Here is a 113,488-nt window from a genome sequence, read left to right as displayed (position 1 = left end):
CAAGTGACAAATTATTTGGTCTAATAAGAAATCTAGCTTGACAGCTAAACACTTCAAACCATGAAGTTAATAGGTTATATTATATTTTACAACAAATGTTTTACCAACCTATTGAATCAAACCTTTAGTATCACAAGATCACACAGGTAGAAAGAAATTTTCTCTTCCCCTTAGTTTTCATGCCACATGGATTTTTTTAAAAAAATATTTATTTATTTATTTATTTATTTATTTATTTATTTATTTATTATGTGTACAATATTCTGTCTTGTGTGTCTGCCTGCAGGCCAGAAGAGGGCATCAGATCTCATTTCAGATGGTTATGAGCCACCATGTGGTTGCTGGGAATTGAACTCAGGACCTCTGGAAGAGCAGGCAATGCTCTTAACTGCTGAGCCATTTCTTCAGCCCCACACGGATGTTTTTGTTTTGTTTTTGTTTTTGTTTTTGTTTTTGTTTTTTTTTTTTTTTTGGTTTTTCGAGACAGGGTTTCTCTGCAGCTTTTTTAGAGCCTGTCCTGGAACTAGCTCTTGTAGACCAGGCTGGCCTTGAACTCAAAGAGATCCGCCTGCCTCTGCCTCCCGAGTGCTGGGATTAAAGGCGTGCGCCACCACCGCCCAGCTCCCACACGGATGTTTTAAATGTTAACAAAAATATACAAAAGTCCTGGGAAATATATTATCAGAAGGAGTGAAAGGAAGCATCAAACATATAGTTCTGGTGAAGCTTAGTCTACTTCTTCCATGTGTGATGTGTCGTCATCTCCTCCCGGGGTGGCATTTCTTCAGTCACAGCAGCACTGGTCCCATCCACAGTAGGATCATCCTCATCAATACCTTGACCAAGCTTGATCATCCTGTAGATTCCGTTGGCATGTGTCTGGGGATCCTCTAGGCTGAAGCCAGAAGACAGGAGTGCAGTTTCAAAGAAGCAGCTGGAGATAAACCCTGATCACTCCATTATTGAAACCCTCCGGCAAAAGGCAGAAGCTGACAAGAACAACAAATCTGTGAAGGATCTGGTCATCTTGCTGTGTGAAACTGCACTCCGAACCCCATTTCTTAACAATATCACATGGGGTTATGCTCTAACATATGAGGTGGGGAGGGGAAGAGAAGGGACACATTCAAAGAATGGCAAACCAGCTGGCTTTTAGGTATTTAAAAACTCCGATTTGTTGGCTTTAATTCCTGGGAAGTGTGTAGATCAGAGACGGTGTCAAGTTTCCAGAATCATATTATATTACAACTGGGCTTGCCGTCAGCGGATATTAAAGATCAGGGTATTAAAGTAATGTTTTAATGAACGATGGCCTGAAGGGAGGAACATTTGCTAGGTAAATTTCTATCAAAAGCCTGTATTTCTGTTCATGAATTGGGCCAGATGTTGAAAACAAAAGCTACAGAATCCGTCTGGCAAATTCTCACAACTGAACCGAGGGGTCCTTTGACTTCTTCTTCCTGGGAACCAACCTGGAAGAAATCAGTTAATCTTTTGCTAGTTTTTGAGATGGTCTTATTATAGCCCAGGTTAACCTGACACTTCTTAAGTAGTCCGAGTCCAAATTCATAATCTTCTTGTCTGGCTTCCCAGGTGTTGCCATGACAGGGGTGCATGGCCACCCCCACTTCGTCACCTATATTTTATTTCGGAGAGCTCTGGGAAGAAGTAGTACTCAGCTGGGATTAAAAAAAGAAAAAGAAAAAAAATCCCAAGCCTATTGTTTAGAACAATGCACAGCAAGGTGCCGGACACTTGAAAATTTAACTGCTGTTTATTGGCTCGTCCCAGTAGATGGAAGTCTAACGAACTGCAGACAGTCTTCCTCTTCTGTCTCACGCAGTAGCAAGTGCCCAAAAGGTGGAATTTAAACGGTGTGTGTGTTTTATTTACATTCTTGGCTTAAAATGAGAGATTTGTCCATAACTTGGGAGACTAGATAACTCCTAATGACTTTTGATAGCTTACCAGTTAGAAACAAAGCAAGGAACAAAAGTTTGAATTTGACAAAATATTTTATGGTCTCTTCAGTCTACCATTTAGTTCCTGTCTCTCTGTCTCTTTTTTGTCTAAAGTCTGAACGTCGTCCAGAGGATTCGAAGCCACTGAGGAGGGATTCTGTTCAGCAAGCTTTCGGACGCTGAATTTCAAAGGTGCTGGCAAATAATTAAAGCCAAGGCTTTGAACGACTGCCCGCAACAACTTAGTGACGGCAGGATCATTGGACAAACGGCGACATTTCCGCTATCCAATCGTGGGGCAGTCCGGAGAGAACGCTCTCAGGATTGGCTAGAGCAAATATCTCTTCAGGTAGCGCCCCGCACCAATCAGAGGACGCCCGGGGGGCGGGCTCTGCCTGAGACAGACCAACCGAGCAAGAAGCCAGGAAAGGCGCTTAGACGACCGGGCCAACAAGAGAGTGGGCGTGGCCCGTTCCCGGGCTGTGGGCGGGACCTCCCAGCCTGAGACGCGAGAGCGGCAGTGGGCGTGTCCCACGGTCGGTGGGCGGGGCGCGCGACCTGGGCGGGGCGAACGGTGTCAGCGGCGGAGCCGGATGCGGGCGGTACCGCGGCCGCCGCGGCCCTAGGGATGGGCGGAGCCCCGGCCGCTGGTGCTGGTGGCCGCCGCCGCTGCCGGAGCCCGAACCTGAGTCGCCGCCTCTGCTGCCGCGCGTCGCTGCTTCGCCAGGCGGGGGAATGCTGGGGAAAGGGGGAGTCGGCGGTGGCGGCGGCACCAAGGCGCCCAAGCCTTCCTTCGTATCGTACGTGCGTCCTGAGGTGAGAGAGCGCCGGACGAGCGCGGCGGCGGGTGGAGCGGCCGGGGCAGGGGCGCTTCCTGCCGGGTGCCGGGCGGGGCGAAGCGGCTGGACGCCTTGGGGCCTCCGGGCGAGCCGCGGCCCGGACCCCTGAGGCTGGCCGTGCAGGTGCTGGGGTAGGGCCCTGTCGCTGGTCACCCGCGCCTATGTTCGGGAGCCGGAGTCCGGAGCCGGGGCGCCCCAGGTATCCCGAGGGGAAGGGAGCAGAAGGGCTGCGTGATCGGGACTCCTGCGGGGTTCCTCCAGCAGCCCGCAGCCTGGTGGGTATGCCATGTCCTGGACTTTCTCCGTGAATTTTGAGAGCTCGTCTGTTGCGAATCCTGCTGCCTTTAGTGCCATTTGATGCCACTGGCGGGACATGGTGCACTGCTTCCCCGTCGGCGCTGCTGTAGGGAATGTGGGTCGGCCCTGGCCTCTTTCCGTCTCTCCCCAGAGAATCCTCCTCCCGCTCCCTTTTCATCTCACCCCTTCCAATCTGTGCAGTTTTTAGTCAAGAAGCACAGTCACTGGGGAAATGAATTTCTGAGTTCCTACTATGTGCCGGGCACGATCCTAAACGCTTGTGATAAGTATCAGTGAACAGAACAAAGATCGCATTCCCCTGGAGCTTATGTAAAAAGAGAAACAGTAAACGATATACATAACTTAATTGTACGGTTTTTAGAAGATAACGGGGGAAAGGCATCCTTTCATTCTTGCAAGGTGGTATTTCAATCAAGACTGGGAAGATGTTAGGAACCTGGGAAGAGTGGTCTAGGTAGGGGGTCCTGGACAGGGCAGGCTGCCTGTTGACAGACAGTGTTCCTGGATGAGAAGACACAGGGAGAGCTACAACCTAGCCATGTTGAAGACCTCTGGGGCTTCTTTATCTTTTAATAGACGCCTTCTCATTTTGGATTTGTGAAGGTTGTATTCTGCTTCTGCGATTTTACTTGTTTGTTTGTTGGAGACAGGGTCTCTCTATTATGTAGCCTGGTTGTCCTGGAACTCGTTCTGTAGACCAGGCTGGCCTCCAACTCAACAGAGATCCGACTGCCTCTGTTTCCGGAGTGCTAGGGCTAAAGATGGTACTACCTATTGGGCCCAGCTTCTGCAGTTTGATCAGTAGTATGCAGGTAGGTGCTTTGCCAAATTCACTGCCTCCCAGTGTCTTCTCACTTTTTGCCTCTGTTAAGTGAGGAAACAGGTGGGCCAGGGATGTAAAATCAGAAACCTGGGGCCTTGCGGCCTTTGCATATGTGTCTTAAAATCCAGAAATCTAGCGGAGAGTAGTAAAATGGGTCCTATTTTTAGTCTTAATTTTCAAATAAAAACCACTTCCTCTGTCAGAACTTGATAGAGAGGCAGGGTCAGCTTCCATGTTCACCAGTCTCTCCCTGTGTCCCCTAGCGGTATCGTGGTCAGTTTCTCATTATCTTTCTGTGATAGCACCCTAGTTGAAAGGTAACTTTGTAAGCTTTCCTAGTTTGCGGGAGTCAACTACAAGTGGGACGTTTTCTGAAGTGTGGTCAGAGTTCAAGCGCGCTCAGCTCCTTCATCTGAATGTGCACTCTTTGCCCACAGGCCCCCCGCTTGATATTTCCTCAGCGGTGGTTGGAAAGGCAGCAAGTGGTTCAGCTCTCTGTGGTCACAGTTTTTGAGTCCTTTTAGAAGGCACTTTTGTGTTTCTGCATCGAAAGCTGCCGCGAGGATGCTGGGCATCTTGGTTGGAGTTTGTACTGGATGAAGTTCTTAGCTGTGCATGGTTTATTAAAGGATAATGGTGGGAGGAGGTGAGAAGGCAGTTTATTTTGAAGTAGATAGCTTTGCTAGCCACCATGCTGCTAGAAATGGATGAGCAGCCCTGAGAGTGTTGCTGATGTGGCTCAGAGTCTGATGCCCTCTTGGTTCACCCAGTGGGAGCCGCAGGACACTTCTATGAAGACTGGCATCCACTCTTTCTACCCTCCTTCTGCTTTCCTGTCTGTCTGTCTTGTGTGCTCTGAGGACTATAGGTGTATTAGGTATACACCTATATTTATATATTGGGTACCACCCCGAACCACACCACCCTGAAGAGGCCCCATCCCATCTGGTATTACTTTCTCCCTTTGTGCAGTGCTGGAGAGAAACTCTAGGGTCTCCACCATGACAAACAAATGCTGTACCACTGAGCCACATCCCCAGCCCTTCACCCTGTCTTTGTACTAGCCTTTCCTTGTTGGTAATTTTGTCAACTAAGATGCTTTCTTCTTGGTGGTTGACTGAGTTGCCAGAACCTTTACACCTTGTAGTATAATATTGCCTGCTCCTGGTGATAAGCCTGTGGATCACTTCTTAGAACTTGCAAAGGCGGCTTCAGAGAGCCAAAATAGACTCTATCAAGGGTCAGTACTTCCTGTTCAAAAGCATTCACTAAGTAGTTGAAGATGAAGTTGTTAAATATGATCTCTCTTTTTTTCCCCTTGTGATCCAAAGGAACTGCATTTGATAGCCTATAGTGTAGGGTAGTAGCTAACTCCAGCATTTGATAGCCTATAGTGTAGGGTAGTAGCTGACTCCAGCATTTGATAGCCTGAAATGTAGGGTAGTAGCTGACTCCAGCTTTTGGACCTATGCCTAGTAACCCGAGTTGTTTTGTCATTGATTCTCCCGAGTGTGGTAGGTGAAATCCTGAACTGTGGCTTAGGACCTTTGGTCATGGCATGATCTGTTCAGAGGGTTACTAGTAAGTGGGAAGCTGGTGGAGGTGTGCTGCTAGATAGATAGCTGGCACCTAGAAACATCACTGCACCCCTATCCTAGCCCGGCCTCAGACATAGGTTGCACTGTTCAGTGGCAGTGTGTAGCAGACATGTTGAGCTGTGTTCCAGGGACACATCTGGTGATATTTTGAGTACAAAACCACGTTCAGTGTGAAAATGGAACACCTGTTTCAATTATGATGTCAGGAGCCAAAAGTGTTCACTGTAGAAAAGGCAGATGAAGTTATACCAAAGATTAAGTAACAGTTAGAAACTTGCGCTGCATCTGAGTTTGGTTCTCGGCACCAACAACAGTAAGTAATCCCCTGTAAGTCCAGGGTCCCTCTTCTGGCCTCCTCAGACACATTTGTGGCAAACATTCACATAACATACTCACAAACACAAAAATAAAAAAGCTGGATTTGGTGCTAACCACCCACGTAATGAACTTGTGCTGGGGAGATGGTGAAGTGGGTAAGGGAACCTGCTGCCACATCCGAGAACCCAAAGAACCTGAGTTCAATCTATGGGACTCAAATGGCAGGAGAGAAGTGACTTTCACACCGTGGCATGTGAGCACCCCACATACACACACTCTCTGAATAGAAAATTACAAATTTGCTAACTTAGAATGCATCCTATTGGATATACGCGTACAGTATGGGTGTGGGTGGAGCTTACCAGTGGGATTAATACTACCAGTCATATTCTCAGCTGCCATTTTCACCAAAAATGGATTCTGTAAACATCGCTCCATATCAGTTGTTAAGCTACAGTTAGGCCTTTGTTCTTCAGTGGAGAATAGAGATAGGAGAGGCCCGGTAGAGCAGATAGCTGAAGTAATTGATGTTCAGATGGGATGATTCTGTACTTAGAAAACTGAGACTGAATGACAGTCCTGACTCTTCAAATTTACCAGTTCTTTCCTAAGCTACCTTGACATTTTTAAGAGGATTATTTATTTTATTTTATGTGTGCCACATGTTTCCCCTGGTGCCCAAATAGGTCAAAAGAGTTCATTCAAGCACCTGGAACTGGAGTTACAGATAGTTATAAGTCACGGTTGGGTACTGGGAACCGAATCCGGGTCTTCTCCAAGAGCAACAAGTATTCTTAACTGCTGAGTCATTTCCCCAGCCCTTTTGGCCATTTTTAATGATTAGATATGGCAGTGACTGGGCCAGAAGCTTGTAGGAGAGGACAGCCGGCAGTACTAGGAGGAAGATGCGTTTTGACAGAAGTGCCTTCCGTCGTGATTCAGTGCTAAATAGAAAGCTTCGCTGGTGCTTGTGTGTTCTTTAAAATCAACCTGGAGAATGTTAGCTCTCAAGGTGCTGCCACATACACCCGTTTTTACACGCTCTAAATGTGGTTAAAATGTACTTGCTCGTGGAGTGTCGTCATTGTTTGATTTGGATACACTAGTCATAGTACCAGTAACTTATCTTGTGGATGTTTTTAGATTGAGGAGAAAATATAACTTGTCCCCCATATTACAGATGTGCAAACTGAGGCTCCGCAAAGTTAAATACCCTTGCACATGGGCACAGCAGGGCGGCTGAACAAAGAACTGTCTCCTAAAGAGCCAGTAGCGACGGCCTTGCCAGGCCCCAGCCTGTAGGAACTCAGGAAAGGTTTTGTATGGTCTTGAGTGGTATAAGAGAGCAGGCCAAGAAGCAGTGCTCCTCCATAGAGTTCCCTTAGTGATGGAGTGTGGCCTGGAAGGGTGGGTGAGCCGAGTAAAGCCTTTCTTCCTCTGGTTGCTTTTGGTCAGTTTTATCATAGCAACAGAAACACCAAGACAGGGAGAAAAGGCAAGAAGAGGGATAGAGATGGAAAAGGATTTTTTTTTTTAATTTTAAGAACTATACATTTTCTCTTTATCTCCCAGGGAAACAAATGCATTATTTCCTAGTCTTTGTGTAGGACCATTTCTTTGGTGAGGACTGAACCTGTAATTCTGTATTTATGGCAATTTGAGCCTACTGTACAGTATTTAAATGGGAATGGTCTGATTCTGTGTTTCCTTCTCCATTTATTTGTGGAGTCAGGAGATTTTCGTTAGCATAACAGGCTTGTTTCCATGGCTGTGGCACACTGAAGTGCTTTCTCACTGGTGCCTTTCCATGACAGTTCCCCTTGGTTGTTGTTAGGTGCTGCTCTGAGACTTACTGAAGGTACAGGGACTCTTGGCTGTCTTCGTCTTGAGAGGCCCTGTTTTCCAGCTCAGCAGATGCTTACTCAGCCTCTGCTCTGTGTACCCAGCATTCCAGGCATCCAGTCAAGCTATCGTGGTCTACAGAATAGAGACCAAAAAATTTAAAACATTTTGTTTTGTGTATATTTTGATACAGTGTCTACCTGTGTAGCCCCAGCTAGCCTTGAACTCCATGTAGACCAAGTTCGTCTGGAAATCAGACTTGCTTCCTTAGCCTTCTAAGTGCTAGAATTTCATATGTATACCATCATGGCCAATTTGATGTAAGGATCACTTACTTTGATGACTTTGACGGGTAAATAGTATGAAGAAGAAATTAGCTTATCCTTAAACAGACATTCTGCCTCAGTCCTGGCAGTAAAAATACTTTTAAAGGCAAAGTTTAGATGTATTGCTTTTTGTTTTTTTGCATGGTTTTTGTTTTGTTGGGTTTTTGTTTCTTTGTTTTCTTTGTTTTTTGAGGGGACATGGTTTCTCTCTAGCCTGGCTGTTCTGGAACTTGTTCAGGGTGGCCTTAAACTCAGAGATCCACCTGACTTTGCCTCCCAAGTGTTAGGGTTAAAGGCAGGCACTATCACTGTCTGGCTTAGATGCATTACTTTTTTGTTGTTTTTACATTTAAAATTTACTACACACACACACACACACGAGCCCATGTGCACGCCCAGCGTGTTTATAGAGGACAACTCTGAGGAGTTGGTTCTCTTCTCCTTCCACAATGTAGACCCCAGGAATTGAACTCATGTTGTCAGGCTTGGAGGCAAGAGCATTTACTCACTCAGCCATCTCCATGGCCCTGCTTTTTTTTTTTTGTTTAATCTGTAACTCAATAGCTTTTCTCCATTTTGAATATTTTTTTAAAAAACTTAGACACTGGGCTGGAGAGATGGCTCAGAGGTTAAGAGCATTGCCTGCTCTTCCAAAGGTCCTGAGTTCAATTCCCAGCAACCACATGGTGGCTCACAACCATCTGTAATGGGGTCTGGTGCCCTCTTCTGGCTTTCAGGCATACACACAGACAGAATATTGTATATATAATAAATAAATATTTAAAAAAAACTTAGATACTTTCCCCACTTGTTTTTAATGCATCCATTGCTTGCTATCTGTGTGTATGAGACACACTGCTTTTTTTTCTGTTAATGCAGTATTAAAATGTGCAGCCTAGTCCCCTTCCCTTAGCAAGTATTTATTTATTATTTAGTATAATTAATTAGTTGGGCTAGGGATTGAACCCAAGGCCTGCATGTGTCAGGCAGGCACTCTAACACTGAGTCGTATCCTCATTGCCCCTGCCAAATTACCTCAAAGTTCGCTGTCACTGATAATGATTTAATAGACCATAGAAGGACATCAAAAGTTTTTCCTGCTGGCAGTGGTGGTGTACACCTTTAATCCCAGCACTCGGGAGGCAGAGGCAGGCAGATCTCTGTGAGTTCGAGGCCAGCCTGGTCTACAAGAGCTAGTTCCAGGACAGGCTCCAAAGCTACAGAGAAACCCTGTCTCGGAAAAAAAAGTTCTTCCTAAAACAATCACTTTCTTAGCTGTGGCTTTAGTTTGATGATCTATCCAAGTTTCCGCTTTTTTTTTTCTCCTACATGTGTTTCCTGTGGCATCTCCCTGGGTCAGATCCAACACCATACAATTTGCAGATGGTGCATCCAAAGGCTCTGCCAAGTAGCACTTCCTGAATTCTGACCAAACAGCTGCCACACGCTGCCATCCTCTTAGGGCCAGATCATCCTTTACACCCTCCTGCCATCCCCAGCATTACTCCCAGGGTGGCAGTCAGTGGTAGATGTGCAAGGGCCAGGACTTAATCCCAGCACCAGAAGGACAAAGTCAGAACCTTAGGATGCAGAAAGCTGCATTCTAAGTATCCTAAATCCTAAATGGTTAGTAGGTTAAAGCTGTCATTTTTTTCTGCATGTCCTCAGCAGGATGTTGGATGCTTTTGGACTGTTCTGCATGGAATCATCCCATGTGACAAGTGGGTTTCACAAAGAATCTGTTTGGAGTTTGTTCAGGCCTTGTCTGTGTATATGTGTTTGCATGTATGTGTTGTGTGGTTGCAATGCAAATGTGTAAAACTTTCCAGGCTGCATGTGGTTGTCAGATTTGAAGATAAACTGCCCCATATTCGTAGGGTATGTACAAGCTGTCTTAACAGCAGGGAATTGTCCTTGTGTCTCATCAGTAGGTTTGCAGCCTTTGAAGCTGCATTCTTCACTTTGCTAGGTTTATGCTCACGGTGGCACCTGGGGACTTCTGTGCAGTTTAGGGACTAACAGAGGTAGGTGTTCACAGCAGGTGGAGTGGTTACTTTGTTGTTGTTTTAAGATTTATTTTATTTTAGTCAGCTGGGCTCAGAGGCAGAGGCAGGCAGATCTCTATGAGTTGGAGGCTAATCTGGTCTGTATACATAGTTCTAGACCAGCCACAGCTACATAGTGAGACCCTGCCTCAAAAAGGAAAAAAAAGATTTTATTTTTATTTGAGATAGAGTGTCACTATATAGACCAGGATGGCCTTGAATTCACAGAGCTCTGTCTGACTCTGCTTCTCAAGTGCTGAGATCAAAGTTGCATACCACCATGCCCTGCAAAATTTATTTTATTTTTAAAGATTTATTTTAATTATCTGTATGTGTGGGTATTTGCACAGGAATGCAAGTGTCCACAGAGGTCAGAGGTGTTAGATCCCCTTAGAGCTGGGGTTACAGGTTGTTGTGAGCCACCTGCAATGGGTTCTGGGAATTGAACTTAGGTTCCTAGGAAGAGCAGTATGTCCTCTTAACCACTGAGCTATTTTTCCCAGCCCTGGTATATTTTATTTTTAGTTGTTTGTGTATGTCATATTTTGGCCAAGACTTGACCTGGAACAAACTGGGTATCCCAGACTGGCCTCAAACCTTTTGTGATCCTCCTGCGTTAACCTCCTAGGTGCTGGAAGGCTATATCTGACTTTGAACTAGAATAATCTGTTGCTTCGGGAAGAAGACAGAGAGAAATGAGTTGGAAGGACACTGGAGCCCACCTCCACCCCTGTACACCTTGTGGGACATAACTACTGAAAGCAAAAGCTTGCCAATGGCTCTGCATGCTAGCAGGGGAGGCCAGCTCCTTTAAACCTCTCTTGTTTTCCAACTGGAGAATTGGAATGGTAGTAACACCCTTCTTATATCATAGGTGTGTGACCACTCATGACCATTAACTCTGACTGCTCTTAGGAAGGTCTTGGTGGAATTCATGGCACATAGCCTTCAATAAGTATAGGTGATGATGATGATGATGATGCCACTAGGGTGTTCCATGCAGTGCTTGCTTAGTCATCTTAGAGGAAAGAACTCTTTCTGGCTAAGGTGTTAATAAGTGGAGTGTTTTGTTGTGGTGGTTGCCATGGTTGCCGTGAGAGGAAAGTTCACTGCGGTAACAGTAGTTTTCACTATCTCTGAAAGTCTCTTTTCTTTTTTTTTGTTCTTTTGTACGTTGAGAATGATTTGATTATATTTAAAATTCGACCTAGTAAGAACACAGGCGTCAGCGTTTTTCTTTATTAACATTGGCCTCTGGCATTTTACTGATCTCATTGTGTGCCCTAGACTGACTTTTCCTCTTTGCTTATTTCTATCAGGCTTTTCTGTCAAAGGCCAAATTTTGTCCATTTATCACATGTGTCCAGGAACTCAGTTAAGGTATGAATGGATCAAATGAAATCACAATTAGCTTAAGCAAAATCAAATGCCTTCTGTCTATTTCAAAGGCATTTCCAGGACTATGCTGTTTTGGCTTACTATTTCAATAGTCCATTTCTTGTGTCCATTTGTATTATCAGGGTTGGTAGGTAGCTTTTCACAGGTAGCATTTACCTCCTCTATTGCTTGCTTTGGGGGAAGAGAGCCAAAATGTCAGGGTCTAAGTATCACCTCGAACTCACAGAGATTCACTTTCTGCCTCCTGAGTGCTGGGATTAAAGGCTGCACCACCACCACCCAGCTCCCTTTTTGTTCTTAATGATCGTTGTTTTCTACCTGCTGAGTAAGTGGCAAGAGAAACTCCAGTGTTCCCTGGGTGTTGTGCCCAAGAACTCAGTGGGTCAGACACTCAGTATGTGGCACACAGAAGGCAGGGGTACCATGAGGCGCATGGAAGCCCGTCAGACTGTTGTGGGTAAGATTGCCACTGTGAGAGACCGAAACAGAGAGACAGCTGAGGAGTAAACTGGTCACTGTGGGAGCTTGGGGATGGGAAAGATATGCATAATCACAGAAGAACTTCAACCTGTGATTCTAGAGGTTTCTGGTTCTGGATCAATCACTTCATGGTGACCTTAGATGTTAACTTCACCTTTCTGTCTCCTTTCTCCTGTGACATGGATAGGTATCTTCCCCACAGGCTTATTTTGGGGGTGAGAAGTACATGTAAAATATTCTGCTCCATACTAGCCTTGTGGCAGATGCCTGACAGCTTATAAGCTTATAGATGCTCTTATTATTAATAGCTAGAACTGGAAGATTCTTTGTTCAGCATCTTTGTGTACCTACCATTCCTTAACACTGGCTAAAATTAGGAATTCAAAGAAACTGTATGCAGGAGCTTCCCATTGTGTTGGAGGGACAGCAGGTCTCCAGATGGCTCCAAAGCACGGAGGTAGGAGCTGGCTGCCTAAGAGGGAGGCATGCCCAGTGTAGAGGAGGCTCTTCGCAAAGCACTGGGCTTCTGTGAAGGCTGCTGGGACTTGGAAAGGTCAGGCATACAGTGGGATTTGGTGTGGGAAGGAGGGGGCTAATAAGACATGCAGACAAGAGGGACAGCTTGAAAGCTTACAGGTGTATTGGGAATGTGTTGTTGTGCATCTGTCCACATCTTCCACAAGCACATGCATCTCTGCATGGCAGTGAAAAAGGGGTAAATCTGCAGGAACGTTTCCAGTTCGGGAAGGATTCCTTACCACCAGGTCAGCCTGACTCTTAAGCCAACAGGCAAACTCTATTTGCCCCTCGCTCCAAGGCTTTTAACTTCTCCTGGTTCTTTAAGCAATGTGGAGCAGTTCCAGGGAAGATGATGGGGAGTGAACCACAGAAGGCAGCGCCATATGTCTCTGCAGCTGCTGTTAATCACATCCTTTAGCTTAGGCTATAAAGCAGTATCAGCCCAGTACTGCCACCTGTCATCTTTCTTCCAGCATGTGCACATCCAGACAGGGCCATCATTACTTTCCACATATTAGCATCCGCGAGCCTCAATTTTCTGGACTATGAGTGGGAATAATAATAATTCTGTGTAGTTCAAAAGGGTGCTATTAGCCTTACATTGAAAAGCTGGTAACAATATTTGATATGTGCTATTAATTGTTTTTGTTTAGTTTTTATGTTTTTGGTGCTGATATTGAACCTGGGTCTCACTCATGGTACACAAGTGTGCTAACACTGAGCTATACCCCTAGGCTTGTATTGTTAATTATAGTTATTTCTCACTACCCCAGAAACTGCAGTTGTGTGTGTGTAAGTGCGTGTGACTGCGTGTGTACTTGTGTACATATTTGCCTTTCCTGAACTGAGTGTCAGGAGAAAGTGGATGGGAAGGAGGTGTCCTCATACTGTGGATAAGCCCATGATTCTGTAGGTTTCCTGTTCGGATTCAGCCACTTGATAGTGACTTTAGACCTGGGACTGTTCCTTCTTGAGACTTCTCACTATAAAATTTGTACAACTGTCTTTTTTTTTTTTTTTTTTTTTTCTTTTTCGAGACAGGGTTTCCCTGTAGTTTCTAGAGTCTGTCCTGGAGCTAGCTCTTGTAGACCAGGCTGGCCTCGAACTCAGAGATCCGCCTGCCTCTGCCTCCCGAGTGCTGGGATTAAAGGCGTGTGCCACCACCGCCTGGCACAACTGTCTTTCTTGAAGACTTGTTTTGAAGAGGAGAAGAAATAAACCAAATAGACCCAGATCAGGACCTGACGGGTACCTTGTCTCTGCTGGGAGTATGCCTCCCTGCCTGTACTTGTGCCTTTTCACAGGAGTTCAGAGTTTCTTTGATGTCCTTCTGCATCAGTATCATTTCCAAGGCTTTGGGGAAGGCCTGGGATTGGAGCAGCGTGAGAAATTTTGCACTGATCCAGTTTAGCTTGGTTTCCTTCTCTGAAGTCAGCCTCTCAGGTTTTTGCCAGTACACTCCTCTTTCCCTCACTAGCCAGTCACAGCCACAGAGTGCCCTTTGTGGCACCTCGGTGACAGTGTCTGTTGGGAGCAGTGAGACCCCAGATCCTGAATTTCTTGTAATCCCCTGATCTGAGTGCCTACAGCTGCTCTGAGCACGAGACCTTCAGGAGTTCCTGATGGCAGAGTGGTTTCTGGTGGGTTTGGCTGGGGCGTGGCTATTTCTATATATTCTGCCCCTGAACACAATAAAGGGGGCATTCTTGGGGAATTCAAGGATGACCCGTGTCGTTGTCTTTCTGTCTGTGTCTGTGAATTTTAACCTCTTGCCCCTTGCCCGAATCTCGTAAACTGGGTGCCAGCGCACCAAAGGCAAACACGGGGGCGTGGTGCGCGGCAATTGAAGGTCTCCACCAAGATTTCGGCAAGTGTCTTCATTTGTATTAGCACCCTCCCTGTCTAGAGCTTCTTCTGCTTCCTGTCTGTACTGCCTTGAGATCTGCACGCCCCAGCAGGAGGAGCCTGTCTAGTGCAGCTTCCATTTCCCACCTCAGAGCCCTGTCTGTCCAGCCTTTACACTCACCTACATCTAAGGCTAAGTAAGGCTCTTTCAGAACCCTACCCGCTTGTGGTTTTGATAAGAAAGCCTGTCTTGGCTTCTGAGACCCGCGCTGTGGCTGTTTCTGTTCCCTGAGATCCAAGGTCTCGTTTCCTGGTTTAAGAGAATTAAATTTCCTGACTTAGAGGGTGTTTTGTTTTGTTTTTAATGACAGGGTTTCTCTGTGTAGCCCTGGCTGCCCTAGAACTCCTCTGTAGACAAGGTTGCCTGTTTCTGCCTCCTGAGTGTGGGTTTAAAGGAATGTGCCACCAGAGGATCCTTTTGAGACTCAGATATACAAAATAAAAGAATAACAACAACACAATCAAGGATTCAGATGTGCCCCACGGATGGGGAAGGTCATGGATTGGGAAGGGAAACTTTTTTTTTTTAACTTTAGAATTTGAGGGACTTTCTTAATGCAGTTTCAAATGCAACCAAATGAGAAACGCAGAGAGAGAAAAAGGTGAGGTTCAGTTTGTAAAGCTCCTGGGAGGGGCGGTGCTTAGCCCCTTCCCACTTGGTTCTGCAGTCTTTCTTAGGCAGCATCTCCCTTTGTTTTCACCTGTGGTGTAGAATGCAGGCAGCTCTGGCTCTTGTTGGTGTGGTTGACTGCTCTTCTGTTTTGCATATTAATTGCTGTGTGTCTGTTTTCCAGCAGAGCCAGAAGCCCCTTGAGGTCGAGCGTTTGAGCCACCTTCTCACTGGTCTTGTTGAATTCTGGTGGCTTTAGAAAGATCGTGGTGGATGAGGCCAGCCCTAGGATAGTACCTCAGAAGACACCTGTGGGGAAGCATCATTTAGAGGAGTTTGTTAAGCTAGTGACTTGTTAGATGCCTGGAACGTGTGTGTGTGTGTGTGTGTGTGTGTGTGTGTGTGTGAGATGAACCCTAACTTCATCACTTTAGCTGTGGGAACCTTGAAGGGCATTGCTTACCCTTTTAAAGTTTTATTGGCCTTCTCTGTAAAGTGGGAGTGAAAATTCCTAACACTCGCTGTGTTCCAGGATAATTGTAAATGCTGTTCAGCACATTTGTTCAGCACAGATGACAATGTCAATGTCAAAAAGTTGGACACATGTAAAAGTAAATGACATAGGCAAGGCATCTATGAGTGGACATTGTAAACATCAAAAATTGCATTCAAATGTTTGTAGGCAATAGATGCTTAGTCTGGAATGCTAGTCTCCAGCTAGACTCTTAGATGAAGATATCTCTAGCTGAAACTGAACAGGAGAGTCCTTAAAGACCAGGTATGTAGTTACCTGTGTGGTATTGTTACCTTGAACCAGACAGATTGTCTCTCAGTTAGTCTCTTATTGCATGTCTGTCTGTCTACCTATCTGTCTTTAGATGCTCTTCTGTTGGCTTCTTATCAAACAAAGTACTTGGTGCCTGCAATGGCCAGAAGCAGTGCATATAGCTAGTAGAGGAGTTCTGTGATCAGCAGCAAAGCCATTAACCTGTCCTGCTCTTTGAATCAGGAGGCTCAGGGAATGAGTTGCCCAGTAAGGCAGGCTCTGAAGGAGCCAGTCCTTCTACAAGGACCTCCAGGAAGAATCTACCTCCCTAGAATTGATGATTGTGGATTCATCCAGGCTCTGGTCTGTATCATCAGTGAGAAAACGTGTGTTTAAAATCTGAACTTGAATGTGCCCCTGTTCTCTAGAATAGAGAAACTAGACTATGTTCCAAGAAGTCAGGTCAGAGAGCAGCTTGACAATATCTGGCACTAGCCACCTGCATAGTGTGTTAGCTTTCTGCCATTGTACTAGATCCCTGCGGTAATTTTTAATTATCTGGACAGTAAGGAGCTGAGGTCTTTTTGGCTTATGTGTTTGGAGGGTCTAGTCCCTGATTCGTTAACCTTGTTTTTTCCTGAGATGAGATAGCACATCGTGGTAGGAGTGTGTGGTGGGACAAAACTGACCTCGTGGCAGAAGGGACCAGGGTCCCATCATTGAGGGAAGCCCTAGACTTCCACCGCACCACGTCGCTTCAGGTTTCCATCGCCTCCCAATAGCACCAGACCAGCAGTCAGACCTTTAACAAGGAACTCTTTGGTGGACAATCTAGAGCCTAACTCTAGCTCTTAGGAATTTCTAGTGAAACTGTTATTTATTCTTTCAATAACTCCTAGCACTGAAGACTTACCGGAGGAGGACTTAACTTGTTTCGTACATTTTAATGTATATACTCTTTCGGTAGGCTTTCGTGCCAATTTGTTCTCTGTCAAGGTAGGAACTGAAGGTAAAAACCCATGAAAGTACAGTCTAAGCCCTTAGTTGCCATCATTTCTTAGCAATACAGACTAGGTAAGAGATAACTGCAGTCAAGTATGGGAAGCACTGTAACAGAAGCGTAGAGTGTCTTGGGCATCCAGAAGAGGGCCCCTTGTCAGTCTTGAGAGGAAGGCTGGATCAGGGAAATCTCTACAAAGGAGAGGATGTGTGGATAGTGGATTGGGTAGAGTCCTGGATGGACAGGGTTGGAGACCTGTATGTATGGGGTGGTCTTAGGACATGCACAGGGGCGGGGGTCACACAGAGGCAGTAAGACTTGGTAGCCATAGGAGCATGCCAGGTGACAGAGGATGGTGGTCTGAATAAGAGAGCAGTAGGGGAGGACCGATCTGGATAGTCTATGAAAGCAGAGCTTGGGACCTGAGGAACAGGCAGCAGTTAGAGAATGGCCTCCTGGTTCCTGGAGTGGTTTGTCCAGTTATCCAGCTCCCACAGGAGGCAGCTTCATAAGAGTCAGGGATGGGTGTGGTGATGAGTTGGCTTTGAAGTGAGTTGGAAGGACTGAGGGACATTGCAGTGTGAGTGTCCATGGGGCTGTTGATATCTAGATATGGAGCTCTGACAACAGAGCTCGTATGAAGAGCTGGGTGAATCATCATCCAGAAGACCAGTTAATGGGAGTGCTTGTCTGCAGATTGCAGGGCTCGTGGAAAGGCTAAAGGCCTTCTGGTCAAAGGGACATGAATAAGAGTGTTGGCCATTCTACACACAACTAACCTCTCTACCCATTGCTCAGGTCTCAGGATAATGACAATTTTATGAGGGTTGCAGTCTTCTTTAATCCCTTTCTGAAGCCAAGTGTGGTAGAGTACTCACCTGTGATCTCTGGAGGCAGAGGCAGGAGTTCTGATTTGGAGGCAGTCTGGGCTCTGAGATGCTGGGTCCTTTCTGAACATGGTTAGGTGTCTTGCTGTGTTCCCTTGTACCTGGTACCTGCCCTACTCTAGCACTCAGGTTGTGCTGCTGTGGTGTTGGACATGGTGTTCTCTAAAGAGGTAGAGACTGTGCTGTGTCGGCTCTGTGTCTTCTGTGCCTGGACTAAAGGGATCAGGAGGGGTGGCTGTTCAGTTAGAGTATGAGTGTAGAGGGGCGGAGGCAGCATCCTGGAGAAGAGGTCCGCAGACAGAGGCAGGTTGGGTTAAAGGTAAGAGCACACACAGCTTTAGTTGTTTACGTAAGGCTAAAGGTCCACTATATTTTTCCTGGCTCAGTCTTTTTTATTAATATTTATCTATTATGTATACAATATTCTGTCTGTGTGTATGCCTGCAGGCCAGAAGAGGGCACCAGACCCCATTACAGATGGCTGTGAGCCACCATGTGGTTGCTGGGAATTGAACTCAGGACCTTTGGAAGAGCAGGCAATGCTCTTAATCTCTGATCTTAACCTCTGAGCCATCTCTCCAGCCCCCCCCTTTTTTTTTAAAAAAAATCTGAACAATGAGAACAGTCAGGGTAATTAAGAATCATGAAAATTAAATAAAATGTGCGGATAGAATTTTTTTGTGGCCTTTAGTAACTATTGCCTCAATTATCCAAGGAACCAATGATTTTTTTTTGTCTGAATTTCACAATAAAAGTGGATTCATTTTTTTTTCCTTTTTAAAAATTCTTTTTGGTTTTTTTTTAGTGTGTTGTGCTGACTAGTTTTATATCAGCTTCAGACAAATATGAGAGATGGGAACCTCACTTGAGACAAAGCCTCCATAAGACCTGGCTGTAGATGAGCCTGTAGGGCATTTTCTTAATTAGTGATTGATGTGGGAGGGCCCAACCCACTGTGAGTGGTGCCACTCCTGGGCTGGAGGCCCTGGGTCTATAAGAGAGCAAACCATGGAGAACAAGCCAGTAAGCAGCACTTCTCCATGGCCTCTGCATCAGGTTCCTTCAGTGGTGAGCAGTGATGTGGAAGTGTGAGCGAAATAAACCCCTTCCCCAGGTTATTTTGGTGGTTGTTTCATCATAGCAATAGTAGCCCTAGCTAGGACATGGTTTTATGCATATTTGCATGTTAGTAGGCACGTGTGTGTGAGTATGCATGTGGGTATATATGTAGGACCGAGGTTGATGAGAATTATCTCCAATTTCTCTTCCATCTCATTCCTCAAGGCAGAAGGGCTCACCAGTTCAGCCAGCCTTGCTAGCCAGCTTGCTCAGGAGATCCCATTCCCACCTTCCAAGGCTAGGATGAAAGGTGGTCCACCACACCCCCCAGTACTTTAGGTGGGTTCTGGGGATCCAGACGCCGATTCTCATCCTTGCATGGCAAGTGCTTTCATCACTGAGCAATTTCCACAGCTCCAGTTTATTCATTTTTTTCCCCAGCAGTTGGTATTTAGGACACTCAGTTTTTGTTGAAATGAGTTGCTACATATTAGAGATGTTCATTTTGGAACTCTGTTATCAGACATGCGGCATGAAGTACTGACTCATTCTTACTGGAGCTCTGTGATTTTGGGGGTCACTCCTCAGAAACAGATCCAAGGAGAGATCAAATTGACAACTATGGTGGTTCTGGGAGTTTCTGTAGATATGTCTCCTTTGGGTGACAGGTCTCTTGTCTGGCTAGGAAGGGCATGCTTCTGATTGAGCATGGGTGGGCATCTTGGATGATGGGGTACTGGCAGCTGCAGGCCCTTGGGAACTGTTGGTTCTCGCAGTGGGACCTGGAACAGATGCAGCTCACTCCTTTTGATCTGAGGAAGAAAAGCTTCAGAAACTCTTAGACTTATTTTTCAAGCCCTTACCCTGTTTTTAAATTAAAACAGAAAGAATACCCAAAAGCACTGAGATGGGCATTGAAATTGGAAATGAAGAAAGCCCAGCTCGGATCCTGCCACTGTGGCAGAACTACTCTTCGTTTGTGTCTTCTAATTGAGTCCATGCCACTGAGAGCTTTAAGAGCCTAGACATACTGTGACCCCAGGGACAACAGTGTTTTGCTTTTTCTTTTATGCCACAATAGCCAACTTTGTCTCTATTTCAATGGAAAAGTCACAGGTGCAGGGCAGAGCACATGGGCCATTTGTAACTATCATATGAGTTGAAAATTTTTCTTTGAAATGGATTAGCTTTTGAAAAATCTGTCATTTTAACCAGTAGAGCCATTTCTGCTTGATTATTAATCAACCATAATAACAAGGTCAGTGAGAAATTATTTTCTGTAAGGAATTTTATGTCACAGTTCATAGCTATAGGAATAAGATGGTCACCATTTGCTGATTACATAGCTGACGGGATAGTGTGACAGAGGGTGCAGAGGCATAAGAAGAATCCTGGGCCCATCTTAGAAACCAAGATGGATTAAAAGTTTCCATCATCCAAAGAACAAGGCTACTAGAGAGGCGTTGGTTCGTCGCCTACTGGATAAACTGGTTGTGAGATCCTGAAATGATGCCAGATATGTCCATGGAGGCCACCCCACTGAAGTTCCTCTCGATGGGCGTCATGAGCGACAGTCTGGATTAGTGCCGCACATGGTGTGGCAGTATTTAAGCAAATATTCTTTCCTTGGTATGCTGTGCCATGGTTAGAGCATTTGGTGATGCCAGCCATACTGTCACATCTAGCTGTTGTTTCTTTTTTAAACTACTCTCCCCCCAACCCCAGGCAGGGTTTCTTTGTGTAGCCCTGGCTGTCCTCTAGCTTGCTCTGTAGACCAGGCTGGCCTCAAACTCACAGGGATCCGCCTGCCTCTCCCTCCTACATGCTGGAATTAATTCCACTCTTACTGGAAATTAAAAACAAAATATAAGAAGTGTGAAGTCTACTTTTAATTATTAGTTTAGCTGAATCTTTGAGTATTTACTGTGTATCAGAGCTGTATTAGATTCTGAGGACAAAGACTTGCCCCAAAGGCCTTATTGACTCCATGGAGATAAATAATTATAGGAGAGGAGATACGGGGGCTGGAACGACTTGGCAACAGAAAAGGTTTCCCCGAGGAAATAAATGATCTTGCACGGAGCTACACACACACACACACACACACACACACACACACACACACAAATTCTCAGTACCAAAGAGGGATAGGAAGGCATTCAAAGCAAGAGGAAATGCCTGTGGAGACAACCCCGGATGAGAGGGTGTGAGGGAGATACAGGAGGTCGAGCGAAGACTGAGTACCTAATATAGTGATGAGGAAATGGTGGGAGGCCAAGTAGCTATGGGCCAGGTTAAACAGGGCTTCATAGCCTCGACAGTATTGCCTTTAATCCGTACCTAAGCCACAGCAGGCTGTGTTTTGAAGAGACCATTCCTACTTGAAGGTGGAGAATGGATTAGAAAGAAGCAGATGCAAGCGGCCTAGTTGAAAAGTTCTTGCAGTGTTGTGGGTAGGAGATGAGAATACCTCTATTAGGATGGTGCTGGTAGACAGAGGAGAGGAACATGGACTGGGGGTGTCCTCAATAGGTGATAGTGATATAATTGCTGTTAGATTGGATGTTGAGGGTGTTTGGAGAAGGTGTAAAGGGTACTCTTAGGGTAACGTTTAGGCTGTGTGCTCTGGAAGGGAAGCATTGTCTTGCCCAAATAGTACACAGCAGTATTAAGGTTGTAGCGCAGTGAACCATGATACCCATGAACTCTCCAGAGTTGGGATGGCAACCAAGAGATTGATGCTTTACCCAACAGTAAATCTCAAAGAATAACTGTCAGCTGGTGTGAATGAAGCCCAAGATTTTTTCCCCATATCACTGGCCAGTGTCATTTTGGTTCATTACTTGTGTCGAGTAGGTGTGATGGTTAATTTTGGTTCAGTTTAAGTGGATTAAGAAGTTTAGTAAAGCTCACTTTGGGTGTGTTAGTGAAAAATTTCTAGAGTCAGTTAATCCTGGGGTCTCTGACCCAATCAGTGGATGATCCCTAGATAGACTTATTATATGATGGTATTCTTTGAGGTGGTGGAAGACAGAAAGTTGGAACTAGTTGGAGCAAATAGGTTGCTGGGAGTGTGTTATTGAGGGCTAGAGCTTGGCCTGGTTCCTTGTAGTATACTGTTCTCTCTGCTTCTTGTCTATCATGGTGTGAACTCCTCTGCTCTGCTATGCCTTCCTGCTGTGATGGATTGACACTAAATGTGGGTAATGTAAATAAATTCTCCCTTGATTTTCTTTAGTATTTGACTAACACAGCAGGTCATTCTTTTCCATCAGTACTCTTTGAGGCTTTCTCTTTGCCCACCACCCATTTTTTTGAAGACAGGGTGGTCTCATATAGCCCCAGCTGGCCTTGAACTAACTGGATAGCCGAGGCTTTGAACTCCTGAACCTGTCTACCTTCCAAGTGCTGAGATTACAGGCATGTGCTGCACATTCAGCTTCTGTGGGCATTCTCTGTGATACTTGCTTTGATCTGACTTCAGGTGGGACTAAGAGTGATTTGATCATCCTGTCTTCTTTTTCCTTCCATTGCAGTGATACTTGATTTGTATTTTAATGAATAAAGCTTGCATGAAGATCAGAATGCAAAGCTAAGCCACTAGAAGCCATGGAGTAGTGGCACACACCTTTAATCCCAGGATTTGGGAGACAGAGGCAGATGGATCTCTGTGAGTTCAAGGCTACCCTGGGCTACACAAACTTGATCCAGAAACAGATTCAGATAGTGGTGGCTCACACCTTTAATCCCAGCACTAGAAAGGTAGAGACAGGAGTGATATGGCTGGGTGGAGAGAGAAATATAAAGGGAAAGAGACAGGAGCTCACTGGAGTTTGGAGTCTGAGATTTTGTGGAGATAGGATCTCGCCCTTTGGTCTGAAGATTTGGTAGAGGTAAAAGGTCTCTGTAGTGGTTGACTGCTTTGTTTTTCTGATCTTCAGCTTGAACCCTAATAATCTGTTTCTGATTTTATTGTTCATGCTACATCCCATTTTTCCTTTTGATGCAAAAGACATTGTGGCATTTTTTCAAGAGCACAGAATAGGTGAGGATAGATACTGGGCATGAATTCTACTGTTCATATACCAGTTGGTGCCTCCGTCTGCAAAGGAGATATTCTAGAGTATGACGATTATTTCAGAGTGTTGCTGTGAGGAGTAAGTGAGCTACACAGCCCTTTAAACAAGCCATGTGCTTGTGACTCAAACACTTGTCATCACTCACCTTTCTCAGTGAGGCTGGCCTTGTGCTCTCTTTGAAAGAGAACTGGAGACTGTCATTCAAAGATTGAACAACTCTGAGTCCATAATGTCTACTGGGTTGTGATGTAGTAACTCATAATTCATGTATTGGTAAAGGTCACATTGCACAGCCTGTGGTCCTTTGTCCAAGGGGTGTACTAATGGAGACAAAAGCTTATGCCTCTGCAGAACACGGCATGGTTAGAAGATGCACATGTGAGATTTTCTTTGAGCTAGGGTCTCATCTAGCCCAGGTTGATGCCCCATTTTCCCTGAAGCTTGAGTTGCTGATCCTTTTTAAGCTGCAGTTTCTCATCTGTGAAATGGAGACAGTTGTGGGTTGTGAGGTGAATGGAGATTATGGCTATGCTAAGAAAAAAATTATTAGATGTTGGCTGTTATTGTTAGTTAAAGCATGCAGGTCAGTCTGTCAGGCTGACTAGGGAGCACTTTGTCACTAAGTGCAAAGTACTGCTCATTCATTATTACTGCTCAGGGCTTATGACTTTTGGCAGCATTCCAGAAAGGTGAGGTAGCTGTGTGATTGAGATGTGGGATGAACAGGGTGTTGGTGTAGTCAGTTTAGTGTCATTGCATACAAAGACTTGCATATACTTGTGTTGTAAGGGGAAGGCCGCTTGTTGGTTCCTGGCTGCTCAGCCCTGAAATAATCACACAGAAACCATATTATTTAAACAACTGCTTGGCCCAGTTAGCTCTAGCTTCTTATTGGCTAACTCATACATCTTAATTTAACCCATTTCTATTAATCTGTGCATCACCACGAGGTCATGGCCTACCAGCGAAGTGTCAGCACGTCTGTCTCCATCAGCAGCTCCATGGCTTCTCCCTACTCTGCCTCCTTTCTCCCAGCATTGTTTAATTTCCCCCACCTAACTAGGTTCTGCCCTATCAACAGGCCAAGGCAGTTTATTTACCAATGGCATTAACAACATACAGAATCCCACATTATACTAGGTGATGAGATTGTCTTCAGCAGCAGCAGGCAGCAACAGTGTCTTTCTGTGCTCTGACCTTTTCTTTCCTGGCTCCAACGCAGAGGAAGTGTTGATGAATAGTGGCAGTTTCGGTAGGAAGTTGAGCAGGTTAGGAATCTGGTGGCTTTTTGGCTATGCTCTTCTGGTGTTGAAATCGCCAAATGTTTCATAAAATATGTGGCTCCTGGGTGACTTTTTTGCTTTTGGGTTTTCCCAAGGTTGAAACAAGATGGATTTTTAGTTATCAGCTTGGTACCAGTATTAAAATGTATTTAAATTATCCCAAGGAAGAAGTGAGTACTTTTAAAATGAAAGGTTGTACTAAACACAGCCTCTTCCTTCATCACTCCAGGAAGTTTTCCATGGTCCACAGCATTCTTTGAACACCATGTTAGCTGTGACCTGTGTTTCTGAATGGAGACAGTGGGTCTTCCTCTAGGGGTCTTCCTTTTCAGTTTCTTTTCTCCTCCTCTTCCCCTCCTTTCTTTGTTTTAATTGCTGGGGCTTAAACCTAAGGTCTCATGTTAAGTGAGGCCTACCACTGAGCTATAACCTAGCCAAAGCACCGCACCTCCCTTCTGGATGTGGATACTGAGACTGACCTCCATGACATGACTTGATCCTTGCACAGGCTCTTTGGAACTGGTGTCACAAGACAGGCGGTTCAGCTCCTCATCCCTTCCCTTTGGATCCTTCTCTGAGAGCAGGACACTTGTCCTTATCAGCCCTGTGCTCTCTTGAATGACATTTATTGGAGATAGTGAATGCTACATGCTCTGTTTACTCCTTTACCTCCCTTGTCTCTTGTTGCCCATGGGATAAAGCCCAAATCCCTTAAGATGGTACACAAATTCCTTTAAGCTACCCATCCCCAGCCTGTTCTCACCTCTCAGGGTGTCACCTGCCACTTTTGTATCTTCTCTACATTGTCTGTCTGCTGATGCTCTCATTTGTCATTTCTCAGAAGGATGCTTGCCAGTCTGTTTTCTTTCTCCTTGTCTGTCAGTCTCCCTGCAATTGGATGCCTTGCATGCTCCTGTAGTCCTGTAGCAGGGCCTGATGTGAGCATCCTTCACAGTGTATTAAAAAGGGGTCTGGTACTGTTTTCCATGCTGGACTACATGCGCTTGTGTTTCCTTCGGTGCCTTGTTCCAACGCTTATGAAGGATTCATTTAAATGACCCATCTTCTAGAAATGACTGTCCTGTGTAGTTAGACACTTTATCTACCTTAAGAGTATACTATATTTTCCTTTAAGAAAATTAAAAATATATGCATGTGTCTCTGTATATATGAATACATACAGGATTTAGTTTGGGAACAATGTAGAATTTTTATTCAGTGTTCTGTCAGTAGAGGCCGGAAGTCAGTCAGTGTCTTTTCTTCACTTGTGTGTGGAGAGCGTCTCTTACTGGTCTGAAGCTAATCTGTCTGATGAACTGAGGAGGTCCTGTTGGCTTAACCTCCCTACCACTGGGATTACAAGCATGTACTACCACACCTAACCTCCTCTGTTTGTTTGTTTTTTGAGAGAGAGTTTCCCTGTGTAACAGCCCTGGCTATCTTGGAACTCACTCTGTAGACCACGCTGATCTCAAACTCTCTGCTCCGGATGTCTCTGCCTCCCAAGAGCTGGAGTTAAAGGCATGTTCCACCACTGCCCGTTTCTTCAGTCTTTGTTAAGTTTTAAGATTTTTATAATCTTGCTTTTTGTTTGCCCAGACTGGCATCAAACTGATGATCCTCCTGTCTCAGCCACTGAGTATTGGAATTACACATGCAACACCATCACTCCTATGGGGCTTTAAGTTTTTAAAGTGGTTTTCTGCCTGGTGTGTGTTGGGGTAGGAGAGGATGTACCTGTCTGCACTCAGTCGTGATGGGAATGTGGTGGCACCAAGGAAAGCCGTTCAAGCAGCATCAGTACCAGCACAATAACGTCAGGGCCTGTGAGGTCTTCACTGGCTGGGACCCACTTACTCTCAGTCCTCCTGAGCCTCACATATTTGAGGCTATAGGTGCTACTTTTGTCTCTTTGCCAATCTCATGAGGTGGTGGCTGTGACATCAGACCCTCATCCTGTGGCTCTGAAGAACACTGTAACACTGATGTGTTGGTGATATGAGTCTAGTCACCTCTGGTTTCTCATTGTTAGGAGATTCACCAGAGTCAGCATCTTTGACAATAAACAGAATTCCACTGTGATAAATGCATGCTAGCAAGGGAATTGGTCGTAGTGACACAGGTATGACTCAAAGAACTGTCAGCTTCTGATAGCCATATTTGTATCTCCCCCATCTCCTGCAACCTTTTCATGTGTCTCACTATCTGCAGAATAGCTTCCTCTACTTCACCATGCTTGTGGCCTAGTCTTCAAGTCTGCAGTTGAAGCTTCTAGCTTGATCACTATCTTTGAGCCCTTCAGAGACCTTAATAGGAAAGATAAAGTGATTAGCCTGTGTTTGTAAAAACCAGGCTTCTTGTGAGTTCCCATTGCAGCTAACGGGGAAGTGGGTCCTTCCAAGAGGATGGGTTATTTTATTTATTTACTCATTTGTTTACTTATTTACTTATTTACTTGTTTACTTATTTACTTATTTTTTATTTGTTATTATTTATTTATTCAGCCCACCTCATCTAGGGAGTTTGGGATTAGACAGTATACTACATGCTTTTCTGAATGATATTGATTCTGGAATTTAAAGAAAGAATTTCACACCTGGCATAATGGTGTACACCAGTAATCCCTGTACTCAGAAGGCTGAAGCAAGAGATCCTGAGTTCAAGGCCAACCTGGGCTCCATAGTATATTTTTAAAAAGGCAGGAAACGTCTGCTCATGTAAGAGCAGGGTAGCCCTGGCCCAGCTGGCCTGTATTTGGACTGGATTCTAAGCATTAGTCAAGACCAAAGCTACAGTTTTCATCAGCTGATAGAATGGATTTCTTCCTCTGTGATGGAGAATGGAAACTGAGTGACAATTGCTAAATTACCAAATACTCACCTGTACATGAATAGCTTGCTCAACCTCCAGAACCTTGCATCTGACTCAGCCTCCCCTAACAGGCTCCCTAGACTCCTAACACACCCTAAGTTTGAGAAGCTTGTCCCCAGGTTGTGGCATCTGCTGGATGGAAATCATATTCACCTCTGAAATAGGCGGCCTCGAAAGGGTTCTCTAGGGAAGCAGCAGCACTCTTTAGGCGGCTGACTGCCCTCCCACTGTCTCGGCCACACTCACATTTATTCTGATGCTGTGGTTCAGTCTGGGTTATCACAGTTAGACTCTTATTCTACCCATAGCCTTTTACCTACATAACATTAAATAAGCCCAGTTTATTTGCTTACCAAACTGCTGTGTCGTTTAGTATTTTTTTTAATTTTTAAAAATTTTTATGGACTTCCCACAGGGCAGGGAACCCTGACTGCTCCTTGGACTGGAAAGAGAGGGGGAGGAGAGCTAAGGGAGGGGGAGGGAAATGGGAGGTGGGGAAGAGACAGAAAATTTTAATAATAAAAAAGGGTATATAGAAAGGAAAGAAATTAATATTTTTTTAAAATTTTTCCACCTCCTTCCCACCTCCCATTTCCCTCCCACTCCCCCCTCTCCAGTCCTAAGAGCAGTCAGGGTTCCCTGCCCCATAGGAAGTCCAAGGTCCTACCCCCTCCATCCAGGTCTAGGAAGGTGAGCATCCAAACAAACCAGGCTCCAACAAAGCCAGTGCATGCATTAGAATCAAAACCCAGTGCCATTCGTTTAGTATTTTCCAATCAGGAACTGACTGGTCCTGATTGTGTTTCTCTGTCCTAATGAGTGACCAGGATCACAGGCTTCCACCACCAGCCTGAATTTTTCCTTTCCTCCTTTCTTCCCTTCCCTCTTCTATTCATCTGTCCTTGGCTGGGTCTCACTCTGTAGCCCAGGCTGACCTAGACTTTATTGTGTAACTCATGCTGTTTCAAATGTACAAATCCCTCTGTCTCTCAAGCCTTGGATTCCAGGTGTGTTTGAAGTTAGGTATTTTGGTAGGAATTCTTCTTAGATGGCTTATAGACTTCACTAGGAGACTTAGACTCTTGTTATGTTAGCAAGTATTTGCACCAAGTCACTTTGCAAACATCATTCATTAAAGTTTGCAAATTATCCTTGAATAGCCAGTAAATGCTGAGCACAAAATAGAGGGACCTGAGTTATAGTTACTGACATTGAGCTAGGCCTTGGTTCTCCATTAGAAGTGATTGCAACTCTTGATAACATCTTGTGGTTTTAAGTAACTTGGCTTGGACAGTGGATATCACAGGTGTCTTCACTGAGTCCTAACCTAGTGTGCTACATAGAGTAGTTGGATCTGTACTGATACATACTGTCCTGTGTTCCTCTGCCTGTCTTTTATAGATAGACATTTTATGTGTACTGACTACATACTGTGCTGTGTTCCTCTGCCTGTCTTTTATAGATTTTTTTTTTCCTAAGAAGATTCGATCTCTCTTGCTTTCAACCCTTGATTTTCTTTGGAGGGAAAGGATCTCATTCTCTGAAATGTCTCCTATTTTTTTCCGACTCTGTATCTGAGTTATGTTTCTTTGCCTAGGTGTCATTTTAACTTATTTCTTCCTATAAGGGATGCTTACCTCTGCCTTTCTGCTTGGACAACTAGTACATATAAATCTTAAAACTTAGTTTAATATGTTGACTATCACTAAAACTTACTGAAATTATCTGTCCACACACAATACACATATATGTATATATATGTATATATATATATATATACACATACACACACACACACACACACATATATTAGTTTTATTGTTTTTTGATACAGGTTTTTTTGTAGCCCAGGTTGACCTGGAACTCACTCTGTAGTCAGTGATGACCTTAAACTCCTGCTCCCTGCCTCAACTTTCCAAATGCTATGCATACAGTTAGGGTCACCACACCTCGTCTTTAAAACATATTTTGTTTTTGTATCAAAAATAAGTTTATTTATGTGTGTGTGTTTTCATGTGATGGCACTAATAAGAAAGAGTACAATTTGGTGGGTTAGTTCATTTTTGCTACATGTGATTGGACATTTCTCTTCTTCCTGCCTGTTCCCATGTAACTGGCAGCCGCTCCCAAATAATTGACTCGGAGGCTTAGTCTTACTTATAAATGCTCAGCCAATAGCTCACGCTTAATACTCTCACACTTTAAGTTAACTCTTATTCCTTATTTACGCTCTGTCATGTGGCGGTACTTTTATTACTAGCATGGCATGTTCATCTTCTGCTCCCTCTACATCTGGCTGGTGACTCCTCACTCGTTCCTTCTCCTTCCCATTATCCTTAGTTTGGTTGCCCCACCTATGCTTGCCTGGCTGCGGCCTAATCTGCATTTTTATTAAACCATTTCTAGTGACAAATCTTTACAGTGTATAAGAGTATTATTCCACAGCAGCTACATGATCAGGTCATCAGGATGGGTAGCAAGTACTTTTACACTGAACCATTCTGTCCTATTATTGTTGCTGCTGCTGTTGTCCTTGTTCTTTAAGGTTTCTCTGTGTAGCTAGCCCTGGCTCTCCTGGAACTAGCTCTGTAGACCAGCTGACCTTGGGGATTTGCCTGCCCTTGCCTCCCAAGTGCTAGGATTAAAGGTGTACACTGCTACCACGTGGCTCTATTTTTGTTTTTTTGTTTTTAAGACAGAGTCTCATTTAGCCCAGGCTGGCCTCATATTTGCTATATAGCCAAGAATGACCTTGAACTTCTTGATCCTCCAGCCCCCTCTTGAGTGCTGTTTTTTTCAAGCATTTTCTGCTATATCCTATTTGTATACGTATAAATGTATGCAGGTATGTGTGCATGTGTGTGCTTGTGGAGGTCACAAGTTAGCATTGGGTGTCTTCTTTAGTTGCCTTCCATGTTCCTTTTGGAGATTTTTGAGACAGTCTCTCACTGAGCCTGGGGCTTACCTATTTGGTTAGACTAGCTAGCCAGTAAGCCTCAGGGCTGTCTTGTCTCTGCTTTGAGGGTGCATGTTGTGCTGTGCCTAGCTTTTATGTGAGTGTTGGCGACTGAGTTTAGGTCCCCATGCTTGTGCAGCAAGTACTTTACTAAAGGAGTCATCACTCCACATCCTGTTTTTGTTTGTTTATTTGCTTGCTGTTGCTTTTTATGCTGGGGATTTATACATGTTAGGTGACAGCTTCAGCCCCTAAACATGTATTTAAAAGTGGCTTGTTAAAGGTCAGTGATATAGTTTGGTGGATAAACATACTTGCTACCAAGCCTAAAGATCAGGGACTTATATGTAGAAGTAGAAATTCTACTCCCACTGGTTGTTCTCTGATCTACATGTGCGTGTGTGCATCTCTTTACATACTCAATAAATAAATAAATAAATGTAATAACAATAGCTTATTAAGTCAAACTTCTTGAGCTTAGGTGGTAGTTTAATATGTATTTGGAATGTTAATTTATTGTTAATTTGAGCCTGTAAGCAAAGAAAATTGTGACCTTTTGCTCTTGTATTTATTTATTTATTTTTAGGAAATTCACACAAGTGAAAAGGAAGTAACAGAGAAGGAAGTCACTCTTCACTTGTTGCCAGGTAACGGTCATGTTAACATCATCTCTTACCTATAGCTCAAGGCCAAAGATAGATGATGTCATCCCTAGTGTTGCTATTATAAACTCCTTTGTTTTCATGCTCTGACACATAACAGTGATGATGATGTATCATAACAAAGATGTCAAGGTCTTCAGTAACTACACACCCGACCCAGGGGTTACAACACTTGGAAAGAATTTACTTGTTTCCCTTTCCTCCAACCTGATGGGAAATTCTCACTTCATTCACAAGCCAGTGAAGCCTTTTTGAGGGTGTCCTACTTAGTTTTGTCTAGTATTTCTGGCCTCCAATCAAGAAAATCCCAGTCCCTGGAAGAATCTGATAGTCTGCGTGTCCTTCTTGCTGCCTCTAACCATAGTTGCTCTCAGCTCTCACAGCTGCCTGGGCCTCCCAGCACTGGCGGTGGGGTCCTCACCTGACTGTCTGCTGGTGTATTTCAGCACAGGTACCAGAGATACTAGGGCTGGCGGGGTTACTGGGGCTCTGCTTTGAAGTCATTCATCATGAAGGAGCCTGGATTGGTTGACTGTTTTTGGGACAGGAGAGTGGCTAACTCTCAGTTAAGTTTTAATCACTTCTGAGTTCAAGAACAGAAACCTCTTGGTGGTATAGCTCCCTCTTACATGGAAAATGTTGCCAGCTGTATAAAAATCATTTCTTTTTATAAATGTTTTGTTTATTTTGAAACTAGGTTTCATAGAGCTCGGGCTGGCCTGGGACTTGTGACCCTTCTGCCTCCCTCTCCTGAATACTTGGCTCACAGATGTGCATGTTGCATCCAGTTCCAAAAAATTTTTGTTTTTCTTATAATGTGTGTTTTCCCGTAACAAGGATACCTAACTTTTTATTACCTTTTTGTCCCCTTCCCAAGGCAGAGTTTCTGTATAGCCCTGGTTGTCCTAGAACTTACTTTGAGGATCTGCCTGCCTCTGCTGGGATTAAAGATGTGTGCCACCACTGGCCTCCTGTTATTCTTTAAAACTAGATTAAATGAATTTTTAGCCAAAGAGTGAATTCAAAGGTGAAGAAAGCCAGAGGAAAGCCCTGAGGGGGGAAGATGGTTATCTATTAGATGACAAGAAAATTCCTTTGTTGTTGCTAAATTGGCTCTCTTATGGTGTGGGAAATCCTTCTGTATATGTGTTGCTTTTATTGGTTAGTGAATAAAGAAGCTGCTTTTGTCCAATGGCTTAACAGAATATAGCCAAGTTAGAAAACATATATATAGAGAGTAGGCAGAATCAGAGAGACGCCATGTAGTGCCACCGAAGGAGTCAGATGTCTGGGAACTTTACCATAAACCATGAGCCTTATGGTAAAATATAAAATAATGGAAATGAGTTAATTTAAGATGTAAGAGCTAGCTAGCAATACGCTTAAGCTATTGGCCAAACAGTATTGCAGTAAAAATAGTTTCTGAGTGATTATTTGGGGTCTGGGTAGCCAGGAACAAACGAGCAGCCGCCACTCTTATTTCCTTATGTCCTTCTCTTCCTGTCCTTACCCAGACACAGCAGAATTTTCTCTTCTAGGGAGCAGAGGATACTCACCTAGGTCCAGCCCTAGTGATTTTTGACTGTGGAATCTGTCTTTAGTAACTATAGCTTCTAATGCGGGCTGGGTCCCTGCAGATGGAGCAGGGGAGGTGGCACATCAAGAGGAAATGCTTTGAACTAAGAAAGAGAACTATGCCCCCTCCCCACCATATGACCTCCTTTTCCCTCTCATCCTCCAACGTGAGCCAGCGCCTCTGTCATCTGAGGAAGCTGCACAGAAGCCCTGGCTTACACAGAAAATGGGGCTGAGTTCTGAATCCAGGCCCTGCTGACCACCCTGCTTACCTTTGCTCCACTTCCAGAATCCCTGTTGTGGACACCTGCTGGATCAGAGTAATAAAAACACCAAGATCTGTATTACAGAAGGTGGCTGAAGTCACAGCAAAGGGGCACAGCTCTAATCCCAGCATTTGGGAGGCCAAGGCAGGAGGATAATTGTGAGTTTAGGCCAGCCCAGGCTACTCAATGAATCAAAGCTAGTCTGTGTAATATAGTGAGACCCTGTTTCCAAACAAAGGAGAGGGAAGAAGCTTGAGCTCGTGAGTGGTTGGAGAAATCCCAGCATGACCGTCTCTGAGCCATTTGGCTCTGCCTGCTCTGAAGTGCGCTGCTCCCGAGTGCTGCGCTGTACTGTGTGCTTGTCCTGGTGCTCGCAGCTCTGGGCCTTCCCTGAGGCCCCTGAGGAGAGCTCGCTTTGGTTTCCATCAGGTGAGCAACTGCTTTGTGAAGCCAGCACAGTCCTGAAGTATGTGCAGGAAGATTCCTGTCAGCGCGGTGTCTATGGGAGACTCGTCTGCACTGACTTCAAGATTTCCTTCCTGGGGGATGACGACTCAGCCTTGGATAATGGCGGTGTACGTATGAGCTGCGTCTGCAGAGTGGTAGGGAAGGTGCAGCCGTGACTCCGGTGCTGTCCCTGCAGCTTTCTCCTCCCAGCCCAAGCTGGTGGTCTGCTCTCGCCCTTCAGGGGCTCCCTCCACCAGGAAGACCTAGAAATCACCACTGTGCTTCCTACTCGCTCGCTTTTGCCCCTCTAAGCTGACTTCATCAACTTTCCCCGATTTCTTCTGAATTCAGCACAGCGTGAGTCACCTGTTAGAACAGCCTCTCCCATGTACAGTTTCTCATGTTCCCTCTGCTAAGCTCTTTCACAGATTTGGGCACTTAGGTCTGGAGTGAGACCTTTGAGTTTGGGTTGTTTCTGTTTGATCTGAATCTAGTTGCAGTGTTGTTTGAGACTTGTGTCTCCTTAGGGGTGAGCAGTAGAGGAGGGACAGCACTGCACTTTAGTGGGAACTCCACTGGACCCTGCCTGTTCCCCATGTGCCAGTGCCCTGGACCCCTGTGCTTCGTTTGAAGCAGCACTGTTGCTACTTCCCAGGCTGGCCTCCAGCACCACTGTCTATTGCAGGGCTTGACTCCTAGTTCTGAGCAAACACAGCATTTTCCAAATACTTGACTTTCCAGCTGCTTCCCCAAAGCTGCCCAGGTAGCTTTGTCTCTGTCTGCCTGCACTGTGTGCAGAAGTGCTAACCTGTCACTTGTACACTTGGTTTTCAGTGGCACAGTGGCACAGAAGTGGCGTGTTCTCCCTGGGTTGAAACAGCTGGTGCTCACGGGATTTTCACGTACTGCAGCATCCCTTTACTTGGGGACCTGGGAGAGATGCCTTTCTTCATTTCTCTCTATAAAGTGGAGAATACTGATTTGCTTTGCTATGAATGTCCAAGTTCATTGAAAGGAGTCATAGTTATTTCCTTTTGATTTTTCTTTTAGGAAACTCAGTTTAAGAATAAGATAGTAGGAGAAAATGATGTTCCCCTTCACTGTGTGGATCAGATTTATGGAGGTGAGTGTCTCCTTCCTTTGTTGCATTGCCTGCCTCAGAACATACAGCAATAATGATATCTTACAGTCTGTTCAACTGTGCTACATAAGTTACCTTATGGAAAACAGCTTTGGGAATGGTAAGTGCAGCATGGATAGCTCACCCAGGGTTACTTGGTTTGAGATGAACCAAGCTGGGCTTGCATCCCCTTCTCTCTTCTCATCCTTTTTTCTGTTAAGATTTGTGTGTTAGTGTATGTACTTGTGTGGTTATGCATGTGGAGATCAGAAGACAGCATGCAGGAGCTTCTCCGTGCGTCCTGGGGATCAGACTCAGGTCATCAGGCTTAGTGGGGAGGCTTACTTACTTACTTACCGACTCACCTAGTTTTTTGGGGGTGTGGTAAGACAGTGTTTTGTTTGCTTGGTTGTTTGATTTAATGTAGCCCACTAGCCTCAGACTTCTGATTTTCTTGCCTCCCGCTCTTGCTCCCAAGTGCTGAGTTTTCAGGTGCAAACCACCACACCTAGCCTGAAGCCTATTTTTTCTAACACTCACACAAAACTGTTCCATGGTAGGTGTTGATCGGTTAAGGCTTACTGTATGTAGGTAATGGGCATATGCTTGACACACATTAAATGCTTATATGACAGTGTCCTTAGGAAACAAAGCACCATGATCAGTCAGTATACAAAATGAAAATTGAAAGAAAAAAGACTTTTTTAAAAAAAGAAAGGAAAAACTTGAGCTGGGTGTGATGGTGCACACCTTCAATCCTAGAAGGCAGAGAGGAAGATGGACTTCTGAGTTTGAAGCTACCCTAATTTATAGAGTGAATTCCAGGACAGAAGTCTTTTGTCTCAAAAAAAAAAAAAAAAAAAAAGCTAGATTGTATAACATTAAGGGTATCTTTTTTGTCAACTTAATAAGATTATCCTTCCAAGCCTCACTCTGTTTTCTGTTCTCCATTTTGGAGTTCAGGACATTTTCAGAAATTGTTCAGCCACCTGTGGTATTCTCAACACCAGTAGTGAGTCCAGGCTCTGGAGCATGGATGGAAATGTCAAGAGGGACTCTAGCCATCAGTGTAGGAGTTGGCTAGTATGAAAGTTTATCTCCAGCATTCTTCCTTTCATCCTTTATGAGTGCGACTTTTGCAGCTTTGTAGCTTTCCCCTTTTAAGTATTTATTTTTAAGTCTTATGTGTATGAGTGTTTGTCTATATATGTGCACCGCATGTGTACCTGGTGCCTGAGGAGACCAAAGAGGGTGTGGGATCTCCTGGAACTGGAGTTACAGATAGTTGTTAGCTTCCCTCCATGAGTGTGCTGGAAACCAACCCTGTCTTCTGCAAGAGCAGTAAGTGCTCTTAGCCACTGAGCTATCTCCCTGGTCCCAAGATTTAGTGTGTGTGTGTGTGTGTGTGTGTGTGTGTGTGTGTGTACACATGTGTGCGTGCATGTTTGCATGAACAGAAGTCAGAAGTTCCCTGCTATGGAGTTATAGGCCATTGTGAACTGCCTAACATGGATCCTGGGAACTGAACCCTGGTCCTCTGGAAGAGCAGGAAGTGCTCATAGCTGCTGAGCTGTCTCTCAGGCCCATCAGAGCTGGGCTTTCTTTAGATTGGTGGAGTCTGGTCTGTTCATTTGAGTCTTAGGCTTACTCCAGAGGAATAAAGAATCCTGCTGGAAGCCTGATGTTGTGGCACACACCTTTAATCCCAGCACTTTGGAGGTAGAGGCAAGTGGATCTCATAATTTGAGGCCAGTCTGATCTACAAACTTAGATCCAGGACAGCCAGAACTGCACTGAAGAAAAAAAGAAAAGAAAAGAATACTTTTGGGAGTGACTCCCATCCTTAGACGCTAGCAGTCTACCTGTTCCTTTATTGTTAATTTGTTGCCGTGGAACAGTCATTTCTACTCATGACTTTGTCTTTGATCCGTAGTGTTTGATGAGAAGAAGAAGCCTCTGTTTGACCAACTGAAGAAATACCCAGAGAAGCTTATTATCCACTGCAAAGATCTGCGGGTGCTACACTTTTGTCTGAGGTACACAAAGGAAGAGGAAGTCAAAAGGGTAACTAGTTACATCTGTTTTTAGGTTTATTTCCTATCAGGATTTCCCCCACTGACTAGGTTTTGCTTATATTGCCTGAAGGTAGAAGGAAGCCTTTCACTATGAAGCTGAAGTCAGCTGCAATCTCATTCTTGGATTAATGTGTGAGAGATAGTTGGGACAAGCATGACTGGTTTGACTTGGCATGTGTGACCTTGAGTCCTTCAGTTTATAGTGCTGGTTACCTAGAACCACTAAGGGGTGAGTGGGAGGTGATGAGTGAGGTCAGGATCTGCTTGGGGATGGGGAGGAAAAGACAGCTAAGGCTGATCTTCCCCTCGAGTCTGTCTACCACAGGAATGCCGACTCCTGACAATCTGTGTGTTTGCCTCTACGAAACAGCAGTTGTTCCATGAGCAAAGTCAGTTCATCAGATGCACCTGTAAAAACTAAGTATCATTCCTGGTAGACGCACAAGTTGTAATCAGGAACTGGCTGTACCAGTTTGCTACAATTCCTTATAATTTCCAAGGTTTTTCTTGCTGAGATAGGGAAGGTCTCAGACTTGCTCCTCTCATGGTACACACATTAGGGAAAGCCCAGAAAGATGCCAGTTTGTTTATACTGTCTTATCTGCAATGAATTATGCACACTTTAGGTAATGCTCTAATTTTCTTTGAAGTAGTATGGTAGTTCAGTTTGAATAATGAATGTGATTATAAGATAATACCTATTGTGAGCAGGCAAAAAATGCTATAGCTAGAGGAAATTCCAAGAAACAAAGCATTTTCTTTCGAACAATTATTTTAGTTATTTATCCAAACACACTTTTGATTAACACAATAGACAGACAGCACAATGACAGATTTCTTTTTGAGACAAAGTTTTGTGTAGCCCAGGCTGGCCTTAAATGCTCTCTGTTGCTGGGAATGACCTTGAAGCTTTGAATCTCTTCCTCCTGAGTGCTGGGACTATAAGCATGTTCTACTAGGACTTTGTGCATTCTAGGCAAGCATATTCCTAACTGGGCTACATGCCTAGCCCTTTCCTTTATTGTCTACAGCATCCACATGCTTTTTGTCTGTTTTACTTGTGAGTCTTGGACATGTTGGATATTTGGACCTGACCTTATAAGGCAGCTGAGATTTTTAACTCTTGGTTTTTGGGAAATTAGACTGTGTTTTAAATTTTCCCTAGACATTCGAAGCTCTTAGAAAGCATGACATAATAGTATTCTGTTGCTCTGGCACTATTCCAAGAGCTAAATCATAGATTGAAGTTCAGCAAGGGTTATGCTTTCCCCAGAGCCCATTAGTGTTATAGGAGGCTGCTTGTTTGTTCCTGGCTGTCCAGACTCGAAATAACCATACAGAAATTGTATTAATTAAATCACTGCTTGGCCTATTAGCTCTAGCTTCTTATTGGCTAGCTCTTACATTTTAATTTAACCCATTTCTATTATTCTGTATATCGCTGTGACTTACCGGCAAGGTTCCATCCAGTGTCTGTCTCCCATGGCATCTCCCTGACTCCGCCTTCTGTCTCCCAGCTTTCAGTTAGTTTTCCTCACCTAGTTCTGTTCTGCCCTGCAATAAAAGCAATACATATACAGAATAGCTTCCCATATCACATTAGTGTGATAGAGAACAAAGTTGGCGCCTACCTTTCTTAGCGTTGACCTATCAGAAGCATAACACTATCCATTGGTCCTTTTTTCTCTAGATTGTCAGTGGCATAATCCGTCATACTCAAACTCCTAAATTGCTGAAAAGACTGTTTCTGTTTTCCTATGCAGCTGCTGTGCACAGCACAGGTAAGTCTCTTTTGAGCTATTGTTGCTGAGCAGCCAAGATTCTTCCACTCATCTTTGGTTTTGTCTCTCCCTATAGCCCAAGCTGAGTCTCACTGAATGCTGGGACTAGCAGTGCCTCCACCCCCGGAAGGTTCCTTTCTATTCTCCCCTGTGATCAGGAGGGGAACTCTGTCTTAGTGAATTTGTATCACTGTGACCAAATGTCTGTCAGAAAAGGGAAGAAGGATTTACTTTGGTTCACTGTCTGAGAGGGTTCACTTTATGGTTGCTTGGTCCATGTTCCTGTGGAAGGGGAGGTTGTTCACCTCATGGTCACAAACAGGAAATAGAAAAAGAAGGAAACAGAAACCAGACATAACTTTCAAAGATACACCCCAGTGACCTGCTTCCTCCAGGAATGCTCAGTTTCTCAGTGTCTGCATCCTCCCTGTCTTAGGTTACCATTGCTGTGATGAAACACCATGACCAAAAGCAAGCTGGGGAGGAAAGGGTTTATTTGTCTTACACTTCCACATCGTAGTCCATCATTGAAGGAAGTCAGGACAGGAACTCGAACTGATGCAAACGCCATCGAGGTGCTCTGCTTACTGGCTTGCTTCCCATGCCTTGTTCAGCCTGCTCTCTTATAGAACCTAGGACTACCAGCCCAGGGATGGCACCACCCACAATGGGCTGGTCCTGCTGTCATCAATCACTAATTAAGAAAATCCTTCCAGCCTCATCTTATGGAGACATTTTATCAATTGAGGTTTCCTCCATTCAGATGAATGTAGCATGTGTCAGCTTGACCTAAAACTAGCCAGGATACTACCCAAATGACAACATGTATTTGCGTATAAGCATCCAACACATGATTCATTTAGGAGTTTTCTTTTTTTTCTTTTTTCTTTCTTTCTTTTTTTTTTTTTTGTTTTTTTTGTTTTTTTTGAGACAGCGTTTTGCTGTAGCTTTTGGAGCCTGTCCTGGAACTAGCTCTTATAGGCCAGGCTGGCCTGAGACTCAGAGATCTGCCTGCCTCTGCCTCCTGAGTACTGGGGTTAAAGGCATGAATCACCACCACCTGGCGAGTTTTCTTTTCCTGTGTTCTTTGCTTAGCTGACCTTTTAGGTCTGTTTGCTTTCATGTTGTAATGAATTGTTTTCATGGTTACTTATGGAAAGTAAAATCAAGAGAGGTGGCTTGGTGTGTAAAAGTGTTTGCTGTGCAGGCCTGAAGACTAGAGTTTGAATCCCTGGCATCCATGTAAAAGACAGGTTCAGGGGTACATGGCTGGAACCCCAGTGCTGGTGGCAGAAACAGATAGATTGTGGGAGCTTTCTGGCCGGCCAGTTTCGCAAAAGAGCCAGGTCTAGGTTCAGTGAGGAACTCTGCCTCAAAAGTGAGTCAGAGAACAGTAGAGGAAGATACCTGGTGTCTGCCTCTGGTGCCCACATGTGTATGTATAGGTGAGTGTACAAACACAAGTGGACTTGAATTGTTATGAATTGAAAAGCAGTAAAAGCAATGTCATACTGGAAATGTGAAACTATTGAAAAAAATAAAATTGAGACAATTAAAATAACCCTTTTTGTGTCTGGGTTCTTTTTTCTACATAAATATACTTGAGATTCTTGAGGATACCATTTAAAGTTTAAAGTAAAGAGAGAATAATGTTTTGTGGGCACGGGACATTTGTTCATAAGAAATGCGCTTCACTCGTCTGGCTTGATAAGAGAGAATGTGCCAGGCCCACCAGTGCACACATAATTTTAGTTTTTTATATGCTTCACTCTCCTCCTCCTTTGTTTTCCTAATATATGCTGTGGGGATCATATTCTTTTGCTTATAAGGAAGGCATTTTACTGATGGAACCATCTCCCCAGCCTGTGTTTTTTAATTTTTTCTCTGATTTCTTCAATTTCTCACTGTCTACTTGAGTGTATTGTCTAGTCTCTTAGTGTTTGTAGTTTCTGTTGCTGTTGATTTCTAGTTTTACTCAGTATGATCTGATGAGGTACTAGAAACAATCTCAGTTTTTTATATTTGCTAAGACCTGCTTTGCAGCCTAGAGTATATATGGCTAATTTTAGAGGAGCTTCACAGGCTGCCGAAAATAAGGTGTGCTCTGTTTTTACCAGGCAGAATATTCTGTAGATAGCTGTTAGATTCATTCGATCTATGGTGTAGTTTAACTCTGTGGTTTCTTCTCTATTTTAGTTTGGAAGACTGACCTAAAGATGAGACCGGGGGTATTGAAGTAACCCTGTGTTATCAGGACCATTCAGACCTTAGTGCATGATTAGTGTATGATTGCTTGCATGAATGCATGCACTACATGTGTGCTTGTTACCTGTTGTGACCAGAAGGGGACATTGGATCTCTCGAGATTGTAGCTAGAGGCAGTTAGGAGCTGCCATGTGGGTGCTAGAAATTGCTAGAGGAATCACCAGTGCTCGTACCACCGATCAGTCTGTCTCCCTTAGATACCCACTCCCTTAAGACAGAGTTTCTCTGTGTAGCCCTGACTGTCTTTGAACCTGCTCTTAAACCAGGCTGACCTCAAACTCGGAGATCCACTGTGTCTGTCTCCCAAGTGCTGGGATTAAAGGCATGAGCCACCACTGTCTGGTTATACAATATTTTTTAATGTGTTTTGACAATAACATGAGGTCAGGTGTGGAATTTTCCACTTGGGAAATCACATTGGCAGTCCAGAAATTTAAGGTTTACTTTTATATTTTTAGATTAAGAATATTTAACTTATGTAAACATTGATTATTGTCATTGTTCAAACTACTTTACTGTAATTTTATTTTATTTAACAGAAGCAGGTGGGTTAGTTTTAGCAACACTTGTTATTTTCCAGGAAGTTTGGGTTTTTCGATGTGCCTGTCACTTCCAGAAATCAGCGATGGCCTGGAGAAAGGCCATAGCCCTTTCTGCTGAGCTTTGGGCAGGACTCGTGGACATTTTGTTCTAACAGTGCTGATGTAGCCAAAGTTCCTGTCACCATGATGCAGGCCTTGGCTATTGGCCACTTCCTCCACTGTGACTTTTTGGTCTGTTTATGGCTTTCAGTGACCAAGTGCCATCCTGGACAGGCTTCTCGCAGGCAGCACATCACAAGCTGAAGAAGGATTTATGTTCCAGAATCAGACATGCTATTCTCATCAGTGTGCCATGTTATACACATGTGGAGGGCTAAAAATATTTCAATTCTTAGCTTTTGTGCCAAGCCCATTTTTCAATGCTTCACAGGATTTTTGTTTTATATAAATTATCTCATGAACTGAAAATAGAACTAGAAATTACTTTTGCAAGGAATGGAACAAGAATAACTTTTGGGGGCTGGAGGGATGGCTTAGCAGCTAAGAATACATGCTGCTTTTCCCGAGGACCGAAGTTCAGTTCTTAGCACCCATATTTGGTGACTGACTCACAACTGCCTGTAAACTCCAGCTACAGGAGATCCAGCACCATTTTCTGGACTCTGTAGTCTCCTATAGACTCTTGGCATACAGAAACAGATACACATAAAATAATAAAAATCAAACTTGAAAAACAAAACTCCTTTCCTACTACACACACACACACACACACACACACACACACATCTATATCTATATAAAGAAACAACATGGACCAGTGTGAGGATCAGTAGGTAAACACTCTTGCCTCCAGACCTGACAACTGAGTTTAATCCCCAGCACCTACATAGTAAAAGGAGAGCTGACTTTTGCTTTTTGTTGTTAGACCAACATATGTGCACTGTGACAGGAATGCCATGCTCCCTCCTCCTACACAAAATAAATAAATGTAATGAAAATTTCAATAAAGTTTCCATTGTAATTTTTTGGATTAATGACAGAAAAATGGAGAAAAATGAAACAATTAAGCTGTGAATTTATTTTTAGATAAAAATAGACTCAGTGAGCCGGGCGGTGGTGGGTGTGAGTTCGAGGCCAGCCTGGTGTACAAGAGCTAGTTCCAGGACAGGCTCCAAAGCCACAGAGAAACCCTGTCTCAAAAAAAAAAAAAAAAAAAAAAAGAGCTGGGCGGTGGTGGCGCACGCCTTTAATCCCAGCACTCGGGAGGCAGAGGCAGGCGGATCTCTGTGAGTTCGAGACCAGCCTGGTCTACAAGAGCTAGTTCCAGGACAGGCTCCAAAGCTACAGAGAAACCCTGTCTCGAAAAAACCAAAAAAAAAAAAAAGACTCAGTGTAATAAATTGGGTTCAGAGCTTGTATGTCCACATGAACAAAATACCAGTATCATGGAAAGAGTTCACTGTGTGCTGATTTTGTTTTCTTAGCCACTGATCCTAGCAATGACACTGTAATGTTTGACACACCTAAAGACTGGTGTTGGGAGCTGGAGCGGACCAAGGGTAGTGTGAAGTACAAGACAGTGAGTGTGAATGAAGACTACAGGATCTGTGACAGGTAAGCTCTCCACGGGCTCTCCCATTAGTAGTGAGCATGTGGGTGGGCATGTGCATATGTGGATATGGATGCCCTTGGAGGCCAGAAGATGGCCTCAGGTCATAGAGTAGGGTTCCCGGAAGAAGCAAGTCTGAGAGCATTGGGATATGTGCATGTGTGAACACACACATACACGTGCGCTCGCACACAAACACACACACACAAGATTTATTAGATTGACTTACAGGATGTGGTCTGGGTAGTCCAACAACGACTGCCTCACACTAGAGAAGTCGAGAATCCAGCAGTTACTCAGTCGACAAGGCAGTTCCAGTCTAGCACTAAAGGACTGGAGGATTCCTGGAGACCTGCTGATCTTCCATCTTCGTTAAACTCTTGAAGTTGGTTCTGATACCAGCAAAGGGAAACCACAACAATAAATAAATGATCTTGTCAGAAAAAGTGAGGGTAAGCAGGCAAAAAAAGGGCAGTTTTCTGCCACTAGAAGGTGCTGCCCACATTAGTGTACCTTCTTATTTCAAATGTGATCAAGAAAATTCCTCACAGGAGTACCCAGAAGTTTCAGATATAGTCAAGTTGACATCCAAGATGAGCCATCCCAGATCCCATAAAGCTGGAGTTAGTCTGTGAGCTGTTGGTAAGCGGGTGCTCTTAACTGAACTCTGTCCTTTGGGAGAATAGCACACACATAGAGGTGCATGCCTGGTCCTTTGGAAGAATAGCACGCACATAGAGGTATGTGCCTGGTCCTTTGGAAGAATAGCACGCACATCGAGGTGCACACCTTTAATACCAGCACTGAGGAGGCAGGAATAGGTGGATTTCTGTGAATTTGCAGCAAGCCTGGGCTACATAGCAAGTTCCACAACAGCCAGGGCTATGTAAAGAGACTCTGTCTCAAAACAAAAGAAACTCACTTCTGAGCCATCTCTTTATCCCCCCCCCCCACACACACTGTGTTTGAATGTATTAACATTGTTCTGTAATTATCATCACAGTAAGTTTTAGAACGTTTTCATCATCTAACAAAAAAAAACACCAAATTAACAGTTATCCCACATTTCTCCTCAGTTCTCCTCCCTATGCCAATCCCTAAGAAAATCATACATTTGCCTCTTCTGGACATTTTATCTATCTATCTATCTATCTATCTATCTATCTATCTATCTATCTATCTATTATGTATACAACATTCTGCCTCAATGTATGCCCCCATGCCAGAGGAGGGCGCCAGATCTCAGTACAGATGGTTGTGAGCCACCATGTGGTTGCTGGGAATTGAACTCAGGACCTCTGGAAGAGCAGCCAGTGCTCTTAACCTCTGAGCCATCTCTCCAGCCCCTCTTCTGGACATTTTTATAAATAAAACAGGATTGGTGGTCTTTTATAACTACTGTATGTGGGTTTGGTTTTTTTTTTTTTTTTTTTGGCATTTTGTTTGTTTTGAGACAGGGTCTTTCTGTGGAGCCTAGGCAGCTCTAGAACTCACTAGTTAGCCCATATCAGCCTCAAATCCAAGATTTTCCTGCTTCAGTCTCCTGAGTATCCAGTTCACATATGTACCAACACCTCTGACTTTTCTTTTTATGCCAAATGATATTCCATGGCATGGATATACTATATTTTATTTATCCATTCATTTGTCATAAGCATTTATGTATAAGTTTTATGAGGATATACTTTTACTTCTTTTCAGTATATAATCTAGTACAGTGCCAAGCATGTATTAACCCTGTGTTTAGCTGTTTAAAAATTACCACACTAACTACCTCAGATATTGTACTATTTGTCACTCCTATCAACTGTGTAGAGAGTCCTTTTTTTCAACCCAACTTTTACTTTTATTGTTTACCAGTGATGTTGGAGACAGCCACTTCAGTCTTGTGCATGCCCGGCAAGACGTGCGCCACTGAACTACACCTCCACTCTTGCCAGCAGCTTTTAACAGAAACCTTTCATCTGTTAGGACACTCAAAAGTGGGGTTGGGAAGATGGCTTAGTTGGTAAAGTGCTTCCCACACAAGGATAAGGACCTCAGTTTGATCCCTAGGACCCATGTAAAGAAATTTACATGCCCATAATCCCAGTGTTGAAGAGGTGAAGACAGGGTGGTCCCTAGGCTTGCTGGCAGGCCACTCTAGTGTTGGTGAGCTTCAGGTGCAGCGACAGACCTGTCTGAAGAAGATGGCGTAGCAGGTAAAACCGGTCGCCAAATTATCCTGAGCTTGATCCTCAGAACCTGTGGGAGAAGTAGAAAACTGAGTCCTGAAAATTGCTCCTGACCACACATGGACCATGGCATGTGTGCACTTGCACTCACACACCACACAGTTATACATAAAAATAATTCAAGGTAGAGAGCTATTGAGAAAGACACTGGATGAGATAGGGCATTTGCCTGTCATGTATGAGGCCCTGGGCTCGATAACCAGCACCAGAAACTAAACTATGGAGAAACACAGATGAGGCACAAGATCGGAAGAGCTGGAGGTGGTGGAGAAAAGGGTGGTCAGGAAGGTCCCAGGAGTAAAGTGGCCTTGGTCAAAGCTGAGAGAAGGGGAGGCAGAGAAGCTGGGGCGGGGGCAGGAACTGGGAAGGAGCAAGCCAGGGAAAGGGGAGTAGAGGTTGAAGAGAAGGAACAGTTGGATGCTTCCAGAAGAATTTATCCTTTTTGAATCTGAGAACAATGAGGGGGAGTTTGACAGAGGCAGGGAGTGATCTGGCCTACATTTTTAAAGGATGACTCTGTGAATCTGTTTTTAGAAACTCGATTCTTATCATTTGGGAACATAGCTTCCTAGCACACTGCTGACAGCCACATAAACTACTGTGGGTTTATAGCACTTTTCTCTGGGTGGCTCAGATGACCCCTCCCTGGGTAAGAATGAGAAACTGCATTGTCAGAACCGGCTCCGGTGCCGCAGGCCTGTTGTTTCTCTTTTTCAGTTCGCTCCTAAAATCCTTACTGCATTCCACTTCCTTGTGGAGATACAAGGTGTATAACTCCGTGGGGTGTGCGCCTCACAGAGGGACCCATGAGCTAATGCTGACACAGCAAGATGTAGCTCTGCCCTGGGCTTACCCTTCCCAGATGACAGCTGTACTGAAGCTGCCCGAAAAAGGCTCTTTCCTCTGAACTCACCCACTGCCTGAAGTGACTGTTTTTGAAGAGGGAGGACTAAATTACTCAAGAGTCTCGCAGGCTGCCTGAGTTATGTGGGGCAGGTGAGAACACTCTCCACCCTGTGCCTGCTATGCTACTCTCCCTCACTGCTGGGACAGAGGCTAAAATTAACCCCAGGGCTAACATTATACGATATTAGGGAAGACATGCAAGTCTAGAAGGAGGTCCCACGGCTGCCTTATAGTGTGGGAACTCCTCAGCTGATGTCAGAGTGCTGGCCTATGGGGAAATTACTGCCCACTTAGTACTTCCCACAGTTAGAGGTCCCAATCACCCGGGAACTTGTTGGGACCCTGGTACTGACTGAGCAGGTGGGGTGGGGCTGAGTCCGCATCCTCCCTGAGCTCGGGTGATGCTGCCTTAATACCTGATAGCATGACATTCCAGAACAGCAGCATTGATCCCCACTGCTTTCCCGGAGTGGGGATTAAGCTTCTGCTCTGTAATCATGGGGTCAAGCCTGGATTTTGGTATTTTTCTAATCCTTCCCCGTGCTTCTCATGGGCTTCTTGAGTTTAAAAACCATTGATCTGGGAGAATGTTTTTACTTTGGTGATTATCCCTAAAGAAAGATTAGCTTACTGTCCACCCACTCAGGCAGATACATAAGAGAATATAAAAGTACTTCATAACTTTAGAAGTCAAGGTCTTAAAACTTTTACTGACTTGTTTTTTTTTTTGTTGTTGTTTTTGGTTTTTTTTGTTTTTTTGTTTTTGTTTTTGTTTTTCGAGACAGGGTTTCCCTGTAGTTTCTAGAGCCTGTCCTGGAGCTAGCTCTTATAGACCAGGCTGGCCTCAAACTCAGAGATCCGCCTGCCTCTGCCTCCCGAGTGCTGGGATTAAAGGTGTGCGCCACCACCGCCCGGCAACTTTTACTGACTTGGAGGCCTTAGTCATGACACAGACCTGGTTATACATCACAGTCTCATAGGATCTTTGTTTGTAAGGGGCTGGAGAGATGACTCAGATGATCCATGGGTTAAGAGCACTTCTAGAGGACCCCAGTTTAGTGCCCTGTGCCTGTGTCTGGCTGCTAACAACTGCTAACACTCCAGCCCCAGGGGATCCAACCTCCTCCTCTTCTGACCATTAGCATCCAGACACACACCGTGCACGTGTAAACACACACACACACACACACACACACACACACACACACACACAAATGCACGAATATTTATATACAAATTTTGTATAAGGTTGACTATACAAATCTTGAAGCAGTATAGAAAAACAGTGTATGTCAAACTTCCTTTTATCCATTACCCAAGTGTAACAATGACTAATTCATAGCTAATCCCGTTTTCTCTACACCCCCACCTAGTTTCCTCTCTTTGGGATTGCTTGGAAATGAATTTCAAAGCTCATTTCATTTATGTTTAGTATATATTGCAAAGAACAAAGGACTGGGGTTGTTTTTAATAAACACAGTATGAAACCATTATCATACTTTTCAAATTCACACTACTTTTTTGTTTGTTTTGTGAGACAGGGTCTTCCTTTTGAAGCACTTGCCTTGGGACTTTCTATAAGAACCTCAGACTCTGAGATCTGACTCCCTTTGCTTCCCAAGTGCTGCCATGAAAGGAATGTGTCATGCCCAGCCTCACACTGTTTCTTTGATATCTAATTAGTATTTAAATTTTCCCCATGATTTGGTTTGGCTTGGGGGTGGAGGGAAGTTGTTTTCTTTTCTTTTCTTTTGAGACAGTGCTTCACTGTGTAGCCCTGGCTGTCCTGGAATTTACTCTGGAGACCAGACTGACCTGGAACTCACCAGAGATCCAACTGCTTCTGCTTCTTTCTCCTGAGTGCTGGGACCAAAGACATGTGCCATCACCACCTAGCTGTCTTTTATCTTTTTAATCTTACTGTTGTTAATAAAGATTGAGAGTTACATTTTGCCATTTTCTGATGGGTTTCTTAAGTTATTCTATGTATGGATTCTGAAACTGTCATATTTTATTTGAAGAAATCAAGCAGTTTGCTAATTGTTTCCCACAGTGTGGGATTTGGTGACTGTACCCCCTGGTGATATTTAGTATATTGCTCCAACTCGTATGGATTGATTAATGAATGAATCATTTGTGTTTTGATCTCTTTGCTTTAGCGATCCATCTGTCCATGGGGCCGGGGATGGCTTGTGGATAAGACTGCTTTCTGCTCTTGCAGAGGACTGGAGTTTGGCTCCTAGCCCCCACATGGTGGCTTATAGCTGTCGGTAACTTCAGCTCCAGAGAATCCAATTCCCACTTCTTCTGGCTTTTGAGGTCGCTTGCATGGACATGGCACACAGACATACACATAAAAAAATTTCTTTTTTCTGAAATTTATCTTTCTCATGACTTGATGCTTGTCAGATTGAGGTCAGGCATGCAGTGTGTCTGCAAATGCCGTCTGATTACAACTTAACTGCACAGGCGCCTTCTGTCTTGGGAGGCTGTATTTCAGACTCTTTGAGGAGAGGTGTTTACAGCTCTGTAGGGAGGGGTCTGTTGAATAGAAACCAGTGTGCCCATGTATTTTGGATCCCTCTGAAAATCTAGCTTACCCATGTTCAGCAGGCTTGTTCTTATAAAGATTTTCTCCTGGAGAATAATCACAATGGCTCCAGGTCTTTGTAACCCAGGAAGAGCCTCAGTGAGTGTGGTGTCTCAGTTTCTCAGCTTCTTTATCTGTAAAATGGCAATACTCATAGTATGTATCTGCTAGTGGTGTTGAATTAAATGAATCGTCTATGTGATGGATTAGTGCAGTGTCCGCCACAGAGGAGACCTCTTCAAATGTTTGTTGTTGGCAGAACTTTCTGTTTGTTTGTTTGAGATAGAGTATTTCTATGTAATTCTGTCTTGGACCTCACTATGTAGACCAGGCTGGCCTTAAACTCACTGAGATCTGGCCTCCCAAGTGCTGGGATTAAAGTCACATGCCACAATTTCCATCTCAGAGTATGTATGTGATAAAATGGACTGCAATTCTCATGTTACTGATTTTCATATATTTTTAAATATTTTATTTATTTATTCATTTATTTATTATGTATACAATATTCTGTCTGTGTGGTGCCCAGAAGAGGGCACCAGACCCCGTTACAGATGGTTGTGAGCCACCATGTGGTTGACTGGGAATAGAACTTAGGACCTTTGGAAGAGCAGGCAATGCTCTTAACCTCTGAGCTATCTCTCCAGCCCCGATTTTCATATTTTTTTAAATATAAAGGTGTTTATGCTGTTACTGTTCAGTGATTTTTTTTGGACTTCATATACTTTTAGATATCTCCGTCTTTTATCGGTGCTGAAGATCAAACCAAGGGCCTTGTGCATGCTAGGCAGGGGCTCTATTGCAGGGCTGTACCCACACCCCTCATGAAGAGGGGTGGCATTTCATCTTTGGTTCTTTTGTTTGTTTGTTTTTGTTTTTTGTTTTGTTTTGTTTTCAAGACAGGGTTTCTCTGTAGTTTTGGAGCTTGTCCTAGAACTCACTCTGTAGATCAGGCTGGCCTTGAACTCACAGAGATCAGCCTGCCTCTGCCTTCTAGGTTCTGGGATTAAAGGCATGTGCCACCACCACCCAGCCTCATCTTTGGTTCTTAACAGGGAAATATGTCCTTTTGTAGCTCGTTAGTACTTCCTTGTATTCATGGATGCTTTCATATTTTGTGAATTAAGGTCAAATTGAAAACTGATTGTAACGAATTTTTTCCTGTCAGCCAGCTTCCAAATAATGACACTGAGACTCTTAATTATGAAAGTTTGGCCTTAGCTTAGGCTTGTTTTTAACCAGCTCATACAACTTAAATTAACCCATTTCTATTAATCTGTGTTTTGTCACATACTGCCCATCCTGCTTCTTCCGTGTCCCCTGGCATCTCTTATGCATCTAGATTCATCTCCTATTTCCTCTCTCTCTGCCCAGAAAACCCACCTATACCTCCTGCCTAGCTTTTAATAACATCAATCACAGCAAATACATCTTCATACAGTGTACAAATACCCCTTTTTGTCTAAATAAAAAGGGAAGGTTTTAATTCTAACATAGTAAAACTATGTACAATAAGAACAGTTATCAGGTAAGAATTACATTCACAGTGTATTACAAATATAGTCTGTCTGTATTTGGCAAATTCAGAGAAACTGCTCTATTATCTAATCTACCTTAGTGAGTCCATAGTTTTATACCCAAACCATTTTTTATCATAACTTGTATTACCATACTAAAGGTGTCTTTTTGATCTAAAAACATCTTTTTAGATAAACAGGTTAAGCTTTTATATTTCTCAGCCTTATAAACTTTACATCTCTTATGTGAAAATGTATTGCTGGGATTGATGTAATAAAAAGCTAATGGTCAGTAGCTAGGCAGGAGGGATAGGCAGGATTTCTGGGGAGAAAGAGAAAGAGGAGGAGGAATCTAAGCATGCAGGAGAAGCCAGGAGACAGGGAGAGGAAACAGGAGGTAGGTGTAAGGAAGAAGAGAGGTAGTACCACATGATAGAATGTATATTAATATAAATGGGTTAATTTAAGTTATAAGAGCAATTTGAGATAAGCCTAAGCTATAGGCAGACCTTTCATAATTAATAATAAGTCTCTGTGTCATTATTTGGGAACTGGCTGGTGGGACAGAAAAAGACTTGGTTACAGTTGATGCCACCTCTTTCTTCTAGGTTGCCCGCATACTTTGTTGTCCCCGGTCCCCTTCTCGAAGAGGATGTGTGGCGTTTTCAGGGCCGTGGCATACCAGTAAGTGCATCTGGGACCCAGGGAAAGGGGATGTCAGCAGCTCTCAGCCATCCTAGCAGTGGTGCTCCAGAGGCTGTCCATGGTCTATGAGCAATCTAGAAACACGAGGCTCCCTAGAACAAGTCTGAGTCATCACAAATGCTCTTATAATATTAGAAGACATTGAAAAGCTTCATGAGGATAATAGACCCACCTGCTTTGACACCTAACTCGTTTGAACCAAACTGACACTACTTATAGTGGAATTTAATTTATTTTGGCTAGCTAGCTCTGTTATCTTGATATGGGCATGTTGAGTTTTCTGCTAGAGACATGAAACACACTTTAATTTTCACAGAACAGGCTATTTCATATGTCACTGATCAAATAAAACAAAACTAGATGACACGCCTGTTTCTAGCTGTTGACTGGGAGTTACCTAACCTATGGGACTTTAGAAAGAAATGAAAATTACAAGGTCGTGCTGTGCAGTACACAGGCTGGCTTGCCAGAAGAATCTTGAATGTGAGCCAACGTGGTAAAGCTCTGTCACATACCCAGAGCCCATGGAGCTGGGTAGGTAAAAAGTGTGGCCCTTGAGGTGGGACAGAGTCTGTCTGCCTGGCCTAGGAGGGCAGCTCTGCAGCACCAGCCTCGAACACTATTGGCTAAATAGTGCCAGGTGACTGAACGTCTTCAGAGGAAGCCAGAAGTACAGATTTCTATGTGACTTTCCTGATCTCCAGCTAGACATAGCTAAGTCGAGAGTTTCAAAAAATGTGTCTTTGGGGGGATAGCTGGATCAGATCCCACCAGTTTTCAGCCTTCAGTTGAGACCTGCCGTTCACATACTTACCTTTACACTCCTGAAATGAGTGAGCCTGCGAAAGAGTTTTGTCTATGTAGTTGTGTAGTGTTAGAAATTTCAGTTGAGGCCGGGTGGTGGTGATACACACCTTTAATCCTAGCACTCAGGAGGCAGAGGCAGGTGGATCTCTATGAGTTCAAGGCCAGCCACTCTGGTCTACAGAATGAGTTCCTGGACAGCCAGGACTACACAGAGAAACCTGTCTCTAAACCGGCCCTCCCACCCCCCAAAAAGAAAGAAACTCTAGTTGAAACTAACTGTAATATTTCATGCCTATAATCTCCACATTCAGGAGGTTAAGGCAGGAGGCTTGCTTGCTGTGTTTGAGGACAACATATGCTATAGAGTGAGACCCTGTTAATTTTTTTTTCAAACTGAATCTTAATGAAACATTTAAGTAACATGTGTTAGCATAAGTAACATCCTTTTATGGGAAATAGCTATCCAAAAATAATAAAATGGAACAGCACTATTTAGCATTTTGGAAATAGATGCCTGCTGGATTCTTTTATTCAGTCTTTTGTGGTATGCTGAGGATTGGTTAAAGAACACATCCAGCTTCAGGCTGTGTATTTGGAACAGAAGGCATGGTTAGTAGCTGGACTGAGAATATTATTTGATAGTGCAAATGACAGTTTCACAAAGGTCACAAGGACCTGTTATTAAAGTCTCCCAGTCTCTCTCGTACTTTGAAAAAATTTAGAGAATGCATTTTATTCTATTACACATTTGGAAAATGCTGGTCCGTGGTCACACATCTAAATTGACACATTAACACCGTTCTCTTACAAGAAGAGTGTTGATGAGGAGCTGTTCAAGTAATGCCAGCTACTAGTTTTCCACATTTCTCAGTTTTTGTTTTAAAGCTTATTTTTTTGTCATTGGCAACATTTTGTAAATTGCTTTCTGTGAATTGATAAATTGACTTTATTCAAATTTTAAGTTTTGTTAGAAATCTAATTTTTTGAGGTTTCTTCCAGGAGCACTGTATTTGCATCATTTCCCTCTCCCCTCTCAACTCTTGCCATGTCCCTCCCTACTCCTAAAGTTATGACCTTTCTTTATTGTTTTTACACGTGTGTGCATATATGTGTATACATATACACATATATGTATATATGTATGTACACACATAACCTACTGAGTCCATTTAGTGTTCCTTGTATGTAACATGCGTTGATGGCTGACCACTTGGAATTAGATAACTCATCAGGGGGTCATCCTTGGAGACCCATTCCATCCCTTTCTACTTTCTCAGTTGATTGCACAGAGCTCTACCTCTAGGGCAGGGCCTAGATGTGGATTTTACCCGCCCACATTGGCATGTCAGCTGGTGTTCTCATTATGCAGGTGTTTTACTCATACTATTGAGGTTTCCTGGGCACAGCTGTTTCCCAGCAGGTGTCCTGACCCTCTGATTCTTAAAACCTTTCCACCTTTGCGCATGTATCAGTTAGAGTTGGACACCCCAGTTTTCTTTCACTTGTTTTCTGCATTTGACCAGCTGTGATCTCTGTTATGGTCAACATCTGCCGTAAAAAGAGGCTTCTTTGTTGAGGGTGAGAGTTACACTTACCTATGGACATACGGATGAGTATTTGGAATACAAGTCCGATGAGGTAGCTGTTGGTTACCAAGTTAGAAGTGCCATAGTTGCATCATTGACACTATCTTCTGGCTGGTCCTTTTCTGGTCTGTAGGCATCACAGTTAGATGGGCTGGCAGCTGCTTTTCTCCATGGCAGCTTGCCTAGCTGTGGGAAGAAAAAAAAGGAGGATTATCTACACATGTGGGGATAGGCTTCTCCTCCATCCCTACCACATGGGAAATTAAGATATAGCATGTTCTTGCCAGGCTTTGGAGCTGAGACATAGCAAACAGTCTCCTGAGAAGTGAAGAGCCTCCAGGTGATGGTGGTGCATGTCTTTAATCCTAGCACTCAGGAGGCAGAGGCAGGTGGATCTATGTGAGTTCGAGACCAGCCTGGTTTACAGAGCAAGTTCCAAGGACAGGCTCCAAAAGCTACTCAGAGAAACCCTGTCTTGAAGGGGAAAAAAGTGAAGTGAAGAAGAGCTAGCGACACTTGTTAGGCGTTTTAGGAAGCCATGTTCCCTAACCTGCCGCAGTTGTATGTTCCAGCATCTTCCGTGGTGTATGCACAGACAGCAGTAAGATATCATACAGGATAGAGCTGACATATCTAACACAGGACAGTCAGTCGTTCCCCCTCCACCATCACCCCCTTTGCTTGAAGTGACCATGAGAATTTAGTGAGTTTAATTCCTGCAAAATGGCTGGTATATAAAGCTGCACTGCTGTGGTAGTTGATGCCCCAGTGGTGGTAACAGTAACAGGGCTGCTGTCACCAGCTAAGTGACCAGCTCTAAGCCAAGTGAAGGTACATGTGAGACTGGGAGCAACCACGAATCTGACTGCCTTGTCCTGTTTTTGTTTTTGTTTTGTTTTTCTTTTTTAAGACTAAATCTTTGTCGTTGACTGTGTCCAGCCACTTTGTTTTAAAGCTATAAACATTTCTGTCTGAATGTAAATGCTAAGCTCATCTGCTCCCTGTTGGATTTTGAATAGTCTATCTGACATTTTCCCTTTCCTCTCTGTAGATCTGGTGTTGGTCCTGCCACAATGGAAGCGCCCTTTTGAAAATGTCAGCACTGCCCAAAGAGCAGGATGATGGTGCTCTGCAGATCCAGAAGAACTTCTTGGATGGGTCAGTACTCATTCTACACTTTGTTTCTATGCTTTAGCTCCTGTTCTCTGAGAAGCAGGGAATAAGTATAGTTCTTACTACGTGTCCATTCTGCGTCCCTGCTGGTAGCTTTCTGTTGGAGTAATCTGAGAACAGCACTCACTGTAGTCACCTTACAGGAAACCAGTATAATCATTAGGAAGGCCAGCTGCTCTGCAGAGATTCACAGAAGTATCGGGCGGAGGGTGGGGAGGGCATGATGGCTGTAACATTAGCAGCTGTCAAACAGAGGTCATGGGGTGCGTTACTATACTGTTCTGCTCTTATATGGAGTAGAAGTTTCTCAAAATAGTCTATCTATCTATCTATCTATCTATCTATCTATCTATCTATCTATCTATCTATCTACTACTTTTATGTGTATGGGTGTTTTGCCTGTATGTATGTCTGCCCATTCCCTGAGACTATAATTATAGATAATTGTGAGCCTCTGTGGGCTGAGCCTAGCTGTTCCAGAGGAGCAGCCAGTTCTCTTAACTATTGAGCCTTCTCTCCAGCTCCTCAAAAATAAATTTGATAAATTCAAAGTAGATAGCTTAAAACAACAAAAGGAGTAGGCTATGTAATTAAATTGTTTTGACCTAGACATGACCTCCATTTCCGCACCTGCTGGCTCTCTAAGTGAGGATTAAATGAGGTGATAGCTGCAGGGCCCTTAACGCTGCAGCTTGTGGCTTGTGGCACATGCTCAGGACTAACATGCTATTCAAATTGATGTTTGCTCTTCTAATCCCATGCTATTTTTTGACACCTAGAATTTACAAGACCATTCACAGGCCACCCTATGAAATTGTCAAAACTGAAGATTTATCAAGCAACTTCCTGTCCCTGCAGGAAATCCAGAATGCATACTGTAAATTTAAGCAGCTGTTTCTGATAGGTGAGAATCACGAAATCTTTCTGTCCAATGGGAAGGCTAATGGCAATGGGTAGGGACCCTTAGCCCAGAGTTATTAACAAGCAGTGTCAGGCTATAGGGAGAAGCCCAGGGCACCAATTGTCTCTGTGATACTGATCCTGCCCAGGTCTCCAGGCTCTCACCGTGGCCTCTGTTGCAATGGTTACATAACCAATTCCCTCCTCTCTCCTTCCCCTGCATGCCAGGTTTCATGGTGAACATCTTAGCTCCTCTCTAAGGTTTTGAACTGTGGAGTACCTGGAGCCAGTGACCTTCATTTATAATGTAGAATATTTGTTGGTTTTCTCTGGTTGACTTTTCTCCCAAACTGGGAATACTTTGATTTAACCCCCATTGGTCATGTACAGTTTCTTATAGTGCAAAACAATTTTGTTAATACATGTAAAAACATTCCAGCCACTCCAGACCCCACCCCACCCCACCTCACCCCTGCCACATTTGTCTTCCCTCCCAGCCTGTTAGTAACAACTGAAATCTTGACTGACTTAGTCATTCTTGGTAGCCTATTGATTTTTTTCCAGTTTTGGTTTTTCAAGACACAGTGTTTCTATATGTATAGCCCTGGCTGCGCTGGAACTCGCTCTGTAGACCAGACTGGCCTCAAACTCAGAGATCTGTCTGCCCCTGCCTCCTGAGTGCTGAGATTAAAGGGCTACCATGTCCAGTTGAATTCTTCCCATTTTTAAACCAGCCTGTCCTCTGGGTTTGTCATGTTAGAGATAGCTTTTCCTAGCTTTGACTCCGTAGTCTAGCACATTCTTTACTATTTGAGGGTTTGTTCAGCTGACATTGACTTTTCATTGCATATACTGACTGCTGGTACTGTGATAAAGATAGCTGATAGAGAAAGCTGTTTTCCCTTGGGAAACAGAGACACCATTGTACACCTCTAACCACAGTGTGATAGACATTGTAAGGTAGATTTGAAGTAGATGATTTTACTGTTTGACCCAGGACTGTGATTCTACAGTTGTGTTTTATTTCATGCATTTGGAACCCCTGAGCTGCACAGCCTGGGGTATCGTGGCTATGCTGTGGCTGTGCTCCGGCAGGTGTGGCTGTGGACAATAACCTGAAGTCTCCCCCCTTTTTTTCTGTTTACAGATAACAGTACAGAATTCTGGGACACGGATATAAAGTGGTTTTCTCTCTTAGAAAGCAGCAACTGGCTTGATATAATCAGGTATTTTAACCTGTTGTTTTGTACATGAATTGTACAATTTTCTAATTCTGAATTGTGGAGGAATTGACAGATCCCTAGTCTGTCATGGTTAATTATTCTGAGATCATATGTTTGGTTCAGGGTTGGGGTGCACCCTTTCTCCAACCCTCAGGGTTTTTTCTCTGTGTTGCCGTGGCTGTCCTGGAGCTCAAGATCTACCTGTCCCTTCCTCCCACTGGGTTGGACTGCATTTTATGATTTCTGTTTATTATTTCTTTGTACATTTGATAAGAATTGTTCAGCACTCTCCCTGCTTACAAAGAAGTGCAGTCTATAAGGAAGATAGTCTGAGACTACAGGAAAAACTCTGACTGTTCAAAACTAACGGAGATGGCAGTGCTGGCCTCCCAGTGGGAAGGACACTGACTTCTCATTGGATGTTATCCTGAACTTTATGTTTCTTATTCTTAATGTCAATGCATCATTTTGGTTTAGAATTGAGTCTCAGAAGAGTTATATTGCATTTCTAACTCACAGCTCCTCTCAGCTGCCATTAACTAAAGGACACAGCAGAGGCAGCTACAGAACAGAGACTACTCACCCTGTGCCACACCTGAGGAAAGGGAACTGTTCCCATCCAACCTTGCGTGCTCTCTCTTATATTCATTAACCTTTTTTTTTTTTTTTAAGATAGGGTCTCTTCATAGCCAGGCTAGTCTCAGCTCCCAAGTGCTGGGATTTTTCATACTGCTGCAATCACAGTGGCCATCATTTGTACTACTGGATAATATTCCAACATGCACATGCAGGCACACATAAATTTGTACTCAGTTTGTCAATGAGCTCTCATGTACACATAAATTTATACTCTGTCAATGAACTCTTAGGTTGTTTCTGTGTTTTGACTAGTGTGAGTGTTGGTGCAGTGTGTGTGGAGGTGTGGGTATCTAGGATCCTCTGTTCTTTTAGTGTGTGTGTGTGCTCTTATATATCCATAATTTTTCATAGGTAGGTGAGTATCAGTAAGTAGTTATTATTTCCTTTTCTAGCCTTTTAGCATGAAGAAATACAAGAAAACTGAAAACAATTAACACTGCCTCTAAACTTGTCTGTAGGACAAGCTCCAGAACTAAAGCTCCTGTTCTCATCTCTCTCCCATGTTTAGACGCTGCCTGAAGAAAGCAATAGAGATTACAGAATGCCTGGAAGCACAGAACATGAATGTTCTGCTCTTGGGTAAGAAAGCACATGGGTGACTTCGTTTACTGAGGGTCAGCTTTTTTTTTTCTCCTTGGTTTTTTGAGATAAGGTTCTCTGAGTAACAACTGTGGCTGTCCTGGAATGAACTTTGTAGACCAGGCTGGCCTCAAACTCACAGAGATCCACCCGCATCTGCCTCCCGAGTGCTGGACTGAGAGTCAGCTTTTTTAAAAATATTTATTTATTTATTATGTATACAATATTCTCTCTGTGTGTATGACTTCAGGCCAGAAGAGGGCACTAGACCTCATTACAGATGGCTGTGAGCCACCATGTGGTTGGTGGGAATTGAACTCAGGACCTTTGGAAGAGCAGGCAATGCTCTTAACCTCTGAGCTATCTCTCCAGCCCTCAGCTTTTGTTTTGTAGCTGTAACTTATGGAGTCGATTTGTTTCTTCTCCTCTCTCTTCCTTTTTTTAAGCTCCTAATTCCTTGCCTCAGATTTCACTGTTACAGTTTCAAACAAAATCCTTTCACTTGGACCTTGGCAGAGCCACTCACAGCCCAAGAAGGAATTGTCTGGTGTCTACCCAGCAGTCTCTGGGATGCTCTTTACACAGGAGACCTGCAGATGCATAGAGTGCCGTTCTTGCCTGTGTGTGGACAGCTTTGTGCAGTTGCCACGGGAAGTGCAGTGTTGGACCGTGGCTTTCCTCTCCTCAGTGGGGTATTTGCTGTGCTCTGGCATCACACAGTCTGTAAAAGGCCCGTCAGCCACCTGCTGCAGAGCTGTTGTGAGTGCTTAGATAGGAGCTGAAGTGTTACCTGTTCTTTAGATCTTAGTTCAGTTTGTTTTCGGGGTGTGGGGGCCGTCCTCACTGTGTTGCCCAGGCTGGCTTCAAATTCCTGGGCTTAAGTGAGCCTCACAAGAATCTGGAACTACAGATGTGTCGCCATCCTGGCCTGCTTTGTAGGGGACCTGAGGTTTCTAGCCTGATGTTCCACATTGAGTGGATCATCTCCTGGATTCTGCCCCTGGTGTTCATCACTTCCGTGATGCTTCTCTTGTTGTAGCTCCTAAGAACAAATTGGAAAAATGTTCCTTCTCATGGCTTCTGGACCACCTGGTGCTAGCTCAGTAGCTTAGCACTGAGTGCTCTTACTGAGCACCTTCTGTGAACAGAGCTCTATGCTTCTCCTTCTAGATGCTCACAAACTAATGGGAGCATTACCTTAAGACTATTTATAAAGACACAAGAAGAATATTATTGGAATTCTGAATAACTAGTAAAGAGGGATGAGATCTGAGAGGTGGGAGAGCCCAGAACTAGATCCACCAACTACGGAGCCGTGCACTGTGAAACCTGGTTCTGATGGAAGTGAAATGTCCCGCCCTCTGCTGTGTTAAGCTATCTTCTGCAGTCTCACGTTCCAGCCCTCACTGCTGTCCCCTAGGGTGTAGCACCAGCGCCTTCAGATGAAGAGGAAAATTGCCTTCCTGATGGGCTGTCAGAGACTGACAGCACTAGAGGGCAGGTGCAGAGATGAGTTAGGTCTCCAGAACCTTCATTAAAGACAGAAGGGGCATGGTAGCATGGACTTGTAAGCCCAGCCCCGTGGGAGAGGAGACAGGACCACTGGCACTCACTGGACAGGAAGGCGAGCCCACTCCTGAGCTGCAGGCCAGTGAGAGACCCTGTCTTCCAGGCAGGGAAAAGTAAATGGCACCCAAAGGACGACACACAAGATGTCCTCCAGGCTGGCCTCCGCATGCACATGCGCGCACACACACATCCATCCATCCACAAATCCTTGTATAGGTCCTTCTGTTTGTTGTGGAGGAGTACAAGCCTGAGCTCTAGTGCATTGTGATTCTAGGGCACAGGAAGAGAGTGCGTCTGCATGAGTATAGCTCTAGTTCTCTAACCCTCAGGGCACGGCCACCATTGCCAGAGAACATTGTTTATTTTATTTCATTTTATTTATTTATTTATTTATTTATTTATTTATTTATTTATTTATTTATTATGTATACAACATTCTGCCTCCATGTATGCCCTCACTCCAGAAGAGGACACCAGATCTCATTACAGATGGTTGTGAGCCACCATGTGGTTGCTGGGAATTGAACTCAGGACTTTTGGAAGAGCAGCCAGTGCTCTTAACCTCTGAGCCATCTCTCCAGCCCCGGAGAACATTTTTTAAAAAGCATTTTGAGCCGGGCAGTGGTGGCGCACGCCTTTAATCCCAGCACTTGGGGTGGGGTGGCAGAGGCAGGCAGATCTCTGAGTTTGAGGCCAGCCTGGTCTACAACAGCTAGTTCCAGGACAGGCTCCAAAGCTACAAAGAAACCCTGTCTCAAAAAACAAACAAAAAAAGGCAATATGAATTGCACCTTTTTGAATGGTGTGGGGGATAAAGAGGAAGCCATGGGAAATGTAGACCTGGCTTTAGTATCTTCAAGCTCTAAGAATACATGACTGTGGCTGTGTGCTTGCCTTTGCTCTAAACCAGTAGTGTTAGGTAAGTCTGTGAAAGGACTTGGGTTTTTTGTGGGTTCTATGGGGTGCACTCCAGGTGGTCACATGGAGGAGTATCAAGGAGAATTCCTCCTGTAGGCTTGGCAAGGAGAAGCAGGCGCCTCTGTGCTCCTCAGACAGAACAGAAAAGAGTCTTGTGACTGAACCGGTCATTTGATGCAAAGCAGCCCGTGAAGGACAGGAAGTAGAAGAAAGGGTCTGAGTCTGGAGCAGTGAGCAGTGACTCAGGCTTTCTCTTCAGGAAAGAAATTCAGTAGACTCCATCTGCAGTCAGGTGGACCATAGGTGCATCAATGTTGCTAGCTACTCTTTTATGGTACCTGTGGATGCTGTGTGCTAAAAGTGGAGTTTTCAGTGCTCCATTTGTTCAGTAAGCAGATCTCTGCTTAGTACACTACCATGTGCTGGAACCTGTCCTAACAAGCCAGAAGCAGTTTATCTCTCCCTGGTTGGCTCTTGTCTATAGGAAGTAAGATAGACCTTGGTGTGGGAACCCTGCTCTTAGCTGTGTAGATGAGAGCACTGCCTCTTGGTAACACCGTGTCCTTCTCCTTGGTGCTCTTGCTGGGCCCTTCTAGAAGAGAATGCGTCTGACCTCTGCTGCCTCCTCTCCTCTCTGGTGCAAGTGATGATGGACCCTCACTGTCGAACCAGGACTGGGTTCCAGAGCCTCATCCAAAAGGAATGGGTCATGGGTTGCCACTCTTTCTTGGATCGCTGTAACCATCTCCACCAGAATGACAAAGAGGAGGTGAGTGTCCTCACTGCAGACTGCTGCAGTCCTGGGAGAAAGGCTCCCTCTCATCTGGTCACTGTCCTCTCACAGAGGCTTCTCAAGTGCATACTTGACAGACATCAGCTCATCTCGGATGCCTTGAATGCTTTAAACAATATGGAAATCCTCCCCAGGACAGAAAGGATATCAATAAGTGTGTTCAAAGTCTTCTAATTTGTGTAGAGTAAGGCTATATATACATTTCATACTAAGAGAAATACTGGTTTTGTAACACTTATTTACAAAATAACTCAGGAAGAAAAAAAATTCTTCAAATCTTGGCTAAATTAAACTTTGTAGTTAGTGATGTTTGGTGTATAAATTTGCCACAGGAAATACACTTAACACTAAATTTTCCTTGTGTTGGTGCCATCCATTGTTAGAGCCTTGGCAGTGCCAAGAGAAGTGTGCCCTGAGTCACAGCCTCTTCTGTTTCTGTTTGGGTGTCATTGCTGTGTTGTTTGGGCAAGGGCATTCGGTTATATTGCCAAATATTATATTGGTTGTCCTGGAACTCAACCTTCCATCTCATCATCCCAAGTAGCTGGGATTACATGCATGCACTACCACACCCAGCTTGCTTCTCTTTAGATGAATGGCTCAATGTCTCAGATCTGGGAGCTGTTTTATGTTTTGTTTTGGTTTAATTTTAGACAAGGGCTTGTGTATCCCAGGCTGGTCTCAACTTATTATACAGCCAAGGATGAACTTGAAGTTTAATCCTCTGCTTCCACCTCCCAGGCACTGACATTATAGGCATATAACACCACAACCAGTTTTCTGCAATGCTGGAGATGGACCCCCAGGGTTTCAATTGGACTAGGCAAGTACAGAGCCACACCCCCAGTCTTAGTTAACATTTAGTTCATCTCTAGATTGTGGTGTGCTTTTTTAGGCAACACCAATATAAACTCCTTGGTTCTCTCTGATAACTCGTGAAAGAAAAATGGAACCAACCTTATTTAATTAAATCATCTATAGAGTGAACACATGCCAATAATGTGAATTGTGGCTTTTCTTATTCTAGATCTCTAATCAGCATGTCTGTGATGCAGCACAGCTTGGCCCAGCACGCTGTGTGAATAGAAAGCCTGTGGCATCTGCTCCTCGGGGCTTGACAGGTTCCTGGAGAGCCTCAGGCCTCTGTCACTATGCCTGCTAGTTCTTTCAGGCCAAACCTGTGCTCTTCTGTATGTTATCAAACTTAAGAGAAACCACCATCTCTCAGTCTTGAAAGGGACTTGGAGGAAGTAGGTTGAAAGGCTAATGTGATTTCCATACTTTGATAGACAGAGAGGTCTTTGGAAAGATGTGCTTTTGCATGTCTTGACAAAGAAAGACTGACAGACTCCATATCTAGTTAGGAAAGAAGTCAATAGAAGGTGTTCATTCAGCACACATAATCCCTTACTGTACAGTGAGGTTTTACATTTTGCTTAGTGATGTTGCCCATAATATGTGCTGTGAAGCCTCTCAGAACCAACATGCAGTTCTGGAGAACTAGCTGGTGTGACTTAAGATGTTACTGATGCAGAGCTGGCCTTTTATCCAAGAGTTCTTACCGCTGTCCTTCCAGCTCCATGTGAGGCCTGCGTCTCTACTCTTGTAGAAGGTGGACACTATCACACAGTTGCCTTACCCTGTTAGAGGACCACCGGTGGATCGAGAAGAAAGTTCCATGAAGTGGTAGCACAACAGAGAAACTGCCAGCAAAGACTTGCCCCTGAGTAGTCTCCAGAACCAACCTTGCTTGTTGTCACGGGGCAGAGATGAATACTCCCATTTTATTGACAAAATGTAAAATGGAGGTCATCACTAAGTCTGTTTTTGCAGCTGAACACTGTGTAGAAGAATGGAATTCATTTGATTGGTGTTTAGTGTTCCCTATCACCAAAGCTGATTGTAGGCACTCATGTGTTAGTTCACATCCTTCTGTGGTTTTAGATACTTGTTTTGACACAGTAGGAACTGCTAGCCCACGGGGAGGTGGTCTCCCCTGAGAATGCTCATCACTTGGAAAGGATTGTCTATTGTTTGTTTCCCAGAGGGGCAGGGTTCAGAAGCTCTTGATGAGTGTTCAGTGAGCTCAGGACAGCTCGTGCTGGGCCTAGGCTTCCTAAATAATGTGTTTTGTTTCCACATAGGTCCCCGTGTTCCTGCTTTTCTTAGATTGTGTCTGGCAGCTGGTGCACCAGCACCCCCCAGCATTTGAGTTCACAGAGACTTTTCTGACTGTTTTGTCAGATAGCTTATATATACCTATTTTCAGCACCTTCTTCTTCAATTCGCCTCATCAAAAAGATACTAACATGGTAAGAGTCCCTTTTAGAGACCCCTGGGCCAAAGAAACTGCATCTTACAAACTCGATTCATAACAGTATTCAATACTGGTTATGCACCAAACATTGCTTCAAGTGATTCCCAGCTGTTCCTACCTGGGGACATATTTAATCCTTGCAGCACACTGTAGTTATATATTGTTATCCCTGAGGAAGCTGAAACGCAATAATCATCTAGCCCAAGGTCATAGAGTAAATATTTAAGATGGAAGTAAATGTTGGAGTTTGGGAATGAAGACAAATTGAAAGTTATTCTTTTTGAAGGTAGACCAGATGCCCTCTCTTTATTACCTTCATGCCTAGAGTTATTCTGGGAAAAGAATGGACTCCAGGGTTTTGGTTTTACATCTGAAAGCCCTTTCTCCCTGCTCAGCTCAGCCTGTACTCCAGGTGTAAAGTGTCTGTTAATCCCCAAGCCTTCGTCTAGCCCTCTCCTGCCTTGGGACGGACTTTTAGTTGTTAAATTGCCAAGTTCAGCTGGGAAGCAGAAACAGTGGAACCTGGCGTCTTGGTGACGCAGCCCTGGTTCAGCCCTGTAGCTTGCCAGCTTCATACACGCGGGCAGCTCACTTCTGTTTTCCGAGCCTCGGTTTCCTCAGCGGTCAAGTTGGGAAAGTAGGGGTTAACTCACGCGGTTGTTGCGAAAGTGCCTAGTCTTGTAGCTGCCATAGACCACTAGACCACTGAAATAAGGGCCCTTCTCACCCTCTCCGCCAAGAGCTTCTGCCTTGAGAAACGCAGCCTGTGTGCATTCATTCTCAGGCCCAGCCGAGCACTCTTCTGGAGCCTGTTTCTGAGAATGTGTGTTTGCTTTCCAGCCATTCCTGGGAGCCATGGTGACCTGTGCTTGTTTTGGCAGGGTAGGAAAAGTGTGAATCCACAAAGCAAGCCTTTGACTCTGCTCACCGTGTGGGATTGGTCAGTACAGTTTGAACCCAAAGCACAGACATTGCTCAGAAACCCTCTCTATGTGGAAAAGCCAAAATTGGACAGGGGCCAGCGGAAAGGATCACGTTTCAAAGTAAGATGTGCTTGTCTTAACACCCCACCAACATTGGCTCCTCCATCCTATGCATGCGACGACAAAGACTACTTCATGGATCTCCCTGTTGGTGTGTTCCCTCTTAATACGGTGTGCAGCTGGGGTTCATGGTGCTCAGGTTATTGGGGCTCATTAGCGGTGCCTTCAGCAAATCTGCCTTTGCTCTGATGAGACATGTCACTGAGGCTGCTGCCGCCACAGTTATGCTTCATGGAGTTGTGCTGTGCCTCTCACCCTGTCTCTGCATCGCTGGTAGAGTAAGGAATCATTGATTACAAAGGCTTTCCTCCACGTTTGCCAGTTTATATATTTCATAGCAAGACTTTTTCATCTTAGGAGTCTGTGTGTTTTATCTGATGTATGTCTGTGAACTGCATGTGTGCCTGATGCCCACAGAGCCCCTGAAATTGGGCTTATAGTCAGTCATTAACCTCCACGTGGGCGCTGGGAATCAAACCTGGATCCACTGGAAGTCAGTGCTTTTAATCACTGAGCCATCTCTCCAGCCTCAAGACTTTTCCTAATAAACCTATAAGCTGAGAGTGGCAAGCTTTGTATCGAGATCTGCACTTTCTCCCAGCTCTACCTGCTCTACTGTTGTGACAGAAAACAGTGGTCCTAAATGAGAAGAGTGGGCCCAGTGTTTTACACAAGTGTCACCCCAGCGTTGGCCCGTGGACTAGAGTTTTCCAGCCTGTACTCTAAACCACAAACAGCAAGTCTTTATTTTCCTTTTAGATACTTCTTCCCGATTTTACTAATTATTCTACCCTGAAGTCCACTAACTGACACACAGTTTAAACAACATTACCTAGCTCTGTCACCTGGCCTGGAATGTCTGACAGAGCCCTCAGTGATGGCAAACCCACGTCCAGGCATGTCATTGTCTTTCTCACCACTGTCCTTCCTATCCTGCCTGATCCGCAGTCCCTGGAAGCCTTGCCAGTCCAGGCATGGAACAGGGTTCTTAGTCTAAGGAAGCTGGGATCAGGTGAACCAAGAGCAGCACTTGGGGACAGTGACAGCTGAGGAGTGCTTAGACCGCCTGCCATGTTGCCCTCTTAGCTGTCCTCAGGTCCAGAGTAGATGCTTCCCTTTTCTGGAGCTGGAGCAAGATGGCTGCACGTCAGCACAAGTCAGCCAGAGATGAGCTTTTCTTTGGTGTGCCGTGCCCCCTGGTGGCAGCCTGCACTAGAGTCACAAAACTACCCGGTACTTACGGGGTAAGGAGCCACTGAGACAGCTAAGCACCCCTTGTCTGATGTCCTCCCTGTCTCCTACTAGAGCCAGTGGCAGTTGATGTGAGCCAGGGGTGGGAGAATTACAGGATGTGTAAATGAAACAGGATTGGAGGTGAGCTACAAGGAATTTGAAAGCCTTCCTGTGAACACCAGGTACAGCTGGGACACCATTCTGAGAGGACACATGGGAGGGGGTGTGGGCAGAGGCTTCCCACACCAAGCAACACTTGGTGACAGTTAGGTTCCCTTGTGGGTTTTTTGTCCCACATTCCTGCCCATCTCAACTGGTAATTATGGAGTCCACTGATGTCTGGTGTCCCTGCTATCTCTGGATGGAAAGTCAGACTCTAGTCATCTCTGGGTTATGCTGTTAAGGGTCACTTAGCATGTGTGTATATTTTACTTATTATAAATTACTACTTATTTCCATGATCTGGAAATACTTTCTTTGTAAATTTTTTTACAAGGATACACACTAGTAAAAGTATGTTTGAAAATTGGAGTGCCAGCCTTAAGATATTTTTACTCTAGTTTCCCTTTGTTTGTGGTAAGGTCTCACACTATTGGCTTAGGCTGACATGAAATTATGTAATCCAAGCTAGCCCTAAACTCCTGGCAGTCTCCTGTCTCAGCCTTCCAAGCATTGGATTACAGGCATCACCTACTGCTTATGGTTCTCTGTTCCTGCTGTGCATGAATGAACACCTTAGGAGCAGAGCAGTTGGCAGAAAACAGCTTCTCCTCACATTTGTACCTTTTCCTTTGGGCATCGATGAAACCCACAACCTCTGACCTATCTTCATAACCCTCTCATGGTGTACTCCAAAATATAATGCCTTGCTTTGCTACTGAGAAAGCTAGCAAGCAGGAATGAAACGTAAAGCTCTCGTATTTCCTGTTGTGTGCAGCCTGACAAGAATATTTGGCCAAGTTAACCTGTTCCTCTTAGCCATTGCCTCTGCTCCCACTGCCTGTTGTCCAGGAGAGACATATGACATCAGCTGGAGTTCCCACTGAGTGCCTGAGAAGCTGAAAGGGTATTTATTTTGTCTGTGGGATGAGATCTCCAGGTGTCAGTACTAGTACCTCAAGATGTTCAGAATATTACTGCAGTAAAGAGCTCTTAAGTTCTCAAAAAAGAAACATTTCTTTCCCTTTAAATGATATGCTAAGAGTGGTGGCACACACCCGTAATGCCAGTGATTGGAAGGGAGAAGCAGGAGGACCCCAGTGTTTCAGGCCAGCCTGGTGTACGCAGTGGGTTCCAGGCTGTCCAGTGCTATGTAGTGAGAGACTCTGTCTCAAAAAGCCCCCAAGACTGATGGAAATCATTAACTGTGTTTCTCTAAAGTACTCTGTGCCCATTGGTACCCCTCTTGCTAAAAGGACTAGTTTGTCCCAGTATGCCTCTCTATGCAGCCCCACGTGTTCCTGGTCTTTCATTTGTTGATGGCACATCAAGCATAGATTCACTCAGTGTCACGAAGAACAGGAAGTCCCTCTCTGTGTGCTATACCATTTTAATGGACACACACGAGATGGCAGCTCTGATGTCCCTTGACACTGCTCACAGCAGGGTGCTGCTGCTCTTTATTGTTGTTGTTATTGTTTTTATTAGTAGTAGTATAAAAACAGTTGTCACCTTGCCTCTTAACCAGATATTCTCTTTTGTGTTTTCTTTCAAAGCATCAACGACAACTTTCTTTGCCACTTACCCAGTCTAAGTCATCTCCCAAAAGAGGATTTTTCAGGGAAGAAACAGATCATTTAATCAAAAACCTTCTAGGCAAGAGAATTAGTAAGCTTATTAACTCTTGTGATGAGTTCCAGGACAACTCTCGAGAGTTTTATGACAGCTGGCATAGTAAGCCCACAGACTACCATGGGTTGTTACTGCCTCACATCGAGGGGCCAGAAATCAAGGTGTGGGCCCAGCGCTACTTACGTTGGATTCCAGAAGCCCAAATCCTGGGTGGTGGCAGAATGGCTACTATGAGCAAACTCTTGGAAATGATGGAGGAAGTGCAGAGCTTGCAGGAGAAAATCAATGCGAAGCCCCACAGACAGGAGGCTGTCCACACACAGGCACCGTGCCTGCTCAGGAACTCTGCCCGCTTGTCCTCCTTGTTCCCATTTGCGCTGCTCCAGCGACACCCGTCCAAGCCTGTCTTACCCACCAGTGGGTGGAAAGCTCTGGGAGGAGAAGATGACCTGGCCAAACGAGAAGACGAGTTTGTGGACCTAGGGGATGTGTGACCTGTCTCCTCAGGGACTGTGGAAGAGGCACGCCGGAGGGTGGATCAGTTGTTCCCTGGACTGGTGTCGTGTTAGCGCAGTGCTGTGTAGGAGAAAGCGGAGGCTTTCAGGAAGAGAACTGCTTCTCCTTTTCTTTCCCAGGTCTGAAAGATGATGCAATTAAAGCTGTGCCTCTAGTATTCATAGGAAGGAGTTCCTCCTTGACCTGTCATAGGATTGGGGTCGCTTCCTGACGCCTGTATAATATGTACACAAAACGCCTCATGGCCAGATTGCAGTGAGAGCTTCCTCCTTCTGTCTTTTCTGTGCCAAGATAATTACGTAGCCATTGGGAACAAGAGCAAGGTCAGCTTTATGTGGTGTCTGTAAATGGAGAGACAGAGGTATTAAGATACATGCTTTGACTTAAACCACAGCATATCCCAGCACACACACGTGCATGGGCGCATGAACACACACGCACACACACACACACACGAACACACAGTAGAAAAGCTGGAAACTTCCACTGGTGTCATTCTAACATTCAGTCCCTCCTTCCCGGACTGTAACAAGGCAGGGTGGTGGCAGCTACCTACCCTCTTTCCTTTGCTGACATTCCCATCTTCCTTCTTCCTGCTCCATGTCATCTGCACTGGCCACCGTGGTGCAAATCATCCCAGTGTCTTGCTGCTGACCTGTTGATTAAATTGGGGGATCCCTTTGTCTTCCAAGGGGAGTGCCCATTCCTTGGAACCCCTCCATTTTGAGCATGCATTTTGCCTTCTACTTATGTATGGAGGCTCATGGCACCTGGACTGTGCCTCCCTGCAACCCCTCAGCTGCTCCCCTTGCCTTCCCTATTACGGTCATAGATGCTGGGGTAGGCAGGTCACTTTTGAATGTGGCTTTCACAGGAAAGCAATCTTAAGTGTCAGACGTGTTTATCACGGGATGCCTCAGTGACTTAAAAAGCCATAGAAGAAACTCAGCTCTGCCTGGCCACCTTGGATCTGCTGTTTTAAAGATGTCTATTTTTTTAGGTTTGAAAGTCTACTTTGTAAGGATCAGTCCTGTCGTTCTCAGAGGAGCTAGGTCCAATCCCACAGAAGGCACAGAGCGTGAGGGGGGAGGGCAAGGGACCTCATCCGAGAATGTCTCAAGAGTTTGCCTTTCTACATTTGCTGTTCTGGAGCGATCCTGTTGAGGAATTCTTTCCGTTGCTCACAGGCAATAAGGCGTTTTGAAACTTCACAAAGAGTTCTTTCTGATTTGCACTGAATCATCTTCTGTACATAGTGATCATCTTTCCTGTTCTCCCCTCTACACTACTGCACAAGCCAGGTTGGTGTGTGGAGACGGCATGATGAGGGGAGGTCAGGATTTATGTTTCTAGGGCCAAATGCACTCAGTCATGGTTGCCTTAAGAGTCTCTCAGGCCAGGTCCATGCTCGGCCTGTGATAGGGAATTCTAAAACATGCAAGTCCTTAGCTCCCTTAGCTCGTATCTTCGAGCTTACTAAACTATCGGTAACCACCGCTTCCTCTCTGCCACTACTTCCCAAATACTCATCAGAGAGAACTATTTTTGTTACCATATTATAACGTGAATATTTCTATGGTAGCCTCTACAGTCTTAGTGATTTCCTTTCCAAAATGCCTCATGTGATGTTTCATGCCTCACAAGGTATGGTTTAAGGCACAAGGTCATGACCCTTCTTATAGCAGTTGAATATGCATTGAAATATTTTTCTATTTTTTTAAAAACCCCAATAGTAAAAGTAAACAAGCTGTTGTAACCTATTTGGTCATGACAGTTTATGTATTTATATTTGAAACCAGATTTCTATAACTTGTATTTGTGTATAGAACTTTCCATGGGTTTATATATTGTTAATTTTTATCCAAGACTGAGATGTGGATTGTGCTTAACATTAAAAGATAAAATAAGATCATTTGTTTAAAATGCACTGTGCAAGTTTGGAAGTGTATATTAATAACTTACTGTATATAATACCTGGCGTTTGTTTATACCTCCAAGTTTTTACACTGAAGATAAACTAGCTTTAATTAAATTCAAAAATGTCAAGGGGATGAGCTGTTAGGCTGAGTCAGTATAAACGCGCAGTTTATTTTCTGGTGTTAATGAAAGTTTATACTCATGTCTCACAGCCCTGTAGCTGACTGCAGAGATTAAACACAGTTTAGAAGCAGCACTGTGATTGATGTGCATGCTCTAATTCCCGCTTTGTCCTTCTCGTTCATTTAGGGCATGATAAGCCTGCCCTGGGTTCTGGTAGGCGCTTCAACACACAGCTCTGGGAAGCTCAAAGCTGTTCTTGTGGACCGCCCCCTTCTCTCCCCTGTATATGCATACACTCAGGTGTGGTTGGCAGGCGATGGATACCAGTATCCAAACAAATACTTACAATTCCTGATGATAATAATATGCTGGAAGATGGGTGGTGAGGTGGCCAGCAGGTAAAGGAACTTTACCTGGGTTAATCCCTGGGACCCAAAAGGTAAAAGAAAAAAAACTGACCCCCATAGGCTCCTGCTTGTCTGTGCTCCCCACACAAAATAAATACATGTAATTTCAAGCTGACCTTGAACTCACAGAGACCTGTCTGCCTGTGTCACACACACGTGCGCACGCGCACGCCCTGCTGTAGGCTTTGCAGTGCTGTGTGATCTCACACGACTTTATGCTTCTGTTCTGTGTAATCTTGACTGTCAACTTGATTCACCTAGGAGCCAAACTTCAGGACTCGTCTGAGGCCATTTCTAGAGAGGTTCAACTGAGATAGGAGGACCCACCCTGGATGTGGGCAACACTGATCCATGGGCTGCTGGAATTTAGGCCACATAAAAAGAGAAAGCCAACTAAGCACCAGCCATCCCTCTGCTTTCCTACTGCAGACACAAGTTGTCTGAGACTCATAACTATCTATAGTGAGATCTGATGCCCTCTTCTGGCATAAAGTCATACATGCAGAGAGAGCACTCGTTAAATAAATAAATAAATAAATAAATAAATAAATAAATCTATTTAAAAAGGTATTTTTAAAAACTCGGAATTGCTGTTATTTAAGGTAGAAAACATTCTGTGGGTGTGTCAGGGTTGACACTAGAGATGCTATAGAAATCCTACCGTGGGTGTGTCAGGGTTGACACTAGAAACGCTGTAGAAAGCATTCCATGAGTGTGTCAGGGTTGACACTAGAGAGGCTGTTTGCTCTCAGTGCTCATGGGCAGAGAAGCCTTTCCTTAGGTGTTCTCGCTCTCTCTTAAATGGCAGACCAGGTCTCCCTTCCCAGTCCCGAACAGAGGTTATTTTCAACGTTGCAGTCAGATTCCTGGTGAAGAGTCTGGGCTGGCTCTCACTTGGGGCCCAGCGCCTCTGGAGGATGCTGTTCCCAGTGAAGGCGAACAGTGAATTCCCAGTGAATTCATAAACAGACTTTGAGAGCTTGCTCTCTACTGTCACCAAGTCACACCTGTCCTCGCCCGTCCTCACATGTTGTAGCAGTTTGTATTTCTCCAAGTTGATTGTGGCACTGGCCACATGAGACCACACAGTCTAGTTGATAAGGAGGGGCTCCCTGAAGCCTAACGCCCCGTTGCTTTGTGCCGTCTGAAGCTTCCCTTACCGTGGGCCTATCTCCATGTCTTCAGTGTAAAGGTCATATTTATGGAACCCACCTCTGGGAAGTCTAGAGGAGTACATGTATGTTTATGTAAAGTGTCTGTTATGATGTAAATAATAAATTTAGCTGTTATAGAGTATGTTCATAAACACTTCATTCCAGGAACAGTTAGCATTGATGTATCCTGGGCAGGAACACAAATTCCAAAGGCAGCTATAAAATATAAGCACTTCAAGTTTTGTCAAAATCTTCCCCAGAGGAGGGGGCCTTAGGTGCTGGAGAGATCGCCCAGTGGTTAAAAGTACGTGCTGCTCTTCCAGGGGACTAGAGTTCAATTCCCAGCACCTGTATGATAGCTCACAGCCCTCTGTAACGTCAGCTCCAGGGGATTCCATGCATCTGGCCTCTGAGGACACCTACATTCCTGTGCTCACACCCACCTGCAGACATACATAACTAAAAATAATAAAAATTTACCTCAGAGGGTTTAACATGGTATGTTAAAACTATGTTAGAGGTGGGATGTGGCTAACTGGAAAAACTGCAGAGGCCCCATTCTCATTCCCTCAAGTCACAAGCCTACATAGGACCAGCAGCCTAAGGAGCAGAGCAAGGTCTATACCCTCCCTGTCACAGTGCATAGCGCCTGCTGGCCATTGCATTGCCTCAGGAGCAAAGCTTTCCCAGAAGGTGTACAGAGGCCTGCGGACAGAGTGGGCCTTCCCTCAAGCTGGGAACATGCTTGCTTTGTGTTGTTAATAAGCGTTTATATATTTGGAATCCTTGGTCTAGGACTGGCTTCCACCGCAGAGCGCCAGCTGCTAAGGAGTGCCATCCCCTCTACAAGCTGCTGATATTTGCCAGAAGAGTGGCATAATTGCTGAATGACTAGACACACTGTGTCAGCTGGACTTTGTCATCATGGCGCAGTACCTCACAGGAACAGCTGGAAGGAGGAGAAATGGACGTGGCTCCTGGTTCCAGGTCGCGATCACTTACCTCCATCATGTGAGGCAGTGCATGGTGGCAGCAGGGGTGTGTGGCTGCTATGGGACACCTTCCCTGGGGAGAGTAATGGCAGAGGAACTCCTGAAGTAATTCCAGCAAGAATTCATTCTGTGTATTTGGAGATTGCAAAGGAGAAACCAGTGAATTAGGCTGGCCACCCAGCTGACCTAATGCTCTGGGGAAAACGGCCGGGAGTTACAAATCCAAATAACATGTATAGGTTTGAGCAGGGTTACTTGAACATTGTTACAACGTTGCTAGATTTAACTGTGGTTTTCCTAGTATCTCAAGGCCACCGAGGTGAAAGTCCTCTGCTGTTCAGCAGGTCTGTAGAAGTGGGAATGATTTGCTAAGGGAGTTTCTGCAGAGTGGTTGTCTCTTAAGATAGTTCTGTAATTGTTTTCCCAAGGACAGAAGCAAGCAGGAATACAGCAGCAGAACTTAATATTCCTTCTTCTTGACTATGTTAGAAATAAGGCTTCCAATTGGGCTTCATAATATAAAACAGCATTTTGACTGTTATGGACACACACACACAATATATATATATACATATATATACATATATACACACGTATGTATACATATATACACATCATATAAATCATATATGTTATGGACATATATGGATGTATATATACATCCATATATATATTAATAAATATAAAGCAAGTAATTTTTTTTCTCCATACCAAGACTAGTGAAAATCCAAAGTAGTGATACCACTAAAGTTCAGCTGGTGAACAATGAATTTGTTGGGGAGAGTATAGAATATGGGCCAGGCATTACTTACAGAAGCAGGGATGACTCAGAAGCAGCTGCATAAATAAAAGCCCACTTCAGCATGAGTGAGGACCGTGGAGCTGACTGCATTACCTATAGGTAGCTCAAGAGAGGAAGTCTTCCAGATGGGGTACCTCCCCAAACTTACTGCTTGGGAGTAAAGGGGTCATGTATAATTTATTTAGTCAATTTCAGGGACTTCCTGGGGTTTTTTTTTTCTTGACACTTGAGAAACTTTCCTTTAGAACTTCCTGTGTATAAGGAGCTTCCTTCTAGGATGGAATGTTTCAGCTCAGAGGAGACTGCTTCTCAAAAGTGGGTAGTCTGTACACCTCATTCATGGTCAGAAAGGGTAGTGGGGAGAGAGAGGGAGCAGGAAGGAGGATGTGGATGAATGTCTGCACTCATGGGCTCTCTTTTTCCCCTTGAATTCCACCTGCGCCCTTGTCTAGAAGACGACTCTAATTTTTAAGATTCCCTTCTTGCTGGGCGGTGGTGGCAAACACCTTTAGAACCCACACTTGGGAGGCAGAGGCAGAGGCAGGCGAATCTCTGAGTTCCAGAATCCAGGCTCCAAAGCTACACAGAGAAACCCTGTCTTGAAAAACAGACAAACAAACAAACTTTCTTCTCTTAGTAAATTATGTCTGGAAACACCTCCCAGATACATCGAGAAGAGTACATTACTCATAGGCACTTTTCAGTCTCCTTTAGTTGATAATCAAGGTTAACCATCACCTTGCCTTAGGTCAATTTGTGACAAGCTAAAAAATTTACAAGGAATGCACTCATTATTACAGTTACTAGACATTTGGTCATAGTTATAGCTGCAGGCCTCCTCTTGTTCCTTACAGTTTGTTCTGGCTGGTTTTATGTCATCATGACACATATTAGAGTTGTCTGATTTGGGGGAACCTCAATTGAGAAAAATGCCTCCATAAGATTGGGCTGTAGGCAGGCAAGTCTGGAGAACATTTTCTTAATTAGTGATTGATGTGAAGGGGATAGCCTATTGTGGTTAGGAATATCCCTGGTCTGGTGGTCCTGGGTTCTATAAGAGAACAGGCTGAGTAGGCCATGAGGAGCAAGCCAGTAAGCAGCACCTGGCCATGGTCTCTGCATCTGGAGGTCTTCTGCCTCCAGGTCCTGCCCTGTTTGAGATCCTGCCCTGATTGCCTCGGATGATAGGATGTGGTATGGAAAAGTTGCATGATAAACCATCGGGAACTGCAACAGTAAACCCTTTCCTCCCCAAGCTGCTTTTGGTCATGGTGTTTCATCACAGCAATAGGAAGTATAACTAAGACAGAACTGCAGGAGAGTCCTAGTCTACGGTCTTCTTCTGCCATGGCTGTTGCCAAAGGGCTTTGTTTAATACCCGAATGTCTTAGTTTAATCCTTTTAGAAGTTGATTCTGAGACAGCAATTTGAGTGCAAGTAGTACTTCTGTAGTCATCCTGAGCAACACTGAAGGAACAGAGAACCAATCTAGGAAAGAGAAAACAGACAATAAAAAGTACACAAATGGGCTGGAAAGGTGTTTCAGCAATTAAGAGCGCTTGCTACTTTTGCAGAAGACCTGGGTTTAGATCCCAGCCACCATGTGCTGGCTCACAACAGTCTGTAACTCCAGTTCCAGGGGATCTGGTGTCTTCTGGTCTCTGTGAGCACCACATGCAGGCAAATGCATGCATAAAATAAAAACAAAATATTTAAGTGTATGAATGAAAGCCAGGAGCAGTGGTGTATGCCCTTATTGCCAGCACTTGGAAGGCAGAGGCAGGAGGACCAGAAGTTCAAGGTTATCTTCAGATTTGAGGCCTGCCTGGGATGCATGAGACCTTGTTTCAAAATAGGTGTGTGTGCACATGCGGAAGATGACACATCAGCCCTTTTCCTCTCTGAGGGCTGCTTGCTCTTGGAAATCTGCTGGTGTGTATAAATACCACCGAGATATGGGCAGGGCACCTTTGCTGCAGTCGGAAGGGCCTTTAGAAGATTCCCTCCATGATCAGCTAGGTTTGCCAAAGCTTTCAAGCATGGCGCCTAACTAGCATAGTCTAGCCTAGATTAACACACTAGTAACCCCCCAATCCAGGCATCTAAGCCTCTGCGACATGAAGCAATCCCAAATATCTAGTTGCTTTTCCTAGTCTCAAGGAGGCTTGCAGGTTGGGTGTCTCATCCACTTCTCTCAGTGTTGCAAAACCAGCATGTGCATTCTGTTTCGTAAATGCCTTGGTTGGTGTAAGATTTATCGGGGTCTAGTGGAATTTAGGGGAGGCCACTGTTCTAGACTGAGCTTCTGCACCAGGCCCCAGAAAACCAAAATGAAGTCATTCATGCCATATAATTAAACGACAACCTTCAGGAAGGAGGAAAATCCCCAACAGACTAGCCATTATTCCTAAGCCAAAAGACAGTACCTAAGCTGTGGGAGGGCAACGTGAATCAGTGTAGGGAAGGTCCCTGTGCCTTAAAACCTCACAAGAAAAACAAGCCGGTGTTAACCTACCCGCTGATTCCTTGTTCTTGTTCAGAACGGCCTTGGCAAGGCAGTTCTCCTGCCCTGCACAGAGGAGAGCCTTTCTACTTTAAAAAGTTAATAAGTATATTTATTTATTTACAATTTCATACATGTGTGTAATACATTCTGCTTGTTCTCATCCACGCCCTCTTTTGGCTTTCTTCCAAACCTATCCATGCTCCCTTCTTCCCGCAAGTTCCCTTTTTGTGTTCATGTATTTTTATTTTGTCCTGTGACCCAGTGATTTTAACCAAGACTGTCTATGTGATCTGGGTATGTCCCTAATAGGTTCAACAGTGGACCCATATATAAAGCTGCTCATCCTCCCATGCCCCTGAATTTTTCAGTAGCCAATAGTTCAGCAGGGACAGCTATTCCATGAACTCCCCCTCCACCGATAGCTGGCGTGGGTAACCACAACTACTCTGTGTTCATGACTTCAGTTGCTGTGCCTCACCCAGAAGACAGCATGTTGTTGTCCTTTGTCCTCTCCCTGTCTTCTGGACCTGACATTATTTCTACCTCTTCTGCCACAAAGTTCCCTTAGCCTTTGAGAAGGTGGTATAAATGCCCTGTTTAGAAATGAGCACTCAGCTGGACGGTGGTGCCACACACCTTTAATGCTAGCACTCAGGAGGCAGAGGCAGGTGGATCTCTGTGAGTTCGAGGCCAGCCTGATCTACAAGAGCTAGTTCCAGGACTGGGTCCAGAGTAACACAGAGAAACCCTGTCTTGAAAAAACAGGAAAAAAAAAAAGAAATGAGCACTCAACTGTCCCTTTTTCTTAGCACCTCAATATAGTCAAGATTTTCTGCAATCACTCCCTTTCATTGTAAAGAGAATCTTCTCTTAGCAAGGCTAAGGGAAGCATTTGTTCATGGTTATAAACATAGAAATTTAAAAAACAGTTTGACACCATGCCAATTAGCTAAAGAGTAGTGAGATCCCCCCAGGGTCTTCAGCCTCTTCAACCATGAGGATTTTTGTTGTTGTGTTCGTTTGTTTGTTTTTTCAAGACCAAGATTCTCTGTGTAACAGCCCTGGCTGTCCTGGAACTCTCTTTGTAGACCAGGCTAGCTTTGAACTTACAGAAATCTGCCTGCCTCTGCCTCCCAAGTGCTGGGGTTATAGGTGTGCACCACCACTGCCCAACTGACTGTGAGGTTTTGCTTGGGTTTGCAGTAACAAACTTCAAGTCCCTCCTGCGCACTGACCGAATCCAATCATAAAGCAGTTGGTTTCTCCTATAACACTCATGCCACTATAGCACCAGTGGGCACTTCTTGACAGCTAGGTTGATATTATAGTTTGTAAAGTTCACATCTTAGTAAGATCGCCACTGAATGCCTTTTCTCCCCAGCAGCCTGCATACTACCTTGCTGTGTTATGAAAGCTATTTAGTTAGGATGAAGCTTCCAGCTCAGTTCCAGCTATATTTCTCTGGTATGGGAAGTCTTTTTGCAAATGTGTTGCTTTTATTGGTTAATGAATAAGAATTCTTTGGCCTATGACAGGGCAGAATAGAGCTAGGTGGGAAAACTAAACTGAATGCTGGGAGAAAGTAGGCAGAGTCAGAGAGATGCCAGATAGCTGTTGAAGGAGAAAGATGCCTGCCAGAGCCTGGTGGAACTTTGCCTGTAGGCCACAACCTTGTGGTGATGCACAGATTAATAGAAATTGGTTAATCCAAGATATAAGAGCTAGCCATTAAGAAGCCTGAGCTAATAGGCCAAGCAGTGTTGTAATTGATACAGTTTCTCTGTGATTATCTTGGGTCTGAGCGGCTGAGAAACGAACAAGCAGGCTCCGCCTACATTTCTCTTTATCTTTCAATCAAAGTATGTGGCATCTTCAGCAATAGGGTCTTATCATCTAGTCCTGGTGAGCAGCCAAGAGGGATGGATAGAGTCTGTTGCTTTAGGGACTTTGGGGCCTCCCTGACCAATAGTCTGTAAGAGGGTATAGAATCACATGCTGATTCTAGAAGCATTGTTATTTGTCCAAGCAGGATATAATTGCCCTTCTAACTCGTATTTTTTTTTACCAGTATAGGCATGTTTCACCATGCCTTCTCTTAATGCAACAAATGAGGTTCAACAAGTTTATTGCTTCTCAATTTGTCCCCCTCCCACCTGCAGGTGTCACCACTTGGGGGTAAGATGAATGCTGTTAGCTTCTAGTGGCTTATGATGGTGCCAAACATCCAACAGTGCACAGGACAGGCCCCACCCACAATGAAGAACGTCTGACCTTGCATGACAACAGCTCAAGGTTGAAAAACTGGTCTGAATTCATGCCCAATCTTTAGCTTCTCTGTTACAGTTGACGTGGCCTTGAGACATCCAGATGCTTCAGTGTTACAGGAAAGTACTTTCCCCTTCATAGTAAGAAACTTAGGACAGCTAATATATGATAACATAATTCAAAATAGTGCAGACATATTCTGGATTTCATAATGCATGTAAATACTGCCATTTACCATAGCTATTTGTTCAGGAAGCATAATGACTGGCTCAGGACTTTGTCTTTTCAAAGCAGGGTGTCAACAGTCTCTCCTTGTCTAAGGTTTCTCATCAAACCTCTTGGTGTGTTGTTGTGTGTGTGCAGGTATGTGAGCACACGTGTACACATGGAGACCCAGGCCAACAATGATTTTTTTCCTCAGATGCCATCTAACTGACATTTTGAGACAGGGTTTCTCCTGGGACCTGGGGCTCAACAATTCAGCTAGGCTGCCTGGTGAGAGAGCCCCAGGGATCCTCTTGTTCATACTTGTCCAGATCTGGGATAGTGGAGGATGCTGGATCTCTAGGCCTGATCTTAATTGTGGGATAGCACTTTACCAACTAAGCCCTCTCCCCAGCTCCCTTATGAAACTTTTTTTTTGAGATGGGGTTTCTCTGTAGCTTTGGAGCCTGTCCTAAAACTAGCTCTTGTAGACCAGGCTGGCCTCTAACTCACAGAGATCTGCCTGCTTCTGCCTCCTGAGATCCTGCTGGGATTAAAGGCGTGAGCCACCATTGCCCGGCAAACTTCTAACTGATGCGTATGGCCTCTGACAAAATGTGGGACAGATGACTTTTTGATTCTAGCAAGTTCCAAATGGACAGGTCCTTCTGTGATGTTCATGTGAGTAGGAAAATGCTTGAATAGTCTGGGTTTCTTTCCGTGGAGCACTGTAGGAAGAAGGCGTGATGTGTGCAAGAGGAACCTATTGGGACACTCCTGCCTGGGAGAGGAGACTTAGTGTTACAACCAAAGTTAGGCATTCAAATGCACAGCCGTGCCTCCTTCACAGGTAAGCTCACATGGCATCTGCTGGCATTGTCTCTCTTGCAAGCTCCCTCTAAAGTTGTTTTCCTGTCTTTTATTCTCCCTTCTCTCTGATTTAGTTACTTTTCCTATTGCTGTGAAGAGATATTGTGACCAAGCAACTTGTAGAAGAAAGTGTTTAATGGGTGCTTACAGTTTCAGAGACTGAGTCCATGACCATCATGGCAGGGAGCATGGAAGCTGGCAGATAGATAGGCGTGATTCTGGATCAGTAACTGAGTCCTTCCGTCTGATCCATAGGCACGGACTAAGAGCTAACTGGGAATGCCTTGGGCTTTTGAAATCTCAAAGCCTGCCCTCAGTACACAGCTCCTTCAACAAAGCCACACCTCCTAATTGTTTCCAAATAGTTCGGCCAACTAGAGACCGGCCAAGCATTCAAATCTAGGAGCCTGTGGTAGCCATTCTCATTCAAACCACCGCAATATTCTTTCTCAGAATTCTCATTGTACCTCGATAATTACACACAAATCTACATAAACATTAGAAGATACAGTGGGAGATCACCAGCATTTGGCGACTACAGAAACAATAATTTCAGGTTGTTCCTGTAAGAACATGTGAGTGATCAGGCGCTGTTGAAGTCCACATCTCTTCCTCTTGCTTTTCTTGCTGCCCTGAGTCAGGAGTAAAGAGCCAGTGTTCTCACCCGGGTCGCTCAGGCCGCCTCCTCCCACGCCCAGGCCTCACAGACGCTGCCAAACTTCCTCCTGCTTCAAACTAAGTTACTTGGTTTCTACTGGGTCTGGAATGTGGGGCAGCCCCTCCTTCATAAAGGAGCAGTGTTCTGCCTCCTCAAAGCCCAGTGGGTGTTTGGCAATGTCTCCTGTTTCTACCAGAGAGGTACTTGTACCCAGCCTGGGGATTCTGGTTACAGGGCTGATTTTCCAGAATTGAAGACTTGACCCACACTGTCCCTTGCTTTATAAACAAGCTGCATTAGCTGGATAATTAAGGGATTTAGTCCTTAACCTACAGTTGAGCTTTTATTAAATAAACTAGGTTTATATAGTGCCTTTACTATACAGAGTACTTCCATGACTGCCATCTGATTTAAAGAACCTCTAACAAGCTTTAGAGTGTGGTAAGCAGCCCCGCCCCACCCCCAAACCCTCCAAACCGTGGAGCACTGGCAGAGTAGCACGACTCCAAGAAAGAAATGTTTTGTGACTTTTGCAAGATTAGTAAAAAGCCAAGAAACTCAATAGCATCTGTTTACAGTAGGTGGTAAGGAAAACATAACACAACACAAGCCATTTCCTGCCTTAGTGCAGAACCAGTTTGATACATACATCTCCTGTGTGAGCAGATTCAAGAATTGTCGGTTTTCTTCGTAATGACATAGCAGACGCCAGGGAATAAGGGCTCAGTGTGCTCCAGGCACAAGGCAAACTTATCCAGGTCTGACTCAGGCAGAAAGCAGCCAAGCTGTCAAGACAAGGAATGACTGGGACCCAGGAATTCCAATGGGCACCCATGCTGAAGAGTAACTGGGACCCAGGAATTCCAATGGGCACCCATGTTGAAGAGTGACTGGGACCTAGGAATTCCAATGAATGTCCACTCAGTGGTCACTCAGTCTATGACAATTCCTTAAGTTTGGATCACAGTGCCCCACATTTTTGTTAGACTCTCTCCACTTGGACCAGGTTTTCTTTTCTGGGTCCTTCTTTCCATTTTGGCTCCTGGCTATTAAACTTCAAACGAACATGAGGCCTCCCGTAGGATATGGGAGAAATGGGCTAGTTCTATAACCAGGCTTTCTGATTCAATTTAGTAAATGTACACGGAAGAAAGCAATACCTGCTTTATTTTGGTTTTGCAGTAGATTTGCTGTCAGAGGGCAGGTGCTGTAAAAATCACGATTGCTAACTCAAAGCCAAAACGGGGAGGGAAAAGACACAACATCAACATTGTTGCTACTCGGGCAAGTCTACCACTGCTGGCCATCTCGTCTACAGTGCCGTGGAGCATTGGACAATTGGAAAGGAGGTTTCTGTGATGAGAAAGGCTCCTTCGAGTATGCCTGAGCCTTGGACAATCTGAAAGCTGAGTGTGAGTGTGGTATCGCTGTTGGCATCGCCCTATGGAAACCTGAGGCCAGCAAACACTATGCCACTATCACTGATACTCCAGGATGAATAATGATATAAAATATGATATCAAAACATCATTGCAGATACATGATGGTGCTCTCCTGATCGCTGCTGCTGGTGTCAGTGAGTTTGAAGAAGGCATGTGCAAGAATGAGCAGGCCCGTGAGCCTGCGCTTTTGGCTCGCACACTGGGGCATGAAACAGCTAATGGCTGGTGCAAGCAAAATGGATTCCTGCCAGAGTCCAACTCCAGCAGGTTCAGGTCCCAAAGAAGAGGTGTGGAGTTGGCGAGGGAAGGAGACTGACGCGATCTGAGGGTGAATCAGGATGGCCGCCAGTTGGTTGAAAATAGGCTTTACCTTACCTACTCTGTAATTGCATTATAGCTTAACCACAGGAAATATTGAAAGCAGATTTAATGATCCCAGGATGAAAATGGCCATTGATGGCATGACAGCATTTTTCTTGAATAATAATAATAATAATAATAAAGTTTAGCAAGAATCTAAATGCCCATTTGCCAAAATTTCAGTGGAGACCTCCAATTGCCATGCACGGTGCCCCCGTGTCTGCTCTCTGTGTGCTATTACCCAGTTACCGAGCTTCGGGCAAGGGGCTGGAGGTTAAAATACACAGACACACACAGACAGAGAGACGGCGACACGGGTCATCCTTGAATTCCCCAAGAATGCCCCCTTTATTGTGTTCAGGGGCATATTATATAGAGATAGCCACGCCCCAGCCAAACCCACCAGAAACCACTCTCCTGCCATCAGGAACTCCTGAAGGTCTCGTGCTCAGAGCAGCTGTAGGCACTCAGATCAGGGGATTACAAGCAATTCAGGATCTGGGGTCTCACTGCTCCCAACACCCATTGTCCTCTGAGGCTCAGCAGCCCTGCCAGGTGCCCTCTTCCACTTCCTCCTGCACGCTCTCAGCCCTTGTGGTCAGGAGGTGTCCTGAGCAATTTTCATTCTTCAAGGGGCATGACGTAGTGTTTGTGCTACACAGCACAACCACTGAACTGTTTCCTGATTGTATTCCTTTGTACCTTAGTCTTAAGATATGGTCTTCCTCCCCTTAGAACCTCCCCAAAGGGAAGGTCCTGACATCTTACTCCTTTTTTCATTATGCTGAACCCTTCGAGGTATGCTCCTCTACAGGGCAGAGGGGATCAAGTCAGTCTGACTTCTTAAAGGAATCTGTTCCCCCATGGAGCATACCAGGGCTTGCCATTCATCCAGTAAACCATAGATCATGGGCACTGTTTTATACTTATTAACTAAACATTTGCTCTTAATGGCCTCAGGCTCTAGGTCTGGACCCATTGTTTCTCTCTACCGTGTGTTTTTCATCCCTGGGACCAGGTATACCCAGTTAGTAAATCTTTAACTTCTCTATTCTTGGTGTGATGGGGGAAGGAGAGACACAGGGAGGAGTCCTGTCTGGGGAGTAGGCAGAGTCGTCATGATATACAGTTCCATGGTGATGGGTTTTTGTTTTCCAAAGAATCATTTTGTTTAGAGGCTGCCATTGTATATATTTCATCCCTCACCATAGCTCACACAAAATTCCCCAAAGGAAAAGGGATAAGGAAAATCCCATAAGACATAGAATCATTAAAAATGGAAGCTCAAAGATGCTGGAGAGCTGTAATTCGCAATGTCGAAATGCTGGAGCTTTGTCAAGCAGTGGTGGTCAACGTGTGGTCTATGCCAGACTCCACCGAGCCACCCTACAGCCAGAAGAGATGAAAAGATGCTGTTCAGGACGTCAGAACCTACTTTAAGAAAGTTGGTTATAGCCCTAACACAGTAACACTTGTGCTGTGTTCTGGTTGGAATGGTGACCATGTGCGGGAGCCAAATGATTATATGTCTGGGTTCAAGGCATGAAAAGCCACCTCTAAAGATGTGGGGTGCTAATGGGACCACAGTGCTGGGAGCTTTGGATTTTATCTTGCCACCAACTTATCCAACCCAGAAACCTACATGACTGCCCTACAAGGTATCTGTAAAATTGATGGTATTAGGGCAGAGTGCAGACTGGTCTTCTCAAATCCAGCCATGACGCTTACCTTTGTCCCAGCCAGCGTTGGCAACTGAGGTGAAGTCTGATGGAATGCACCACGAGGCTGTGGGTAAAGCTCTTTCGAGGGGATAGTCTGAGCTTCGATGTCCATAGTGTGTTTGTCAAAGATGGTAGATGTGCCAGTGTTACTGGTGACAGCAAAAGGATACACCAGTGGAAGCCACTGAGCCAGCCAAGGCAAATTAGTGCAGGTTATGGCCCGGCCCTGGGCTGTCCCCTGGCTCAGACTGCATGCAAGTTTGCTGAGTTTAAAGAAAAGACTGACTACTATTCTTTGTTTTGTTTTCTTTTTCTTTTTTGTTTTTTCGAGACAGCATTTCTCAGTAGCTATGGAGCCAGTCCTGGAGCTCACTCTGTAGACCAGGTTGGCCTCAAACCCACAGAGATCCGCCAGCCTCTGCCTCCCGAGTGCTGGGATTAAAGGCGTGCACCACCACCACATGGCATGGCTGCTATTCTTGTAAGAAGCTGGAAGGTGGTCCTAAATGCTTGAAATCTGGAGATGGAGCCGTTGTTGAAACAACTCAGGCCAGCCTGTGTACGCTGAGTTTCTCTGCCTCTCCTTCTCTGGATTTTGCTGTTCGTGAGTGTCATCTAAGCCATGAACAAGAAGGCTGGCAAGGTCACCAAGCTGCCCAGAAAGCTTGGGAGGCTAAATAAATATTATCCCTGACACCTGCCACTGATGTCTTAGACGTTGGCGGAGAAACAGTCCCAGACCTGTTTGTCGCAGCTGCACATTTATGTTTAGTAGTCAAAGACAGGTTACTGATAACAGTGAACTGTGAAGCTGTCAGAAGGGAAGGAGAATGTTTTTGTTGTTGCTGTGATTTGTTTGTTTGTTAGTTTTTTTCCTTTGAGACAGGGTTTCTCTGTGTAACAGTCCTTGCTGTCCTGGAACTAGCTTTGTAGATCAGGCTGGCCTGGAACTCACAGAGATCCTCCTGCCGCTGCCTCCCAAGTGCTGGGATTAACGATGTGTGCTACTACTGCCATTGGGAAGGAGAATGTTTTGTGGACCTTGTGTGTGGGGGAGCAGTTTTAAGTTATTAGTTTTTAAAATCAGTATTTTTTTGGTGGAGGGGGGGCGTTCAAGACATGATTTCACTGTAGCTTTGGAGCCAGTCCTGGAACTAGCTCTTATAGGCCAGGCTGACCTCGAACTCACAGAGATCCCCCCGCCTCTGCCTCCCGGTGCTGGATTTAAAGGCTTGCACCACCACCACCCGGCCTTAAAATCAGTTCTTTTTAATGGAAACAATTTGGCCAAAAATCTATCACAGAATTTTGAGATTCATTAAAGCAGGTTTAATGATAGAAAAATAAAAAAGCAGCAGCCACGCATGTGGAGATGTGCATCTTGGGTAGGTTATGTTGGGATAAGAGGCCTCTGCTATTTGGAAATGGAGATCTTCCTAAGGATTAGGAGAGCAATTCTATTACAGAGGAGAGAGGAAAGAGAGCCTTTACTCTTCTTGCATGCTCCACCGGAACATTCATGGGGCCAGGGCTCCTGCCGCACTCTCTGGATCACCTCTGGGTCCCTAATGCGTCTGCCCCATGTGCTCTGTGCCCTTTGCCTCCTATCCACACTTAGTCCTTGCAGCTGGGCCCTGGCTGCCATTCCTTGCCTGTTCAGGAAACTTCAGCTCTCTCTTTTGTTTCCCAGCTCTTTAATTTCCTCACCCTGTCTGTGAGCAGCAACCCAACCTGGTCCAGCACCTAGGCCATGGTCCTCTCCTCTTTTTCAAGCGAGGGCCCCACCCCAACTCCTGCCCTCCACTGTCTAGCCAAGCTTTCTATTTGGGGGTGGGCAGGAGTCAAACCAAAAGCATGGTGCACGCTACACAAGCTTTCTGCTATTGAGCTTCACCTGTGACCCCAGGCTCTCCTCTCAGCCTCCGTCCTGTTTCTTTTCCATAGCTTTCTCTATCTTGTGTGCACCTCGTGGGTGCATGCGGGCACTTGTCATGCCAGGAGTGGAGGTCAGAGAGCAACTTGCGGGAGTCGGCCCTCTCCTTCTACCACGTGGGTCCCAAGGATTGACCTCACATCATCGGGCGTGGTGGCAAACGCCTTGCCCACTGAGTCATTTTGCCAGCCAGCCCAACTTTCATAAACTTGTAGAAGTGAACCCTAAAACCTTATTTCTTGCCTATACACAAATGGCCTCCAAATCTTTCTTTCCCCTCCCCTCCCCTCCCCTTCCCTTTTCTCTTCCTTCTTGCCCAATCACCCCTCCCCACCTCCCCACCTTCCCTTTACTTCCCAACCATAATTGACCGTCAGGATCTACCGAGTCTTTGTCTCCTGTCTTCTCCTCCTTCTCATCATTTCAAGTGTCTCCAGGCTGGGCCCTGGGTGGACCTGGACTGCTCTGCAAACCTCTTTCACACTTCCTTTTCATCTTTCTAAAATGCCACTTACCACGTTTTGTTTTTAGCAAGAAAAATGAGAAAATTTATTCAGAAAGGCTGTACTTCTAAGCCAGGATTGCTTATTAGAAGCTACACTTGCAAGCAGGGAAAGCAAGTTGGAGAAGAAAGGAAGAGTTCATTCTGCAGCTTGCAGCCCCTCTGCAGGAAGGATTGGGCCTCTGCTGCTCCCTAGGGCAGACCCGTTTGACTTACTGCAGAGCACAGCTCACTGGCTCATTTCATAGCTTGGGTGTTTTGTGGTTCTGTATATGACTTTGTGGATGCAGAACACTCCTCATTAACATCTCAAAGCTCCACCCAGGGCTATGTGGTTGACTTCTAAGCATTCTGGTACGCTCCTGTGCCTATGCCTGTATTATGAGCCAGTCTCAGCCAAAGGTTTCCAGCCTTCCCCTTTGCCAACTTGGTTTTTTTTTGTCACATATTAGTTCTGCAGTCTTTGACTAAAGCTTTCTGGACCTTACTGTCCCTACTATTCTGCCCCCACTCTTTCCTGAGAACTGTGGTTACAGAAGTTTTTGGGGTGTTGTTGAGTGTGTGTGTGTTTGTGTGTATGTATGTGTGCATATGTGAGTGTGTGTACGTGTGTGTTTGTGTATGTGTTTGTCTGTGTGCATATACATGCGAATGTGTGAGTGTTTGTGCATGTGTTTATGGGTGTGTGTTTATGGGTGTGTGCACGCGTGTGTGGGTGTGTGCTGAAGAACCAGTCTGTCTTCTGTAATGACTTCCGTGTTATTTAGGGCTGTTGTTCCTTCCTGAGAGGGACCAGGAAACTTATCCTGTAGGGTAAGAGTATAAGAGAGGCGATCTGGATCCCCTGTGGTAGAACCTGGCTGGAATTCCTGTAGTGCAAGCAATTTAAGATGGAACTGCTATCATTTGTTTTCTGATCCATGCAGCAAAATACCTGGCAAAATCTACTTAAGGAGGATAGGGTTTATTTTGGCTGTTTGAGGATACAGTCCATCAAGGAGGGGACTCAGAGGGGAGACGTGACTGCAGGAGCCGGAGGCAGTCTGTCCCACAGCATCTATAGTCCAGACTCAGAGCCGGAGGCAGTCAGTCCCACAGCATCTATAGTCCAGACTCAGAGCCGGAGGCAGTCAGTCCCGCAGCACCCACAGTTCAGACTCAGAGAGCCGGAGACAGTCCGTCCCGCAGCATCCACAGTCCAGACAGAGAGCAGTGAGTGCTGTTGCTCGGCTCATTTTCATTCAGCCCAGGACTCCAGCCACACTGAGGACGAATCTTCCTGTCTTAACTAGCCTAATCCAGAACTTAGCAGATGTGCCTAGAGACTCATTTCTGTGTGATTCTAAACCATGTTAGGCTGACAAGTCAGAAGCACAGCACTGCTGTATTGCTTTCATTCTGAAAAGAAGTTTGAGACTGACTACAAATTCACAGCTCTAGATAGGCCCTTCTGGGTCCCCGGACTGGGTCCCTGGGCTGAGTTCACTGGTTTTACCCTCCTGTCTGGCTCACCAGCTGATAACAGTGGATTTGGAGGGGCGCTAAATGGTACCCAGGTTCTTTCATCTCAGAAGAAAGAATTGGACAGAGACACATAGAAACTGAACGGGGCAAGAGAATTTATTAAAATGGGATGGAATTCCAAGCAAGGTTCACTTATTAGAAGACACATTTTCTTTTATTTCTTTACATAATTTACATATGAGTTTAAATTTAATGAAAAACTCGAACAGTTTCAGCTGTACTTCCAGGTATCATTGTGGTGTTCTTTTCTGTTTTGAGTTGTATTTTAGACTGTAGTAGACTCACAGCATTTCTCCCTCCAAACCCTCCTACCTACCCCTCCTGCCCACCTTCAAATTTGGGGCCTTCTTTTTCACTAATTAATATCACATGCATATATATTATGTACATACATATTTATGTACATACATATATGTTCCCAAATATAGCCTGCTCGATATGGATAATGATATTTGCATGGATGTCTTCAGGGCTGACTGGCCCTGTACTGGTGCGCTCGTCCCTGGAGACGACCACTCCTCCCACTCCCAGCTCTCCTCAGTTGCCTACAGCTCTTTGTAGGGCTGAGGCCTCTTGGGCTTTTCCTCACCCGTTTTGGCATGTCCATTGGTATTGCTCTTGTTCAGGTCATGCTCGGGCAGACATGTTGATGAGTCCTTACGGGTGCAGCTTCTGACTTTCCTAGGAGACACAGTCTCACAGCAAACTCCCTGATCCTCCAGCTCTTAAAATCTTTCCACCCTCTCTTTCTCAAGGTTCCCTGAGCTGTTGCCAGGCTTCCTTATCATGACCACCAGCTCCCAAATAATGACACGGAACTTCTTATTAATCATGAAATCTCAGCTTTAGCTTAGTCTCATTCCAAATTAGCTCTTATAACTTAAATTAACCCGTTTATATTAAGCTATGTTCTGCCACATGGCTTGTTACCTCTCCTCCATACATCTGACTCCCTCTGTGTCTCACTGGCATCTCTGATTACCTAAGGTTCTTCCCCTGTACTGATTTAGAGGATTCTTCATCTGGGCCTGGCTTTACTATGTGCCTGCAGCAGTCTCTGACCATGTGAGCCAAACCTTTAGTGACCCTGCTTAGCACATGGTCCTGGCAGCTGGCTCTGCTCTGCCATGGGTCAGTGAGAGCTGAGCTTCATGCTCATGGGCGCCGCTGGGAGACACATTTAACTGCCCCAGCTCTGCAGAGTTGCTGGTTTCATGCTATGACAGGTGTTTCTATCTAGTCTCCCATTCTTTCTAGTAGAGTGCCATTCAAGTGCTTAGCTGCATAGCAGAGCCTCTTAAAAGAGCCACACCTCTGTATGTCTGCAAGCAGTGGTCTCTGTGTCCTGGACTTTTCTCAGCTTTCACAGACCCTATTTTTGCATATACAGGCCGGGCCTCCATGTATACCAATCTTCCTCATTGAACTTTCTTTGGACCACCAGTCTCCAAATAATTACACAGAGACTAATTACAAATTATGAAAGCTTGGCCTTTAGCCTAGGCTTATTCCCAATTAACTCTTAACACTCTGTTTGTTTGTTGTTGTTTGTTTGCTTGTCTGTTTTTCAAGATAGGGTTTTTCTGTAGTTTTGGAGCCTTTCCTGGAACTTGCTCTGTAGACCAGACTGGCCTTGAACTTACAAAGATCCACCTGTTTCTGCCTCCCGAGTACAAGGATTAAAAGTGTGTGCCACCACCGCCTGGCTTTCACTTTTATAACTTAAATTAACCTATTGCTATTAATGTACATTCTACCACGTGGCTTTTTACCTTTCCTCCACTCCATATGTCCAGCTCCCTCTTTGTGTCAATCACTGGTGTCTCTTGCCACACCAGATTCTAACCCCTGAGTTCCTTTCTCTGCCTGGAAGACCCACATATTCTCTCCTGCCTGCCTGCCTGGCTATTGGCCAGTCAGCTCTTTATTAAACTAATCAGGTACCTTAGACAGGTGAGGCAAAACATAGACACACAGCTTCACACAGCATGAACAAATATCCCGCAACACTGAACCTTAGGTGCAGGAGTGTTTTCTGGATGTATCCACGAGGCTTCACCACTCTATATTTTGATTGGTTGTGGTTTTCTGCCTGGATTTCAGGATCTCCACCTGTTGCAAAGAGAGGTTTCCTTAATGGGGGTGAATACCACACTTATCTGCGGGCATAAGGACAAATGGTTATAGATTATTGTTAGGGATTATGAAAAGAGACATTTTCCAAGGAAGCAACCAGAGCAGAGAGAAATTAGCAGCTTAAGAGCTACGGGGCCTTCTGATTACCCGTAGAGTGATGTGGGATTCCTCTCTGTATGCTGTGATTACTATTGATTAATAAAGAATCTACTTTAGGCCTATGGCAGGGCAGAATAGAGCTGGGCAGGGAAGACTAGGCTGAATGCTGGGAGAAAGAAGACCGAGTCAGAAGAAGCCATGTAGCCCCGCCGGAGACAGACAGTGGATGGGAACTTGCCGGTAAGCCACAGCCACATGGCGATACACAGATTAATAGAGATGGATTAAATTAAGATGTAAGAGCTAGCCAATAATAAGCTAGAGCTAATAGGCCAAGCAGTAATTTAATTAATATAGTTTCTGTGTGATTATTTTGGGTCTGAGTGGCTGGGAAACAAGCAAGCAGCATCCTACAACATTAGAGTAAAGTTGTGAGCTCCCTTTTGGGACCTTCAGCACTAGCCCTGTCTGCCTTCACAAAATGAAAGCAATGCCTAGAGTCTTGAGAAAGGTTCCCAGGTCAGAAGCTATCTGTGTGATACTCAACTGCCAGCCATGGGGTTTATAGAGTGCAGCCTCCAGGGAAGGCAAGTCAGGAAGCCTGGGACCCTCCTGGTACTTCACCATAACTTTTATATTAACATAATACTAGTTTCATAAATACTCATCTACCATGACACTCTGCCCAGGCTTATACTGGTGTCTTTTCTCTTACAGTATCGATAAGGAACTTAGAAATACCCATTTGCTAACTCAATATTACAGATAAATATTTGAATACTTTTTTTTTTCAAGACAGAGTTTCTCTGTAGCTTTGGAGCCTGTCCTGGAACTAGCTCTTGTAGACTAGGCTGGCCTTGACCTCAGAGATCCGCCTGCCTCTGCCTCCCAAGTGCTGGGGTTAAAGGCGTGCACCACCACTACCTGGCAAATATCTGAATAATTTTAAAGGACTCTTTTGTGTAACGTGCACAGCCCAGTACCTGTTACAGCTAAGCAGCCAAGTTTGTTAAGCAGCTAAGGGGCTGCTTAGAAAATGTTGACATTTTCTCTCTAGAGCCACTTCCCTCTGTTTGGGTAAATGGTGAAGAAGAAAAGAAAACACTGGCTTTTTACCAGTGATATATTTTCCAAGGAAACTGCATTATACAGAGAGTCTTTTCCTCTCTCCCACTTGACAGAGATCAATGTTGCCTCTCTGTATTGACCAACTTTCTTATTTCCTATTCATTACATCACAGATCTTATTCTTAGAAATGGAAAGAGCCAAGTGGAGTTGTTTCTTGCACTCATACTTGCATAGTTGGATCCCTATCAAAGACATTAATTACCATGGGTAATACTTATAGTTGAAGAATGTTGACATAGAAATGCCTACAGTATAATCTGTAAGTGATAAGGGCATGGGCTTTAAAAATCACACCAAACAAAAAAATCATGATTTAATTTGTGCTTATCTGTGGGAAAGTGGAAGAAAAAATTATTTCAAAATGCTTAGCTGTTATCACAAAGCAAAGGTATTCCTGGTTGGCTTTCAGCAACTTCTTCTTTTTCTTCTTCTTCTTCTCTTTTGTTCTATTACTTTCTGTGTATGACTATTTTGTTTGCATGTGTGGTTTGTGCTCCATTTATCAAAAAACCAGAAGACGGAATTGAGTCTCTTGGAACTGGAGTCACAGAGGGTTGCAAGCCATCATACGGGTACTGAGCATCAAATCTGGGTCCTCTGGGAGATCAGCCAGTGCTCTTAATGACTGGACCATCTCTCCAGTCCCCTGGCAGCCTCTTCATACAGCTTCGAAACTGTTCTTTCTTTCTACAGTGAAGTCAGGAATTACTTACATTTCCCTCTACCTCTTTGACTGCAAGAGACAGAAGCCCAACTCAATTACGCCTTTCCCGAAGTGGGAAGTCACCGTGATGATCTTCTCCAAACCAGGAACTCAATGAGAAAACAGCAGCGCCCCAGCAGTTACTGGAAACACATGCAAATGCCGTGGCCTCCTTCTTCATCTTTAGGCTTTCTCGGTTCTTCCTTGTTTCCTCGGTCTTTGCTGGTTCAAGTGAGGGAAAGTGTGCCACTGAAAGACACCCTGTGCTTTTCAGTTCTGGTACTAGCAAACACTCACTTTCACCTATTTCTAGATCCAAGGCATCAGGGTAAGGCTTGTGAGTGGCCGGTCTGGGCCTGTTGCCAACAGCATTAGGCAGGTCACTGGGGCTATCCCTCCTTCATAATCCCTCCTTCAGCAACTTGTAAAACCAGTTTTGAACCTGCAGGACTTCAATTAGTGGTCAAAAGAATGGATTTGAGTCTCTCTCTGGTCCTGTGTGGAGACATGACACTCTAAGCTGGCCAAAAAAAAAGCACAAAATTACTGTCTAGCTGGAGGCTTTCTGGTAAGGAACAAAGGTGTACAAATTGCCAGATTCCTTAAGAATTAATTGGAATGGACTGGGGTATGCCCGTAATCCCTGCACTTGGAAGGCAGAACCAGGAGAATTGTTAGTTATAGGCCATCTTGGGCTACAGAGAGGTCTAAGCCAGCCAGGAATACAAAGCAAAGAATGCCATCTGGGGTTGGGGAGAGTGCCCAGTTGGTGAAAGTACTTCTGAGCAAGCAGGAGGACCTGAGTTCTAGTCCCTTTTTACAGGAAGGAAGGAAGGAAGGAAGGAAGGAAGGAAGGAAGGAAGGAAAGAAAGAAAGAAAGAAAGAAAGAAAGAAAGAAAGAAAGAAAGAAAGAAAGAAAGAAAGAAAGACGCCAACTAGCAAGATGGCTCCCAGGGCAAGGTGCTTAGCACAAACCTGCCCATCTGAGTCTGGTTCCTAAGACCCACACAGCATAAGGATAGAAGTGACTCCTGAGAGCCATCATCTGACTTTCATACTAATGCAGTGACATAAAAGCACACAACATACCCCCTAAATAAATAGATGCACAAATAAATGTAATTAAGACAAACATTTGAAGCCCAGGGCCTAGAGAGAAGGCTTGGTGATGGAGCACCTGTTGCTCTTCCAGAGGACCCATGTTCGGCCCCAGAACCCGCATAATGACTAACATTTCAGTGGATCTGATACTCTCTTTTGTCCATCTCAGGCACCAGGTATGCACATGGTGCACAGACATACACACAGGCAAAATATCCATACACATAAATAGAAATTTTAAAAAGGCAGGCATGGTGGACATCTATAATCCCACCACTGGGCGAGCAGAGACAAGAGAATCACTGGACTGCTTGGCTCCAGCCTGTGGTCTCAGGCCAGTGAGAGACCCTAAAGAGCCAAGGTGGATGGTGTTAAGGAATACGGTCACCTTTTGTGTGTGTACACACAAGTATGCGTATGTGTATGAACAGACACACTACTGTCTGTTCCAAAGACTTTAGAAAAATAATGTAAAGCTACCATTCATCATCCATGTTGGAGGGAAGCTCAGGAAAACACAGCAGAATGTTTACTGGGAGGTGAAATAGTCCATACCACAGGGTATTTCGTTAAACTAAGGAAGTAAATAACTCAGTAGTTTTAGGAAGTCCCTGAAACCAGCCACATAGACTAGGCTCCTCCCTCTCCAAGCAGATATAAGCAGTAAGGACTGCTGAGAAAGCCGAGAGCTGAGCTGCCTGGAAAAGGCCCAGACCAACAGAACTACTACCAGGAAAGGACACCCTTTAATCTGTTGAGCCACCTGTGACTGGGCATTGTGCTCCAAGTTTCCAGCTGTAGTGGGCTGTCACCCGCGCTGGGGTGGGATTTTGGTGATATGGCTGTCTTCAGTTCTGTAAGTAACCCTTAACCCATATTCCTGTAAGAAGACCCCGTAACACTTCGTGGTTCATCAGAACAGGACTTTAGTGGTATCCACATATTCATCTGTAAATTGATTCCCTGGGGTAAGTGAACATTTGTTCGTGAGGCCCCAGAAATAGCATCACACAATAGAAGCCAACCTGAGAACGCACAATAGGAAACAGAGACTTACACCTTCTAATAAGAGAACTCTCACTTCCTAATAAGAACACTAGGGACTGAGAGTAGTGGAGCAAGGCAGGTGCTTTTGTGACTTTACAAAGCCAGGTGCCATCCCAGAATGGTAGGCCTGCTCACTGAGGGCGGAGGACAGTTTTCAAACCCTAACATAGGTCCCTTCCTTGATTTCCTCATTGACTGAGTAACCAGGAATGCGGAGTCTCACACGTCTCCTTCTTAACAGATACCGTGCCTGGGTATCGTGGTTAGGATTTCTATTGCTGTGATAAAACACCCTGACTGGAAGCAGCTTGCAGGGAAAGGGTTTATTTCAACCATTAACTCACGGCTCACACTCTGTCTCTGAGGGAAGTCCAGAAGGGAACTCAAGGCAGGAACTTCAGCAGAACCTGTGGAAGAATGTCCCTCCTGCCTTGCTCCTCATAACCCACTCATCTGGCTTTCTTATACCAGGGTCACCAGTTCAGGGACGGCACTGCCCACGACGGGCTAGGTCCTTCCACATCAGTCACTAATCAAGAAAATGCTCCACGGGCTTGCCCGCCAGCCGGCCGGCCTGCTGGGGGCATCTTCTCGGTTGAGGTTTCTCTTCCCAAACGGCTCTAGCTTGTGTCCCATTGACAAGGCACCGGCCAGCACAATGGGTTCATCTCTGTCTCACATCCTGCTTGTTTCAAAGTTTGTCAGGCTCATGGTCGTGTTGTATCTTCGGGGTAGTTAGGCAAGCTTGGCTGTGATAACCTCTTACCCTAAACGCCTACTTTTTTGAGGGGGCAACTAGACTAGCAGAGTTTTATGGGGGTTGATTTTTGTGTATCTGTAACTAGACCAAAGCTGACTCAAGACACTTTATTTTGAGAATGAGCATCAGATTTTGTTTCTTACAAAGCCAACTGTGAGCAATAGGGGTTTATCCTCAAGGACCTCCAAAGCCATTGACCCCGTAACAGATGCTGATGAGACAGAGATGGACTTTTACAGGGATAGCGATCATGTGCATGGGACATACTTAGCAGCTAAGCTTCTTCATTCCCGCAGTCAGCCTTTTCTCTGTACCATCAGGAAGGCCACTGCAAATGTCCAGAGAATGTTCTGGAGGCCCCGGGGCCCCTCTGCCTGTCACTGCTCTTGACTGAAAATCTCCAGTCTGGGGTTGCAGTATATTTGATAGGACACTTGTCGGACATGCACAGAGTCCTGGCACCACATAACCTGGGTATGGTGGCATGTGAATGTAATCCCAGGACTCGGGTGGTGGAGGCTGAAGGGACAGAGACTCAAAATCATCATCGGCTATATATCTAGTGCAAGGACAGGACAGCCTGGAATACGTGAGATCCTGTCTCAGAAAATAGAAAAGGCAAGAGAAGGGGTGAGAAGAGAAGAGAAAGAAAAGACCTGTCCATTGAGAACAGGAGTCTGGGGCAGGCGAAGACAGGGTCTGGCCTCTACACCCTCTGATCCCAGAGTTCCGAGAATGAACAGAGGAATGTTAGGACCTCATTCGTTATAGTTTAAAGAACTGATTTGAGGAATCTGAGAGCAGAGGGTCATTGTTGTAGCAGGCCCCCAGACCTTAGCGCAGCTGACTCAATGAGAGAAGTACCATTCCGGCCGTGCAATACCGCACATAGACAGTACCACCTGCCAATGTGAAAACAAAGACCTAATCCATCAAAACCAGAGTTCTAGGAAAGTCCCTGAAGGCACTGGCCTTGCTTTTTGGCTTCTGTAGTTCTGCTTCTGACTAACTGTTCTTGTGAACTGAAGGATGTCAACCCAGGATGTGGGGGGTTTTTTTGTGCTTAAAAGCTCACCCCGAGAAAGGCTCAGGGCTACATTAGGATCCCAGCCCAGGAGAGTTGCCAGCTGGCTAATGAGGACTCCTAGCAGTCTCCTCTGGTGGGTACCCTACAGTCGTCTCACTTTCCCTGTGTGGTCCAAGGATGCCAGGTGATAGAACAGGTGGTGAGATGGGCCATGAGGGGAAGGAGAAAGCAACCGGGTCTTAACACTGTCACAGGGCTCAGGAGGAGGCAAGAAAGAAGGCCACAACACATGAAGAGTCTTGTGAAGAAAGAGACACACAAGGCCAAGACAGAGCCTTCTTGTCAAAATGTCCTCAGTTTGGTCTTGAGGTCTCTCTGGAGTAGCTGAACACTGTAGCCCTGCCCTGGCAGATTTGGGGGGACTCCACCATGTGAGTTTGTGATGTGTCTTGTAGGGAATAATTTTGATTGGTTGGTTGAAATACTGGGATCGAGCCAGGATCTTGATTATGTTAGGTAAGCATCATTCTACTGAAATCACCCCCAACCCTTTAAAACTTTTTTATTTTGAAGTAAGATCTTACTAAGTTTATGCCCAGGCTAGCCTCAACCTTACTATTCCTTCTGCTGTAGTTTGCCAAGTAAGCTGGGGTTACACGCATCTGTTGTGGGATATCTGTACACTATGTGAGGGTATATTGCTGCAATTGGTTTAATAACGACCTAAATGGCCATTAGCTAGACAGGAAGTATAGGCGGGTGAAGAGAGAAAGAGGAGGAGGAATCCAAGCGTTCAGGAGAAGCTAGATGCACTGAGAAAGCAGGATGGGAAGTACAGAGATAATGTAAAAAGACATGAGGCAAAATGTAGATTAACATAAATGGGTTAACTTAAGTTATAAGAGCTAGTGGGACAAGCCTAAGCTAAGGCTGGGCTTACATAACTGATAGTAAATCTCCATGTCATTATTTGGGAGCTGGCTAACAGGACAGAAAAAGACATACATATACCACCATGGGAATAATACATTTTTCTTTTTAAATTACATTTTAATTTGTTTATTGTATTATGGGGAGGAGGACATGAATTACCACAGTGTCTGAAGGGAGAGGACCACTTGCAGGAGTCAGTTTTCTCATTCCACCACGTGGAGCTGAGGTTGTCAAGCTTGGCAGGGGCATCTTTACCCTCAGAGCTACCCCATTATCTCTCTGGTCAGCAGTTCTGATCAGTAGATTATATGTAACAGTCCCATAGGACCTTCAAGACAGACATCTGAGTTGACCACAGTGAAGGATCCAGAGGAGACAGAGTGAATACCAAAGCCTGCTGCAGGTTAGAAGAGAGTTCAGCTTATATGTAATTGTTTTCTTGTTTGTCCGTTTAGTTGAGGATTCAATCCAGAGGTATGCACAAGCTAGGCCAGTGCTCTTCCACGGAAGTATACACCCCAGCCTTTCCTACATGCATCTGAAATGCATGAGATGTATGAAATTGCAGGAGCTCCGCACATCTCTCCCTCCTCCCAGCTCTTCCTTAAGAGGACTTGAGCCTTCTCCCTCTACAGCAACGCTGAGAAGTGAAAAAAAAAAAAATCAACTAAATTGTCAGTTCTGCTCTCAAATTGGGATTATGTTTTCAGACCAAGGCAGAAGGAAGGCTTTAGATAGCCATTAAGTTCAATTATATATGGCGAGCATATGTTTTTGCAGAGCTAAGTTTTTTTATATATATATAATAAACCAGCAAGCTTTACTTAGTCATACAAGCTAAAATGTGGTTGAACAGCCATAAATTATACCATAAACCTTTCATGACGTCAGAGGCCCAAATTCAGACGAGGAGCTGGGGAGCAGGTCAAGTGCCTGCTGTGTAAAGAATGAGGACGCTGGTTCACTCCCTAGCACCTCCTGGAGAGCTGGGTGTGGTGGCACTAAAGATCCCAGGGCCGAGGAGGCAGAGACAGACAGATGGAGCCCAGCTTCTCATTGGCCGGCCAGCCTACCTGCAGAGATCCAAGCCTATTTCAAAGTACAAGGAGGATGGCTTCTGAGGGAAAACACCTAAGGATAACCTCTGCCCTCCACATGCGCGCGCACACACACACACACACACACATGCATTCACACCTGCATACATGAGCACCCACACACACGCCTCTGATGAGATTGCCTTCTTTAGGTCACGCCTATGTACACCCTGCATGGATTTCTGCAAGGCTGTGCTGGTGGCCAGCGTCTGAAAGTGTCATCAGGGTCTCTCACCTCACAGGCGATGACGGGCCTCTGCTGCTCTGGCCTCTCCTCACCACCGAACCAACATCGGCACTCGTGATATAAACACAAAGCTGGAGGACGCGAAGAGTCTTAGTTACTGTTCTGTTGACGCGAACAGGCACCGTGTGACCAAGGCAACTTCTAGAGGGAAACGTTTAATGGGTCTTGCTTAAGTTTTAGGGGGTTAATCATTGATCATCACGGCAGGGAACATGGCAGCCGGTACACGGTGCTGGCAGAGGAGCTGAGAGCTCACATCTGATCCTCAAGCTGCAGGCCAAGGAAGACAGCCTGGGCTTGAGCTGGTGTTTGAAACCTCAAAGTCCACTCCAGTGACACACCTGATCCAACAAGTCCACACCTCCTAATCATCTCCAAACAGTTCTGCTCATTGGGAACCAACTGAAGGTGCCAGGTATGTTATTTTACTTAGAACTATTCTGCATACTTTAATCGAGAATTTTCCCGATCGGTTTTTTTCCCTCACCCCGCACTAGGACCTGAAGCAAAAGTCTTGTCATACTCGACAAGTGCCTGGCCAATGATACCCCAGCCTCGCACAAGGGCAATTTCTATCCCTACTTTCATTCTGCACGTCCACCTAGGTCTTCAGACACAGCAGGCCTGGGGAAATACTTCAGTGGGCTAGCGTGTGTGCAAGCAGGAGAACCCAAGTTCAAACCCCACCCTCCGTGCAAAAAGAAAGCCAGGTGTGGCTACGTGACCTTGTAACCCTAATGTTGGGGGTGGGGATGGGGACAGTCAGGTGATTCCTGGAATTTGCCGGTAGCTGGCCTTGCTCCAGGCTCAGTGGAAAACCCTGTCTCATAGGAATGAAAGCAGGACCAGGGTGTCCTGCTTCTGGCCTCTGTACAGGGGCACATGCCTACACCCCCCCCACACACACACGCACGCACACGCACGCATGCACGCACACATTACACACTCTCATATGTACACATACAAAAGTGAAAACAGAGAAGAGAAGGTCTATTGGGGACAGAACAGCTGGGTTGTTTTTGAGGGAGGTAGAACAAAAACCCCAAATCGCCCTTCATTCATTAACTAGTAGTTTAAGCATCTTTGGTGTCTAAGCGCTACGCCTGATAGGAGGACCAAAAAGAAATAATTAATGAGCTCTAACCTCAAGAACTCTGCAGTTAATAGAGTTAACCAAAATAAAACCCTTCAAACACAAAAGACTTGAATAAACGGAAAAACATGTGTGCTCCTGGAACATACTAGAATTCCCTTGGGTTATCATTTTTGTCTTTCTTTTTTTTTTGTTTTTATTGAGCTATATATTTTTCTCCGCTCCCCTCCCATCCTCTCCCCTCCCTTTCTACCCACCCCCATAGTCCCTGTGCTCCCAATTTATCCAAGAGATCTTGTCCCTTGGGTTATCTTAAAACTAAATCTAAAACTAAAGTCCACCTCTGCACAAGGACCATGTAAAGCAGAGTGTAGGGGTGCATGCCTATAGTATTCTAGGAAAGTGGAGAAAGGAGGATCAGGAGTTTAGGGTTATCCTTCACTGCATAGCAAGTTTGAGACCAGCCTGGACTAAAGGTAGCTTTCTGTCAAAACAAACAGCCAAAAAGATGGCTTCGTTTGGAAAAGACCTGCCTGCCATGCAACTGTGAAGGCCAGAGTTCAGATTTCCAGATCACAGGTAAATTTCAGGATAGCTTCACAGCCTGTGTGTAATCCCATCACTCAGAAGGCGATGGAATTGCCAAACAAGTTGGCTAACTTTGGGTTCTAGTGAGAGAACCTGCTTCAGAGTATGAGGTGTAGAAAATAGAGCAAGACACCCAGTATCAACTTTTGGTCTTCACATGCATGTTCATACATATATGCACACCTCCGCACACACTTGCATCCACATACATGTAGACTTGCATACCCATATACACATAGACCACATACATTCACACACACACACACACACACACACACACACACACACACACACACACACACACGAAACCCATCCATTTCATACTGATAGGTGAACTTATTAAACAGAGGGGAGAGAAGAAGACATGCAGATAAGTGGAAGGAGGAATAGATTGGAATACTGGTTTACAGTCTTCACAGTTAAAAAAAAGTTTGGGCAGGAAACAGTGATCGCTAAATTTAGAGATATTGTCTGCTAAGGGACAGGATATTTCCTCAGTCCTGAGGTGTCTCAGAAGACAGCTTGCCATTTGCAAGGAGAAAATTATAGCTATTTAGTGGAGAAACCAGATAACATGTGGATCAGGTGTTCAGCTAACCTCAACCCCCGGGGGCTGACTGATGGGGCCCCTCCAGTTAAGATACCTCAAGACGTGACTGTGTACTCACCTTGGTGAAATCTCTCCTTCCAGGGGACCCCAAACCTCAATCAAGGCGTGAGGAACCACTGGGCTGGAACGGGTAGGGAACGTTTCTTAAAATAACTGACTCAGATTCCTTAAGCGCCAGCTCAGTGAAAGAGAGAAAAGCTGAAGAAGTTTCGGGTTGTGCAGGGGAAGGAGGGCCGGTGAGAGGACTCAGTGATGAAGGCGGCTGCTGCTAATGCCTGACAGCTTGAGTTCAATCCCTGGGACTCACGTGGTGGGAGATGAGAACCCCAGCTTCCTGCAAGCTGTCCTCTGACTTCCCCACTGGAGCTGTGGTATGTGAATGGAAAAAATAACATAAAAAAAAAGGAAGGCCAGGACTGCTCCTGGGTGTGGTGGAAGGGAGGGTTTATTGTGGGTAAAAGGGAAAGTATAGCCACAGGCAGGGACATCTGGGAGAGTCCAGCGTGAACATGACCCTAAGCTGGCTCACATGAGGAGAAGGGGGAGGGGAAAGCCAAGAGAGTAAAGGGTAGATAAAACAGAATGGGGTAACCCAAAACGGTTGAATTATATAGGGAAGGGCAGCTGGGGGAAGGGCAGCCCAGCCTCTGGGCTGGAAAAGTTGAGGGCAGGGGGCGGGGCATGCCAGTCATACCTTGTAACAGGAAGGGACTGAGGGATGTTGGGAGAGCCTGGTGGCTGGCCAGGTTCACGTTGATATGTTAACTGGGTACCTCAGTTAGCCATTTGTTCCTGGTTTGAGCCCTAACATCATGCACATGTGTGCATTTGTGTTCACCTCAATACCACACACACAAACACACACACACAAACCCAGTAACCGTATATTAAGAAAGTTTAAAGAGAAAATATGTTTGTAAGAGCTATACATGGTCACGCTAAAAGTACCATCTTTAGTTTCTTTTTTTGTAAACTATTTTATTTTATGTGTATGAGTGTTTTGCCTGCATGTTTGTGCACCACATACATGCCTAATACACACAGAAGCCAGAAGAAGGCATCAGATCACCTAGGACTGGAATTATAGATTTTTATGTGCTTTGTGGCTGAATTGAGCCTGGGTCCTCTGGAAGGTCAACCAAAAAATTGAGATCTCTTCAGGCCCTGATTTTCTTTTTATCTCGTGTGTGTGTGTGTGTGTGTGTGTGTGTGTGTGTGTGTGTGTGTTGCTGAGGTACATGTAGAGGTCAGAGGTCAACCCCAGGTGTCATTCTTTAGGAGCTGTCAACTGTTGGGATGATCTTTTTGTATACTGTGTGAAATGTGTCTCTATTTTTACCTCACCTGCCTAAGGCACCTGCTGATTGGTTTACTAGAGAACTGAATGGTCAATAGCTAGGCAGGAAAGGATAGGCAGGACTTCTGGAAAAGAAAAGAATTGGAGGCAGGAGATTCACCAACCATACACAGAGGAAATTGGATGTATGGTATTGAGAAGTGGTAATGAGCCATGTGGCAGAACATAGATTGAATGGATTAATTTAAGTTTTAAGAGCTATTTGGGAACAAGCCTAAGCTAAGGTCAAACTTTCATAATTAATAAAAAAGTCTCTGTATCATTATTTTGGAGCTGGCAATCCAAAGAAAGACCTATTATGGTCAGCCCTCCCTCCCTTCCTTCCTTCTGTTCTTCCTCCCTCCCTCCCTCCCTTCCTTCCTTCCTCCCTCTCTTCATCTCTATGTCCATCCTTGTGTACCTATCTCATATAGACACATGCCATGACACACATGCTGGAGGTCAGAGAATAGCTTCAGGTGTGGCTCCCTGCTTTCTACCATGTTTGAGATGAAGTCTCTAGTTCCACTCTTTGTTAATCTGTAACTGAACAATCAATCAGTTGAGATAACTCACTACTTTGGGACCAGCATTGTTCTGTGCTTTGTAAGTCAGGCCAGCTTGCCTCCAAGCTAGAGAGTTCTCCTGTCTCTGCCTTCCACCTCCCAGTAGGAGCTTAGAATCCTCACACTTCCACAGTAAGGGCTTTATCTACTGAGCCATATCCCCAATACTCTCCTTGTTTTTTGAGGCAGGATATCTTATTAGGTCCTGGGGCTGGCCAGTCGCACTAGGCTGACTTGCCAGTGAGCCTCAAAGATCTGCCTGTCTCAGCCTCCCCAACTTTGGGATTACAAGTGCTCTGTCATTATGCCAGGGTTTTGTTTTGTTTTGTTTCAAGACAGAGTTTCTTGAGACAGGGTAGCTCTTTGTGGCCCTGGCTTTCTCTGAAGCCTGTCCTGGGACTTGTTCTTGTAGACCACACTGGCCTCAAATTCAGAGATCCGCTGGCCTCTGCCTCCCGAGTGCTGGGATTAAAGGCATGCACCACCACCGCCCGGTTTGCCCAGGCTTTTATATGGGTTCAGTGTACCGGATTCCGGGGCCCAGACTTGTGCAGCAATGGTTTAACTGACCTAGCCGTCTCCCCAGCGTACGACAACTGCCGCCCCAGTGACTCGCGTTCTCGGCAACATCTAGCGAATAAATAGCATTTCCTCCAGTTATTTTTCTCAACCTGATGGCTCCTGGCCCTGGTGTTCCAGTGACGACTGTTTTTCCTAAAGCCTCCAGCCTACAAAATCAGTCACAGAGTTCACTCTTGCTAAGCCACTTAGCTGGGTAAAGCACTCCGATGAGCCCCATAGGCAGCTGATAACAGTTCTCCATTACTGGCACGACTAGCTTCCAGAGGAAGGGAGTGATGGAAAAGCGCTGTTCAATAAACATGGCCCACAGATGATTTTACAGCCTGTGCCCTGAGAGTACATATCCTAGGGGCATCTTAGCTGTCTTATTTTACAGGCATGCACACGGTGACGGTTGCCCAGAGATGAAGTCACTCTTCTCAGCCGAGAGTGGTGGTGTACTGCCCCTGTAATCCCAGCCCCCGTGAGGTGGAGGCTTTAGGGACGATCAGGATTTTAAGGCCATCCTCAGCTACACATAGAGTTTAAGGCCAGCCTGGGCTATACCAGACCCAAACTAACCCCGTTCCAAACAATACATTTTTTTTTCTCAGACCTGTCTAAGTGGATCGTGAATGCAGTGTTGGATCCTGGTCTGGAGGAGGCTGAGCCATGAAAACAATTTTTGCTCCTCTCTTCCTCCTTTCCCTCCTCCTTCTTTTTCTCCTCCTCCTTTTCCTCCTCCTCCTTTTCTTTTTGATTCAGTTACTTCTATGTATTTTATCTCATTTTGCATCCCTGGGGAGCAAACCCTTAGCCTTGCTTACATAGGCAAGCACTCCACACAGAGTTAAATTTTTAGTACCAATGGCTTATTTCTGGAGAGTATTTCAGCTATTTCTCATGACTCGGCGGTCATAGGTACTTCGCGGGGCATCAACAGGGATGAGTATTTTTCAAGATAGTTCATGTATGTGGCCAGCCAATTACTTGAGAGCTCAGTTAGGGCTGTGGCCCACGGAGCTCAGACCCTGTCTACATGAGCTTCCCACAGGGCACCCTATTTCCTTACAACTTGCTGACTGACAGCTTAGAACCAGCATCACAAGACAACAAAGCAGCCCCCGCATGATTTGATAGTCTAACCCCCCCAAGTTGTGTAGCTAATTTTCATCAAACCCTGGTGCCATGAGACTGTCTCAGGGCCTGCTCTGGCTTTAAAAATGGGGAAATTGATGCCACCTTTTGATTTGGGGAGGGCCTAAGGGAATGAAAGATTCTAAGCACACATACCATCTCTTGGTCACACTCTGGGTTTGCGAAGTAGCAGAGACAGACTTGGTTAGTAAGTTTCAGGTTGAATACAGGCAAATCCAGCTGTCTCTCAGCTCACAGGTTTCGAACCTGCAAAGTTAGCAAGTGCCCAGCAAGAAAGTCCTTGTCATTACTCCCTAACAAATGCGTTCTCGCAGCTGTTTGCACAGCATTGGCATTTCATTAGAACTAGAAGCAACCAGAGGACTGGTGGGATGACCCAGCCTGACTTGACAGCCTGGGTTAGATCTCTTGAACCCATTATGGAAGGAGAGAGCTGGCTCTCCAAGTTTGTCTTCTGACCTGAACACACTGTGCCCATGTGTGCGTGTGTACATACACTCACACACACACATACACAAGACAGAGACAGAGACAGAGACAGAGACAGACAGACAGTGGTCCCAGGATTGTACCCTGAGGAGTACTAACCACCTTGTGGCAGGTGAAGCACCAGGAGAGACAGAGAGCCGAAGAGGAATAAAGCAGAAAACTAGTGAGAAATCCTATGTCAGCTAAGGACAGTGGCCATGGGGAAGTTGGCAGATGTCATTTGTTACTGCCGTAGAACATTTATAGAAAGGAAGCTAAATAAAGAATGGTGACAGTTGGAGATGTTTGGATTGCAGCAAAGTAAGCAGAAGTAGCTGTAAATGAACACGTGGATCAAATTTGTACAGGAAGAGGAAGTAGGAGCCAACACCTCATATAGCAGGCAGATCCACAGAGGCCGAAAGGGAGTGCTGGGATAGGTGGTGGGGGGGTTGGGAAATGTCTGTGAGTGGACATACGTTTTGGGAGAAGGTGGAATGATGGAAGTACTCAAAATCGTTTGGGATGATGGCTTCCAATTCTGTGACTATTCCAAAAGCCACTTGGGTCATTTGGATGAACTATGTGGTATATGAACTATGTTTCAATAGGCTGACCTTTTGAAAGGCAAACATAAGGTTGAATACAAATACAAATACATGACTGTACAGATGTTTTAAAAATGTGCTTCATAGAACAAATAACATATGACTCCAGTGTTAATCTACATCCCTGTACTAACCACCACATCCTGGGACTCCTGTTCATTTCTTCTGTGTCTCTCTATGCCTTCTCCTGCATGACTCCCGAGATGGACCTGACTGGGAGTTGAGAAAATGAGGAATGGACAGACAAACACAGAAAAGCTGCAATCAGGTGGACTGGGCTCTCCGGTGGAGAGACCTCAGAGCTCTACAAGCTCAGAGTGTTTATTAGATACAGTTGAATAGGGAGTTGAGAATACTATGCACTGCTGAGCAAAATTCTAGTCCTTAAAAATTATTATTATCAACTGCTTAGGATAATAAAGAAATATAGGTTAGTAGTTAATCACCTAGTATAATCGAACTTGTAGTCATATGAGGTATGTTTTCAATGTCAAACAAAGATATGATTTAGAAAGAAAGGTTATCTTCAAACACTTCAGGGATATACAAAATATGGCATTTAAGATTTTTTAATAACCTAAGTTCTTTTTTATGACAATGAGGCATGTCTGCTCCTGGTAGCACCAATCTACTTCAGAGAAGATAATGGGCATCGAAGAAACTCACATGGAGTTTACTTTTGTGGCAAAAGTAAGCCACTGGGCAAGAAAATGTCCCTGCCTCCACAGCTAACATTATGTTGTCCTAATTAGACAAGCAGCACATAAAATGAAGTGACTGCCAAACATTTTCAAGACAAGGAAGGATAGAGTTTCAGAATATCCTGCTTCACAGAAAAGTCTGTGAAATATGCTAGGCCTGTAGGCTGAAGATGGATGCCCCAACATTGCAGAGGAACTCTGGGTGACTGTCCAGGCAGCCAGGTGTTTCTGTCTTTCCTCACATTTTTTGGAAGTCGCTTGTGTGTACTTCCTGCTTACTCAGTTAATATTATTTCCTTCTTGGGTCTCTGAGAGAGTTGAAGATTAGATAGCTATAGTTATAATTTAGCAGACACAAAAAGCAAGTTGTGATAGAAAGTAAATTAGGTATAAGACTTTGGACGCACCAAGATAGGATAGATATTAAATATTTTCTCTGAATTTGTTGAATGCAAATGGACTAAACATTGTTGATGTACTTATTGCCTGTGTATATTATATATAGTCATTGTACTTATTGTATATAGTTTTTTCATATTAGTTATAGCCTTCTTATATTTTTTTAGACAAAAAGGGGAAATGTAGTGGCATTTCAATTGTATTTTTAACAAACAAAGACTGCCTGAAGATCTAAGAGTAGAACAGTCCCACCAGTCAGCCTTATAGACCAGTTATTGTAACACACACCTTTACTCACAGTGGTATGCGCCTTTAATCCAAGCCCTAGAGAGGAATATAAGGGGGAGCAGGGAAGAGAGCTCTCAGATGTGCAATCTCCTTCTGAGATTCCAGGAGGCAGGATCGCCATTTCAGACTGAGGTCGAGGTAAGAGCCAGTGGCTGGCTGTTTCGCTTTTCGAATCCTCAGGCTGAATCCCAATTTCTGACCCTGAATTTTTATTATTCGTGCTTCAATATAGCAAGATTAGCTAGACTCAAAGTCTATACATCTCAACAAAGTTCTTCCCAGTTAGAACAGCCATTCTGAAGCTGTGAGGTTTACCCTGGATTTTTCACATCCGCTTATCAGTTGTGTTTGGGTGTACTTATCCACAGGAAAAAATGACTACAAAGTTAAAACTAGACAAACAATGAAGTTTATACCCTCTTCTATGACTCATGTGTCTTTTGCCTTAGCCATACTTTTGAAACTTAGGTCTTGTGCTAATCATGTCAGTGGCACAAAACTGAAAATTATTTGCTGATTTGCATGAGCCTTTATAACTTGGAGTTTGTTGTGCCCCTTGAGGCTACATCCTGAGTCCCAATAAAGCATCCTTCTTTATGAGTGGTGTCTTAGTCAAGGTTCCTTAGAGGAGCAGAATCTACAGAGCGAATGCTTATTAAGAGAGGGTTTACTAAGCTGGCTTACAAGATACAGCGCGGACCATCCAAAAATGGCTGCCTTACATCTGAAAGTCCAAGAAATCCAGTAGCTGCTCAGTTCTTGAGGCTGGATGCTTCAACAGTTCCAGTCTGGCACCAAAGGTCTGGAGGATTCCTGGAGAGCCACTGGTCTTTAGTTGATGTTGGAAGTTCAAAGAAGCTGGTTCTGGACTCAGGGAAGGAGTGCAGTAAAAGCAGCAGCAGCAGCAGCAGAGTAGATGAACTTGCCAGTGAGAGTGAAGAACAGCAGGCAAAAAACTAAGCTGCTTAGACCTCCTTTTATCAGAAGGTGCTGTCCACATTGAGGGGACATCTTCCCACTTCAAATAACCTTTCCAGGCTTGCCCCATCAACTGTCTTTCAGCTGATTCCAGGTCCAGTTAAGTTGACAACCAAGATTAAACATCATAGTTTTATAAAACCCTCACCTTATGTAGGCTACAATTGCAAGGCCACATTAATGTATACTCTGTGGTATATCATTTGTATTTTTACTCTTTTTTGGTGTTGGGTGTATTTATTAAAGATATTGCAGCCTTAAGCTGGGTGGTGGTAGTGCATGCCTTTAATCCCAGCACTCAGGAGGCAGCGGTAGGTGGATCTCTGTGAGTTCAAGGCCAGCCTGGTCTACAAGAGCTAGTTCCAGGACAGGCTCCAAAGCTACAGTGAAACCCTGTCTCGAAACGAAACGAAACAAAACAAAACAAAACAAAACAAAACAAAAAGATAATACAGCTTTAATTCTACAATCATAAATACTCCTTGATACCCTAAGAAAATGTCCTAGGATGTTAGCAAAGGGGATCTGACAGTTAAATGTACAATGCCTCATACGACCGTGTGAGATACTGAGCTGTTTAGTTGTTGCTCTTTTTCGTTACTGTATTTTATTTCTCCCATTTTATTAAAAAATAGATCTTCTCTCATACAATACATCCTGATTACAGTTTCCCCTCCTTCTCCTCCTCCCAGCCCCCCACCTCTCCTCCAGTTTGGATCCGCTCCCTTTCTGTCTCTCTTTAGATAAGAACAGGCTTCTAAGAGATATCAACAAAACATAACAAAATATAATATAATAAGTAAGACAAAAGCCATCACATCAAAGTTGGATAAGACAGCCTAATAGAAGATGAAGAGCCCAAGAGAAGGCACGAGAATCAGAGATCCACTCATTCCCACACCCGAGTCCCATGAAAACCCTAAGTTGAAAGCTGTAATATACACACAGAGGACCTGGTGCAGACCCACGCTGGCCCTGTGCTTGCTGCTTCAGCCTCGGAGTTCATGTAAGCTTTGCTCAGTTGGTGCAGAGAGTCTTGTTCTCCTGGTGTCCTCCACCCTCTCTGGCTCTTACACTTTTTTCATGACTCTTACACTCTTTCTCCTCCTCTTCCATGGGTTCCCTGAGCTGTAAGGGGAGGGGTTTGATGGAGACATCTCGTTTAGGGCTGTGTGTTCCAAGGTCTCTCTCCCTCTCTGCATAGTGTCTGGCTGTGGGTCTCTGTGTCTGTTCCCATCTGTTGCAGGAGGAAGCTTCTGATGACATACAAGGCTATGGCATCAACCATGTTTACACGCCATTTCATACAAAGGCAGGTGAATCCAGGACAGGAAGTCCGAGAAGGGGAGTGCTAGAGCATGGCTTATATTTCTACCTGAAATGGAAAACAGTTATCATTTTCTGCTATTTCGCCCCCACGTCACCAAACTTAATGTAACTAGAGGCAGAGAGAGTATCACCAGTATGGTTTTACGGTATTTCTCTTGTGAGTAGTAACGATGAGTGTTTTTATAGTTAGAAGTCAATTAGGTTCACTTTCCTGTAGATTGGAGTAACTGGATAATTTTAGGTCGACTTGACACAAGTCATTTGAGCGAAGGGAATCATCTTGAAAACCCCTAAACATTAAAAAAGAAAGTGCCTCTATAGATTGAACTATAGGCAATCTTGCAGGGCATTTTCATAGTTAGTTGATGGTGAGGGCCCAACCGATTGTGGGTAGCGCCATCCTTGGTCTGGTGGTTCTGGGTTCTATAAGAAAGCCGAGGGCTGGAGAGATGGCTCAGTGGTTAAGAGCATTGCCTGCTCTTCCAAAGGTCCTGAGTTCAATTCCCAGCAACCACATGGTGGCTCACAACCATCTATAATGAGGTCTGGCTCCCTCTCTGGCCTTCAGGCATACACACAGACAAAATATTGTATACATAATAAATAAATAAATAAATATAAAAAAAAAAAGAAAGCCGACTGAGCAAACCAGGGGAAGCAAGCCAGGAAGCTGCACTCCTCCATGGCCTCTGCATCTGCTCTTGATTCCATGTTTCTGCCCTGTTTGAGTTTCTTTCCCAATTTCCTTTGACGATAAACTGTGTTGTGGAAATGTAAGCCCAACAAACCCTTTCCCAAGTTGCTTTTCTCATGGTGTTTCATTGCAGCAAGGAGAAACCTTGGCTAAGACAGCTGGTTACTATCCTATTAGCCATGTACTGATTTTATGACTTTTTTTTCACTGCTTTTTATAAAAGTCATACTTACTAACATATAATTTGGTTGTTCTGGATTTTGGGTGATAGTTAAGAAAGACTTCTCACCTCTCTCTTTTTATTGTTTATCTGTGTTCATGATGTGTATCTAACATGTGTGCCAGGTGCTCATGTGTAGAGTAGAGGGCAGCCTTGTAGGGTCAGTTCTTCCTTTCCACCCTTGCATGGAGCTTGAACACAAGTCCCCAAGGTTTTGTGGCAAGCACCTTTGCCCACTGCGTCATCTCACGAACCCAAGGCTTCTCATCTCTAAGGTCATAAAACAATCCGATCATGGTGCTCTTTGATCCATTTATGACTTAGTTACCAAGAACTTTGAAATATTAATTAAAATTAAAAGTTGTAATAGGCACACTGGTGAGTGCTGTCACCCAACACTAGGTAAACTGCATTGATGACCTGTCTCGTTGTTGCAACAAAATATCTGATGAAAACAATTTAAGCAAGGAAAGAGGAAAAGGTTTGTTTCCACCTACAGTTCTAGTGAGTACAGTCATCCCAGCAGGGAAGGCAGGGCAACAGCAGCTGGTCCGGTTGCATCCGCAGTCAGGAAGCAGAGAGAGATGTGTGCCGATGGTCAGCTCGTTTCCTCCGTTTTACTCCGAGAAAGGGTAATAATGAAAGAGGACAATGTGCTTGCTAATGAGTTTATATGTGTAGTGTACTTCATGTAAGTCCTTTGAATGTGCATTCTCCAAAGACATCCACATCAGTTTCCTCAAGGGTCAGGGGACAGCTTGGAGGAGAAACTGGAATGACGTAAGAGCTGGAAGATGGGAAGGAGAACTAGAACATGCTGCAGTCTGGACGTGTCATGGGCATTGCACCCATGAACTTACTGCAGCTAAGCTCTCCCGCACAAGACAAGCACCAGATCGAGCCAGTCAGCATCCCAGCAGGGCTTGAGGAGGGGCCCACCAGCTTCAACCTCTAGTTGTTACTGGCAATAGATAGCTTCTAGAAGAAGAGGAGTCATTTGGTGTGGGTGTGGTTGCAGGTCAGTTGCTCCTGTTCCTGTGGATGACCCATAAGCACGCATGCAACATTAACTGGACTCGGTAAATTATTGTTTTAGAAAGGGGGGAAATAAGATGGGGGAGATGTCAGGGAGATCGGGGAGGAGTAGGAAGGATGAGTTGGGGGTGAATATGATCAAGGCGCATTATGTATGTGTATGATATTGTCAGAGAATAGATAAAAATATTTTCAAAGACCCCAAATAACAACAACAACAACAAAAACACTACTTTACAAAAGCCTATCTGTCTGTCTATCTATCTATCTATCTATCTATCTATCTATCTATCTATCTATCTCTATATATAAACAAAAATTCTCCTCAATAATAAATTATCTTGGAACATACTACTACCCAAACCTAATGTAAAGAGTCATACTTTTATTGCATTTGTTAAAATAAATTTGACATACTGCAAAATTTACTTCTGAAAAGTAGAATTCAGTGTTTTCTTTTAACGTATTCAAATATGTCACCTATCCGTTTTAGAACTTTTTAAAAAATCACCTCTAAAAGAAACCCATACTCATGGGGCATTGCTGCCTATTTTGTCAATGGTGGGCAAACATTTATTTACTACCTATTTGTACAAATGTATTTACTCAGGATATTTCACATAGAGTCCCACAGTATGTAATTGTGACTGGTTTTTCCCCACTTAGCCTGTTTTCAAGGGTTATCCATGACATAGCATGTTTCAGTACCTTGTTCTTTTTATAGCTCACAATATTCTGTGGTATAGATAAACTGTATGTTATTTACCCACCTATCTGTCAATGAACATGGCTGTTTTCAGTTTGCTGCTGCAAAAAGCTGTGTTTGTGAACATGTATACTTGTTTTTGTGTAAACAAGGTTTTCGTTCATCTGGGCATTTACCTAGAAGTGGAAGGGTTGGATCATGTGGAAATTCTGTTTAATGCTATGAGAAACTGACAAGCTGTGTTCCTAAGTGTCTTCATCTTTTGAATCCCTGTAAATACTATATGAAAGTTTACATGTCTTTACATCCTTGACAATGTTTGTCACTAGAATTTTTTATTAAAACCACCATGGGCAGTTGTGAAGTGATATCTCTATAGCATGCTTCTTTTTTTTTCTTCAGTGTTGATGGGCTCAAACCCAGGTCTCTGCATATGCAGGTACTCTACCGTGGATTTGAGTATTAGCTCAGTGGGTGAGAGCACTGGCTGCCTTCCAGAGGTCCTGGGTTCAATTCCCAGCACCCACAAGGCAGCTCACAGCTGCCTATAATTGTAGCCTCAAGGGATCTGATGGCCCCTTCTGGTGTGCTGAGTCATATAGACAACAACCCCATATACATAAAATTCATCAATAACTCAGTTCAGTTTACCACTGAACTACACCCCCAGGCACACTTTATATATTTTGCCTTACTTAGTTCCTATGTCTCATCAGCTTCACAAAAACTGTGAAAATGTGTGTGTCTCCTGGCCCACTGTCATAACCCTATTGCTTGGCACAATGGCTACCACAGAAAACAAGTATAAATACTTGTTTGATGACTGAATAAAGGGTAAGAAAAAAAAAAACCCTGCTTGCAATTTGCCAGATGTGCTATGCAGAGCAGATCACTTAATTTCCTAGAAACTCTCTTTTCTCCAGTGAGATAGGGGTCTCAGTCTGGATTCCCTAGAAAGCAACACTGAAGCAAAGGCTTTTAGTGTTGTTTTCCTGGGGAGTATAACTGTGGGAAGGAGGGGCCAGGGATCAGGAGGAGGGACTGAAAGTGTGGTTGAGCTTCTGAGAAGTTATGTAACCTATTTTCCAGCAATCCTTTTGAGAAGCCCGGTTTGGTGGTGCTGTGTGTCTGTGATCCTAGATCTGGGGAGCCCAAGACAGGAGGAGTGTGAGTGTGAGTGTGAGTGTGGGAACACAGAGTTCCCAGGCCAACCTGGGAACAAAATAAAACAAAACTCATTGGGCGACAGAAGGGTAACAAATAGGTGTTAACTCTAATTTTCTAAGATTCTAGAATCACCACACAGATATAGGTGTGACTCCCCAGGCTGCAATTCGATGGTTGGAACCCACAAGGAATTGTCCAGCACTGCAGCAGACTTACCCTGGAAGGTTGGGGGTGGGGGTGTGTGTGACTAGAAAACACACCTGGCACATATTTAGCAATCACTCAATAAAAAAGTCACTGTCACTATTAGCAATAAATATTTGTTTCTTAAATCTTCCTCTCCCCTTCCTTCCCCCCTCTTTACCTTTTCCTTTTCTCTCTTTTCTTCTTTCTTTTCTCTTACAGAGGTGATTTTGAAATGCACAAAGAAAAATCAGTGGAGAAATAGCAGAAACAACGCAGGAGAAAAAAAAGCCACAAAATTGGTATGAAGTTTAAATTGGAGGATAATGTATTGGCGTTTGAATAGATAGAACCAGAACCTAAGAGATGTGGTTGTTGGAGTGTGGGCAACCAAGAGTTGAACAGGCATGTAGTTTAGACCACATTTTTTTCATTGGAAGAGTCCTGAAGTTTGGGCCACACTCAAGGTGAAGGTGATTAGGTATTACATTAAAAAAAATTGTGGCCAGGTGGTGGTGGTGTTCCCCTTTAATCCCAGCACTTGGGAGACAGAGGCAAGAGAAACCATGTTTTGAAAAACAAAAAAGAAGCAAACAACAAAAACGAACAGCAAAAATTGTGATTGTTTCTTTGGTGCTGCTCTCCTTTACTATGTGTGTATGTATGCTGCATTATATGTGTTGCCCTTGCACTCACTTGTGGAGGATAGAGGCTAACCTCAGGTGTCCTCTTCTACAGCTTCACAAGCTTCCAGGCTCTGCCTGTCTCAACTCCCCAGGGCTGGTATTACACGGATGCATTGCTGTGCTTATTTGAAGTTTGATCCTCATGCTAGCACCCAAAGTAGTTTACTCAATGAGCCATTCATTGGGACCTCACATTGTTTCTGGGACAAGGTTTCTTACTGGGATCTAGGGGCTTGCCTAGACTCACGGCAAGAAAGCCTCCAGGATTTTGTCTCTGCTGCCCCACAGCCGGTTTCTAAATTGTCTTCAAGTTCCCTGCCCGCTGATCACCTCCCCAGCGAGGCTTCCCATTTTACATTTTAAAATCGACACAAGGAGAGGAGCCACTAGCTGAAAAGGCACAGCCTGTACACAGCTTTGTACCTTTTGGATTTAACCTATTGTGTTAAACAATCAGTTAATTTACAAAGAAACATTTAAAGTCATTTGGCAAAGATTTAGCAGAGTTGAACGAACAAAAAGATGATGATGTGAATAGGAGAAACTGGCTGAGGACAAACTGTTTCAGCAGGAAAAAGAGAAGGTAGTTTGGGGCCGTGGGTGGGAGGGCCTACTGGGACTTACTGTCCTTTTAGGAGATGAAACAATGTATTTATGGAGAGGAAGAATTTGTCTAATAAACCTGTACTCACTGCCAGTGGTTATTGTTTATTTTAAGTAACACTGGATGGCTCTACGATCCGGTTTCTGGGTAATGTTTTCTCAAAAGTTCCACCCTCCTGCTCCTCCAAAGCCCTCTCGGGTTTGGCAGCTTTCCTTTTCACTTGATTTGCACAAACTGCCAAGCACGCCAAGAAGATTTAACCTAGTAATTACACCGAAAGAGATTTAGAGCTACAAAGACGTGGCATGAAACTCAAGAGGTTTAGTGTCGCCATAAAAGTATCCTAACTGTACAGTGCTTCCTGCGCCCCGGCTACTTTACAGCCCCAGCTGGACGCAGGAAATAAAGTTTTACAAACACAACTCGTTAATTTGTTTAAACTCTCTACAATGGAACACAGTACATGAACACTTTTAGACTCCTGAACGTAGATGGCTTCATTTGAAGCCAAGGAGTCCCACAGGCAGCGAGCCAAGTCCTTCTTAATAGGTCGTAGGGACCCGGGCCACTTTGGCTTAGGAACGGCC

General features: G+C 44.7%; 1 protein-coding gene across 1 annotated transcript; it reads left to right on the top strand.

Moving 5' to 3' along the window:
• The first annotated feature begins 2,565 nt into the window (after nt 1-2,565).
• On the top strand, nt 2,566-67,421 carry Mtmr12 (myotubularin related protein 12). The gene is made up of 16 exons (XM_038321927.1): nt 2,566-2,777; nt 30,470-30,530; nt 32,816-32,961; nt 33,884-33,956; nt 35,887-36,017; nt 37,719-37,809; nt 42,101-42,230; nt 50,081-50,156; nt 53,622-53,728; nt 54,523-54,647; nt 55,791-55,869; nt 57,014-57,084; nt 60,168-60,340; nt 62,509-62,676; nt 63,563-63,724; nt 66,673-67,421. The coding sequence occupies exons 1-16, from the start codon at nt 2,697-2,699 to the stop codon at nt 67,240-67,242; spliced, it is 2,244 nt and encodes a 747-aa protein (XP_038177855.1). The 5' UTR covers nt 2,566-2,696; the 3' UTR covers nt 67,243-67,421.
• The last annotated feature ends 46,067 nt before the right edge of the window (nt 67,422-113,488 follow it).

The sequence above is a fragment of the Arvicola amphibius genome, chromosome 3 (genome assembly GCF_903992535.2).
Source record: "Arvicola amphibius chromosome 3, mArvAmp1.2, whole genome shotgun sequence".
Classification (NCBI taxonomy): domain Eukaryota; kingdom Metazoa; phylum Chordata; class Mammalia; order Rodentia; family Cricetidae; genus Arvicola; species Arvicola amphibius.
The sequence above is the reverse complement of the archived record's forward strand: the minus strand, read 5'-3'. Positions and strand labels throughout refer to the sequence as shown.

Coding starts and splice junctions, on each gene's coding strand:
- Mtmr12 (XM_038321927.1), top strand. CDS start 2,697: ATGCTGGGGAAAGGGGGAGTCGGCGGTGGCGGCGGCACCAAGGCGCCC. Junction 37,810..42,100: donor AGCTGCTGTGCACAGCACAG/GTAAGTCTCTTT, acceptor TTGTTTTCTTAG/CCACTGATCCTAGCAATGAC. Junction 50,157..53,621: donor TTCAGGGCCGTGGCATACCA/GTAAGTGCATCT, acceptor TCCTCTCTGTAG/ATCTGGTGTTGGTCCTGCCA.